Below are 127,145 nucleotides of genomic sequence, written 5' to 3'. Positions count from 1 at the left end.
GTCGTCGTCGGTGATCAGCCCCAACACTGTTGTGTCGTCAGCAAACTTGATGATGACGTTGGAGCTGTGCATGGCCGTGCAGTCGTGGGTGTACAGGGAGTAGAGGAGAGCTCAACACGCATCCCTGAGGGCTCCCGTGTTGAGGGTCAGCGGCTCTGAGGTGGTACCGCCCATCCTCACCACCTGGCGGCGCCGACAGGAAGTCCAGTATCCAGCTGCACATGGTAGAGTGCAGGCCTGACCTCTGAGCTTGGTGTCGAGCTTGGCGGGAACAATAGTGTTGAACGCTGAGCTGTAGTCCACAACCAGCATTCGCACACAACAGTTCCTCCCTCCAGGTGGGAAAGGGCGGTGTGAAGTGCCATGGCAATGCGTCGTCGGTGGATCTGTTTTGACGATATGCAAATTGCCATGGGTCCAGCGTGGCAGGCAACATGGAACAAATGAAGTCCTTGACCAACCTCTCAAGCATTTACTGACAATCGAGGTGAGGGCTACGGGTCTCCAGTCATTCAGGCAGGTTACCTTGGGGTGTTTGGGGACAGGCACAATGGTGGACATCTTGAAGCTCTCAGGAACAACAGCCTGGGACAGGGAGAGGTTGAAGATGTCTGCGAAGACTCCTGCCAACTGGTCTGCACATGCTCTGAGGCGCCCCGGGATGTGGTCGGAACCTGCCGCCTTCCGGATGTCCACCCGCTTGAAGGCTCTGCGCACGTCGGCCTCTGAGATGATCAGCAGGCTGGTCTCCTCGGGCGGCGCTGCCTTCGGCGGGCTGCCGTTCACGTCGAACCGAGCGAAGAATGTATTTAGCTCGCCTGGGAGGGAGGTAGAGGAGTTCTCTTCACCGCTGGTTCTCCCTCTGAAGTCCGTGATTGTCTGTAGCCCCTTCCACACACCTCTCACGTCATGGCTCTTGAGCTTCTCCTCCACCTTGTTCCTGAACTCCCGCTTGGCAGAGCCGATGGTCTTACGGAGGTCGTAGCGGGCTCTTTTGTATTCCGCCATATTCCCGGAGTCAAAGGCGGTGTTACGCGTGCGGAGTGCAGCGCGAACATCGCCATTTATCCACGGTTTCTGGTTGGGATAAATCCGAACCGACTTGGTAGGAACAACGTCATCTATGCATTTCTTGCAACGTCATCTATGCATTTCTTGATGAAATATTAATAGTAAGAACAATATACTTCTGTTTTCATAAACGTGGCCCTGTGTTTCTGTAGTTTTATGGAGATATACAAGCAAGGCCCTGTGTGGGCAGCCCTCATCTTCTCAACTATAGGGAACCGTGGCAATTAAAGACTCTTAAGGCAACCGGTAATTGAAATGAATTGTTCCCCTTCAAACCTGATTGACGGTATGTATTGCCTGTATTTCAACTCCCAGAAAGACTTGAAAAGCCTCGGAGACATATTTTCTCAAGCGCTTTATAATGAATGATGGGGCACTGCATTGAAACTAAAAATGTTGTCTTTATTTTTTCTATGCTTTTGTCACTGGTTCGAAGTTTGGTAAAAGGTAACGTGACATACACTACCGTTCAAAAGTTTGGGGTCATCCAGACAATTTCATGTCTTCCATGAAAACTCACTTTTATTTATCAAATGAATTGAAAATTGAATAGAAAATATAGTCAAGACATTGACAAGGTTAGAAATAATGATTAATATTTGAAGTATTAATTTTGTTCTTCAAGCTCAAAGGAAGGCCAGTTGTATAGCTTATATCACCAGCATATTGTCCCTGTGCCCAAGAATGCTTCTCCAGCATGTATGAATGACTACCGACCGGTGGCCCTCACCTCGGTGGTCATGAAATGCTTTGAGAGGCTGATAAAGGACTACATATGCGCCTTCCTCCCTTCCTCCATGGACCCGCTGCAGTTTGCTTATCGCCCAAACAGATCCACAGATGATGCTGTCTCCCAGGTACTGCACACCACACTCTCTCATCTGGACAGCCAGAGGGGGGGCTATGTGAGACTGCTGTTCATTGATTATAGTTCAGCTTTCAACACCATAGTCCCCTCCAGACTGGCCGGCAAGCTGATTGTGCTGGGACTGAACACCCCCCTGTGTGCTTGGATCCTGGACTTCCTGACCGCCAGGCCACAGGTGGTCAGGGTGGGCAGACACACCTCCAGCACCCTCACCCTGAACACAGGATCCGCCCAGGGTTGCGTCCTCAGCCACCTACTGTACTCCCTGTACACACATGACTGTGTGGCCAGGTTCAGCACCAGCACCATCAACAAGTTTGCGGATGACACAGTGGTGGTGGGCCTGATCTCCGACAACGGCGAGAAGGCCTACCTGGAGGAAGTTGCTGATCTGTCACTCTGGTGCCAGGACAACAGCCTCATCATGAATGTCACCAAAACTAAGGAGCTGATTGTGGACTTTAGGAGGGTACAACAACAGAGGACGTACTCACCACTGGGGATTAACGGGACTACTGTGGAGAGGGTGAGCGGGTATAAATACCTGGGAGTCCACATCACCGAGGATCTGACATGGTCAACAAACACAGACACTCTGGTGAGAAAGGCAAGGCAGCGCCTCTACCACCTCAGGCAGCTGAGGAAATTTAAAGTTTCCCAGAGGATCCTTCAGTCCTTCTACTCTGGAGCTGTAGAGGCGTCCTGACAGGAAGCATCACAGCCTGGTTTGGCAACTGCTCCGCTCAGGACAGGAAGGCTCTGCAGAGAGTAGTGCGTTCGGCTGAGCGCACTATTGGAACTACACTCCCACCCTGCAGGACTTGTACACCAGGAGGTGCAGAACCAGAGCCGGCAGGATCATGAAGGATCCTCACCACCCCAACAACAGACTGTTTCAGCTGCTGCGGTCAGGCAGGCGCCTCGTAGTCACGCTGCAAGAACAGAGAGACTGAGACGGAGTTTCTTTCCTCAGGCCATCAGGACTGTGAACTCCGACCTCACCAGGACCCCCACATAGACCCACACAACTGCCCCTCTTAGGCACACACACACACACACACACACACACACACACACTTACTGTAAATATTGTGTTGTTTTTTATTGTAAATAGTGTGTACTTGTTGCCCTTGCACATTCCTGCTGAGCATTGCCACTTTCATTTCACTGCACACCCTGTGTGTGTATGTGACAAATAAAACATCTTGAATCTTGAATCTTGAATCATAACTGTTTTCAGCTGTGCTAGCATAATTGCACAAGGGTTTTCTAATCAGACATTAGTCTTCTAAGGCGATTAGCAAACACAATGTACCATTAGAACACTGGAGTGATGATGAAATGGGCCTCTATACACCTCTGGAGATATTTCATTAGAAACCAGATGTTTCCACCTAGAATAGTCATTTACCACATTAACAATGTATAGAGGGTATTTTTGATTAATGTTATCTTTATTGAAAAAACTGTGCTTTTCTTTGAAAAATAAAGACATTTCTAAGTGACCCCAAACTTTTGAACGGTAGTGTACATTCATACATCAAATAACATTTAGCAATGACAATTGTGGGATATGTTGGCACTATAAAAACTGCTATGTTAAGCTAACCGGCTACTGGCTTCTGTTGCATAATTACTGGATTTCATATTTTGTGAAATACAATATATTTAACATTAAGTTTGGAATATATCTCCTTATAAAGAAATATCCAACTCTTGATCTCAAATTCTTCCGAATGTTTTTGCAACTAACTAGACATTGTATTGCTCCTTTAGACATGGCTATGATGTCACACGAACATTTTAAGATTTAAACTCAACTTTCCAGGGGTTTAATCTCATCTTGCCCTGTGAACATGCCGTCATGTTTTTGTGATTTTCTGCGTGCATATTTTACTCATTGTGTCTCTTGTGTGAAAGTCATTGTGTTTCCTTTCAGCCGCTCATACTTGCGCTCAGAGGGGACGGCATTCAGTTTGCAAACGGTGAGATGAGTGAGAGTCACTGAGTGCTCGGTGACATGGGGGAATGGAGTGTGTCTCGCACACCACTGTGGGCGTGAGACACGCTATCTTTAAAAGTGTGTGTGAGAGCGCGTGTGCCGAGCTATGTATTAAAACCGTTGTCAGAGCCCTCTGAGTGAAGTCACCGATAGCTCTTCTCGCTCATTCTTGGAATTCTTTCCAATGGAAACAATCCCATCGCTGATCCCAGTGTGTCGGCAGAGTCTGACCCGCCAACCCTTGAATTCTCCCTGACTCCCAACTCTAGTCCACATTACCGCTGTTTCAATCATCCCTGTACACATAAACTCACACTATCTACCCATAACATAACCCTTCCCTCTTCATCTGGTAATGTGATGAGGAGAAAAGTAATGATTATCCAGGGAGCCGTTTCCCCGCTCCCTCTGTCCACTCTCCAATGTCGTTGTCTTCTTGTTCTTTCTATTTTTCGCCCTCCCAGACTTTTATCCCATTCTGTTGTTTCTGCAAGGTTCCCATACAGTACTTACATGACAGAAGAAATGTACTCTGCATTCCCACAGGTTATGTAAGTTAATATTTCATTATAAACTGAGCCCCTGTTCTTATAACTCTGCTATTTCAGTGCCGCAACCTTATTGTTTAAGCCACCGAGCTTTATGTGCGTGCATCACTGTGTCTGTGTGTTTGTGCAAAGCGTGCAAAGGGGCACACGTACATGGAGGTTTCATGTATAACCGTGTCTGTTATTACGATGAGTGCCATGTGCGTAAGGGAAATATTATTTTCCCATGGTTCCTCAAGTGTGAGAATAAAGTAGAGCTCTCAGGACCTGAAGCAAAAACTCTGCTAGTTATTTATAACCTGTCTGGAGACGGCCCACCAAGCGTAGACACATATCTGGCACTGTCAACAAGGGAAGAGCTAGAATAAGATACGCTAAGAGGCGCACAACAAGGAGGGAGGATAAAAGGTGACGGGGTCAGGGAAGGAAAATGAAGGATGTCGAGGAGGTAAAGGAACTGGACCATGACACGGAGGAATCACAGGTTAGAAACCGGCTGTCTTTCTTGCTGCCAACATAGATAAGACTTGATGTGATAAGAAAAAATGCAACCATAGCAAAAATGACACTTGGGAACTTGCTTAGTGTCATCATAAAATGTAACAAGTGTACTTTCAGAATGACACGACAGCAAATGGAAAGAAGAGAAATGCGTGAAAGCTCTAGAAGTCAGTTTGTTGTCATCTGTCCTTTTCCTGAATTTATTATCTGACATTTAAAAACTCCACAGTGTAAGCGCACTGTTGGGGAGTAACGGAGATATGTCAGGAAATCAGTTACCAAACAAAATGTTGGTGATTACAAAGTTGCATCTGAATTCGATATTTGTTAAGACACATACACTATCGTTCAAAAGTTTGGGGTCACTTAGAAATGTCTTTATTTTTCAAAGAAAAGCACTGTTTTTTCAATAAAGATAACATTAATCATAAATACCCTCTCTACATGGTTAATGTGGTAAATGACAATTCTAGGTGGAAACGTCTGGTTTCTAATGAAATATCTCCAGAGGTGTATAGAGGCCCATTTCCATCAACGATCACTCCAGTGTTCTAATGGTACATTGTGTTTGCTAATCGCCTTAGAAAACTAATGTCTGATTAGAAAACCCTTGTGCAATTATGTTAGCACAGCTGAAAACAGTTATGCTGGTGATATAAGCTATACAACTGGCCTTCCTTTGAGCTTGAAGTTTGTAGAACAAAATTAATACTTCAAATATTAATCATTATTTCTAACCTTGTCAATGTCTTGACTATATTTTCTATTCAATTTTCAATTCATTTGATAAATAAAAGTGAGTTTTCATGGAAGACACAAAATTGTCTGGATGACCCCAAACTTTTGAACGGGAGTGTATATGTGAATATAATATTCAATCTTAAATTTGAAGTCAAAGTTGGACAATAATCCGTGCTGAGTATTGTTGTCAGGTTTACACACGATTTACGATTTTATTCTGTATTGCCCAAATAAAATATTTACTTTAAAAGTAATCAAATGTAATACGTTAATTGCTTTCCCCAAAGTAATTAAAATAGCGACGTTACTTCGATATCAACAGGGTCACTCGGAGTCACACTGGCTATGTGAGAAGGACTGCAAAGTAGTGATTGTTGTTCAAAGCAAAGCCTCCACAACATGGACATGAATCAGAATCAAGCGTTCCTCAACGCTCTGCACGTCAGCAGACCTTCGAGAACACAACTTCTGGACTCGCAACCGGAGCACATACAAGTCTCAGCACCCAGGGACCTATTCTCTATTTCACAGTGTGACACCGATCGATACCGGTCGGCCGGCGTCCACACGGTACTGTAGTTGTGTGTTAACATGCTGAGCGGCTGTTGCTCTTCAATAGGCTGTTGTTGATATAAAAGACAGTTTATGACCCGCCACTGTAATCCTTATTGCCTAGAGACCACGATGGAAAAATGGGAGGAAAGAAAAAAAGAAATAGGACCAAGACATAGAGATAACACGCATAAATGAAGACGCACAACTGGGATTACAGCGCTGATACAGGTGTGAGGCCGGTCCATGTTGTAAATGTGAAGGGGAAGTAAAGTGAAAGAGGAGAAGACTCAAGTTAAATCGACCATGTTCCCTCTTTGAACTATCACTACAGCACAAGAGGTCACTGGAGGCAAGAATGTTTAAAAAAACAAACTAGAAGAGTTCCCCCCCCCAATAAAGCTGTGTTAAAGTGCTATCAATAGACTCCATTACAAACAAAACAAAACAATGTGTCCAATGCCTGAAGAAAAGTCACTCTGTTTCTCCCACATGGATTTATGTGGAATGGGACGTCTAACATGAATTAATGTGCTGGTCGCTACAATCATCTGTTGCACGTCTTACCTCCCATGTCGCTTTTATCAGCAAACGCAGCTAAAGTTTACATGCTTTATGTTTTTCATGGAATAAAATGACTGTGATTCTTACCAGAGGGCTTAGATACTTGGAATTCTCAAAGAGAGTATAATTAGGAGTACCTGATAAAATTGCTTTCGCTAAATTATCTCGGACAAGCGTCATTAATCTTGTGGACGTGCTTCCCTTTTGAAGGTGAGTTGGCACTAAACTGTAAAAATGAGAGCTTGTTTCAAAGCAACGTTTTTCCGTTCCCCTTTTGAAGCGATGCGTTGACCCTTGAGAAGTTTATACTGACAAAGCTATACAGTTCACTCAGTCTCTCAGATAGAGTGCATGCCATAGGGAGCAGGTCATGGAAAAGTCTTGAGTTTGACTAAGTGTACTCTCTCTTTTACCTTGTCTGTCAGTCTGACTCAACCTCACACACACACACACACACACACAAGAGAGAACACGTGCATGCTCGGATACGCTCAGACACATTGACCAATCTGCGTGCACACACATCCCTGACTGCTGAGGTCATTTGTAACAGTAGAACACCTCATAACTGTGGGTAAAAGAAACAAATGACACATGCTGGGATTTATACTACTTTAAAAGGTTATGTTGGGGGACTCGGTCGAGAAGTAAATCATCAATACCACGCTTGAGATTTGAATGAGATCTGACATATTATATTACCGTGGGGATTTTGAGGAAGAACAATGTGAGCAAAACCTGAGCTCAGAGAAGAGGATGAAGAAGAACAAGTATTATAAAAGTGGGCATACCTTTCCTTTGATTTGACTGGAACATGATTTAAAAACATGTATGTCTATGCAAATGTTACATTGTCAGAAATGTATAGGCTATCAGGAAGAGCCTGTTGAAACAGTGTGAAGCATTCTGGGTATTTACTCTTAAACACAACCAAGGGGACTGAAAAATAAACTTTTCACTGTGTTGTGGGTTATATATTTCTTGTTAAGATGAAGAAGAAGAAGAAGAAGAAGAAGAAGAAGAAGAAGAAGGTTTGGGCTACCTTATTGAGGTCAATTGGTTGTATAATTAAAAGGATGACATTTCTAAAAGGTAATACGATTTTTATTTTGTTAACGTTATTCTCACCTGATTAAAAATGAGTTTACGCTATACTTTATTCTTAAACTGTATTATATGAGGGAATATATTGTCGTGTTTACTTCTTATGCCATTTTCCAGCGTGATGAGCACTTAATGAACATTTTTGTTGATAATAGTTTGGCTGAAGTTCATGATTTGTATTTATGATGTAGTATTTTAAAATGGTGGTATTACAATATTACATTGTTAAATATAGGAATAGGCCGAGCGCCGCTGGAACTGGCACCAAGTCTACCTCTCTTCCTCCTACAAACACCTTGAGTGCAGGTAGATGGACTGCTGCTTAAAATATAACCGACACCAACAACAACAGTCAGCGATCCTTCCCCGCAGCTCCGCATGCCGTCTCTGCGGTTTACTGTGAACTCTTGCACGAACAGCGCCCCCTGTTGGTGGCCGGGTGCAATGACAGGTGAGAGGTAAACAAGTTGAAAGGTCGTTTTAGCAAAACGGAAAAGGCGGCTGCACGTTTGCTGCAGTACGAAGTAAAGGCAAGTCAAGAGAGCGAGCTTTCCGGGTGTGAATAACTCGTGAGAAACGTATTAGCTGGGAAACAGTTTCAACCGGCGTCGGCTTCGAGGACCAGAGACGCCGAGACGCGTCGCGCTGCTCATCGGCTCACGGCATGTCGCCACCAGGTGCTCGGATGTACTGGAGCTAACAGAGCTAACGGAGCTAGCTCACCGAACTGGCATTCGCTTTGATTCTGGAGGGGAAACTCAAACAACAAGGTGTGTATGCTGTCCCCCCACAGGATGGAACATGTAACGCACGAGTCTGTTGAAATGAGCGGGTTAGCTGTGGCTAAAGAGAGCTAGCTTGTGTTTTACATCCGGGGCCTTTAGCATTCACGCTGTCTGTGGGGCTGTGGATCTGACAGCAGGTCACTTTCTCCCGGTAACGTTGTAGACGTCACAACCTCCCGGTTGAGCGGTACCGGTAACGTTATCGTTGACGTATCGTGAGGCCACGAAGCACAAACTATCATCACTAGTATCGGAAACTATCCGATCAGCCATCTCACGCGCCCACGCAGCTATAAGTTATATCGTCACTTATCTGCATGTCAGGCTCTGGTTAAGTAATTATTTACTAAACGAAATGCTAACCTACGGGATTATTATTTACAGCCAGTAATCGGGCCTGTTTGTGTAATTTAAACACTTATTTTAACGCTAACTCGTGTCTCGGTTATGATTTTACTAATATCAGAAAATTCATGTTATTGAATTCATCAATGAGGAACATTGGGACGGCCCAGGACGCAGTGACTCCAGTAAATACATGTATACTCAGACCATCAACAGTGAGTCTTAATCAATCAAAATGTGTTCCAGATTTTAATCTAAATATCTTGTTCACAGGCAGATTATTGTCATGGTTGTTGGAGGTGGCAGCTATATTGCATGTGCAATCCATATGCACATATGCACTATATCTGGATTAAAACACAGATTAGCACTTCAGTGGCACTTAAATGGCTCTTACTTATGGTATTACTCATGTTATTACTTATGGTATTACTCATGTTATTACTTATGGTATTACTCATGTTATTACTTATGGTATTACTCATGTTATTACTTATGGTACTTTTGTAGTCCGACTATCTTGAAGAAAAGTTACTTTCTGTATTCTTGTTGTTCTGAGTTTGTACTCTTGGTTGATGCACTTATTGTAAGTCGCTTTGGATAAAAGCGTCTGCTAGATGACATGTGATGTGATGTGATGTAATGTAATGTAATAAACCATCTCCTCTCCCCTGCCTGTGAGGGTTCAGAGTGGTTGGACACTCAAGGACAGTTTGTATAGAAAAGTGACTTCAGAAAACCAGATGATGACATCATCAATTCATCCTCTTAACTCCTCCGTATTTCATTTATTTTATCCAGTTCTCCACAGAGGTTGTTTAATGTCCAGCTCACTTTGACCTTGAGTTGTTCAGTTGAAAAAGCACACGTCTGTATTGTGTTGTTTCCTCCTCTCAATGCTGCTTCCTGTTCCACCTTCCAGAGCAAGTGCCAGGTTCTTGATGGCTGCAGATTGAGTTTTGTTGCTGTGTCAATATTGCCCAGTAATGTCCCATATATATATATATATGTATTAATATATATATATATGTATTAATATATATATATGTATTAATATATGTACATATATATGTATTAATATATATTAATATATGTATTAATATATATATGTATTAATATATGTACATATATATATGTGTATGTATATATATATTTATATATATTTATATATGTGTGTATATTTATATATATATATGTGGTGGATGTTGAGACGCATGCATGAATACATGAGTGTTGGAGACATTGTTTTTGGGATATCACAGCAAGTTGGAGAGTTGTTGCCTTCTCGGTTGCTAAGTAGACCTGCACTTAGTATTTGCAATTCATTTTGCATTATCCTTCATTCTTTCCCTCACTCTCTTTTACTGTAAGTCTCTCTGTTCACACACACACACACACACACACACACACACACACCACTTGAGCTCATTGTTTAGCCCAGTCGTTCTTGACCTCTTCACTCCGTTCTTCTCTGCTGGGATGTCTGGTCTTGGCTTAAAGTGAGGAATGCAAAGTGGTTGCCAGAGAATTCCGACTTGTGCCATGAGGAGTCTGCTTCCCTGTGTGTGGTGGTGGTGTGTGTTCAGCATCACGGCTGCCTTGATTAAATAATTGTTCAACCAGCCCAACTGAATGGGACTAAATCAAACCACAAGTGGTGCTTGTTTGGCGTCTGGAAACAGAAATGTTTCTGCGGATGCCTTCGATAAGTCGTGCGTTGCATCCCAGTTGTCCACGCCGGGCGGAAGAAAAACATGTTGATTTAACACAAACAAATGTGAATAGTTCCATGCTCTTTTCACACGGCCGGCTACAGGCGCGTCGTGCCTTCTTGCTGTATATACGAAGAGACTCGTCTCAAGGGTGTGCTGTGGGGACGAGGCCTAATTGTGCTGAGCGAGCGTGTGTTCTCACCTCGCTCGTGCCTCACAGTTTTCCGTTGTTAAAACCACGAACCCATAAACCCTTATTGCCGGCATAATCATGCACGCAAACACACTTGTATCCTTTTAAATGCACCTTCAGCCACTTGGCTGTGAGACTTGCTGAGTCATGCTGCTGCAGAGGGCGAGATGATGGGAGTCTTGGCGGCAGGTAGTTCAAACTAACGGCTTCATAACATTAATTGAGGTGGAAAGTGTGAACCGCAGGTGACGGCGGGGAAGAAAAGCACCTGCTGGATGAAATGGCTTCCCGGAGAAGCCGCTCAGACTCCCTGCATCAGCAAGGCCGATTATAATTACGACTCACTGTATTTCACTTTTAACCTTTTATCACGGAGCAGGTTGTAATTTACTTGCTTTAGAGCTTAGTTTAATTTGAGTTAATCTCATTGTGTGGTTAGGTTGTTTAACATAAGATTGCACTATTGTCTAAACACAGTTGTCAGCAGTATGCGGCTTCTTGTTTCATCACATAAACTAGATCCCGATACAACTTGCATGAAGACACTTTTACTGTTTTCCAGTCTTTATTTACTAAGCCCTTCATTGCAGGTTTCTCAGCATGGAGGAGCAAGTGCAGCACACCAACACATTTTACATTTAATAGTCTTCTTTAAGGGCAGTTTGACTTCGTTCTTGCAACTTTTAGTCATTCAAGCCACTGGTTTTTTAATCTTTTGGTTTGACTTCATGGAAATAGTATTTTTGGGCTCTTTGCGTTGAGACTATTTAGACTTTTTATTTTTAAAGGTCATGCACCAACAAAGGTGTTTATTATTCTGGTAACTAGGTCTGGTGGCCATACAAAGAATGTCATCAGCTCACCGAAGAGAGGAAGAGAGAGAGAGAGAGAGAGCTCTGATGACACAAAGTGAAAACAGCTGTGTGTGTGACATACATAGGACATGTTCCACAAGTTTGACATTCCCATGGGAGCTGGAGTGGTCACCACTGATGTCACTGAAGGGAGAGGCTCCCGTTGGCATGTCCAGATGAGCCCTTCACACGTCTGATGTGTCACGGCTCGGTTCACTTCCCTCAGGGGTCCAATGTGTGGTGTGTCTGCCATGTTGCAGCTACTCTTGAGAACACGCTTACTATTCCTAGTCCAGTCTCCGCATAAGATGTTTTAAAATTGCCAATTGTAATTACCTTTTATTGTGTCATTTAACTTTGAATTAATTCCACTTCTAATATCAGGGTGGATGGCGCTCAGAGATAATTGCCATAGCGTCAGCCGCATTTAATTTATTCAAAACCTGAGCAATTTATTTATGGGGACATATCTAATATTGTCCTGCTTCTTAATCTGCTTTACTTCCTACAAACACACAGACATTGAGGGTGGAGTCAAGATGGTGTAACAAGAGTCAGTGCGTTACTATGGGATGTCCACGTCTGGTTAACATGCTGCCTGTATTCTGGTCTCATCCTGTCACACGCCTCCATGTTCTGTGAAAATGGCGACCCAGCCATTGGTTAAATTTCCATTTTCACCTTAAAGTTACTGACAAGATGATACGTTAGTCGTGATAGCTGGCACATGTTTTATATATGAAGAACGTTAGAACATGTTCCTCAAAGGCCATGCGCGATTTACTGATCAGAGGTTCCCCTATTTACATTCCACACTCGGCGTGTCTGCCCAGGATGCTCCGCTGTCGGTGGGAAACGGCATTCCTGGCTCTTGATGAGACGATCGACACCCCGTGTGTGGAGCTGCTCCACTTCTATGGTGGACTTAAAATGACTTGAGTATAAATAAATAAATAAATGCATGAATAAATACAAGAATAAATAAATAATTGCTTAAATCCGCTCCAGCTCATTTGAATATAAGGACACGTAAATGTCACACATAAATAAATGAAGAAATACGTGTGGACACATAAATAGAGATATAAATAAATGAAGAAATACAGAAATGTAGAAATACATTTATTTAATGATGTCCTGTTGAGTTACAACTTATATTTATTCATTCCTGTATATATTTATTTATTTATACATTTATTCTTGTATTTATTTATTTATACATTTATTTAAGCATTTATTTATTCCTGTATTTATTTATACATTTATTCTTGTATTTATTTATTTATACATTTATTTAAGCATTTATTTATTCCTGTATTTATTCATGCATTTATTTATTTATACTTAAGTCATTTTAAGTCCTCCATACACTTCAACGACTCTCCGTGGTGGAAATCCAAGTCAGGATTTAAATCCGCTCAAGTCATCATTTCTTTTCGTCGTGATAAACCAACATCGGCCCAGACGAAGGTCGCTGCACCTGGCCGCTCGGGAACGTAACAATGAGGTTAACGTGTGTCTCCCTTGCCTCCCTGCAGATGGCCGTGTCGGTGCGAGGCCTGTACTTTGTGGTGACCCTGTTTCTGGCGAGTTTCTTTGGAAGCATCTTCATGCTGGGCCCCGTGTTGCCTCTCATGCTGCTGTCTCCCGCTTGGTACCGCTGGATCACCGACCGCATCGTCGCCACCTGGCTCACCCTCCCTGTGGTGTGTACGCCAGCTTATTCTGTAATGGGCCCTCTAATGTGCTGGCCAGATAGTGAGCTACACGCTCGTGATGGTCCGGTTCCTCTCCACTGTTATTTTTGCAGCCCTTTGTCATCATATTCCATTTTTTAATCCTAAATACACTTAATTTATTTGGATTACCCTGGAGAATTATGCAAAGCTTATTTATAATGACCATAAATTGAAGTCATTATTAATTTATTTTCTTCTCATTTCGTCTCTCTGTGATCTATCTTGCCACCTTTCCTCTTCCCAGTCCCTCCTCTCTCCCTCTACCTCCTTTTTCATTCACCATTCCCGTCTCCCCTTGTTCCTCTACCTCTCCATGTTGCTCGCTCTTCCTGCCCTTTCCATTCGTCCCCCTCTTGAACTTCCTCTTCATCCTCCCTCCACCCCGGCGTCCCCCCCCCCTGCAGTCGTTGCTGGAGCTGGTGTTCGGGGTGAAGGTGGTGATCACGGGTGACGGCTTCATCCCGGGTGAGCGAAGTGTGATCATCATGAACCACCGCACCCGACTGGACTGGATGTTCCTCTGGTGTTGTCTGCTCAGGTACAGCTACCTTCGTCTGGAGAAGATCTGCCTCAAGGCTGCCCTGAAGGCCGTGCCTGGCTTTGGTGGGTATACAGCGGGAGCCCTGACCTTTCTTTTACACACACACACACACACACACATTGACACCTGCATACCATAATATAATTTAAGCTTTCGAAAGCACTTCTTCAACTAGAACGGGCACTCGGTAGAGCGCATACCTTCGACGCAGCCGCATTTTGGCATTAGTTGCATGCCAATTGGATATAAATTGACCGCGCTATGGTAAAAAGAAGATTTTGACCTTTTCATGACCTTGACCTTTGACCCGATCGAACCCAAAATCTAATCAAATGGTCCCCGGATAATAACCAATCCCACTAAATTTCATGCGATTCAAAGAAGGTGTTGACCTTTTTATGACCTTGACCTTTGACCCGATCGATCCCAAAATCTAATTAAATGGTCCCTGGATAATAACTAATCATCCCACCAAATTTCATGCGATTCGGTTTAATACTTTTTGAGTTATGCGAATAACACGCAAACACGCACATATACAAATAAATAAATACACAGCGATTAAAACATAACCTTCCGCATTTTCAATGCGAAGGTAATAACATCGTTGCAAACAAGTTAATGGCGGGAAATCTAAATACAAGAGAGGAACGGTAGAACGCAACTTCAGAGCAGTTGAAAGGTATCAAAAGATGTTTTTATTTAGCCTACCCTGGACAAAATAATAACAACACCTATCAGAACAACACAATGTGATGGAGTCTCTGTAATGACCTCAGTGGAATCAACACCAAAACCATTTCAACTAAGAGCGAACATCATAACCATCACAAAGCTCGGATTTATCGCAGGACTTTTCTGTTGAACCTCCCAAAAACACAGCGGGAGAGCGCACGTTGGCAGATGGAGCATGCTAAATTGTCAAATGTATTTATTCATAACTCATGTAATTTGTCAGTCAATCATCGTCATTGTGTTAGACTGTTATAGATTCAGCTACATGTAGCATAACTTAACAAACTAGAACGGGCACTCGGTAGAGCGCATACCTTCGCATATCACAACATTGGGCATTGAATTATGAACATGTTGGCATTAGTTGCATGCCAATTGGATAGAAATTGACCGCGCTATGGTAAAAAGAAGATTTTGACCTTTTCATGACATTGACCTTGACCTTTGACCTGATCGATCCCAACATCTAATCAAATGGTCCCCGGATAATAACCAATCATCCCACCAAATTTCATGCGATTCGGTTTAATAATTTTTGAGTTATGCGAGTAACACGCATACACATAAATAAATAAATACACGGCGATCAAAACATTACCTTCCGCATTTTCAATGCGAAGGTAATAATGGCTTGGGAGTTCATTCTGGGAAATATAGACTCTATATTAGCCTGCTTTGAAAACGCTCCACGGAATCCGTTGAGCATGAGAAGTAATCAGTTACACAGTAAGATTAGATTAGATTCAACTTTATTGTCATTACACATGAACACGTACAGAGCAACGAAATGCAGTTTGGCATCCAACCAGAAGTGCAACAGAAAGTCTCATAATAAATACAGTATATATAGACTATAGTAGATAAAGCGCTCTGCAAGAGGGCGGCTTGAGGCCTGACCTGTACTATTGGTGATAAGTTAGACTGAACAGTAGACGGATGAAATGAACATAGTCAGACTGAGACTGTGTGTCTTCCAGGCTGGGCGATGCAGATGGCCTGCTTCGTCTTCATCCAGCGTCGTTGGGAGGACGACAAGACGCACATGGCCAACATGCTGGACTACTTCTGCGACATCCGAGAGCCCGTGCAGCTGCTGATGTTCCCGGAGGGCACGGACCTCACGGGTAATAAAACAAACAACGCACCGGCCATTCATCTGCCCATACATCGGTTGTTCTTCTCGGAATATATTTTCCCACCGACCGGGTTCCAGAGCTCCGTTTCCAGACACCTGATTCACACCTTTGCACTGACACTGTTATGCAAACATAGTTTCCGAGTGATAAGGCGTAGCAAAATCCCGCGACACGCATCCCATACATTCATTTCTGCAGGAATGCTCTGATCTCTCAATGCACCAGCGTCGAAAGCCCCCTCAGACCACCGCTCAGCCAATCAGGGTCCCGAGTGGCTTTACTCGGGGAAGCTTAACTTCCCTTTACGTCGCGTCATGAGGGGTCCGGTGCAGTTGCATCATAATTGGACGGCAGAGTCAGGACTTTAAAGATCACTTTCCTTTTGGTGTGCGTTGGTTCCTGTACGTGTGTGTGTGTGTGTGTGTGTGTGTGTCTGCCTGCACGCACATGTCTGCATTTAAGCCTCTTTAACCTCGGGGCTTATTTTGATGCACAAGGGGACGTATACAGCATGTTATGACGTCCTACGTGGAAGTTACATTACTTTACATTCAGCTCACACTTTTATCCAAAGTGACTTAATGTGGGGTTAAATGTCTTGCTCAAGGACACATCGACTAGCCGGGGAATGGAACCACCGATCCTCTGAGTGAAAGACGGACCTGCTAACAACTGACCCACAGTTGTTTACGCTTGGCATTCATGCATACCTCCATCTACTGTTCCTGTAAACATGTCCATGACCCCTTGTAAAGCATTCAGAGCGTATGTGAATTGAATGGAGGATTTTAAAGAATGACGATGATCGCCATGAATCTGGCCATCGTCCTCTTGTCCTCTGTGAAGGAGCCACTTGTTACTGAATATGACTCATGAATCACGATATGCTCGAGTCATGTTTTTACAAATGTGTGAGCGTTTGTCACTGGTGGGTGTATTCTGTGAATGTGGTCATATCCTGGAACCAACATTATTATTTAACTGCTATTTTTATGATGGAATACTGTTATTTTTTGCAATTTTACTTTGTGTGATAATGATTACTTAAATGCATAATATATTTAGTTCATATTTTCACAGAAATACTAAAGATTTCACAATACTAATTAGATTGTAAGGCCATTCTGTAGGTAAGCAGCTGTTAAGTACAAAGTCAAAATTAATCAAAATAGATGTCTAATACTTTCAAATGACCTTGAAACACCTTGCATTGGATGCAATAATGTTACTGTTATTAGATAATAGAATAACATGATCAGTGTAATGCACATGAACAGTACATTTCCAGTTGTGCTTTAAAATAAGTACATCATTTATATACAGCGATCATATAAATGATATCATATAAAAAGATCGTGGAATATGACGACTACCAACTACGCCACGGCCCTGCTGAGACTCCGCCCACTGTTGAGACTCCGCCCACTCCTCTCTACCTCCAAATGATGGATCGTAGAGGTCTGGATAGTGGAATATGCCGACTACCAACTCTTCATCCACTGTCATCTTCATTGTGTTTTAATGTGTGTGTAATGATTCCTTCTGGTCACATGACATCTATTACACCTGTCCATCCTGGAGAGGGATCCTCCTCTGTTCTCTCCTCAAGGGTTCTGACCTTTTACCCTGAAGGGTTGTTTGGGAGTTGTTCCTGATCCCATGTGAGGTCAAAGGTCAAAGGTCAGGGATGTCTATGTGTACAGATTGTAAAGCACTGAGACAATTTTGTAATTTATGAAAATGGGCTCTACAAATAAACTTAATTGAATTCCTAACCTGCAAATAATATATATTATATACCCATAGTTGATTGATCCCCATGATTTACATTGTAATATGAGGATTCTAGTTGCTCGTGATTTATTGAGTATATTTATCTCTCTTCGCAGAATATACAAAAACAAAGAGTGATGAGTTCGCTGCCCAGAACAACCTGCCAAAATTCGAGTATGTGCTGCATCCGCGCAGCACTGGATTCACCTTCATCGTGGACAGACTACGAAAAGGTATTTATTTAGTGTGACATCATCTGCTCTGTTGCAAACAGCAGCATTTGTGTTGATTGGCATTATTTGGGCCCAGTCATCACGATGGAAACATTTGATCAGCGAAAACACGACCTGCCATCACGCTGGTTGTCGTCCGTCAGCGGCCGCAGTTTGTTTGGGAGGAATCACTCTTGTTATTCCTCCGAGCCTCAGGCCTGTGCTTCATCCGGCTGCCAGCCATGACAACACCCCAGAGAATCTCACGTTTCCCTATGAGCTCATTCTGGCGGTCCTCCAGAGTTCTTAAATACCAACTCTGGTGCTGCCGTCTCACCAGCCGCCCTGGATGCTGAACACGGCACTATCTCTCCACGCAGGTGTCGTGAGTCAGTGTGACGTCGTCAGACTTCGTAACTCTCCTCTCTGACCTGCCGTGCACGTCGTCTCCGTCCAAGTCCACCGAGCCGCGGCTCTATTTTTACCGTGGTAGAGCCGAGCTGTACAGGAGCCGGTGCTGGCAGGTGTGTGTGTGTGTGTGTGTGTGTGTGTGTGTGTGTGTGTGTGTGTGTGCTGTCAGGGCGCTGTGGATCAGTGACGACGGGACAAAGTTAATTGTAGTTTTGAGGGCAGAGAAGGGATGAAGCCGTAAGCCTCTGGATGATGAGAGGTGTACGTGTAATGAAGCTCAGAGCTCCGATGTTGAAGGGTGCATTAAACTTACAGAAAACCAGTATGGAGGAGGGGGAAGGGATGATGTTAAGTTTCCCTGCAGTGTCATGTTGGAAAGAGTGTTGTTACCGTCGCATTGAAAATGCGGAAGGTAATGTTTTGATCGCCGTGTATTTATTTATTTGTATGCGTTTTCCTCGCATAACTCAAAGTATTAAACCGAATCGCATGAAATTTGGTGGGATGATTGGTTATTATCCGGGGACCATTTGATTAGATTTTGGGATCAATCGGGTCAAAGGTCAAGGTCAAGAAAAGGTCAATCTTTTTACCATAGCGCAGTCAATTTTTATCCAATTGGCATGCAACTAATGCCAAAATGTTCATCATTCAATGCCCAATCTTGTGATATGCGAAGGTATGCGCTCTACCGAGTGCCCATTCTAGTTTACAGTAAGATGGGACTGTTTAGTGTTTTACTTTGCATCTCGTTCCATGACTTTTAGGTTCACTGTTCTCGTGTTGCTCCTTTGATCTTTGACAATGCATCCCTTCTTCTAGGAGATAACCTGGATGCCGTCCATGATATTACAGTGGCATACCCCAAGAACATCCCTCAGACGGAACGCCACCTCATCCTGGGACACTTCCCCCGCGAGATCCACTTCCACGTCCGCCGCTTCCCCGTGGCGTCCCTGCCCGCGTCCTCCGACCTGGAGTCCTGGTGTCGAGAGCGCTGGGTCGAGAAAGAAAGCCGACTGCGGGACTTCTACTCGGGCCGGCGCCGGGGCTTCGACGGGGACGGCGTCGTCCTCGTGCCGCCCTGTAAGACGGAGCTGCGCGTGTCTCTGATCAAAGCCGCCTCGCTGCTGTACTGGAGCAGCTTCATCGCCCTGTGCTTCACCGGCCTGTGGCTGTGGGCTCCGGTCAGGCTCTACTTCCTGGTCATGGTGGGAGTCTTCGTGGGCCAGCAGAAGCTGATCGGCGGGTTGGAGCTGCTGGAGTTGGCCTGCCATCGATACTGGAAGGCCGCGGCGGCCTCCGTGGAGAAGAAGAGGAAGGCGCGAGACGGGAAGATGCAGTGAGGGCGGAAGACGAGGTCGACTGGACGACGCGCTCGTCTTCGCGGTCAGTCCAGAGGGCGAGAGGATCCTTCTGGGGGACTCGATGCTCCACGCCTTAGAACAGGGAGGAATGATTTAACTTCCTCGCGGTACGCATCGCTTCACTTTCCGTCCAAGAAGAATAAGAGGAATGTTATTTAGATTTATCTTTGTTGGATCCAAGGAATTCATCCACATACAGTGTCGACTGCTCTCTGCAGCGCTGCTCCGATGGACTCCGTGGTTCAGCTTCCTCCTGGTGCTTTTTATTAGTTCATGTCGGTGTTTTAGTCATTGGTTCAGAACCTCTGTGGACGTGTCATGAGACAACGCTCTTAGTATTTGTTCTGCTGTTGCCATGTCTTTGATATCCGTTTTATTAGATGCGATGTTGCCCTTGGTTTTATATCCGTGTCATTCATTCTGGAGCAGAGCCATAGCGAAGACCTCCTGCCCATGTGATCACTCCTACCAAGATTCAGTTAGCAGGATCAGACTGACGGGGCGAGGAGAAGAATCGGCTTCAGTTCGTCTCACGAGGAAAGAAAAGGTTTCATGTAATTGCCAGATAATTACAAAGGAATATACAGGTATACATGTATCCCATTGTTTACCCGTCTTGGGTCTAATTACCCTTTTCTAAAAATTGGGGACTGAAGCTTTCCCTGTTGGTCATCATAGATAACGTGTGTGATGATGTTTATAACTGTCTTGAAACGTAAACTATGTTGTCGTTGTTTGCTCAAGTAGCTTTTGCACATAAAGCCAAAGGTGAGAAAAGCAGACGTGGTTTAAAAAGAAGAAGAAATCAAACCGAATGTAGAGTCTGTTGATAGGAACGGGGACGCGAGGTTAGCCGCCGCGAAGTTAGCCACCGCGCCGCCAGTTAGCCACCGCGTCGTGAAGTTAGCCACCGCGTCGTGAAGTTAGCCACCGCGCCGCCAGGATGAAGGGAGCCTTTGGAGGCGCGATGTGGGGGAACGTCCTGCTGGGACAACATCGCCCTCCGTGCGCCGCTGGCACAGAGGACCAGACTTGGAGTGGAAAACTGGCCACGAACTCCACCGAATCCCAAGAAGTCCCCGTCATGCCACCTCCGCCCGAGTCCCTCCTGGCGTCGCTGCGCCCGCTCAACTCGATTAGCAGCTGACAGCTGAGAGGCTTCTCCAACTGTGCCAAAAAAGGAGCGATATAATGAGGCAAGATCGGAGCGGCGCTCAGAACCGCCGCCGCGCCGCTCGGTACCGGCTGAAACCACAGAGTAAACGGGAACTCTGGGAGTCTGGAAACATTCCCGTCCCAGACGGCACGTTCTGTCCCACCGAGCTCCACGGTCACCTCCACCCCGATGTGCGAGACGCTTTGACCGAGGCGCGTTGTTGTTGTTTACGTGAATCTGAAGCTCCTGTCGTTCCCGTGCGAAGAGGCTGTTTCCAGTCGCTGTGATCCAGCTGCGTACCGTCGGCATGTGGTCGTTTACCAGACGTGGAACTCCGTCCTCGTGCACCGGCCTCCACCTGCTGCTCACCTGTCACCTGCGCGCTTCTCTGTGGCTCATTTTACAATCACTCGTTGATGCTGAACCTCTTCGTCACTGTCCTCAGGTAAACAAGAGTCGGTCTCTTACAGGAGGAAACAAATCATTTAGATATATATGAATATATATGTATATATATATATCAATAAATATACGTACTATCAACTCATTCATGTTTCCAGTCATTGTTCTTTCGAGGTTTTGTCGCCAACTTAGGAAATGTTCACGACTGACGGTCGAGATAATAATGCTTGTAAACTCACTTGATCTTTTAATTACCTTCGCATTGAAAATGCCGGAAGGTTATGTTTTGATCGCCATTTATTTATTTATTTGTATGCGTGTTATTCGCAAAACTCAAAAAGTATTGAACCGAATCGTATGACATTTGGTGGGATGATTGTTTATTATCCGGGGACCAGTTGATTAGATTTTGGGATGATCGGGTCAAAGGTCAAGGTCAAAGGTCATGAACAGGTCAAAATCTTTCGCAGAACTCAAAAAGTATTGAACCGAATCGCATGAAATTTGGTGGGATGATTGTTTATTATCCGGGGACCAGTTGATTAGATTTTGGGATCGATCGGGTCAAAGGTCATGAACAGGTCAAAATCTTTCGCAGAATTCAAAAAGTATTGAACCGAATCGCATGAAATTTGGTGGGATGATTGTTTATTATCCGGGGACCAGTTGATTAGATTTTGGGATCGATCGGGTCAAAGGTCAAAGGTCATGAACAGGTCAAAATCTTTCGCAGAATTCAAAAAGTATTGAACCGAATCGCATGAAATTTGGTGGGATGATTGTTTATTATCCGGGGACCAGTTGATTAGTTTTTGGGATCGATCGGGTCAAAGGTCAAGGTCAAAGGTCATAAACAGGTCAAATCTTCTTGAATCACATGGAATTTGGTGGGATGATTGGTTATTATCTGGGGACCATTTGATTAGATTTTGGGATCAATCGGGTCAAAGGTCAAGGTCATGGAAAGGTCAACATCTTTTTTTTACCATAGCGCAGTCAATTTTTATCCAATTGGCATGAAACTAATGCCAACATGTTCATAATTCAATGCCCAATCTTGTGATATGCGAAGGTATGCGCTCTACCGAGTGCCCGTTCTAGTTGATGATGTAATGGCTCATGTCGTTAGATTAGAACGGTCACATCGGTTTCACATGTCGTTGCATTACGTAGGAAGTGCGTTCTCATTTATTCAACGTTCCACCCAGCCTCGGAAAAACGAGGGCAAAGGGCAGAACTGCCCCGAAGAAATATCATGTTGCCCCTGATATCACTAGGGGCAAATAATGGCAAAAAAATATCAAATAATGCCAAATAATGCCCCAAAAAATCTAAAATAATGCCAAATAATGCCAAAATGAATATAAAAAATCTAAAATAATGCCAAATAATGCCCCAAAAATATAAAATGACAAATGCCTCTATAATTTCCTCTAATAATTCTGATGATTTAAGTGTTTTGTTCTTTGTTTTGTCTGTCCTATCTGTACTGCCTGTACGTACACAAAAACAAATCAATAAATATAATTTCGAATTGTATTTTAAAAAATAACCACAAAGAAATAAGAATAACATTTAATATGTTGATTAAGAAAACACTGTTAATCTGTAGAATACCGCCTAATAGTTGTATTGCCATTTGTATGACCCTTGCTCAAATACTGTAAGCATAAATAAGTATATTTATTTTTTATAAAGGTTAAATGTCATTTCCAAAGGTTAAAAAAGAGCACCCAATTTATTTTTAAATGCCCCTGGATTTCAGTCAGCGGGGGCAAAAATTGCAGAATAAAACATCAGTAAATGTCGTCCCCTGATTCGACTCGTGGAGAACGTTTCCATGAGCTGGTAGTCGCTGCAGAGCGTCTCGACGTCGTCTCGGCAGCCGCTGATCTAGAATGAATTAGAACAATCACGACACTGCAGCCCATGAGTCAACAAGACCTTGAATGCTCATGTTACACAACACTCGGGCCGCAGTGTGCGCACACACACATCCCAGGCTACTGTAGACAACCAAAAAGGTCAGGTGCTCTGAAGGTGAAGTGCAGTCGCCATAGAAACCAATGTTGACTCCCTGTCGCCTAGCAACGGGATGTAGAGTGATGTCAATGGAAAGCGTGCTATTTTCTCCTACTGTGTGTGTGTGTGTGTGTGTGTGTGTTCTCCTGTGGGGATAGACAGGGGACATGATGCTGACATCAAATGGAAGACAAAAAGCGACGGTGTACTAAATCAGCTGCACGACGATGATAAATTATGGGCCAATTAAGGAATCAATTATGCTCCCGGTGCTTTTTTCTCTGTTGCTTTTTTGGGGCCTACCAACTCCAAATCATCCACATCTGCATAGAACTTCCAATTTGCTCCGATAGGATATTAGACACATGAGAGCATCTCTTCATCACGTTTCTTTCTGTTATTAGATTGGGTCCAGAAAGACTGATCGTCTTAGCTCTGTCATATTCATTGATTGTGTTGTTGCTGTGTTTTAATTAGTGTGTAATGATTCCTTCTGGTCACATGACATCTATTACACCTGTCTATCCTGGAGAGCGATCCTCCTCTGTTCTCTCCTCAAGGGTTCTGACCTTGTTTCCCCTGAAGGGTTGTTTGGGAGTTGTTCCTGATCCGATGTGAGGTCAAAGGTCAGGGATGTCGATGTGTACAGATTGTAAAGCCCTCTGAGGCACATTTGTAATTTGTGAAAATGGGCTCTACAAATAAACTGAATTGAAACTGAATAGCTGAATAGGTGTCGAGGAAACCTTCAGGGAAACTCGCTGTCCTGCCCCAGAGCGCCGTGGAAGTGTCTGAGGGGTGGAGGAAGAAATAGCTCCCTCTCTGCAAGCACATGTAAAGGATATGTCACGTCTACATTTGGGCCAAATTGCATGCAGACTAATAGGATCAACAAGGCGGTGTAATTATCTTATCTGGCTCGGTGGCTTTTTCAGTAAACACAGCAGGTAATCCCGAGGTTACGCGGGGGCAAAGTCAAATGATGAATTATACAGCAGGGCAGTGAGCTCTGGAAGTGGAGCCTCCTTTAGTCATTCAAATGGCTCTCTTAATCTTTACATAGGACACAAAACAACTGCCGGGGGGGTGAAATAAAAAAATTTTTCGTGACAGACACACTAAGGAAGAAGAAGCCTTCCAACAGGACCGGAGCTATAAATAACGCCGCAGCAGCGCTGCAATATTCGTGGGTGGATTAGGAGAGAAGCGTCACTGCCTATTTATAAAGCCGATGCAGTGAAGCCTCCTCATCCTGGGGGATTCAGTGAGTCCTGAATAGGTGGGAATACAATTGAAGTCACTGTTTAGATGCCGTCTATTTTCGTCATAAATATTTGCTTTTTCCGCTCTGCACTTGTCTGTTTGAGGAGTTCATTTGTCCTCCACTTTGACTCATATATCCTTCGTAGATTCCGACTGCAGTGAAGCTCTGCAGACCCTGAAGACCAGGCGAACGTCAGAGGCAGGTGAGGGACCCAGCATGCATCAGAGGGGGGACGTCTTCAGGGATCACCTGTCTCTCAGCATCCTGCTGCCACCTAGAGGTCAGCGGATGCCTTTATGGATGCGATTCAACACTGAATTAGCTTATATTCACATTTATCTTGAACACCAGGTTAAAGACACAAAAATCTTCAGGAAGAAGTGAAAAAGAGGAAGGTGTCATTCTAACCATGCGTTCTCACACATGTCCTCGTCGACAGAAAGACTGTATTCACCAACAGATTATTATATGACTCTGTTGCACTTGCTGACAAACAAAAATGTGTTATAAGCTACAAATATGAAAAAGAAAAGTAACCCAGCAAGACTACATTTTTATTTAGAAATCACATCAGACAAAACCTTCAAGAAGAAACCTTATTTTCTCAACCCTCCAATACAGAAAATATACAATAAGATAAATGTATCAGTCAATAAAATAATAATAATTATTATATGGAGTAACGCAAATAAAAACAATGCCCTATCAATAAAATGTGAACAACAAAATGATGACGACAGCGTTCTGTCCCGTTGGACTTGGGGATATGAATCCTGTCCAGTTTGTTCTGTGTTTGTTTTGTAGAAAGGACAGCGAGTCAGGGCCGGACCATTCCGGTGACGCCTGCGGGGATGCACACTCTGAAATGGCACAATGCAACCCACTCCACAAAATAACCTCAAATGTCAGGGACAATGAGCTGTTGTTGTTGTTTCGTTACCATTTGACATTTTGGTTGAAATCTCCACAGAACACGAGGATATAAAATGGAGTCTCTGGCATAGTCACGGGACAAAGACTCCACTTTAAAGACGAGAAGTCCACTGAAGTCCGCTTGGCTTTGTGTTGTCAGAAACACGTCATCGTGTGAACGGACGGTCCCGAAGCCTCGGACCGAGACGGACGGAGGATGGACCGTCCTGAAGGAACCGCAACCGTCGGAGGCGTCACTCCAACACGCGCTCCGGGTGTCGATTCCAACGCTGTAACGTCTGAACAGGAAAGATAACGTCTGCCGGAGACCGTCCGTGAACTCGTCTCGCATCGTCTCTCGACCCGTCCTCTCGTCGTCGTGTCCCGAAAGCGGCGGGCGGCCAAATGACGTCTCCGTCGCGCCTCGAGAGCCGCTCCTTCCTCCGCCGCGCTGAGGACACGCGGCCGGAAGGTACGCGCTCGTCACAGGCGTGCGACACGGAAACCGCGGCAACGGATAAAGAGCGAGACGACCGAATTCGATCGCGGGACGGGCGGTACGACCGTGTGCCGTTCGGGAGATCGGCTCCACGCCGTAAACGGGACACGCCCCTTTCCTGGACACTTTAAGAATGGAACGCCAATCCAGATAAATGCACATCGCGTGAGCCAGGTCCGAATAACGGTCAAACGCCGCAGTGAAAACTTAAATATGACATCATTCTGTGCGGTGTATCATTTGGACGTTCGGACAATTATCACACAACTGGCTAATAAAAGGACACTGATCACGGTCGTCATGGCGCCCAGTGCTCACCAGAGACCAACGCGAGGGTCACAAGAGAGACGCGATATGTGGAGCGACACCTCCCTCAGTTCATGACACGCAAAATAAGGGAAGTACTTTGGGGGAAGCCTATTCAGAGAAGAAGGGAGCCGGCAAACCAAACTCCTAATCAGCAGAGGTCAAAGGTCATAGGCGAGAGAACAGGAAAGGGGTGAAGCCAAAACGTGGCTGACCGCTCAGTCTGCATGTGGTGGTGTGCGGCAAGAGGGGGTAGGGGGGGGGGGGGGGACATGGCAGTGAGCTCTCCCACGAGGTAATCCAAGGCCGGGGGCTCACGAGTTGTCCGAGGGGACGTGCTCCTCGAAGCCCTCGCTCTCTCGGACCAGCGCCCTCTCCAGGATGACACGCCCCTCCTTGTAGCGCTGGCTGTCCTCGGTGGCGAACTCGTAGATCCACCCCAGCTTGCTGTTGCAGTTCTTGCAGCTGACGTCCCGCACCATGTGTCTGCCAGTCAGCATCACTCGGTCCTGCACCTCGCTGTACTGGAGGTTCACCACCTGTGGAGGCGAGACACACAGGTGCACACGTGTCTGGATCGTGGAGGTCTCCATCGTGGAATAGATAGATAGATACTTTATTAATCCCCAAGGGGAAATTTGTCGTCACAGTAGCAGCACCAATAAACTAAACACACGAGAATAAAATATAAAAAACAGGGACGAAAGATATAGATGTATACAAGTAAAATATAAAATACAAAATGAAGTATATATATGTATATAAAATGAAACATATATGTATTTATATACACACACAAACAAATATAATACAATGACTGTGCAAAGTATACAAAGTAAAATATAAAATACAAAATAAAATATATATGTATATATATATACACAACATATATGCATACACAAATATAATACAATACTAATGACTGCAGTGTAAAATTAAATTAAATATAAAAATATTAAATATAGACAGAATACTGCGAACTATTCATACACTCTGTCATATTCATTGAATGTGTTTTAACTCTAATCTGTCCTTCTGGTCACATGACATGTATTGTTCTGTCCATCCTGGAGAGGGATCCTCCTCTGTTCTCTCCTCAAGGGTTCTTCCCCTGAAGGGTTATTTGGGAGTTGTTCCTGATCCGATGTGAGGTCAAAGGTCAAAGGTCAGGGATGTCTATGTGTACAGACTGTAAAGCACTCCGAGACAAATTAGTAATTTGTGAAATTGGGCTCTACAAATAAACTGAATTGAATTGAATGTGGAGCTCTGCGCTGAGTGGGTGTCGCCCCGCTGAGGAGGAAACGTCTAGGCGTGCGTCGCTGTACCTTGTTGAAGAGGAACGCTCGGCCGGTGGCGCCGGTGAAGCGAGTGGAGATGAGCTCGGACCGGTTGGTCAGGATGGTGTCGCAGTTGGCACAGGAGAAGAGGCGCGTTCCACCAATGTGGTCCAAGAAGATGCGTCCCATCGTCAGATCTCTGGGAGCGACCGGCCTGAGGTGGAAACAAGACCGGGAAAACAGAAAACCTGTCATTGTTGGAAAAAATAACATCGGACTAGATTATAAACCGTGGACAGGAACACTTTACAATGGAGCGCCCTTAGCGTGCCATCTTCAGGCGCTAGAAGAAGGTGGACTGTGGGAGGTTTTTCCATCACGTTTATAAAGTGGTGGTTTTAATATTAATCTGAATTATTGTTTTGGACTATCCTGTCCAGGTCCTTCTAACCTCAGAATAAACACACACACACACACACACACAGGGAGCCAGACTTGTTTTGGGAGAGCAGAGTGGTTTTGGGTTTTGACCGGGAAGGACTCCGCTGTGATGCAGTCGCATGGCGCTGGTGTTTTCTGGTGTTTCACCTGTGATCAGAGGATGAATCCTCCCGTTGGAGAGGAGGGAACGAGAGAAGGTCGTCGGCTGAATTATTACTTTACCGGACATCCAATTTTGGAAAAGCGCTACAGGGCTCCTCCTTCGCCATCGCTGGGTCTGTGAGGCCGTCGTTGTAAATCAATGAGCGGCTCGTGAATGTTTTATTGTCACATTGGATTTTTATGTCTGTGAAGAGGCTCAGTCTCAATTAAATCTCGAGTCAAAGGTTTCAGTTTAGTTTCTCCGATATGTCTCGACTCTGTCACTCTCCCCTCTCTGTTGTCTTTCTCCTGCTTACGTCCTAACAATGCTGTGAGGCGTTAACTTGTGTTTTTGGAGGATGAAGAGTGACCCTAAGTTACATAAACCCACAAATGGACTACATCCTGGAATGTGCCACCATGTGACGACACAGCCTGCTGGTGGAGCGTGAAGGTCATTTCATTGATTAGGTGCGACCCAAATTCTACTAAATCAATCAGTGATGACCTTTAGCCCTGAACAACACGACAGAAGTTAAACGCCTGAGGCCCCCGACCAATCGGTACAAAAAGAAGACCCCTTTTAAACGAGAAAGCATGTAAGGCCAGTCCAGCTCGCCTGCTTTACGGGGATTATTTTAGTTTCTTAAGTTAGCATTATTTCAATCGCTTTCTATCGTCACAATATAAAACAACTTTTAGTGTCACTCACCCAAACAATGTCCCTTTTCTGTGTGTTACATATGACTGTCTGAGTCATGTTTACCCTGTTTGCTGCTGAAACTCAGACCATAACCACCTTTTAATGTTTTTATGAACTCGAAGGAAAACACAGTGAGCTAAAAGGAGTATTTACTGAACTATATTGTGAAGCTTTAGTACTTTAATATCCTGACTGCCTTGTCATGAGGAGTGTTGACTGTAGATGGCAGCTGATCTTTGACTCCAGCTGAAAACAAAAGAGGAGAAGAACGAACCAGACAAAGGACAAAGTGCTTGAGACGAACTGCGTGCTGCTTTCCCCCCGAGGGGTGAGCATGTCGGGGACATGTCAGGTCGAAAGAAGCTAACGTTGCTTTAGCCGTCGAGCTAAAAGCGATAACAAGGCGAACAACAACAACAATAACAACAACGTAAATGTCCGCTTCGCTCCAAACTGTCTTCTTACCTTTTATTATTTTATTCAGCGGCACGAGATGTCCCCACCAGCGATGATGTCACCGATGTTTTCAGTGTATTTTAGACGCACATCTGTTGTGTTTGCCGTCGTCGTCGCGGCTGCTTTGTTGTTCTTCTTCAGCTGTTCTGCGCTTTGCTGCGAGTATCAACATCCGGTCATGACGTCACCGGCCGCGCCGCAGCGGCCCGCTAGGGGGCGGCAGAGAGGCGGAGAACCGGCGCGTGACAAGTACACGTTCAATTCAATTCAGTTTATTTGTATAGCCCATTTTCACAAATTACAAAGTTGTCTCAGAGTGCTTAACAATCTGTACACATAGACATCCCTGACCTTTGACCTTTGACCTCACATCGGATCAGGAACAACTCCCAAACAACCCTTCAGGGTAAAAGGTCAGAACCCTTGAGGAGAGAACAGAGGAGGATCCCTCTCCAGGATGGACAGGTGTCATAGATGTCATGTGACCAGAAGGAATCATTACACACTAATTAAAACACAGGAACAACACAATGAAGATGACAGAGTGGATGAAGAGTTGGTAGTCGGCATATTCCACCATCCAGACCTCCACGATCCAGACCTCCACCATCCAGACCTCCACCGTCCAGACCTCCACGATCCAGACCTCCACGATCCAGACCTCCACCATCCAGACCTCCACCATCCAGACCTCCACCATCCAGACCTCCACGATCCAGACCTCCACCATCCAGATCTCCACGATCCAGACCTCCACCATCCAGACCTCCACCATCCAGACCTCCACCATCCAGACCTCCACCATCCAGACCTCCACGATCCAGACCTCCACCATCCAGACCTCCACCACCCAGACCTCCACCATCCAGACCTCCACGATCCAGACCTCCACCATCCAGACCTCCACCATCCAGACCTCCACGATCCAGACCTCCACCATCCAGACCTCCACCATCCAGACCTCCTCCATCCAGACCTCCACCATCCAGACCTCCACCATCCAGACCTCCACCATCCAGACCTCCACCATCCAGACCTCCACCATCCAGACCTCCACGATCCAGACCTCCACCATCCAGACCTCCACGATCACATACGTCAATGACGTGTAGGTATCTTTGAATGTGTATTTTAGCCGGCTGTTGAAACACACAACATTATAATATATATTTGTTTTAATGAGAGTAGCAATGCCACATCGTTTTACACCTGAAAGTTATGCATTTGACATTCTAATGATGTACACTTACCACTGGCCATTGTTAATGTTATTATTAACATCTTGAATGAGCTGGATCCTGAAAGAGAAGACTGTTTGGTTGAAAAAGACCGTGTTCAAATATAATATACAGACAAATTACAAATGAAAGGACAACTAAACCGACTGTCAAGTCCCTTATAAAGTTATACGCACCCTAACATTTGGATGCGTACATGCATATCTGGATGCCACATCATGCTGCTCGGTTGTAATCAGATAACTCCACAGCATCAAGATAACTTGTGCTTCTACTCTTTCTTGACTCCAAGGGTCAGGGTATCAGCAACGCCAATCTTTAGATACTCGTAAAGTATTTTGCAATCTAATCTCATCATATCTCCAAAACCGAGCCTTTTAGTTTCACTGAATTGCTGGTTGTTAACATGTAGGTTAGTTATACAACCACACTAGGATGTTATACTTAATTTACATAGTTCTGTCAATAATATTATGATGTACATCCATAAACTAGATAACCCCGATTAGTTAGAGATTAAGAGGCAGAACATTTATGGTTGTTTGCGCTTTTTACACCCAATTGAGTTGTGTTATGAAGCACAAATATATATTCATCTCCCTGGAAAATCCCTGTAGTTCCGATCGCTGTGTCCACACTCTGCCCTGCTCCTTCAAGTTGTGTCTCCTGATGACGTGTCTTTCCGCTAATAGAGATACATGTGTTTTTTTGTGGGCAGAAAACAATTGTCTAAACTGAACTGAATTAACAGTAGAAAACAACAACAACAACAACAACGTTTTCACCGAACAATATAATTGACAAACTAAAAATGGCAAGCTTAAGGAAGTAACATCCTATTAAATACGACTTTAGAGGTGCCTGACAATTCAAATGGTATTTGATGATAATTTGATTTGGATATTAATGATTAATAGTCCAAATTCAGGAACAAAGATATGAGTGTGGATCACCAACTGTTGTGCTTTAAGTCTTTTTCATCCATTAAACGTGTGATGTAAATACTCCCGGCTCCGCTAGTCCATGTCGATGTGCCCTTGGGCGAGGCACTAAACCCCGTTCTGCTCCCGCAAGCTGTGCATTCATGTTAGACATAACTTCTTAGACCGTTGCACTGATTGTTTTGTATTGTATTGTGTTGTAATGTATATTTTGTGTAAGCACACTGAGAGTCACTTTACCAAGTCAAATTCCTTGTTTGTGCAAACTTCCTTGGCCAATAAAACCTGATTCTGAGATGTTCCTGATGGGCAGCTCCGTCAGGGTGTGAATGGGTGAATGATGTCATGTCGTGTTAAAGCGCTTTGAGTGATCGTAAGACTATAAAAGAACAGTCCATTTATATGCTTTATGAAACATCTCAGTGAGAGCCATAAACTTAAGTGTCCATCCCACCGACCTTCAAAGCGTTCACAATAAGGTGCACTGTTGCGCAACATGCGGATGGTTCTTTAAATTTACAAGAAAAAGTGTGCTGACAAAGAATAAGATACACATTGACGAACAAATAATGCTGAGCGGGCGGTATTATTTGTAATTTGTCTGATTTTTATCCAGATAAACTGATAAGAGGAAGATAAGACTGAGAACAGCAGATTGGGATGAACCATTTTTAGATTTACCCCAGAAGTTATTTTTGGTCATTCCTTGATAACACTTTGCCCTCTTGGGAACTCTTGTCCTTCTCCACACCTTTACAGGCACAGTGCACTCGGCTGGGGAGGGAGAGTTCCTCATTGTCCCTGTGAGGCTGAGCGGAGCAACAGACCCTCACTCTGCTCACCATGGCCGGGTCCGCCCTCCTCATGCTGGCCGCCCTGGTTGGAGCCTGCACTCAGTTTACAGGTACAGGTCACGCTTATCTTCAGTCATTGGCAAAGTTTGTGCTGAATTATTTATTATTCATTATTTAAATGAACGATTGCATAGTATACATATGGATAACACAGTGTGAGATGTATCACATTACATTACATGTCATTTATTTAGGACAATGTGAATCAGGATATATTGTTGTTGCTTTTTGTTTCTGATGATTTGTCCAAGAGACATTTACAGTATTTATTTTACATATAGATCCACTCTGTACAATGTGTTTAGGATGCAAATTAAAATGAAATGAAATGAAAAAAATAGAACTAACATCTTAATAGAAATTAAAAAGAGCCTATATTTAATCTATACATTTAATCTATAATATTTAAGTCTATATTTAATATTTTTATATTTAATTTAATTTGTCATTAGTATTGTGTATTGTGTATGCATATATGTTGTATATATACATATATATTTTATTTTATATTTTACTTGGTATACTTCTTGTATATATCAATATCTTTCATCCCTGTTTTTTATCTTTTGTTTTATATTTTATTTTTTATTCTTGTGTGTTTAGTTTATTGGTGCTGCTACTGTTACGACAAATTTCCCCTTGGAGATTAATAAAGTATATATCTATCTATCTATCTATACGTTACTAAGTTCAAACAAGTTGCTGTATTTGAGGGATAAAAGGCTTTAAAATGAAAAAATTTGGAATCAACATGTTTTTTATTCAGAATTGTAACGTTTTACATTTTATTTGTAACAGTTGACCTGATCCACTTTTTACAAATATGAATGTTTAAGATTAAAATGTTTATCCCCCCAATGTATTGTTTCTATTGTCACATTTAGATGCTGTCAACATTGACGTCGGAACAAATGAACGATCAAGAGAGAAGGTACCGTGTGACAATATGTGCTAACATCATGCTATCTGCCGCTCTGATACTGGATCAATGAGGACTCGTTCTTCTGTGCTACAGACAGAAAGCTACATGCCCATCCTCTGCTCCCCTATACCTGCCCCTGTATCCCCATCCGCATCAGGTACTGCACTCAGCACTGATCATCAACATCACATTATTACCTTCGCATTGAAAATGCGGAAGGTTATGTTTTGATCGCCGTGTATTTATTTATTTATTTGTATGCGTGTTATTCGCATAACACAAAAAGTATTAAACCGAATCGCATGAAATTGTGTGGGATGATTGGTTATTATCCGGGGACCATTTGATTAGATTTTGGGATCGATCGGGTCAAAGGTCAAGGTCAAGGTCATGAAAAGGTCAACATCTTTTTACCATAGCGCGGTCAATTTCTATCCAATTGGCATGCAACTAATGCCAACATGTTCATAATTCAATGGCCAATCTTGTGATATGCGAAGATATGCGCTCTACCGAGTGCCCATTCTAGTTCTGACTGCATGAATGTTATACGATGTTGCATCATGCCATTTCTGACTCCTTGCTTCCTCTTCATCAGTTCATACTCTCACACCTGTTGACATCTCAGCTGTTTATGTCTTGGGAACTCCCATCTCACACAGGTGGACTGCCACAAACACAACGCACACATACTTCAGTGATTACTAGAGGAATACACAGATGAGCTGCCTAAAAGAAGGAGTGAATATTTAAAGACCCTCTCTTTCTTTAGGGAGGAAGCATCCAGAGTCGTCAGTAGAGTCGCCGGTAAGTGTTTCTATCAAGTGGAAATGAAGAGGTGTTTCATCATCAAATATACCTTTTGTTTGGTGTTTGGTTTTGAACATAATCATATTCAACGATGAAATACAGTACTTTCTAATGCATCTCACATATCAGCACCTTCTGTATCTTAAATGACGATGTCCCTTTATCGTATTCTCAGACCTGGTTCAGCTCAAGGTCGCAGTCAGGACCATCCACAGGAAATGTCAGACACAACGCACAATTTGGAGAGAAGCTCGTAGAACAAAACACTAATGGTTTAGATTATTGTATCTTTAGAAGATAAGACAGGGGCCCGTAAACACAGGCGAACATGTGCAACATGATGTTTTCACCAGCGTCTTTTTCACAACAGCAGTTATCCCATAATGTCAGGTATTGTGCATACTGTAGATGAAGTATAAGTGTGTGTGTGTGTGTGTGTGTGTTGAGTAGAGTTGCTGTCCATGTTTAACCCTGAAGTGGTCACTCACCATGTGGATCTGATCTCAGTGCAGCCCAGGTAACACACACACACACACACACACAAACACACACATATAGTGTATTGCTGCCAGTGGGTTATATGTGAGTGTGTGTGTGTGTGTGTGTGTGTGTGTGTGCAGACGCTTGTTGGAGGAAGCTGAGGAACTGTGTATCTCCCTTTCAAATCAGGTACACATTAACCCTCTCATGGCAGTTTAAAACACAGTTATGATTGTACAACCTGTACTGCTTAAGGTGGGACCAAGATATGGTTTTGCAAGTCACCAGTTAGTCTTAAGCCGTTGCATTGAAGTCGGGGTCAAATCCTAAGTCGATTCCCAAGTCCTAAACTTTGAGTTTTGAGCCATAATGCTCTCCTCATTAGATATAATGTCATTTGCATCTCTCTCTGCATACTGCAATTCTTTTTTTTGCTGAGCACCGCCGAGCTTTTGAAAGCAAATTAAATGATCTTTCTTATTGTTGTTTTTTAAGTCTCGTCAATGGCGTTCAAGTCCAAGTCGAGTCTTTTTCAATGTAAGTCATGAAAGCTGTGACTTGAATCTGTGACTGGTGCAGGTGTCGGACTGGAAGCTGGTGCTGCTGTTTGCCCGGGCAGATTCCACGTGTGCATGCTCACCGCACGTAAGACGTCTAAACACAAGCAGGTCCTGTTTAATGCAGCAAGGGAACGATTACTGAAGGATGTGAAGAGTGTGTGATGGGTTCTCTGCTCTTCAGCCTGCTGCAGATGCTCAAGCTGTTGTGCAGGAGGTGGAAGCAGCTCTGCAGTTGCTGCAGAAAAGGGTATTGTACTTTTTGTGGAATGCTCTTTTGCCATGAACAGTGAAAATAAAAATTAATCTAATTTTCCGGGTGTATGTTTACAGTTGCATCTCACTCTGGTTCACGTTGTGGTCTGGAGCTCAAATCATCAGCAGGACAAGTGAGTGTTTTGAATTTGAGATATTAAAAACCGAGCAAAATACCTGAGAAGCTATATTTACTCATTTATTTTCTTCATTGACTGGAACCCCGTTAGCTGGCGCTTTAGCGGCCGCTAATCTTCCTGCAGTCCACAGAAAGGAGACAACATGTAATACATACAAAACGGGCCAAACATGACGTTAACAAACAGTTAATAATAGTACAAACAGAATAATAAAAATAATAAAAACAATTAAATATAAATAGTAGTCAGATACCTAGTGCAGTCGAGGTCTAAGATGTATGTTGTGCAGTACATCAGTAATTTATTAAAAGAAAGTAGTTAATATCAAATGGCTAATGGCCTGAGGTGCGCCTTCAATAGTTTTTTTAAATTACAGATTATTACCTGTATGAGATATATGACGAGTTAGTAAATTCCAAGAAGTAATTGATTAAAGAAATATGCAGGTGTCTGATTAAATATCCCTTTGTGAGAAACATAAGACGGCTTTAGTGATGTTTAGTTTCCACTGAGAACCGTGAGGTGATAGAAATCCTTCTCTTACCCACGACATGTCTTCTATCATGTTACGACAAATTTCCCCTTGGGGATTAATAAAGTACATATCTATCTATCTATCTATCTATCTATCTATCTATCTATCTATCTATGTTGTGATCCTGTTCGTCGTGAGCTGCATGTGGCAGTGATGTGCTCGCGGTTTATTGTCTAGCAGGTGTCAGTGCGCGAGAGATGAAAGCATAAACCAGCGTTTACGTGAAGCAACTCTCCTGAAAACACTGCAGGTAAAATACATGTACGGTTAAATGCTCATCTGAGTCATGCATTTGGCTATTTGTTGACCCATTATCTATGTGTCCTGTTTCCAGGACTCTCTAAGTCGTGTCTTGGACAATCCAGAATGGCTCAGAGAGAGGGCGGACTTCACCGCTGTGCTGCAGTCTGAGCCAGTTATCCTTCAACCCATCTCAGATCCTGTAAATAAAGAAAGATCGTAACAATAATTCAACAACTGTAAATTATTACTTCAAGTAATAATGCATGAAAACCCCCGGAATGGCTAATGTGTAACCAGTATATATTGTGTGTTTCTCTGTAGCAGAGCACATGGTCTGACCTCAACCAGTTAGCTGTCCAGATATGGACAAGCATGGTAAGTTCTTATTCATCAAAGTCCTCGATATCACTTACAAGGTACGCTACTGTATATATATATATATATATATATATATGCTTTTTAACTGTTCTGCTTTTTTAATTGTGTCCATCCTTGAACTGTTTTTAATGTGTTGTACGGCGACCTTGAGCGCCTTATAAAATAAATGTATTATTATTATTATTATTAGGGTCCTCGTCGACTTCGTCGTAGAGGAACCTATTGTTATTGTAACGATTATTATTATTACGCTTTGTCGTGTTCAAACGTCGTCTGCCCGCACACCGTACGCCCCAGCAGAGTGAAATTCCACATGCAGAAGCAGACTGGTGAAAATTTTCATATTATTGAGTTTTCGTATTAGTACATAAAGAAATGGCTCTATAGCGCCCCCTACAAACTTTCTTTTTCAGTAGCAATAGTTTTCTTCCCCCGATGACCGATTGACTTGAGATTTGGTCCAGAGGTCAGAATTGACCAGCTCTACAAAAAAGCCTCTCAGACCCCTAAGCTCCGCCTACTTAGATTTTCCGCCATTTTGAATTTCTTTAAAAACTGTTTTTTTCCAACTTCTCCTAAACGCTTCGTCCGAATCATACACAACTTGTTGCGGTTCATTATTGATTCAATGCCATCATAAATCTTCGAAAGATAGTTAATATGTCATTGCGTTCAGAAGATATGGACCAATGAACATCCAAGGGGTGTGGCCTTATTTGTAAAGACACCTAACTTCCAAATCACTTGGACTATCCTCACCAAATTGGTAGCCTATGTCCACAAGGACACCTTTAACCTACCTTAATTTTTTCATAACGTTTGAACATTAGGGGGCGCTATAATCAATCCCTCAAAATATGCCTTTTTCATGATTTTAGGGCTTAACTACTCCTAGAGCTTAAACCCGATACATTCCAAACTTGGCCTATATGGTCTTGAGACCTTTGTCTTGAAATGGCCTTAAAAGATTTCAATAATATTAAACTTTGTGCGTTTGCCGGACCGGCAAAGAAACGCCATTCGCCATGAAAATTGACGTTGTTGTAACTCAGCCATACATAATGGAATCTGCTCCATATTTCTCATACATCATGACATAATGACCCTGAAGACATCCATATGCTAATTTTTCCATATGCTAATTTTTTTTCCTGGAAAGAAACGCCATTCGCCATGAAAAATGACGTTGTTGTAACTCAGCCATACATAATGGAATCTGCTCCATATTTCTCATACATCATGACATAATGACCCTGAAGACATCCATATGCTAATTTTTCCATATGCTAATTGTTTTTCTGGAAAGAAACGCCATTCGCCATGAAAATTGACGTTGTTGTAACTCAGCCATACATAATGGAATCTGCTCCATATTTCTCATACATCATGACATAATGACCCTGAAGACATCCATATGCTAATTTTTTCTGGACTTAGCGCCAACTAGTGGCACTAGGAAGTTACATGTTTTTACTTTTATACACTGCTCCTGAGATTATTCAGATCGCTCTCAAAGTATACCAGAATAGACCTAAGACCTCGATGATGCTTCCCTGTGGAGCTCGTAGCGACACGTTGAATCACATTCACATGTAATTTACATGACAAGGTCTAGACTTCACATGGATACACATGATGCATGTATATGTTCACATTGTCACAGCGTCCTGCTGCTAACCCTGGACTCGCTCAAATCTGCTCCAAACTTCTCATGCTCGTAGAATTCAAGGCCTGAGGATATCAACAAGCCTTTTTCACTCAGAGTCAAAGCGCCACCGACTAGCAAAGTAAAATCAGTGTCGCGTGACGAACGGTCAAACGCCCGAACGCCGTGCGTGCGCTCGGCCGAGGGGGCCGGCGTCCGGCCAGCACCCCCGACGTGCGAAGCAGGAAGAGGACCCGTTCATCGCTGCTTGCAGCTTTAATTATTATTATTATTATATATATATATATACATGACTAATGTATATATATATATATATACATATATATATATGTATATATTAGTGCTGTGAAAAATAACGCGTTAACTCAGTTAATCCAATTACAGGTTTAACTAGTTTTTTTTTTTTACGCATTTAACGCATGCGCAGAATGAGCTTCCAATCCGTCTGTTGTTGGTCGTCGGGACGAAAAAAAAGTCACTTGCAAAATGAGCTTCCAATACACCACTTCAATCTGAACTCTGTCCGCTCTCATGCAGACGGTCTGTTCATCGGTAATGATCCTTCCGCAGGTTCACCTCCGGAAACCTTGTTATGACTTTTACTTCCTGTCGATCAGGGTCTCAACACGTCGATCGCGACCTGCCAGTCGATCGCGGCGTAGAGTCGGTAGATCGCATGACATTAAAGAGATTGGCCCGCCCCCTGACATGTTCTCTATAGCAGGTCTTTGTTCTTTTATTAAACTAAACGTCTGTTGTTGATCGTATCTCCACAGCAGCATGTCATTTCTGTCTCTTCGCGTTGCGTTAACACTTATCGATCTCCGTCTGGCGCGCCACAGAGCTCCGTGCGCGCGCATCGGGACCGAGCAAAAGAAAAGTCACTTGTCAATCTGTCCACCTGTCCGGGCCGGTGAGGTTTCAGCTTTGCAGCGGTGTCCCCGCCGTCCCTTTCATCACGGCCCAGTTCATGAAGAACACCCACACAGTCAGTTTGCCTCAGCAGCTGCTAGAGGAAGACTAGAGGCCTTTAGATTGTATCATGGTGGAGTTAATGGTTGACAAACAAGAGAAACATGCTCTGTTTAACCTCCTGTTACCTTTACATTTACGAACATATTTTACCCTCGGGGTCAATTTGACCCCAGCAATTAAAACCTCCAGAAAATTATTAGAATTAATATTGCTTCCCAAGTTTAAGTGTGAGGTACTTTATGTTTGTTTGTTGACTACCTAAATAGCCCTTTAAATATATAAAAAAGTTGATATTTCTTATATGTTTGACAGTGAAAAACAGCCTGGGGTCAAATTGACCCCAAAGAACACCGACATTAAACATTGAATGGGGTCAAATTGACCCGAAAGGTAACAGGAGGGTTAAACATTCTGTTTAGGATGAAGATGTATTGATGTTCCAGATGGAAGAAAACTGCTAAATAACTGCTGAGTTGCAGCACCATTGTATAGAAGAATGTATAAATGTATATATCCGTCTTTTGTCATAAATCTCTATGTTCTCACAAAATATACCGAGAATATCGGTAATATGTGATTAATCATGATTAATCCCCAAAAACCTGTGATTAACCCGATTAAAAATGTTAATCGTTTCACAGCCCTAGTATATATACATATATATATATGTATATATATATATACATGACTAATGTATATATATACATATATTTATATATATATTTATATATGTATATATATATACATGACTAATGTATATATATACATATATTTATATATGTATATATATATATACATGACTAATGTATATATATACATATATATATGTATATATATATATATATATATATATATGTATATCATGACTAATGTATATATATACATATATTTATATATATATATACATATAAATATATGTATATATATATTTATATGTATATATATATACATATATATATTAGTGCTGTGAAAAATAACGCGTTAACTCAGTTAATCCAATTACAGGTTTAACGCATGCGCAGAATGAGCTTCCAATCCGTCTGTTGTTGGTCGTCGGGACGAAAAAAAAGTCACTTGCAAAATGAGCTTCAATCCACCACTTCAATCTGAACTCTGTCCGCTCTCATGCAGACGGTCTGTTCATCGGTAATGATCCTTCCGCAGGTTCACCTCCGGAAACCTTGTTACGACTTTTACTTCCTGTAGATCAGGGTCTCAACACGTCGATCGCGACCTGCCAGTCGATCGCGGCGTAGTGTCGGTAGATCGCATGACATTAAAGAGATTGGCCCGCCCCTGACATGTTCTCTAGAGCACGTCTTTGTTCTTTTATTAAACTAAACGTCTGTTGTTGATCGTATCTCCACAGCAGCATGTCATTTCTGTCTCTACGCGTTGCGTTAACACTTATCGATCTCCGTCTGGCGCGCCACAGAGCTCCGTGCGCGCGCATCGGGACCGAGCCAAAAGTCACTTGTCAATCTGTCCACCTTTAGATTGTATCATGGTGGAGTTAATGGTTGACAAACAAGAGAAAAATGTTCTGTTTAACCCTCCTGTTACCTTTACATTTACTAACATATTTTACCCTCGGGGTCAATTTGACCCCAGCAATTAAAACCTCCAGAAAATTATTAGAATTAATATTGCTTCCCAAGTTTAAGTGTGAGGTTCTTTATGTTTGTTTGTTGACTATCTAAATAGCCCTTTAAATAAATAAAAAAGTTGATATTTCTGATATGTTTGACACAGTGAAAAACAGCCTGGGGTCAAATTGACCCCAAAGAACACCGACATTAAACATTGAATGGGGTCAAATTGATCCGAAAGGTAACAGGAGGGTTAAACATTCTGTTTAGGATGAAGATGTATTAATGTTCCATATGGAAGAAAACTGCTAAATAACTGCTAAGTTGCAGCACCATTGTATAGAAGAATGTATAAATGTATATATCCGTCTTTTGTCATAAATCTCTATGTTCTCACAAAATATACCGAGAATATCGGTCATATGTGATTAATCATGATTAATCCACAAAAACCTGTGATTAATCCGATTAAAAATTTTAATCGTTTCACAGCCCTAATATATATATATACATGACTAATGTATATATATATACATATATTTATATATATATATATACATGACTAATGTATATATACATATATATATATGTATATATATACATGACTAATGTATATATATACATATATTTATATATATATGTATATATATATACATGACTAATGTATATATACACTAGCTTACGAATAATGAAACATTAGGGCCTGTCTGACGAACCTTTTCTGTCTCTATGTTGTTCTGACATTAATATTGTCCCGGCCCCGCTCCGTCACCCTTTACTGTCTCTATAATAAAAGGCATAAATCCTCAGAAAATAATCGTAAAGAAAAATGAGCAGACCGCTAAAAGTTATAATCTCTCAAAGCAAAAGTAAGATGTAAGAGTGATTAAAGTGAACTTGTATAACTCTATCTGAGATTAGATAGGAGATGTAACGATTAACTTGATGAGATTGTTCTCCACGATGACTCTCTACAGCTTTGCTCCTTCTCCATCTATCTATCGATCTGCAGATACAATAATTGTGTAACCGATCGTAACTTTTCCTCCTGCAGCTTCAGCCATCGACAGCTGAGGTCATGGACACAGGTGTCATCACCTTCCCTTGCCCTACCCAGGTGAGCCGCGCCATAGAGACATGTTTCAGTACATGCGGTGTAATCAAGGTCCTGATACGATGGTTTGAACTGCAACTTCTTTTCCGCTCTCATCCCAGGAACGACCGCTCCTGCGCACAAAGAACAATTCCCCCGCTGAAAGGGAAGGCCGAGTTTACAGCAACGCGTCTACACCAACCGACGCTGTGAGTCTGTCCTCTCACTTCCTGAACTAAAGTGTGGAACTGCAGCACAAACAATTAAACGTACTCAAGGTCACTGCATGTTTTTCAGGTTATGGGTACTGAGATACCTTGCACAGACCTCAGTCCATCTCCCACGACACCCACTTCAGGTTGAACCTTGTTTTTTGCTCTTCTTCTGCTTTTGTATTTTGGGAAATGGAGTTCAATCCAACCCCTTTATTCTCTGTGTAGTTCATGAACTCCGACCTGGAGATGTCAAGGTGGTGGCAGCGCTAGGCGACTCTCTGACAGTGAGTGTTTCCCTTCTCCTACTTTTTATTGCTATGGTCTAAATATCAGAATCAGAATCAGAATCAGAAACAGGTTTATTGCCAAAGAATGAATGTTTTCACAAACAAACGAGGAATTTTTTTTGGTGCAACATTTGGACATGACAAACAACAATCAGGAGGAGAGGGAGGAGGAGGGTGGTAGTCCTGGGGTGACAGTCAGTCAGTCCCGGGTCCATTGATGAAAGCTATTGGTGTGGCGGGGTCATGATGGAGCCTCCTCCGAGGGTCAGGGTGGGAGGTCTTTCTGTGACCAGTGAACAGGACCTGAATTGCAACCGATAACCCTATATATGTTTATATATACTGTATGAATACAGATTAAGACCAGATATACAGTATATACATATATTTGTGGGTTGACGTGTGCAGATATCACAACACAACAACCAAGGAATGAACCGCTGTGAGATCATTGTAGATTATAAGACTCTAATCCAGAAAAAGTACTTGCAGATCTCCATCACTGCAGGATCTGGATCAATAAAAAACGTCATGCTGTTTTTCTGCAGGCGGCCAATGGTGCGGGCGCCAAGACAGACAACCTTCTGTTGCTGTTGAATCAGTACCGAGGAATGTCGTGGAGGTAGGACCAGCTCGAGTCCACCTTGAAAACAACAACCCATTGTGTCATTCTGTGAGCTGCCTTTGAAACCAGTTGTCTCTTCACTCTTCAGCATTGGTGGTGATGAAAACATCACCACAGTGACCACTCTGCCAAGTATGTGTATTTCCTATTTATGTCTTCTTTAGAATTGCAAAAGCCTCGCCTAAAATTAAGTTACGTAAAATTGCTTGCTCAAAGTTTCTCCAATCAAAGATCAGATATTGGCCTTTTGTCGCACTGCATGGTCACCATTATGATCGGCCTCTGCAGTCCTCGTCTTTATGTCCGAGTGACCTGAATCATTTATATGTTTTAGGACGCCCTTGATTATCAATATTGATACGACATCTTCATTTTTCTTCTACAAGTCCAGGGGTCCCCAAACTTTTTCCTGCGAGAGCCACATAACTTTTCCCTTCTCTGATGGGGGGTCAGTTTGTAACAGAAAAAGTGTGACGATCGCAGGGTGCCTAAATCATACCTGCAAACTCATGAGCGGTGAAAGATGTGTGTGTGTGTGGGGGGGGGGGGGGGGGGGGGGAGGTGACTTTCTTTTCTTTTGTCACCACACCTAAAATCAGAAAGCGTCTCTGGTATTGTTCAGGGGGCCGGGCCAAATGTGGAGGCGGGCCGTATCCAGGCCGCGGGCCGTAGTTTGGGGACCACCACTGTACAAGGCGTGCACAGTAATGTGTATCATGTGTGTGTGTGTGTGCTTGTTCTCATCGTCCCTGTGTGTGTGTCCTGCAGACATCCTCCGGGAGTTTAACCCCTCCCTGACCGGCTTCTCAGAGGGGATGGGTAGTCAGGACTCTCCTCAAGCCTTCCTCAATCAGGCTGTGGCCGGAGCCACCAGCAGGTCAGTCACAACATCAGTATTTAGATTTGACTCTGATTCACCCTTTAGATCTTGATAAATAAAACCTTTGCAGATCTTACGCAATACAAGAACAATAATTCTACCATCAAACTTGTATATTTGCAGTGACATGGTGCACCAGGTGCGTGTCCTCGTGGACAAAATGAAAAATGATTCGGTAAGGCCGTGGCTCCGGGTAACAATACAGGAAAACACATGCGCTCATGTGACCTTTGTCTTGGTTTTATATTACAATTCCTCTCAATTCTCCTTACAGCGAATTGACTTCCACAACGACTGGAAAGTGATCACCATGTTTATTGGGGGCAACGACCTCTGTGACTTCTGCACAGACAGCGTAAGAACAGCAGTGATTCCGTCTGTTCTTTCTTTAGCATGAGGCTTTGCTTTGTCCCCATATGACTGTTGTGCTCTTCCATTAGCCACAACAATATATACTTAGGCTCTGTTGACATTTCAAAAAATGGGGTTCAAGATCTACTTCATAATTCCTTTGTTCATATGGAAAGCCTGGATAATCTAAACATGTATAAGCAATGTGTTTTATGTCTGCAAGTGACAATTATGATCATTTGTGTTGTCAATAAAATGTCAGACATATTCACATTGTTCCATCAACCATCATAAATGACAAAGAAAACCAGCAAATCTTTCATGTTTTGTCTTGAAAAGTTAAAGACGTTCCCCCTGTATATTTAGGATTAGTATTAGTATTCAGTTTTTAGTGTTTTGTTTTGTGTTTTATATTTATTTTCATTGATGCTCTGATGTGCACCGCTGCTGTGATTTTTGAAATGTCCCCACTGTGGGACGAATAAAGGAATATCATATCATCATATATCATATCATATATCATATCATATATCATATATCATATATCATATATCATATCATATATCATATCATATATCATATCATCATATATCATATCATATATCATATATCATATATCATATATCATATCATCATATATCATATCATCATATATCATATCATCATATATCATATATCATATCATATATCATATCATATATCATATATCATATCATATCATATCATATATCATATCATATATCATATCATATATCATATCATCATATATCATATCATCATATATCATATATCATATCATCATATATCATATATCATATCATCATATATCATATATCATATCATATATCATATCATATATCATATATCATATCATCATATATCATATCATATATCATTTATCATATATCATATCATATATCATATCATATATCATATCATATATCATATATCATATATCATATCATATATCATATATCATATCATATATCATATATCATATATCATATCATATCATATATCATATATCATATCATATATCATATATCATATCATATATCATATCATATATCATATCATATATCATATATCATATATCATATCATATATCATATCATATATCATATCATATCATATATCATATATCATATCATATATCATATCATATCATATATCATATATCATATATCATATATCATATCATATATCATATCATATATCATATCATATATCATATATCATATCATATATCATATATCATATATCATATATCATATCATATATCATATATCATATGTTTTGGGTCTTGTCTACTTCCACAGGTTGTGTTCTCCCCCAGGAATGTGGTTGGTCACATCCGCGCCGCTCTGGACGTCCTCCACAGTGAAGTATGTTTTCGCCTTCATCACACGAACAGACAAGTTCAGTTTCAAAGTCAGAATCCAAACGACAGGCAGTCTTCAGACTCTTTTCTTTTTGTTGTTGTTGTCCAGGTGCCGCGTGCCGTCGTCAATCTGATCGAGGTGTTAGACATTGTCCCCCTGCGTGATCTGCACAATGATAAAACTCTGGGCTGTCCCACCTGGTTTACGAGGTCAGTGATTTTTTTTATTTGGTCGCGTTCAACCAAAACAAACTGACAAAGTCATTCTTTCAAAGTGATAATGTTTATGTTTCAGCTTAATTTGCCCCTGCATACTGAAGCCCAAAAGGGGATCCTCTGAACTCCAGAAGGTCAAAGACCTCAATAAAGCTTATCAGGTACACAACTAAGAATATACACATATAAGAGATGTGTTGTCCATATTCTTAAGAGCTTAAAATGTATCATCATTATAATTAATTTCACTTATATGCTTCAGTATATACTGCATTATTATCTTTTATTTTATTATTTTAAAGTTTTTTTTAAAATTAGTTTATGTTATTGTTTGAATGTGGAGCTAAATATATAGTAAGACGAGTTCTTTATTTTTATTAATTGGGAAGATATGTCAGTCAAACTTTTCTTTCTTGGTATCTTGCTGTGTTCCCTCCAGCATGCTGCGAGAGAGCTCGTTGACTCTGGGCGGTATGACACACACGACAACTTCACTGTGGTGCTGCAGCCCTTCTTCAGGGAGGTTATCCTTCCCAGGTTAGAGGTAACCCACCTGAAACATTACATATTCCTTAAGTTTGTATTCATTGATTTGAGTCTTATTTTTTTAAAGTTTCTTCCTTCTCCTTTCTTTTTAAAAGGATGGCCGGCCTGATCGCTCCTACTTTGCACCCGACTGTTTCCACCTGAGCCAGAGAGCTCACACTCTCATGGCTAAGGCTCTTTGGAACAACATGGTAGCATTTGCTTTATTTTAAGACAATAAATGATGTTTATTTATGCTGTATTTATCCCAAATACATCCCTGACTCTCACAATCTCCAGTTAGAGCCAGTGGGAAACAAGACTTTTACACAAGACTTCTCAGCTGGCATTGATCTGAAGTGTCCCTCCAAGGTGACTGAGTCCAACCGCGTATCAGAACTAGTTCATAACGCTGTTTTATCTGTTGGTGTTCTGACATGCTTTTGAATATTTCTTTATTAGGCCAACCCATTTTTAAGGACTGCTGTCAACAGTAACTACACCTTTCCAGGGCCTCCCCCCACTCCTGCTCCGAGGACAGTAGGTCATGGTTTCTTTAAAATATCATTATTATCTATGCATGATGTCAAAACTATAAAACCCTAAAACATGTCCTTCTTTAGAATTGGGGAAGTGACTTTTCCTGCGTTGACACAGCTCCATCCAACTCTGTGCCCACTTCAGGTCAGCATTTCAAGGTGTCACTATTACCGAAAGGCAAACAGAGGTCAGATGTCAAATCAGCTCATTTTGGATATCTTTAGCTCACAGGTTACGCCCAGCCGACGTCACGGTGGTGGCTGCTCTGGGAGACTCTGTAACGGTATGTTCGTACACAACATGTGACCGAGACTTGTGTTCATTTTGCTCAATGAAAAGATCTTAACCCAAGGCCCATGTATGTATCATTTTCTCTAAAACATCTCAGGTTTGACTTGATACACTCATTTATCCTTGTGTTTGTGTGTTTTGTCTCTGCCTCTTTGCTTTCTCTCTTTATTTTCTTCCTGTAAAGCAAGATTTTAAAATGCATTACTCCCCAAGTGGCGACGCAAATGATATAATAACTATCGACAGAAATGGGATGGATTAGTTTGTGCAAGTAATAACAATGTCATATCAATTTGTAACTTTTTAGCCGTAGCTGCATTTTATTTTCTCGGGCATTATTTTTTCCGACACCCAATTTCTGCAAACCCCAGGTTGTCATACGTGGTATCGTTTGTAGCTTAGAAAGCATTATTAAGTGAATGGATCAGAGAGAAAAACAGAGAAAATGATGACCATCTTTTTCTGCATTCAGGCTGGATTTGGTGCAAAGGCAAAAAATCTCCTGGAGCTAAGAACTGAGTACAGAGGGGTGTCGTGTAGGTGAGACACCGCACACACACTACACACACACAACACACACATGTACGTTGCATTGTGATCATTATATTCATTACTTCTCTTTTCATCCCAAAGCATTGGAGGAGACAAAACTCTTGAGACCGTCACAACGTTACCCAGTAAGTCCCGAGCCTTCTCTGTGTGTAATGCGTCGCTGCACCACGAGATGGCAGATTTGAACTGTAACGAAACCTCTTCGTCTTTGGTGCAGTGATCTTCCTCCTTCTTTTTTCACATCAGATATCCTTAAAAAGTTCAATCCTAAAATCAAAGGGGCGTCAAAGGGACAAGGGACCCGGCGGACCGGCTTCAACATGGCGGTATCAGGGGCTAAAATAGCGTGAGTTCCCACATTCCGCTGGTCTATCAGGTGGGAATGGTTGACTTGTGGCATGTTTTAAGCATTTTGTCCACTTAATATCATACAGAGGAATCCCAGAGCAGGTCCGACGCCTGATAGATACCATGAAGGATGACACTGTGAGTTTAACAAGTGGTTCTATACTAAATAATGCACACATAATACACTTTCTGTGACCACACATTTGATGTGCAGTAAAAGTAACATTTGTTGTCTCTCTCTGTCTTTCTGATACTTTCTCCATCGTTTCAACAAAAATAGACGCTGGATTTTGAGAACGACTGGAAGCTGGTGACCCTCTTTATTGGAGGCAACGACCTGTGTCAGTACTGCAACGACCGGGTGAGTTGCTTTGAGGAGTTACATTACATCACATGTCATTTAGCAGACGCTTTTATCCAAAGCGACTTACAATAAGTGCATTTCAACCTAGAGTACAAACTAAGAACAACAAGAATACAGGCGTTGTCACAAAGATGGAAAGGCAGGACGGCTAACGGATGAAGGACGTGTTCAAAGCCCTCCCCCGGGTTCAAAGCTTGTCTCGCCGTGGCACAGTGGCCGATCATCCCGCCGCGTTGTGCGACGCCCTGAGTGGAGCCGTCTCGTGGTATCACTGTCCAGATGGGGCACTGAAGCAGAATAATCAAGCTTTGTGAGCAGCCCTCCCCTAATTGTTTGATTGTGTCAGAGTAAGATGAGAGCAGACATGGTTTCTTTTCAATGAACACATTCTGTCACACAGAACCCCCCCCCCTTCCTCTATCTCGGCCTCTGTCTGCATGAAACCACGAGGCACAGTGACCGGCCTTGTTCTCCACGAGGCGTAAACAACACAGAGGTCAACCCGAACCCTCTTCCTCCTGTCTCGACTCGCACTTCTTCTTCCTCTCTTTCTTTCTCCTTTCTCATTTTGCCTCTCCCTTTCTTTATCTCTCTTTCCCTCTCTCTTTCTCTCCTCTACTCCCCTCGCACACCATTGACGGTGTCGTCTCTCTTTTAATGTTTGTGCTTCGAAGCAGAATATCAAAGCACAGCATCAATCTGGGACGAGCTCTGAGGCAGCGGCATCTTCGTGTTGTTGCTCGTACGCTCGTACATGTCGGCTCTTTTACTTGATGTGCACTTTTTAGCTCCAAACTTGGCCAGTTTCCCCTGAATTGTGCCTTAATTCCCTTGACAAAAAAGGCATGAGATTAATCGTGTTCACTGTTGGTTAGTAAGCTTTGGGCTTTGGGTGTAACTGTATTATTCTTTTGTTCTCAACACTCCAGGCCTCTCTGTCCCCTCAGAACTACAGCCTTCATTTGATGACAAGCTTGGATATCCTTTACAAAGAGGTAAAATAATGATGGTATCGACCACAAAATGACTTTTGATTGTACAGCAATGTAATGGACAACAAAAATGCACAGTTTCACCTGCCAGATAAAACCGGTTTGCATGTTCTTGTCTTCTGGCTGTAGGTTCCCAAGACAATTGTCAACATCTTGGAGATCCTAGAAATTGAAGGCCTTCGCAGGATCCACAGGGATAGTCTCGGATGCAACGTGGTACAAAAGTATGAGTCCAAAGCAAACAGCACTTCTCTTCATATTGATCTAATACCTAGCCAATCCAGCAAAGAAATATATTATAATGTGGTGCTTATTAAAGGATACCTCATCCATGACTCAATGACACATCATATCGTGTGTCATATGCAAAAAGTAGCACTATGTATAAAGTGTTGATTTGATTTTACTATCCGAGATCAACTCTTTTTTTCCACCCCTAATCCTCAGGTTAGTCTGCCCATGCTTCTTGTTACCAGGAGAGGATTCCCTGGAGCTGGCTGAAGTCAAGCGGATCAATCGAGAACTGCAGGTAAACAGACCGTGTGACCCGCATCTAGTTAAAGTCCCCTGTCCATTCAAAAAGGGGTTTTGCATATTTGTATTTCCCTCAGACTGTTCAGGATGATGTGTGCACAGACGTTGACGCTCGGTGGCTGTTTTCACATTCCTCTGCTGAAAGGGGGGCGTTTCTTAAATCTGAGTTTTCGACATGTATTAGATTAGATTAGAAAACTTTATTAATGGAAACTCATGTACCTACAAACATCGCGACTAGTTAGGAAGCCCACCATGGTCCAATGTGCAACAGACATCAGTGTGACATTTATTCAGTGTTGTAAGAGGCATCTTTTCTTCAGTGTTACATTTTTGTAGTGAACATTTGCTTTTTCATAGATTCAAGATTGTTTAAGTGAATAAGAAGCAGATTTTTCAAACGAGGTCACTGAACTTTTGCGGTCTTTCAGATTGAGACGGAGAAATTGGCGTACGGAGGCCGCTACGACGGGAGAGAGGACTTTGCCGTGGTCGTGCAGCCCTTTTTTAAGAACTCCATCATTCCTCTGAATGCTGTAAGTCTTCTGCGTACCCCTGAGCCTCCGCTGAACTCCACACATACAGCCACATAGCTTGGCTTTAGGACAACGACAAGCCTTGGACGTGTCATTTCTTCTCCAGGACGGCAGAGCCGACAGCAGCTACTTCTCGGTGGACTGCTTCCACTTCAGTGAACGAGGACACGCAGAGATGGCTGCAGCGCTCTGGAGGAACATGGTGAGTCCGGCAAGGCGGCAGGTCATGAGGATATTGTCATATTCATTGAATGTGTTTTAACTCTAAATCTGTCCCTCTGGTCACATGACATCTATTACACCTGTCCATCCTGGAGAGGGATCCTCCTCTGTTCTCTCCTCAAGGGTTCTTACCTTTTCCCCCCCTGAAGGGTTGTTTGGGAGTTGTTCATGATCCGATGTGAGGTCAAAGGTCAAAGGTCAGGGATGTCTATGTGTACAGATTTTAATGCACTCTGAGACAAATTTGTAATTTGTGAGAATGGGCTCTACAAATAAACTGAATTGAATTGAATTAATGGCTGACTGTTTGAAAGGGGAAGGGTTGTGGATGAGTCCACAGGTGGATCACGAGACAGTGGGCCCCTTCGCCTCTCTCGACTTCGTGGTTGTTTACCCTCTTTTTGTGGTTTTGTGTCTCTCTGTGGAATTGTTGTGTCTCATTGTCGTTGTAATTGTTTTTAGTCTTTTTGAAGTATGTTTCGCATCATTTCATAGTCGCCGTGCGTCTCCTTTGTCTCTTTGCAACTTTTTTGCATCTCTTTGTAGTTGTTTGTATCTCTTTGGAGTCATTTTGTGTCTCTTCGTAGTCATTCATGTGTCTTTGTGGTCATCATTTTTCCCGGTTGATACATGTCCCTTTGAGTGGCATTTTGTAGGTGGAGACCAGGGGGGTCCCTAACACGTGTGGCCCCTGGGCCAGCGAGGCCCATTCAGTAATTCATCCATGGATAAGTCTTTCTAAATAAGAACATGTCTCTACAATGGAGTCTGAGCAGAGATGTACTGTGTTGTATCTGTAGTTGGAGCCAGTGGGTAAAAAACAGACATACAACAACTTCACAGATTCCAGAAATAACATCAAGTGCCCCACTGAGGTAAGGAAGCTGCCACACAAGCACTTCTCACATGCTACTGCTGACCCACTCCATACAGTTGGTGCATAATTGTAAATAATGGTTCATAAAAGTGGGTGTGATGGAATAGAAGACCTTCCCTCTTGTTCCAGGAGCATCCTTACATCTTCACTAAGGGGAACAGCTTGCCCAGCCCCAGCACCCCAGCACCCACAACTCAGAGCACGGCCCTGCCTCCCAGCCCAGGTTGCACAGATGCTGTGCCGGTGTGGCTCGCTGCTGTGCTGGCCGTGACAGGTCTTCTGATTGGCTGGGCTGTCACCTGGCTCCTCCTCTCCTGCAGAGCCAAGAGAAAGAATCAGAGGATGGCGGCTACAATGGAGATGAGGGTCACCGTGTTTTAAAGAGCTACTTATGGTCGTTTTGCACCGGACTATCCAAGGACCAGAACTAACAGAACGAGATAGCAATAATTACAGTTGCTGTGATAATTAGCAGGTCGTTTTTCACAATAAGACATGATTAGATAGCCCTGACAGCTTCGACCAAGTTGATTTTTCTCTTTGAACAGAAACTATTCCTGGATGTAGGGGTGGAAAGTTACTGCAGTCTTCACCTCAGGAAAGCAATAAATAAAACAACAGAATGACACTCCATTATAAGTCTGGCAGTAAACCTGATTGAACATTGGATTTCAATGTTGTAGCTGGTCTTACAACGCAATGCAATGCAGTCACCAACCACTAATCAAACACAGGAGATTTCATGTGCACAAGTAAAGGCTGAAATGACCGGCTAACGCATTACTGCTGTTATAATGGTATGCATGTGTGATATATGTGGGCTATAATACAATCACTACTTAACTTCAAATGAAATTATCCTGTTTTTGCATTCACTGCTGCTACGTTTAACCAGGATTTTCAGATAAGGGTTGTGGAGTACACTTCTGAAAATATGAATATTATGAACATTGTGTGGATTTTGTGCAATGATGAATACTTGGAAAGACGATGTAATTATTGTGGCCTTCCTCTTTTGTATAAGGCCTTTGACATTGAAACATTCTCCATGTGTTTTTAATGTTATTTAGAATAAATGATTTGCAATCATTCATATGAACTGTTGAAGTGACATCTGGACATGACCAGTCCTGACATGTTATCGTCTGCCTGTCCAGGAAGACAGAAGATATAGAATATCACCACATCATACATTACACAAACCACCCATGCACAGATTATTCTGCTTGCATTCCAGCACACATCAGCCTGCATGTACGACCATCATCATTGACGCCACTGAGAGAGAACACTACATCCTAAAAGGGGTTATGTTAGGACTTCTGAAGAAGAGGTGTTTGTGCTTTACTTAAATATTTTTATTTTGTACCCGTTTATAATTTTCTTTCACTGCATTTCAAATGGGAACATTGAACTTTTTACTCAACAAAATTGATTTGAGAGCTGAAGTTAGTACTTTGCAGTCGAAGCTTTCACCAACAAAACATGTCATGCAAATTAGGATATATTATACACAACAATCAATACAATAGTTAGTATTAACCCAATAATACAATTATTCTTGACACATGTATGCATTATGATAATATAAAACCTAATTATTGAAGGGACGGTTGTGTTCAAGCTCCTGCAAATTCAGAATAACATCACATAGCAGTAATAATAATTGTACTATTTTAATATAGCCTATAAGCAGCATTATAATGCTTATGCCTTTCACACTAAAAGAACATTTAGCTCATATTACTTTTACGTGGACAATATTCTAAATGCATGACTTTCACTTGCACGTCTTCACTTATTTATTCATATTTACAGTGGTGTACTGCTTTAGGCCAGGATCTGAATACCTTTCCCACCACTGCACACATCTTTATTTTAGATCAGTTTAATATAATATCTGTGCCGGATTGCATTCAGTATGGGATATATACATTATGCATTATGTGTGTTGCCTTGTGTCACACATAGGCACATTGTATTTCATCCAAAGGTGTCCAAAAGAGTCAAAGTGGGTGTAACGGATCCCCGTATATCATTTGGCGTGAGACGTAGGCCTACTGCTGGTGAACTTCTTTATTTTCTTTCTTTCGGTGTATACAATTGAACCAAAAATCTTTCTTAAATACCTCCTTGTCACCACCGTAAGAGCATTAGCGTCATACGGGACCATTAAAACTATTACAACTTTACATGAAATGCGCATCCGTCCGTAACATTTACAACCGACAAGTTTGTAGTTTTACTTAAAATAAAGGTGCGCTTCCTTTTAACATTTCAAAATAAAAGTCCGATTTAGCTCAAAGAGGAAGTCGATTAAAACATATACAAAATCATTAAAACAAAACAATATAAAAAGGCATACATCAAAACCAATAAATCAGATACAAAAGAAGGCAATCAACACAAAACAATAAACCTTTTAAGGGGTTATTTACAGTGTGTTCACCCATCACGAACGTTCCCTTCCGCTTGATCCGCCGTCACCGGGTTCACGCCAACAGCGTTTCACGCCGACAGCGCCCCCTGGCGTCCGCGGGGGGAATCGAACCGGCCGACACCTCCAAATCAGTTTGAAGATGGCGGAGGGTGAATTGAACGTGGACAGCCTCATCTCTCGGCTCCTGGAAGGTGAACACTTTAATTACAGTATATCGTGCGACACAGACCGAACTGTTTACGTCCATTCGTAATCTGTAACTCCCGCGGTGCCCCCCTCCCAAGAGGCAGGCGACGCGTTAGCTTGCCTGGCTAACGCTAGCCCGTCGTCCCCATGATCCTAACGGTGGCTAGCTGCTGTTAGCTAGCCGTGTTTACTAACACTGGCGGCGGTGAACGCCGACATTGAAAAAGAATCAGTTTTCGCCGTAATTGCGACGTGAAGCTTTGGCAGGTCGTTTTATTGAGGCACGGCCTTTTGCTTCTGCGTGGAGTTAAACTTTCCGGCCGGCGTGTTGAGCCGTTCTGGCTCCTCTGTTCTCCTCTGTTCTCCTGTGTTCTCCTATGTTCTCCGTTCTCCTCTGTTTTCCTCTGTTCTCCTATGTTCTCCTCTGTTCTCCTCTGTTCTCCTATGTTCTCCTATGTTCTCCTCTGTTCTCCTCTGTTCTCCTCTGTTTTCCTCTGTTCGCCTCTGTTCTCCTCTGTTTTCCTCTGTTTTCCTCTGTTCTCCTCTGTTCGCCTCTGTTCGCCTCCGTTCGCCTCCGTTCTCCTCTGTTCTCCTCCGTTCTCCTCCGTTCTCCTCTGTTCTCCTCTGTTCTCCTATGTTCTCCTCTGTTTCCCAAACGACGTCCCGGGGCAGCGGCGCGTGCCCTGGGCTTCAAGACAGGGCAATGAGGAGCTGTCACACGCGGATATGTTCAGAAAGTTAACTAAGTTCATATGTGTTCAACAAACGCGTCAACACCGATGATCAAAACCGTTATTCATCTCCGGTGCTGTAAGTTATCCTCATGATCGATATCAACTATTGGTGTTACATCATTGAAAAGGCAGGCGATTTTCTTTAATCCTCTTACCTTTGGGGTCATTTTGACCCCATTCAATGTTTAACGTCTCTAAACAAATGAATGACATCATTTGTTTTTGCTTCATATTTCATGACTTTTCCTAATTTATTGGGGACAACTGGGAAAACATAAAATTCACATATTTGTTCAATGTCCTGTACACAACTTGTACATTTATAAATTTGACCCAAGGTGTAAAACATATAAGAAATATCAACCTTTTTATGTATGTAAAGGGCTATTTAGGTAACAAACAAACAAACGTAAAGTGACACTTAAACTTGGGAAACAATATTAATTCAAATAATGTTCTGGAGGTTTTAATTGCTGTAGTCAAATTGACCCTACGGGTAAAATATGTTAGTACATTTGAAGGTAACAGGAGGGTTAACAGATTGGGTTAAGCTATAGAAATAAATAACCTTACATTAAATATGTAGACACGAATATATGGATGACCCCGTCTTGTCGTATTGGATTCCCTTATCACATCACCTAGGTGAATTTGAATTGTTGAGGTAGTTCTTTACTTGTGTGTATTTAGTGGGCAGATTGCTGGTTTTCAGTGTTGTGCACATTGACACACTCCTTTAAAATCTCCTGTGCATTCGAATAACTGAACACAAGTTGAAGACATTGAAAAGTAGAAGAGATGCAAGAAGCACTGAGCGTTGCCCTCTCAACAAAATAAGTGTGCATCTACAGTTAGAAAGTATGTCATCTTGTGTTGACACACACAACTTGTTGTACTTGGTGAATGAAAGGGCGTGTCTTTGTGCGTGAGCACGAGAGGTGTGCATGAATCCTTGAGTGAAGGCCGCTCCGCCCCCCTGTGGTGCATCCTCAGAGTCTGGCCACCGGGGCACATCCAGCTGCCCTCGGCATACTTTCCACCAGTATCGGTGACTGGAGGGATGAGACGCCAGCACCGCTAACATTTGTTATTTATACAGGGTTCGTACGGTCATGGAACACCTGGAAAAGTCATGGAATTTCAAAATGGTCATTTCCAGGCCTGGAAAAGTCATGGAAAAAAACTTAAATCATAAAAGTTTGGGAAAAGTCATGGAAATGTGTTATTATCACATGTTCATTTACGGCGAGTTTGAAATAATTTTGTAAAAAATTTAACGAAAGATGCTCAAAATATAAGCCAGCGTTACGCTCTCGATACGCAAACATTTTCTTAAATGTTCATGTTTATACCGAGATTTCAGTTTAGTCATGGAATTTTGGTTAATTCATGGAAATCCACTGGTCAAAATGTGTAAGAACCCTGTTTATAGAAACTGCTGGAGAATGTCATCACTCTGCAGATACACATTTGTTGTGGTTTTTCATTGCAACCGATGCTGGAATTGAATCAAGAAAACAAATTATACAACAGATTCAAAAGATGCAATCAACTTCTGGTTTGTGTTTTGCTCGTGAACACTTTTTATTCTCGGCTAGAAAGCTTGTTGATGCTCGCACACTGTGTCTCTCCTGTTTCTCAGATGGACTGCAGTAACTTCTTGATTGTGCTCATATTTTGAATACAAGTTGGACGTGGCATCTCTCATGAGTGGTCAGTTTTACTGTGATCGTGTTGGTGCGAGATGGCTCTTCTTCCAACAAGTGTTCACACTTAACCCTCCTGTGACCTTTAGGGTCAATTTGACCCCATTCAATGTTTAACGTCGGTGTTCTTTGGGGTCAATTTGACCCCAGGCTGTTTTTAACTGTCAAACATATAAGAAATATCAACTTTTTTTATATATTTAAAGTGCTATTTAGGAAGTCAACAAACACACATAAAGTACCTCACACTTAAACTTGGGAAACAATATTAATTCTAATAATTTTCTGGAGGTTTTCATTGCTAGGGTCAAATTGACCCCGAGGGTAAAAGATGTTAGTAAATGTGAAGGTAACAGGAGGTTAAGGTGCGTTCACACCAAAAGCTAAACTATTTTTTCGCGCGACCGAATCCCCTGAGAAGTCAGCGTACAGACGCGTGTGGCTGCGATAGAAGTGATATTTTCCCGGGCGGCGTGCTTGGGGCGACGCGATGTGGGCGACGCGTTTTCAGCGGCACAATTTTCGCCCCGAGTTTAAATATTTCCACTTTGAGGCGTCATCTCGCAACTCGGGCCAATCGGCTCTTGAGTTCTCTCTCGTAGCTGGAAGCGGAAGTCTTTCAGACGTAACGGTGACTTCATCGGTGAAAGTGACCGAGCTGAGTGAGCCTACGGGTGATGTCATGTATAAATATATATAATATGATATTAATGTCATCAACCCAAACACGAGGGCGTCAGTGTGTGGGACGTCCACAACAAGTATAAAGCAGAACTAGTGGTGAGTTATTCTGGTGGATGAAGGAGATGATAACGGTCTTTACGGAGACGAGACACGGAGATAAGCCCCGCCCCTGGGGCTCTCGACGCTCATGGCGAGAACACGGCGAACGGTCGAGCGAGTAAACTCACGCGTTTTGGGCGACGCGAAAAATAGTTTCGCTTTTAGTGTGAACGCAGCTTAACTGATGAGATCTTATCGTTTCATCGCGGCTTCTGGCATCATAGTTTAGCGTTGCATTTAATGCTGAAATGGAGGAGCAGTAAATTTGCATCTGTTGTTGAACCAAAGCCAGGTTTTCAAATATGTTTGTTTGGCCTCTTTCAATAATCTAGGTCAGTATCCAGCTCTAGGTTTATGTGTATTTTTTATAAAGGACTTGTTGTATTCGCTCTCCATAAACTTCCCTCTAAAGTTCGCTCACTTTTTTATGGTCATAGTAGCCTTTAACGAACAACCGGTTCGGCTTTTTGCACAAGAGACCACAGATTCCCTGTGCTTAGTCTCAACTCTTACGCCCTTATTTTGCATCCAAACATCACATAATAGCTCACTGTATGTGTTGCTGTCTCCGAAGATTTGGTCCGTGAGAGCGTCTATTCATGGGGATTCATTTCACTTGTGAAAGATACGCTGTCCCACTTTCTCAGTCACGCAGTCGCACACACAAGCGGTGATTTGGTTTATGATGGTTGCAAATCCTTGTCCTTGCTTCATTTGAGCCTTTGCCTCTCGATGTTCTTAAGAACGTAATCTCTTTTTAGAAATGCCAGGCTGCAGAAGAGCGAACTGTGAGAGGTTCTGCGTTCCAGCCGGGCGGACTCAGCTCGGCTCGGACGAGGCCTGGTCGTCGAGCGAGGAGCCCTGCTTCTGCTATTTCATGCTTTACACCATGGCTCAAAGGAAGCTGTGTGAATTATGTAGATGGTCGATAAATACAATGATTGTGAGAAGCAAAACTCGGTTAAGGTTGGTGGAGCCCTAGAATAGTTTTTGGCACTTTGAGTCACTCACTTTTCTCAGATGTGGTTGGATTAATTGATTAATAAGACAGTGTGTAAGTAGCATGTGTGTACACACGTGTGCATTTATGAATCCACAAAAATGCATGCTATAAGTTTTGGGAATGGCTCACCAAAAAAAAGTTACATCTAAAAATAGAATAATTAAAAAAATTAGATATATATATAATATTTTATATATAAAAAAATATATTTATATGTAAAAATATTTTATATATATATACAAATGTTTATTATATTTTTATATTTAATTTGTTTTAACTTTTTTCAGTTAGTCCATTTTTAACTGATTCCTGTCCTTTTTAAGCATTCTTGGCTAATTTGTCATTCTTCAAGGAAACAAAAGGGCAAATATAAAATGTGTGATGGGAATCTTCATCTCTGAATGATGCACATTCGTTTCACATGGCTCAGTTTTCCTTTATTGGAATCTGAAGTGGGCGTCTAGCTCCGAGGCAATACCAAAATGGTTAAATATTACACAATTCCTCAGTCAGTTATGTTCATTACTTCTGTTTCCCTTGCCGGTGGTTCATCTTTACGCAGTCAGTGTTTTGATTCTTGTTTTGCGAAGCCAAAGTTGGAAGTGACATCCAATTATGTACGATACTTTTATTGAGATAGTGACGGATCATAAATAGTCTCGTTATTTCCCCTTTATGGTGATGATAATGTGAATAACAATGATACAAAACAAAAAATACTGTCTGTTCAGAAAAAAAGCCACAAGATAAAGGTGAGTTTGAAAAGAGGATATTGAGTTTGTGTGTTTGAGATCTTCATCTGGTGTGAACAGATCCCAGGTATGGGCAGGAGGCCAGGAGCCTGACCCTTCAGGGCAGTGAAAACAAGCAATAACATCTTAAAGTGAATTCTACTCGCAGTGACAAGTGAAGGGTGGCGATAGTTACGTTGAGCTGCCACTTCACTGCCCCAAAGAACTTGTAAAAAACAATCCTGCAACGATTTGAATAAGTTGCAGTATTTGGATGTTTCAATTGATCATACCAGAATACAGATTGTGTATCATTGAAAACTATTTTAAATGTGATTTATTTTTTTTAAAGGTAAAAAGTGGGACGTTTATAATTCAAGTTGGGAATAGCACTAGGTGGAGAGAAGTTAAAAACAATGGAAATGCAGTATGAAGTTCAGGAGGAGGATTTTTAAAGTCCAGAGTGGACTATACGTCTATCCCCTTTCTACTGTTTCCACAAGTCACTTCTTGCACAGTTGTTGCATCACGTTACTTATTGAACCCTCTTTTCTTAATGTTTTCTGCACGGATGCCATCTTTCAGACTTTTGATCCTGGATGGAACTTAACTTTATCCTTATACAAGCCACAAGGTACCACAGCTTTCCACAGCTCTGATTATTTCGACTGCTGACTGTCGCCAACGTTTGCAAGTCTTCCTCCTTCTTTTCGTCGTTGTGGAGTAAATCTGCTTCCAGAGATGTGGCACGACGCCAGAAAGTAGGCTTAAGCTAACAGTGCAACTGCACAGCCAATAAACCCACTGCGATGCTGAAGATGCAGGCGGCCTGAGCAGTGTTTGGGTTTCTTAAAGTAAGGCTGAGACTTAGCAGCTATGAGCTACAGAACCCCCCCCACAGCTCATCTGAGTTAGAGATTTCCTTGTGATTCTCCTGAAAGTGCGTCATTGAATGTTTTCTTCCCCCTTCAGTGTGACGTCACTCGGCCTCGTTCTGAGGAAGCTCGCGGTGTCGGGTGATGATTCCGACCCAACAGTTGTGGACCGCGCTGACCGAGTCTTTCTCTCCCCTCCAGTACGAGGATGCCGCCCGGGGAAAATCGTGCAGATGACCGAGGCGGAGGTGCGGGGCCTCTGCATCAAATCCAGGGAAATCTTCCTCAGCCAGCCCATCCTGCTGGAGCTGGAAGCGCCCCTGAAGATCTGTGGTCAGTGCGTTGAGGATTTGTTCGGCCATTTTCTACCGCGTGTTTATTCTTTCACTCGTAACCTGCTGTACTGAACCACACACTCGCTCCTGAACTTAAAGGTTTAGAAGTTAAAAATCATGTAACCGGGCTGAGAGAGACTGGGCTTGTGGTCGAATAGTCAAACAACGACCTCCTCACGTCTTTCCCTCGCCCCTTTTCCTCTATGGAAAACGTCACAGGGTCAAGGAAAGATGGGAAGGAGAATTCACAAGGGGTCCGGAAAAGACAACCGCGGTGTTTATGGAATCCGACTCCACTTTCACGAAACTCTGTGGTTATGACGCGACGGCAGGCGGATGTTAGTGACGTCAGTCTGCAGCGGCGGAACTACAATGTTCAGGAGATGGACTACAAAAAAAGTCCAGTTCGACAAAATGTTCTCATGCAATGTTCCAGAACATCACAATAATGTCCACCTTGCACTCGGATTTCGTCCCATATGTCCTGAAGTAGCCGAGCATTTCTGATTACAAAAAACAATAATATATCTCAATATTTATCATCAGTTTTCAAATTTAAATGGAAGAATTGTAAATTCTCTAATAATAAATAAATAAATGTACTTCTCTCATTTCAATGACAGTAAGACATTAAATACACATTACAGAAATGTTGAGAACAATTTTCTTTGTTTTACAAAAAATAAACACATTTTCTTTGCCCTGTAGCTATAAATTCAGTTCCTTCAGATGTCTAATCGTCACGGTCTCTGAACATATGAGAGATACTGGTTTTGAACCGCCTGTGTGAAGCATGACCCGATAAGAGTCTGTTCCTTCTTGGTTGAGCCTCAGGTTTCGCTGTCCACGTTTCTCTTTTTGAAGGCTGCCATGGGAAATAACTTTCAGCCTTTCGCTCCTCTTTTTAAACCGTACGTCTCTGAGCTGCTATTCTCGGACTGTTTTACCACTGCAGTCAGTGCTGAGTAAATAATTCACTGTCATCCTCCCTTGTTTTGAGAGGGCAGGCAGTGGGCGGGGCTGCCTGGAGGAAGCCAGTCTTGTGTGGAATAGCAACGCTAAACCAAGGTGCCTTTTGCGGAGGCACGCTGACAGCCAATCAGATGATGGTAGTTCAGCTGAAACCGTCTCCTCTCTCACGAAGCTCTCTCACCTCTATCTGTCTGCAGAGATGACAGTCTCCGTTGCCATGTCTGTTTACCATTCAATCCACATGTGGTTTTGTTCCTGCAGTTAATTTCCTTTTCCAAGCAAACTGCCACAAAAAAAAAGGAGCAAATCTAATTGCCTCGTTTCCATTGTTGTGTTGTTGCAAGTAAGAATGATTGTTTTGTTGTCCTGTATTCACTCTGTTGTCACAGTGTTATTCACAGTGTTTGCTGCTGTGAACCTGCAGAAACACATGCACACGTTTCCATGCACGCTCTCCTCATTCATACCTCCAAGCTGCTGCCCCATCGTACCACTTTTCTAACCTACAACCATGCACACATTCTTGACGGTGAACACTCGATGTGTTCGCCAGGGGTCCTAAATCCTCACAAAAAAATAATTAAATAGGAGTTAAGACCTCTGACTAGGAGCAGGTGACTGAGGCGCCTCCTCCGGACCCTCTGACTGCAGCTCGACGGACACGGCTGGAGGAGAGGAGCTCCTTAGTGCTGCACATCTTTAGGCACTTCTCTACTTATTTATACAGTCGGCATCTTTCATACAGTGTCTGCATGTTTAATCTTTTACTAAAAGTCTTCATATGGTTCAGTACTAAGAGCACAATGGGCCTAAATTGAGCTTATTTGTTACACCTGTGTTTACCCCACATTGCAGTGACATGTCAAAGTGGCTGCTGGGGAGAAATGGCTTATTAAGCCAGTTATAGCTCCCCTTCATTGACGATCTGTCCATGTCAGAGACAACTTTAAATTGTAAATGGACACAAATCTTCCCGCCTGCCCGATCTCCTCAAAGCGAAGGCTCCACTCAGGGCTCTCCTGTCTCAGGATGCAGGCTGTCAGCAGGCTGAAGGGCCTTTCCTGTCATAGCTTCTCACAGAATAAGAGAGGCATCAAAAGTGTTTCTGGGATTCTGTCAGGAAAATGAAGGACACCTTGACTCCATGTGTGTTTTTAGCATCCTGCATTCACACCTCAATTTCCTCAGAAATGTCCCTCTCTGGTTTTAAAAGTGTTCCTGATTTCGTTCTGGCAGATTGTGAGCCGGACTGTGTTGCCGGAGCAGTGCATTAATACTTTACGACTTGTTTCATTGAAGTTTTTATATTGTGTTATTAATGTGAAGGATTTTGAAGTTCTTTCACATTACCGGTACTTGCATCCAGACTCTAGATGTCAAGCTGTGACTGACTGCCCAGAGCAGAGAAAATAATTCATGGTGAAATGCAAACCGAGCAGCCGAGTGAAAGACCTCAAACACCCAGCACTATTCCTTAATCATTCATTTGCATGGAGAAAAGTATGTTTTTACATCCTAAGACACATGCTAAAGTATAGGCCTGTTGCCATATATATATATATATATATATATATATATACACTACCGTTCAAAAGTTTGGGGTCACTTAGAAATGTCTTTATTCTTCAAAGAAAAGCACTGTTTTTTCAATCAAGATAACATTAATCAGAAATACACACTATACATTGTTAATGTGGTAAATGACTATTCTAGGTGAAACGTCTGGTTTCTATTGAAATATCTCCAGAGGTGTATAGAGGCCCATTTCCATCAACGATCACTCCAGTGTTCTAATGGTACATTGTGTTATCGCCTTAGAAGACTAATGTCTGATTAGAAAACCCTTGTGCAATTATGTTAGCACAGCTGAAAACAGTTATGCTGGTGATATAAGCTATACAACTGGCCTTCCTTTGAGCTTGAAGTTTGAAGAACAAAATTAATACTTCAAATATTAATCATTATTTCTAACCTTGTCAATGTCTTGACTATATGTTCTATGAAATGTTCAATTCATTTGATAAATAAGTGAGTTTTCATGGAAGACACGAAATTGTCTGGGTGACCCCAAACTTTTGAACGGTAGTGTATATATATATATATGGCAACAGGCCTATACTTTATATATATATATATATATATAAGATGCAAGTCGCGGTTTGGCTTCACAATGAAAGGCAAAGAAAATCAGCCCAAACACCCTCATGATATAATATTGAAATGTTTCTTGGTCATTTTAATCTCAGGGCCAGACAGCTGCAAATCTCAACTAGCCCTATTATTTAGTTTTCATGTGTATTTGGTGCCATCTTGTAGTGAAGCGTCGCTCTAGAAGAGTGTGGCACGTGATCTTGCTTTCCACTTTTGGCAAAATAAAGCCCGTTATTATTGTGAGGCTCGCTGCCGTCCGCTCCTCCTGGAGCACTCAGCCCAAATGAGAGCAGCTCTGGAGTTGGTGGGAGAGGATATGAAGGGCCCAGATGATGAGGAGAGGCTCCCCCTGCAGAGACCCGGTGCTTCTGCTGAGAGCGGAGTCCTCGGAGAGTTTTAAATTAAAATGAGTGTGTGTGGATATGTGTGTGCGCTTCCTTTTCGTGATCAACCTGGATTTGTCAGCCTTCGTTCCCACGGCGGCTCGTGTCCCACGGGCCGGTGGCTCATTCTGTGCGCGTATACTTGCACGGTCGTATATCCACACCGACCTGCATGTCGGTGTGGATATCCAAATGGTTCCAGAGAGACGGTGCTCGGTGCGGGTGTATTTGTGGGTGAGAACATGCGGTTTCCAAAGGTTCTGATAACGACTCCTACGCTGACATCTTCAACACTCACTTTCTGATGGGCTCGTCCCTTTCTGCACCAATACCTTTGATTCTTTTCAATGTTTTCCTTTCTAAGTAGTTCCTACTCTCTGTAATAAATGTACACCACCGTTCAAAAGTTTGGAGTCACTGAGAAATGTCTTTATTCTTCAAAGAAAAGCACAGTTTTTTCAATAAAGATAACATTAATCATAAATACACTCTATACATTGTTAATGTGGTAAATTACTATTCTAGATTAAATGTCTGGTTTCTAATGAAATATCTCCAGGTGTATAGAGGCCCATTTCCATCAACGATCACTCCAGTGTTCTAATGGTACATTGTGTTATCGCCTTAGAAGACTAATGTCTGATTAGAAAACCCTTGTGCAATTATGTTAGCACAGCTGAAAACAGTTATGCTGGTGATATAAGCTATACAACTGGCCTTCCTTTGAGCTTGAAGTTTGAACAAAATGAATACTTAAAATATGAATCATTATTTCTAACCTTGTCAATGTCTTGACAATATGTTCTATGAAATGTTCAATTCATTTGATGAATAAAAGTGAGTTTTCATGGAAGACACGAAATTGTCTGGGTGACCCCAAACTTTTGAACGGTAGTGTACGTTACGCTGCTTTTCCTTCAGGTTGCACACAGAGAATAGTCACGCTGACGCCTTTTCTCTCGTCCCTTTTCAGGTGACATCCACGGGCAATACACCGACCTGCTGAGGCTGTTTGAGTACGGGGGGTTCCCTCCAGAGGCCAACTACCTGTTCCTGGGGGACTACGTGGACAGAGGGAAGCAGTCTCTGGAGACCATCTGCCTTCTGTTGGCCTACAAGATCAAATACCCAGAGAACTTCTTCCTGCTCAGGGGCAACCACGAGTGTGCTTCCATCAACCGCATCTACGGTTTCTACGACGAGTGTGAGTTCAGAGGAACGAAACCCGGACTCGAGCGAGCGATGAAGCGCGTTTGTAGTTTGGGTTTTAATGACGTGTGTTTAACGTGTTCCGCCAGGCAAGCGCAGGTTCAACATCAAGCTGTGGAAGACCTTTACTGACTGCTTTAACTGCCTGCCCATCGCTGCTATCATTGATGAGAAGATCTTCTGCTGCCATGGAGGTGATAGAACTGTTTGCCTGTATTTAAAACCCATGTTCCGATTGTAAAGCAAACCTTTTGATGCCCTGGGGCCGGTATTTCAAAATGATCCACCAGGATTAATCCTCCTGGATTGGATTAAATCCTGATCAGATCCTAAAAACGGGTATTTCAAAGCAAATCTGATCCTGAAGATTCAGATTCGGTAATCCAATCCTGCCTTTTATCCGGATTAAACACTGCTGTTGAGTATTTCAAAACTTTGGTGGGAAATTACATGAAAATGTTTGACCAGCCGAAGTGTAACTGCTCCCAAAGTTCATTGTTTGATACAGATATAGCTAGACTGCTGTTTGATCAATGTTTATTTTCTTTGCACGTTCCTTTCTTTTTCAGAAAACACAGTGAAAAATTGAAGTAAAAAAAAATAATACAACGTATTCGTCGAAAATCAGTCAAATGTATTTATTAACATGCATTCAGCACACACACTTAATGTTCATAGCAAAGCTCAAGGTTATAGCATTTGGAGCAGCTCTGTGTTAACTGTCTGTCTTCTCTTTCCACAAACATCTATAAAGAAAACGCATATTACGGTTTTATCTCTTGTTGACAACTGTTTCCTAAAAATGCAACTTAATTGAGTTTATTTTGTATAGCCCATTATCACAAATTACACATTTGCCTCAGAGGGCTTTACAAACTGCACACATAGACATCCCTGTCCGAGGACCTCACATCGGAGATATGCACAACACATTTTAAAATCTACACCCAATGCATTGCGAGTAAATGCATTAAAATGTGGATCGCGACATACAGACGCTAGCCTCATTACTAGCTTGTTAGCTCCTTAACACAGAAGTCAATGGAGCAGCGTTAGCTCCCGTTAGCGTTAACTCGGCTTTATTTGACTTCGCCGAGCTATTCTTTCAACTTTGTGCGGATTTACGTAATTTGTTAACTCAATATAGTGATTGCCTTTCATCTCGTTTTAGGACGCATCAACACTGACCAATATTATACTTAGATTTAGAGACAACAGTAGTGGCAGCTTCTCCTTTTTTCCGTAAAATGTTCGCTCCGTTTCCGGTTTCCCGTCTGATCCATGGGGCGGGGACGGATTTGGAAATCCCAATCTGCCGGTATCAGGATCACTCTGATCCAATCCCGCAACGTTTTGAAATACCGGGATGGATCAGGTTGATCCGTGGCTGAGGAAAGGGGGATTTGGTTATCCGGATCATTCTGATCTGGATTACAAGTTTTGAAATACCGGCCCCTGGTTCCAAATGTAATCGCAGTAACTCCAAACAACAGTAACCTCTTTTATTTTCTATTTCAGGGCTATCGCCTGATTTGCAGTCAATGGAGCAGATTCGAAGGATCATGAGGCCGACAGACGTGCCTGATACAGGTGTGTGTGGGTGTGTGTGTGGGTGTGTGTGGGTGTGTGTGTGGGTGTGTGTGGGTGTGGGTGTGGGTGTGGGGGTGTGTCCACAGAAAATGTAGGGAATTCAAGGGAGAAAAGGTTATTATTTTTGGTATTTAAGGTATTTAGGTATTATTATTTTACTTTTAATGTAAATGTTGTTTTCTAAGTGTTTTTGTGATAATTGATCATGCTGTACTGCATTTTATGTATTTGTATTGTAATGTTTTTTTGCCTGGAGCCCAGGAAGAATAGTCTCCACTACGGTGGAGACTAATGGGGATCCTTAATAAACTAAACTAAATCCAAAGGAAGTTACCTTTTTTTTTCTCCCTAGAATTTAAGTTTTCCTGATTAAATGACCTTTGCGTCGGTTGATCTTCGGTGAGTCAGCTGGATCTTTATCTCCTTGTTTTTCTTTTTCCTCCATCTCTTTGTGTGTCTCAGGCCTGCTGTGTGACCTTCTGTGGTCGGACCCGGATAAGGATGTTCAAGGTTGGGGGGAGAACGACCGCGGGGTCTCCTTCACCTTCGGAGCAGATGTGGTCAGCAAGTTTCTCAACCGCCACGACCTGGACCTCATCTGCAGAGCCCACCAGGTCGTTATGAGTGACAGAGCCTGGATGAGGAGTGTGTGAATGCAGGAAGTGCATGGCAAGCATATTGACAAGTGTTTTTTCTTCTTCTTTTTCTTTAGAGACGTAAAATTGGTTGTGCATGCACTTTAATGATAGCTGACCTCCATTAGTGTGTCTGTGTGTGTGTGTGTGTCTTTGGCACAAGTGATTAATGTGGCTGATGCAACGACACAGAAGTTAAACCAGACATTAATATACGTTGTGCTGCAGTCGAGCCGAGTCGCTTTCTTTCTCCATGCATCATTCATTATAACTTTGTTTAATACTCAGTCATTGTCACTTTATTTTGTGAAAATATAACACAGAGAATGAGAAGCTACTGTTTGCGTATGCGACCCTGTCATCAGGTTTATTGAGCTGAAGAATACAAGTAAATATCGAAATTGGGACGTATGATTTGTCTGTTACACAAACATTTATCTCGACTGTTTCATATTGGTGTGTGTGGGAACGGACACGCCACCGTCATGGCAAACGAGCTGCAGATCTGTTTCTTGGTGTCGATCGCTGTGGGCGGTGGGATAATGTCACGTGCCTTTCGACAGGTTGTGGAGGATGGATACGAGTTCTTTGCCAAACGCCAGCTGGTCACACTTTTCTCTGCTCCAAACTACTGCGGGGAGTTTGACAATGCAGGCGGCATGATGAGTGTTGACGAGTCCCTGATGTGCTCCTTCCAGGTAGTCCACAGCTTCACATTTGCACATTGATGCTAATTGACTTATCTGAGAAACACTTCCGCTTACATCTTCTCTCTCTCTGCTCTTTTGTCATTATTAAAGATCCTAAAGCCCTCAGAGAAGAAGGCCAAGTATCAGTATGGCGGTGTGAATTCTGGTCGGCCCGTGACCCCACCCCGCACCACCCAAGCCCCCAAGAAGAGGTGAACGTACAGCCTCGGCTCTCTCCCTCCTCCTCACCCCGTCCGTCCCTGTTCTGCGAGCACGGCAGCCCCTGTAACTCCCCTGTATGGCGACGATACAGGGCTTATCTCATCGCCCGGATCGTTCTCCTCTTTTCTTCCCACTCACCCACCGCCTCCCCAACTCCACTGACAGCTCTTTTCTTAATGTGTATGTGTACATAAATTTGCTGTGACCAATCTTTTTTTTTTTTTTTGCCTGTTTGTCAGTATTTTTGATATTATTAACAGATTATCCCGTTTGTAGTTTTACTTCCAATGCATTCAAGGTTTTCTGAGGATCCGTGTCGTCTCTGTTGAGAGGGGCGAAGTGACTGAAGTTAGAGGAATTATTTTTCAGTTGAACAGAAAAAACGTAGAGATTGAACGTCGTCTTGCCTTGACCTCTCGAAATAGCAGAGAGAATCCTTCCAATGTTTTTTAATGAGACGGAGGTTTCCATGCTAAACCCGTAGACATAAATAACATTTATTATATTCCGGTTTAACAGTTTAAACATCTTACAGCATGTGTGGTGCACTTGCGGTTGTTGAGCAGGGGCACATTCGATATATTTAACCCTGAACAACCGCACCTCCCCAGGAGTAGTAAAGAATGTGAAGTGACCGGCTTGAGTGAAATATAGAGGCTAAATCAAAGTGGAACTCCCCGAAACGCAACGCCCTCTGGGCGTCGCTTCCCCCGCTCTGTTGTACCTCCCTGTGCCTCGACGCCCCTCGACATCTCCTCACACAGAGCTGGTATTGACATCTCCCTGGTTCTATTTATTATTTGTTCTCAAGATAATTTCCCCAATATTATCCTCTGGATATGTGGTGTACTAAAAGTGATAATACAATTGTCCTTTTCTTTGTGTTTGTATGGAGAAGGATAGAAAATATCTTAACAGCACTGATTGCAATTTTGTAAGTGCTCCAATGTGTCTAAGTAAGTACGCCGTACAGTGTTAAAAAGACCAAATGAACAAAAAGCTCCACATAATGCTCCACGGTATTTGAATTGTTTAGTGCTGTGTTTATAGAGTACATAAAAACATAATGAAATGTTTCTCCTGGATGCCTTCTGTGGAGTCGGGTGGGTGGGTGGCAGGACCAGGCAGTTATGTGAAGCTATGCCCCCTGGTGTCCAAATACAGTACTACAGTCCACACGGCTCAGGGTGGGCTTTTCGTTTCAATGCTGGTGCAACATGTTGTCATTTCCCACGAGGAGGTGCTGGCACACATCTTCAGTCCACTGCAAACGAGATGCAGTGGATTCTTTGCGGTACACATTTGCCTCTTTCTTTTTTCATTGTGCGGTTTTATTCTTTCTGTTGTATTTCTATGTTCTCTATTCACATTGCTTACTTTTTATTCACTTAATTTATTTCCTAATACTGACTGATAATAATAAAACAATGAGGTGTTACCAAAAGCTGTTTTGCAATTTGTACAAGTTTGTTTGAAAGTCTGTACATTCAATAAAATGGATGGAAACCAACATTGTGTCTGTCATCTCGAGAAATGTGAGACATTGCAGAGTTACTCTTCTCAACTCTTGTTTATCTCAACATAAGAACGAGACTTTAAAGTTGATGTGATTTCTCCCCATGTGTCTGGCCTGAGGACAGATTTAAATTGATTATTTTGAACATGTATTTATGATTCCTGGAATAAAAGTGGCTATGATGGCGGTAAAGTTTAGTTATATGTGTCTTGCCAAACATGTAGATGCTTTACCTTCACTGCACAGTCATCACTATATATCTTTGGTGTTATCAGACCTCTGGGAGAAGGGAGAGAGTCCTCCTTTTCTTTAGTATAAAATTAAAGCAGATATGCTCCATCTAATTGATTAATCCAATCAAATAAGCGTAATAGCTTTACAGTTGATGTTGCAGTATTGCCAAAGCTCAATTACATATTAACGAGTTGGATTTCAACAATAAAATAAAAGTACTTGACAAGACAAATAAAACATAAAACATATGTAGACTAACTCAGCATTATAAATCAATGTAGAACCAAGGGAACTCTTCTTTTATCTTATTTTTGCGACCACTGCAAACTAAATTTGTAAGTTTTATTTTTAAAACAGCACTGCTGTGATTATAATATATAAACTAACATTGCTGCTGTCCGGCTGCACTACACTGCAGTAGATCGCTGGAGATCCTGGCAAACTCAGCATTTTACTTTATTTTCCCCCTGTATATTTAGTATTTAGCATTAGTATTTTGTTTTGTGTTTTGTGTTTTATATTTTCATTGATGCTCTGATGTGCACCACTGCTGTGATTTTTGAAATTTCCCCACTGTCGGACAAATAAAGGAATATCATATCATATCATTATATAAATATATGTATATATATATATATATAAAAGGAATATCATCATATCATTATATAAATATATAGATATATATATGTGTATATATAAATATATGATATGATATATACCTTTATTTGTCCCACAGTGGGGACATTTCAATAATTAATATAAATTATTATAATAATATAAATATATATAATATAATATATAATACAACTATTATATTAATATAAATTGTGGTAATGATTTATTGGTCTTAGTTTGGATCGTTTTAGGTAATACACCTTTCCAAACGCATGGGGGCGACACTGAGTCGGTTGAACTAGACAACATGGATGGGTCACAGCCACTGCGCAGCCGCAGTCGGAGCGGTTACAGATCTGCGACGTTTCCGGGACAAGCTACGACCCAGAGGTGCGGGTTGTGTCGCGTCCTCTGCGGCTCAAACCACGAGAGACACTTGAAGAAGAGTCGCGCGAGCAGTGGAGACTCACTGTGTTTGACTTTAAAGCTGAAGGTTGTATTTTTAACGGTTCAAATACGGAAACGAGTGCGATGTTTGAAGGTCGGGGGCTCACATTTAAATCGCGTCACCCCCGTTGTTCTCAGCCGCTGTTGACTCGTCTAAAGTTCACCAGTGGGAGCAGCTAACCTTGTTAGCTCGTTAATTGTTTCTGAACGCATTAGCAGACTGGATGCTAGTCCCTATAAATGATTAGACTCCAGCTCAATTAGCTCTATGAGCAGTATAGATTACACTGTGTCGTAATAATAATTGGCAACTGATTTGATTACATTGTTAACGTTGTTTTCCTGCCAGACATGTGGTACACTCAACAATGTGATAATTACAATATAATAAACTGAACTAGAGCTGCATCAATTTAGTAGTCGACCCACAGAACATTAATTGTCAACTTAATTAATAAACTGTTACTTGTGTAAACTTGACATATGTCATTATTTGCTGCTTTTCCTTGTTTCAACATTATAGATTATCTTTGGGTTTTGGACTGTTAGTCAGACAAAACGAGACTTCTTTACCTCTGAGAAATGATGATGGGTATGTGTGACTATTTAATGTGAACAGCTATTAAACCAGACAAGTAGTAAGACAATATCCATTAATCACACCCTTAAACGGAACATCACACAACATGTTATATCTGGATTAAAACACAGATTTGCACTTCAGTGGCACTTAAATATCTCTTATTGTGGTTCTTTTGTAGTTCGACTATGTTGAGGAAATGTTACTTCCTGTATTCTTGTTCTTAGTTTGTACTCTAGGTTGATGCACTTATTGTAAGTCGCTTTGGATAAAAGTGTCTGCTAGATGACAAGTGATGTAATGTAATGTCACTTTGAGTCATGGTACATTCTGATGGGCATATTCACTATTCCCTGACCTTTTTTACAGAGTATATTATGTTAATCGAACATAATTGTGAGTTGTAGCCCTCGTGTTCTTTTCTAACGCGTTCATCTTGCGTCCTCAAACCTGCAGGCTGGACACACACTCCCTGCCGGCTTCAATGGCGTCCCATCCCACAACAATCCCACGCTGCGGTCCCAACGATGACCTGGGGAACGCCTCCAGCACCGACTGAAGCATGGCGAGGTTCAGGCGCAAGTCTTGTCTCCCATTAGTTGTTTTGGTGCTGCTGGTGCTCACAGTGACGGTGGTCTTGAAGGCGCTGTCCCCAGATGACTCTCCGTTCGTCAGCCCTGTTGGGGTGGAGCTGCTCCCGGACAGAAAGAGCCACAGTCGGGTCCAGGAGGAAAACACCGAGAAACCCGACCGGTCCAAGATGAGCGACTCGGCTCAGTCAGACAAACTGGAGGCTGCGCTGAGGAAGTTCCCTCCTCCAAACTACTATCTTCACGCTTTCTACTACTCATGGTATGGGAACCCCAAGTTTGATGGCAAATACATCCACTGGGATCACCCGCTGCTGCTGCACTGGGACTCAAAGGTGGCTCAGGGGTATCCGCAAGGGAGGCACGTCCCACCGGATGACATCGGGGCCAACTTCTACCCCTCGCTAGGGGCTTACAGTTCCAGGGATCCCTCCGTCATAGAGTCTCATATGCAGCAGCTGCGCACAGCAGCCATTGGTAAGACCGACATTCATCGAAACAGGGCGAAGAGATCATTATCGTAACCTGTATGTTTACTGCTTTTCTATTATGTTACCGTGTTAACCTCTTACTCCTTTAGTGAAGGCTGTAACATCTGGCCACAGGGACCACAGCTGAAATTTAGCCTTAGCTAATGTTAACACATTTACCCATGGGTTGATTAATGTGTACGGTCCCTGTACAAATAAATAAATGAAATGAAATCAACATTCTCACTTTCCAATGAAACCATTTCTGGACTACCATGATGTGGTTCTGACTCGATTCATTCACATTAAATACAGTTTCTTCATCAACATAATTTTTAAATTATTAGTCAGTCTGTTCTTTATGCGCTGCCGTTCAAAAGTTTGGGGTCACCCAGACAATTTTGTGTTTTCCATGAAAACTCACACTTTTATTTATAAAATGAATTGCAAAATGAATAGAAAATATAGTCAAGACATGGACAAGGTTAGAAATAATTATTTCAATTTGAAATATTAATTTAGCAAACACAATGTACCATGAGAACACTGGAGTGATCGTTGCTGGAGATGGGCCTCTATACGCCTACGTAGATACTTCATTAAAAACCAGACATTTCCACCTAGAAGAGTCATTTACCACATTAACAAGCTATAGAGTGTTTTTCTGATGAATTTAAAGTTATCTTCATTAAAAAAACATTGCTATTCTTTCAAAAATAAGGACATTTCTAAGTGATCCCAAACTTTTGAACGGTAGTGTATATATTTAAAGTAATTATCATTTGTTAAATCACAACTTAATATTTGCTGAATGTTCATTTCTCCACCCACTGTACTCCTACGCCTCATTTAATAAAACGTTGACACTATAGGAGTAACATTATGTTCACAAGTGTTTTCTCTTGTGTTTGAACTGTTTCTGCTCAGGCGTTCTTGCTGTTTCGTGGTACCCTCCTCATATGCATGATGATAATGGAGGTCCAGTGGATGACATCGTGCCTTTGCTGTTGGAAGTGGCACACAAATACTACATTAAGGTCTGTGTGAAGATAAAGTCACTTCAGTAGTCTTGTTGTGTATTTAGCAGTAGACTCAATGTTTGCTGCACAAGGATCCTGACCATCTCAAATATTCTGTATTCTACATCAACGTCTCTGTGTTTCCAGGTGGCGTTTCACATCGAGCCGTACAAAGACAGAGATGAAGTCAACATGTTAACTAATGTCAAATACATCATTGACAAGTGAGTGTGTTTCTTCAATGCCAGCAGCTCAGTCTGACGCACTCATCTGTCGAGGTCCAAAGCTCTGGAGCCAAATTCCGGACGAGGTCAAATCAGCATCCACCACCAAGGCTTTTGGTTCTCGCCTTAAACGCCATCTCACTTCATTTTGAAAGTTATTAATATTGATATACAGCCTGGCGGCACAGTACAATAGAGGAATGATATTTAAAATAAAATGTATATACATAATTTGATGTTCGTTATATTATTATTATTTTTCTAAGTTATCAGTAGTTCACATTTGCCTTTTATTATTATTTTTACTATGTCTCTTTCTTTTTCTTTTTCCTGTTCTGGTTTTGTTGTTGTTGCTTGTACGACATTTTATGTTTTGTTCCATATGTGTGTGTACTGTCTGTGTGCCTGTTGTAGTTGGGAGGGGGGGGTTAAAGGGTTCGGGGCGGGGCTAAAGGGTTAGGGGAGGGGCCGTCCAACTCCTCATCTCAGAGGAGCCTACAGACCTCGGTCTTTGGACGGTCCTCCATTGTTACATTTTTTCTGTTGTTAATGTCTGTCAGTATGAACACGTTATGTATGTACCTATGGAAAATAAATTACTTCCTTACTTACCCTCTGGGAGTCATTCAGATGTGTATATAGTTATCATCGGTCTCTTGTATTGCCGTTACAGTTCCTCTTCTTACTTATCTTCTGTTGTTTCCCTCCTTCTCTCAGGTACGGGGAGCACCCTGCTTTCTTCAAGTACCGAACCAACACCGGCAAGCTTCTTCCCCTCTTCTACGTGTACGACTCGTATCTGATGAACACGGAGCAGTGGGCCAAACTGCTCAAACACACGGAGAGTAACAGCATCAGGGACACGCGGCACGACGCCGTCTTCATCGCGCTGCTGGTCGAGGAGAAACACAAGAGGGACGTCCTGGCCGCCGGTTTCGATGGCATCTACACCTACTTTGCGACGAATGGGTTTTCCTACGGGTCCACTCAGCGGAACTGGGACTCTCTGAAAGCGTTCTGTGAAGACAACGACCTGATATTCATCGCCAGCGTGGGCCCCGGGTACATCGACACGAGCATTCGACCCTGGAACTTCCAAAACACGCGAAACCGCATCAACGGCAAATATTACGAAACCTCGCTGAGCGCCGCGTTGCAAGCCCGGCCGGATTTCATCTCGATAACATCCTTTAACGAATGGCACGAGGGCTCTCAGATCGAAATGGCTATTCCCAAAACCGGCCACACGGTGTATCTGGACTACCTGCCCAATAGACCTGCAATCTACCTGGAGATAACTCGCAAATGGGCTGCGATCTTTGGCGGCGAGCGACGAAAATGGCGGGATTGATCCGACGTCGAGCCGCAGCAAAAGTTTATTCCGCGGTTGTATGAAATGATTCCGTGAAAACTTTGATGAAGTTCTAGCTGCAGAATGCAGAACACGATGCAACGCTGAATACTCCTCTGGAGTACGGCCAGAGTATAACTCGATTATCTTAAGTCTGGCTGCAATGATGTGATTTTTTTACACTTGGGTAAATTATTGTTAATTTAACTGATGTCTTATTATGTTTACACAGCCTTGCACATTTGGGGATTTGTAAGGTAATAAGCATGTTTTTATCACCGACTGAAGAATCCGACTAAATCTGTCCAAAGGCTTGTTTTGCCGCGCAGGAATCTGGGACTATATTAAACCTCGATGGGAATAAATAAATCTTTGCACCCTGGAAAGGAGGGAAAGTAAACAAAAGCAGTCTGCTGGTATATATATAGATATCTCTGTCGCCTCAGTCTTCTTCCATCGCTGCTCTAGCTCAACAATACAAGAAAAAGTACAATGTAAATCTTGATATTAGAAAGTTGAACCTAAAATATCAGATGCATCACTGATGAAACCAGTAGAGGGCTGAGAGAGAGAGAGAGAATGATGCTTATCTCTGGAATATTTTAACTTTTTATATTAACAATTACATTATCCTTAAAGCTCTGACACCATCGAACAGGCCTAGTACATTTTGTCACGGTATCTGTGTGGAACTTAACACTTTTTTAAAAACTTCTTTGCTGCAAAAGTAGCATTTTTGGGGATTTTCATGCCTGGCAAACTCCAATATTTGTTCCCCGCCGGTTGTGTATTTGGCGGCGGACCGGCTGAGTGAACATGTGGCTCTGAGGCTCCTCAACGCTCCGCTGTGTCCGCTCGGCTTGGTGCTGAGGAGGGAATGGACTTTGGTTTTAGAGCTTTTAGTTGGGAAGCCGTGGGCATCTGGCAGAGAGGGTCTAATGAAAGACACTATTGAGTTGCATTGTGGGTATTGGAGGTTCCAGTGTTTATGGAGCTTGACCCATAGAAGACACACAGCGGTGACGCCTCAGCCTCGACTCCTTTGATTTGGACCGTTCTTTAAAAAATAAATCCTTTATCTCCCTCTCACATGTCCCCCAACTTTAAGGAGGAGCAATAATAAGTTGCAGAAGTGCCACTTTAAATGATTAGTTGATGAATTAACAGGCATAACGTGTGATGTTAAAGTTGTAATGGTCACACACACACACATCAGTGCTATCAGGATGAGAGAGGGAACCTTCTGACCCTCAGCAGCAATGATTCACTTGTTTAGTCAAAGCAGATGACACAAGTGTAATATGCACGACCGCCGAATCTTATGAGGGGCTGTGAGGGACATTATTCAGAATACCCTCTCACACACACAACTGAAATGCTCTCACACACACTACTGAAATGCTCTCACACACACACACAAGTGAAATGCTCTCACACACACTACTGAAATGCTCTCACACACACTAGTGAAATGCTCTCACACACACTACTGAAATGCTCTCACACACACACACAAGTGAAATGCTCTCACACACACTACTGAAATGCTCTCACACACACTAGTGAAATGCTCTCACACACACTATTGAAATGCTCTCACACACACTACTGAAATGCTCTCACACACACTACTGAAAAACGATATGCTCACACACACAACTGAAAATCTCTCACACATACTAGTGAAAAGCTCTCATACACACATATGAAAATTTCACTTGAAACGGAAGGCATTTCACTTGCAACGGAAGGTGCAGTGTTGCCAGGTCTGCGGTTTTCCCGCGGCATTGGGCAACTTTTGAAGTGTTGCCGCGGGTTGAATTTTGTGTCCGCTGGTTCGGGTAGACCTATTTTGCATGCAAATTACATGAATATCATCAATAAAAATCCATATTTTAAATGAAATAATTTATTTATACCCAAATCCTACCATAAACTGCTTTTAATGCTGGCATACTAAACATTTGGTGTTACTTTGTAGATATTACAATACATTTGGCAATGATAGCAATGCTGTTGGACTTTAAAAGCAGTGTATATGGTTTGGCACGGGCATATTTTGAGTTCTGATATTGGGCTGGTTTTTGGGCTGGTTTTATTGGCCATTGGGCTGGTTTTGTCACACAGACCTGGCAACCCTGGGAAGGTGTTTCAGTTGAAACGGAAGGTGATCAACAATGTGCTCAACAGCCCTTAAGCAACGGCGTTACTAAACAACACATTGGCCTCAGCGGAGACAATCAGAACACTGTCTAATGCCTCAACTGTTCGGCAGCAGCCGGTGTTACACCCCTACTGGTTTTCAAACCTACTGGTTTCCCTGCGCGTGCGTTGTGTTCTCTTCACATCTGCAGCGGGGCTCTGTCGCTCACCAGATTCGTCACACATTCACAAACATATTGCTGGAGATCTTTAAGCCACCGTTCATATCCATTTCGGCGATTACGATTGTATAAGTGAGCAGAGCATCACAGCCACGGATGAAGAAATACATTTCCGAAAAAATAAAAAGATCGCCTGACCTGGTTTCGATCTCTTTCACGCAAAAGGAGACTGCACTCAAAGACGCGCAGTCTGTGCGCTGCGCCACCAGATATTAGTTTCAAGTCAAGTAATTTATATATTGATCCATTAAGTCACATTTCTTATGTTGCGAACAAGCATCGCTAAACATGTTTCAAAGTGTACATATCCGCTCAAGGTAACCAGTTGTTTCAGATCCCTTCGACTTAATGGATCAATATTTAAATTACTTAAGCAGAAGCTAATATCTGGTGGCGCAGCGCACAGACTGCGCGTCTTTGAGTGCAGTCTCCTTTTGCGTGAAAGAGATCGAAACCAGGTCGGGCGATCTTTTTATTTTTTCGAAAATGTATTTCTTCATCCGTGGCTGTGATGCACTGCTCACTTATACTATCGCACGCAAAATGGATATGAAAGGTGGCTTAAGATATGTTCAAATATGTTGTGAATGTGACGTGAGCGGTGAGAGTCCGAGTCCCGCTGCAGATGAAGAGAACACAACGCACGCGCAGGACCAGTAGGTTTGAAAACCAGTAGGTAGGTAACACCCTGCCGCTGCCGAACAGCTGAGGAGGACAGTGACAGTGTTCTGATTGAGGCCATGATGTTGTTGTGTTGCGCCGTTGCTTAAGGGCTGCTGTTGAGCACATTGTTGATCTGCCATCTTGCATCCTGCACCCGGGGGCGAGATCCCCCTAGCGACGCTGGCACTCACTGGCACCTCACTGGCACCTCACTGGCACCTCACTGGCAACTCACTGGCACCTCACTGGCAACTCACTGGCACCTCACTGGCAACTCACTGGCACCTCAGTGGCAACTCACTGGCACCTCACTGGCAACTCACTGGCACCTCACTGGCACCTCACTGGCAACTCACTGGCACCTCACTGGCACCTCAGTGGCAAGTCTGTGGCAAGTGCCACAGACTTGCATAGATAATGTATTTTTTTAGACTTACTTAAAATATGCAATATTGCTGTACAATACTGCTGTACTATATTGAATATTGTTTTGCTACTACTACTTCACCGTAATATATAACACTTATATACCATGATATGTATAATGTACCGCCTTTCTTTAATAATAAAAAATATATAATTATTTTTTTTACCATGTCATACTGTTATACCTCCATGAAATTCTCCTTTGAGGAGATGCCACTGTTAGTCTAAAGTTTAAGCACTGGCACTCAGTGGCACTTGCCATCAGTTGCCAGCAGTTGCCAGCAGTTGCCAGCAGATGCCACTACTAGTCAAAAAGTGCCACTACTAGTTAAAAAGTGCCACTACTAGTCAAAAAGTGCCAGCAGACGGAGGTCGGCGCAGTGACGAGTCTGCGACGATTTAGTGACAAGCTTCACTGAAGTGCCCGGACAGCGGAAGAAATCACTTTCATGATCACAGAATGGAGGAGCTGCGGTTTAGCTAGATAGATAGATAGCTAAAATAGCTAGATACACAGATGGATGTGTGTGTATATATATATAAAAAAGACACTAATTAATATATATATATATATATTAATTAGTGTCTTTTTGTAGACACTTACTGACAATATGCAATAAGATAGTGCTGTACATTACTGCTGTACTATATTTAATATTGTTTTGCTACTACTACGTTTCACTTCGTAATCTATTACACTTATATACCATGATATTGTAACGTCTCGGACGTTATGGCACTGATGACACGGAGACGGGACGACGTTATTAATCCTCCCTTTATTGGGCATCCACCAACACATACAGCGTGTTCCTCTCAGCTTAGCAGGTCGAAAGTCAACAACAACGGTTCCCGTCAACCACCCTTAACTCCCGTTTTCCGACAGGTTAACCCGCCTCCTCTACTCCGCCAATCACAGGCACGCCCCCTCGACCAGCACGCACGGTGCCACACTTTGATTGACAGCCACTTCACAGGGTCGCTACAATATATTACGAAGTGAAACGTAGTAGAAGCAAAACAATATTAAATATAGTACAGCAGTAATGTACAGCACTATCGCATATTGTAAGTAAGTGTCTACAAAAAGACACTATATATATATATATATATCCATCTGTGTATCTAGCTATTTTAGCTATCTATCTATCTATCTATCTATCTATCTAGCTAAACCGCAGCTCCTCCATTCTGTGATCATGAAAGTGATTTCTTCCGCTGTCCGGGCACTTCAGTGAAGCTTGTCACTAAATCGTCGCAGACTCGTCACTGCGGCCGACCCTCCGTCTGCTGGCACTTTTTGACTAGTAGTGGCACTTTTTAACTAGTAGTGGCACTTTTTGACTAGTAGTGGCATCTGCTGGCAACTGCTGGCAACTGATGGCAACTGATGGCAAGTGCCGGCAAGTGTCACTGAGTGCCAGTGCTTAAACTTTAGACTAACAGTGGCATCTCCTCAAAGGAGAATTTCATGGAGGTATAACAGTATGACATGGTAAAAAAAAAATTTATATATTTTTATTATTAAAGAAAGGCGGGTACATTATACATATCATGGTATATAAGTGTTATATATTACGAAGTGAAACGTAGTAGTAGCAAAACAATATTCAATATAGTACAGCAGTATTGTACAGCAATATCGTATTGCATATTTTAAGTAAGTCTAAAAAAATACATTATCTATGCAAGTCTGTGGCACTTGCCACAGACTTGCCACTGAGGTGCCAGTGAGGTGCCAGTGAGTTGCCAGTGAGGTGCCAGTGAGGTGCCAGTGAGTTGTCGGTGCCAGTGATTGCACTCGCCCTCTCTCCATCCTTGATCACCTTCCGTTTCAACTGAAACACCTTCCCAGGGTTGCCAGGTCTGTGTGACAAAACCAGCCCAATGGCCAATAAAACCAGCCCAAAAACCAGCCCAATATCAGAACTCAAAATATGCCCGTGCCAAACCATATACACTGCTTTTAAAGTCCAACAGCATTACTATCATTGCCAAATGTATTGTAATATCTACAAAGTAACACCAAATGTTTAGTATGCCAGCATTAAAAGCAGTTTATGGTAGGATTTGGGTATACATAAATTATTTCATTTAAAATATGGATTTTTATTGAAAGATATACATGTAATTTGCATGCAAAATAGGTCTACCCGAACCAGCGGACACAAAATTCAACCCGCGGCAACACTTCAAAAGTTGCCCAAGGCCGCGCGAAAACCGCGGACCTGGCAACACTGCACCTTCCGTTTCAAGTGAAATGCCTTCCGTTTCAAGTGAAATTTTCATATGTGTGTATGAGAGCTTTTCACTATAGTATGTGTGAGAGATTTTCAGTTGTGTGTGTGAGCATATCGTTTTTCAGTAGTGTGTGTGAGAGCATTTCACTAGTGTGTGTGAGAGCATTTCAATAGTGTGTGAGAGCATTTCACTTGTGTGTGTGAGAGCATTTCACTTGTGTGTATGAGAGCATTTCAATAGTGTGTGAGAGCATTTCACTTGTGTGTGTGAGAGCATTTCACTTGTGTGTATGAGAGCATTTCAGTAGTGTGTGTGAGAGCATTTCACTAGTGTGTGTGAGAGCATTTCAATAGTGTGTGAGAGCATTTCACTTGTGTGTGAGAGCATTTCACTTGTGTGTGAGAGCATTTCAGTAGTGTGTGTGAGAGCATTTCACTAGTGTGTGTGAGAGCATTTCACTTGTGTGTATGAGAGCATTTCAGTAGTGTGTGTGTGTGAGAGCATTTCAGTAGTGTGTGTGAGAGCATTTCAGTTGTGTGTGTGAGAGGGTATTCTGAATAATGTCCCTCACGGCCCCTCATAGAATCTCAGCATCACACACACACACACTCACACGCACACACACACACACACACACACACACACACACACACACACACACACACACACACACTAGAGCTCCGCCACAGCCTGCAGCTGCATTGACGGTAAACAGCGAGGTAGCGCATGGGCAGCCGGCGTAGAATGATCCCACATCGCATCGCATCCCCGGGCAGACATGGCGTCCTCGCAGCGAGCCGTGCATTCAGTGGGCAGAGTGACGAGATAGCAGCCAATTACTCTTCTCTTTTTTGTTTCTCTCTCTTTTTTGTCTTCTTTTGTTGTTGTTGCAGCCATCATTCTCTGCGTCGGTGTGCAGCCGCAGCCGCAGCAGCGGGGAGGAGGATTTAGCACACGCTGCTACTGTAGGTATCTTTGATTTTGTTCTGGATCAAGACGATGGATGCGGGCTCCTCCGGACCCATTCCTGCATACACGGCGGACGGGCGCGACTTTCTATTCCAAACGCATCCGCATCTCCCGTATGTTGCAAGGTGTCTTTGAAAAGCGCACGGACCTCTGGAGGAAATGAGAAGGCAGGTCTATTTTGACTCACGCCTGTCGAGATGGTGAGTGAAATGCACGGCTTGTTTTCCTCCTCTCCATCCCTGCAGCCCTCGGTGTGAGAGGTACCTGCTGTTCACGGCAAATCCTCGCCAGCTAATTAGAAATGGTGTCTCGTGCATTGACTGACCGGCGCGTTCCCATTTTCACCGGGGTGCATATGTATACATCGTTAATTATTTTGAACACATCAATGCATTTGGACAGTTCGTGCTTGATGTTGTTTTCTTCTTCTCTCTCCATTGAATGTGATTCACTCCCAGCTGTGTTCGCAGAGCTCAGACTGGAGGCTACATTTGTCAGCAGCATCCTCCACGCTATTATTTATATTCTGCGCGTTGTCGGTGCGCAAAAGGGTGCCGTGTTAGGCAACCCACGAAATATTCTCGTGACTCTCTCAACATTCTCACCCTCATCGATGCACAAGTCACGCCTAAAGACAACCATTTTAAGCAGCGACCACAGCATCACGTTTTAAAATGACCTTCAGTGCTCGGTGGCTGGAAATTCATTCTCACCTGGGATGGAGTGTCCTTCTATAATCAATGTCCTCGTGACAGAATAGACATAAATCAGAGTGAGAATAGCGGGGGAAATGTCATTTTGCAGGACACCAGTGCTCCCCTTTTGCCCTTTAGCCTAACTGTTATTAAAACACACCATGTGATGCATCTCGGTGACTGATGATGTTCAATCTGTGGATGTGTTTTTTTTCTGCCCCTCTCCAGTCATTCCAAAGTAGCCTCGCTGCAGACTTCTCACCCATGCGGCGCTCTGTCCTAAATACATCACAGTGCATTTGACAAAACGCCAGTTATGTTATTCAAAGTCTGAATGGATGCTCGAGTCTCCGTCAGGACTCAGTTGTTTCTGCGGAGATGCAAAGAAGAGAGGACAATAATAACCGTGTGAGCCATACCCTCTGTGACCTCAGCATCCTCAGTCACCATGGAGACAATAATAACCTCATCACACACTGCATATCTAATAGGCCTGATTGTTCTCTGTACTACCGCACACTTCAGCCTTTCCCAATCCATAATGCGCTTAATATATTTAACAGCATGGTATGCATGGACTGCATACTGTCGAGCAAAGAGCGTCTCACTGCTGCTCCCGGGAAGCACGTTACAGCTGTGGAAGAGGATTTGCCGACATGGAAATGTATTGATACTGAAGCCTTTAAAAGGGAAACACTCATCTGGCTGTAGTGCATGTGGCCTTTGGGGGCAGATATGTGTATCTAAGTCACATCTGGGGGGAAAAGGGTGCTGTCATACATGAAGTCAATCTCTTTCCCCTATGTGACATGTTGGACCAATGATTCGAGGACATGTCGTGCTGGAGCAGGTGGTGACTCTGCTTCAGTGATGCATACGAGGTATTTGTCTGCCTCTTCAAGCAACATGCAGGTGTGTAGAGCCCCAGAGAGCTGGAGGGTCGGGGGTCTTTGTACCAGTGGCGGTTCGTCCATAGGGGGCGCTAGGGCGCCGCCCCTCTTAAAATGTGTAGATGAAAAAGAAAAGAAGAAAAAAAACATCCTGTCAAAAAACATATGCCAAATCATTTAAATAGTAAATATACCGTGTTGACGCGCTAACTGTGTGTGGGAGACCGTCAACCTGTCAACAACCACTTAAGTTAATGTGAAAATATATAATATATCGCCATTATCACGGAGAGAAGCCCCTCCCCTTTTTAGAGGCGATCTAACGTGTGTGTGCGGCATCGAGAAAATATTTCAGTCGTTTCGGCAAGGACGGCTTCTCATTGGAGGATGAAACGGGAATCTTGGGGCACAAAAATGTGCGCCCTGGCCAATGACATCGTTTTATTATTTCACGTGACTGGACTATTCGGCAGATCAGAGACGTATCGTTCCCTCAGCCAGAGAGCTCCACGGAGCTACGAGCAGGTAGCTAACGGAGCTGTTAGCTGGAGCTCAGTGAGTAATGCGCTGTTTAATTTCCCCTGTCTGTTGTTCCAAAGGGACTGAAACTCTCTGGACTACAACGGGGGGAGGGATCTAAAGAGCTGCAGACAAGTGTAAAGCACGAATCTTACCGCAGTTATCTAGCTAAGAGCATGGAGCTAACTCGCTAACAGCCTGAAGCTAACCCTGTTTACAGTCAGCAGAAGGAGACCGAACTGCATCGAAACACAATGAAGAAGTTCTGAAAAACAGACTCATTCCCTCAAGAATAATGGAAACAGGTTACAGACATGATGACTTTAACCAGAGAGTAAAGTGACCACTTTAAAGAGAGGAGGCTACTTGTCTTTACAGTAGTGGGTCTGCTCTGTCACCCAATGTAACATGTGATCTCTTTCTGACTCTATTCTGAACCTCTTTCATGTGAGGGTGAAACTCTTTTATTTTGCAAACCTCTGAAACCCAACCCAATGTTCCTTAAAGCTGCTCTGAACCTCTCATGCTAAAGTCACAGTGTGTTGATAGTTGTTGTTGGACCGTGTTGAGCACGCTGTGTTCTTGAAATAAAGCTTTGTTTTTTACAATATTCTACTCAAAACCTCTTTTCTTCTCATTGTTGAGTGATATTTAAACTGCGCCCCCCCCCCCCAAAAAAAATTCACCAGCCGCCACTGCTTTGTACTCTCCTCAGCCTTATGATGGCAGCATTCTCTTACCATACAGAGAATATGCCACACACACAAAAACGAATACCAGCTGGAAGCTTAAATCCATGCTTAACGAACACATTTGAAATAACATCCATGATTGAACAGACACTTTTGCAATAACTTTGGTGTTTTCATTTCATTTTCCAGCTAATCTACTCGATGTATTTGTGGAGATGAAGCTCTTCTCTGCATGTTGATTGCGTATGATCTGCGTGCTTTTCCTGTGCCGATGGTTCAGTCTCTTCAGCCCTAATGTATTCTCTCTGATTCTCTCTCTCTGCTCCCGTAAAGGAGGCGTCATTAAGAAGACCTGTGCATTCAGGATCAAACGCACCTCATTAGATCATTCAGGATCATTGTTAATCTGCGTGAGAGCAAAGGGGCATCTCCTAGCCGTGACCTTGTTGTTGGTCTATGAGCCGTGAATCACAAAGAAGATTGATCCCACCGGCGACCCAATGTAGGAATCGCTCCCTAAGATTCCCAAAACCTCTACTCTTGCTTGGATTTCAGCATTCGGTCAAATCCACCAGGTTTGTATTGAGGCGACACACTTGTCTTTATGAATACATATAAGCGCTATATAAAATAAATGATTATTATTATTATTATTATTATTATATAATATATGGTGCATGCTCAAAGATTATCGCAAGAAAGAAAACATCGGCTCTATAACAGATCACCTCTTGCCAGATCCTAGTGCAATAACTGTAATAATAACATAATAATTATTACCACTGTACACATTCATATTTACACTATGTTGATCTGCACTTCACACATTTCATTTACACTACACACATATACACACTTTGCATTTTGCACACTGTCTATATTTAATTTAATTTTACACTGCAGTCAATAGTATTATATTGTGTATGCATATATGTTGTGTATATATATATATATATACATATATATTTTATTTTGTATTTTATATTTTACTTTGGATACTTTGCACAGTCATTGTATTATATTTGTGTGTGTGTATATATATATACATAGATGTTTCATTTTATATACATATATATATATACTTCATTTTATATTTTACTTGTATACATCTATATCTTTTATCTCTGTTTTTTATATTTATATTTTATTCTCGTGTGTTTAGTTTATTGGTGCTGCTACTGTGACGACAAATTTCCCCTTGGGGATTAATAAAGTATCTATCTATCTATCTATCTAACATGTTGTTCACATGTAGATGTCACAAGCCAAATGTATTTAATCGAGGCACAAACAATGTTTAGAGTCAATTTAAATGCATAAAATAAATACATGGTGGTAAAATGCAATGAATAGTCTGGATGTTGACTCCTTTACAAAGACTTAACTTCTTCTTCTTCTTCTTCTTCTTCTTCTTCTTCTTCTTCTGTGGTTCCAGGACAGAGTATGCCATCTGCACCTTTTCACAGAATCCTACGACCCCTTCTGCTCGGCACTTTCATTCTGGGATGCTTTGTGACTCTGTGTTTGATGTATTTTAAACCATCCACCAGCTGGTTGTCGGGTCCTGTAGAGTCGACAGTGTCCACAGATCGGCTCAAGAACCTCTTCTCCAACAAGAGTGATAGAAACGTGACCACCTTGCTGATCTGGCTGTGGCCCTTCGGACAAACCTACGACCTGGGCGTGTGCAGCTCCCTCTTCAACATCGAAGGCTGCTTAATCACAGCGGACAGGAACCTCTACAACAAGTCGGATGGGATCATCATCCATCACAGAGACATCTGCACCGACCTGTCCAACCTGCCGCCGCTCCAGCGACCATCCTTCCAGAAGTGGATATGGATGAACTTGGAGTCGCCGTCGCACTCCTCCCAGCTGCCTGGGATCGAGAACCTGTTCAACCTGACTCTCAATTACCGTCAGGATGCTGACATCGAAGTGCCTTACGGGTCCATTGTAGCGGCGGAGGGCGAGGAGGACTTTGTCCCGCCCAGCAAAAACAAGCTGATCTGCTGGATTGTGAGCAACTGGAACCAGGACCACGTGCGGGTGAAATACTACAATGAGCTGTACAAACACATCGAGGTTCACGCGTACGGACAAGCCTTCGGGGAGTACATCTCGGACCAGGACTACTTCCCCACCATCGCCGGCTGCAAGTTCTACCTGGCTTTTGAGAACTCCATCCACAAGGACTACATCACTGAAAAACTGTTCAACCCGCTGTCCGTGGGCTCAGTGCCAGTGGTTCTGGGCCCGCCGAGGCAGAACTACGAGAACTTTATCCAAGGGGACGCCTTCATCCACGTGGACGACTTCACCTCGCCCAAGGAGCTGGCCGATTACCTGCTGCTCTTGGACAAGAACGAGGAAATGTACCTCAGGTACTTTGAGTGGAGGCGACACTTTAAAGTAAAGAAGTCCTATTTCTGGGCAGAGCACACATGCCTGGCTTGTGATTACCTGCGTCGGCACAAAGAGTACAAGGCATTCAATAACCTTGACAAGTGGTACTGGGGGGAGTAGGACTGGGAAGGGCTATGCAGTGCTTGTTTTGAGTCGAAGGCCGTGCTTTAAGTCGTTGTTGTCCGTCGGTTAACATGAAGGCTCTTCATCGTCGTCTCCACAGCTCCCGAAATTATGTATTTGTTATCGATTCAGTGGCCCAGTGAGACATCGTCTTGTTTTTTTAATTATTTTTAATTATTAGCAAGTCAATTTTGCCAAGCCTTACTTTGCCTTTTGCATTAATCATGTCTTAATTATTTTTTAAATAATTAACAATGCACAACATTTGTTACTGTCAGTTCAGTCCATGTTTTGCTTAACATGACAACATTTGCTGCTATTCTTTTTATATGTGCGTTCTATTTTTTTGTATGGATGCTTAGTTGTATGGATGTCATGATGCAGAGTTGCTGTTTTTTTTATATCCCCTTTTCATTAAGCAGACATTAGAATAGTGTTGACTGCAGAAGAAGATTGACATAATATTTATCTAATATTTATTCAAGTAAGGTAATATGATAAGTAAAAACAATCTCATATGTGCTAGTGAGGCAGTCACCTATGCAGTGTTTGCTGAACTCAAATGTGAAAGTAGTTAATTGTGTCATGTACATATTAAGTATTTTTGGAAATGTGTAGCTGTCATTTTATTTCCCATCATTTTGTGAGTTTGCATTTGCGCTGCTGATCCAACCGCGACCTATCTTTACATATGTACAGTGAGACGGACGGACGCTGTGTGGTTGTCGATGGCATATGGTGATCGTTACCCGGTTGTCCCCGACAGCAGCCGTAACCGCTCGTGAGAGGGAGGTTACTATTTTAATCGTGTTGTGAATTGTTCACTGTCACATGTGATGTGTCTAAGTCCTGCATGGGGGATGCTGGCGCAGCACAGAGCCCCTGTGCTGCAGCACGACACCTCATTGTGTTGCATCCTGATTTGATTTGTAATTTTGAATTGAATAAAGTGTTGGGAAAGAGCACAACATTAATTACTGAAACTATTTTGCTGTGCATACTGTCCTGACATCCTTCAATGTGACATTAAATATTCACGCCGATCGTTTTCACGACGTCAAGCAGATGTTCCCGCATGTGGGAAGCGGGCGTGAATCAGGATGAAATACGATCGGGTGGGATCGGCCCGCGTGTCTGGGGACTGTTTGGTACCCGTTTCTTTGAAGAGAAAAGTTAAAGATGACTGCCAGATTATCCGTATTGCTACCTTTGAATCATCCCATCGTCGCGATGTGGTGTGTGGGGCAGTTCGAGGTTGCATGTGAAAGATATTTTTCTTTTTCTGGATGTTTTTGTGTTTTTCTTTGCACTCCTGTTTACAGCGCTGTCTGCCAACCGTACACCGCTCAAGATCACGCCAGAGAAATGCATCAACATCTGTAGATACCGCATCACTTTTAAACATCGGCACATCTCATCCACTGAACAATGCATCTCAACAGCACTCAGCAGCTATTGACGTCACGGTTTTGTTTTGACAGAAAGAACTGTGCAAAACCACGTCAACATTTTATGCAAGATGAGCCGGCGTCTTTTTGGTCAAAGTACTCCAACATGTTTCAGGTTATTATCATTTTGATATTTCTTCACTGTCAAAGGGACCATTGATGTAAACTAGGAGGAATCTAATTATTTTTCTTATGGGATATGGTTCCAAACGCCATAGTAAAAGCTGTATATAAACCTTGTAGTGAACCGAATCATCGTCTGGATCAAACCAGCCAACTGACACCGATCATTGCTGTATGTGCAAAGGACTGAGCTCAAACATTTGTTTGCATTTATGGGGAAAAGAAACAACGTGTTGTACATATTTTCATTGTTATAAAGATCTCTTTATAAGATGCAAGGGTTGTGAGGCGGTGAATGTGACTTTGAAAGGCTTTGAGTGGAGGTGAAGGGGGAGTGACGCTTGGAAAGGATTACCGGAGTCAACAATGGTTTTAGTGTTAAAGTGGATGTTTTCATCAAGGAAAGGAAACTTGACACCAACTTTTTCTTCTTCTTGTGACTCGGCGGTAATCCTCAAGGAATGACCAAAACGCAGCAGAGGTTGGTCACGTGGAGTTGAGTCACTGCTGGCCGTCTGTCGATGGAGCCGTCGTGAGTTCTGAAACCGTCATCCACGACTCGGCCGTCGCGTAGATTAACAATGAAGTTTCGTATTGTCGGGTCCGATCTCATGTGTGAAAACAAAGGTTTCTTGTCCACTGTGGTTGGTGACTTAAACGAACAAACTTTCTTTTTTCTCCTTCGTGCTGTCTGTCTCTCTCCTCCTCTATTTTATTTTGCACAAAACAAACAGGAGGAGCTGTGGCTGCTCCGTCCCGTCCGAGCCTGTGAGCGTCACAGCATTATGAGTCGGGATGTCTCTGGGTTCTGTCCGACCTGGCGCTGGTCCTTAAAAACACTGACCACCCAGTGGGATGAAATCTTTGTGTGGTTGAACGTGACGATTTCAACAGAAATGCTCATTTTCTGCCAGTTCACTGAACTAATCAGTGAATCAATCAGTTTTTTGCCAAATTGTTGTGTTTTGCCAAATGTTGTGTTTTAACTGTAAATGTCTGATAGTGTCAAAGAAAATAAAGTTATGGACAAATGAGGAAACATGAGTTGGGCATGCAGATTTATTTCTCAACAGACTGCTGATGAAGAAATGACGACAAACCTCTGAAGTCTGACACTGAAACCATTTTAACAACAAAGAAACAGAATCAGTTGTTGTTTCCTCCCCTTAAAGTCGGACATGTTGGGAAATACATGTATTTTCCTTCTAGCCAAGTTAAACATGAGAAAGTTGACACCACTCTCATACAGTTTGCTTGACAATGGAATTAATCTTCTATTCTAACTCACAACTAATTAGTCAGGTCAATTAGCTACATTTTAAATCGCCTTAAAATTGTAGTACTTCCGTCTTTTTAACACCAATTAAAAAGTTAGAGTCCATCCAGTTACACAAGTGACTTGCTTATAAACATTTATAGGATGCCATCCTAACCTAATATAGTATTATTGCATCTATATCGAATACAATTTCCATTCTAAAGCCCACAGTGTGCCATGTAATGCAGGCAGAGGTAAAAATAGCTGTGCGAAAGCCTTGATAAGTGATTGATGAGAGAGGAGAGTGTGTTGTGTTGGTTACGCCTCAACCCTCTGCGTGTTGCTAGTTACCCCGTACCCTCGCGAGCACTCTGGTATTTTCAGTCGTCTCCTCCACCACACAGAGATGATTCATCTGTGTGTTCGGCCTCTGCTCAACGGGTGTGACAAATGTGTGTGTTGGCGGGACCGGCGGTGTAAATAATCCACTGATGTCAGTTTGGGATTAATGTGAAAGTTCAGGTGGCAGCAGCACGATGTACGTCCAGCTTTCAGAATTTAAGACAGCGTCTCAGACGTTGAGCGTCTCGTTAGGACAAACCCACAAACTCCCTGCAGCTCCCCTGAGCTCAACGAGGCTGCAGACGGCCCGTCAGGCTACAGTATGGATCAGGATCCACTGAAACTGGGCACTTCGCAAATGATGGAAAACAGGCTTCCGGACGCGCGTGAATTAAGTTCTCAACATTTAATGGCAGGAAGTGTAAAACAAACATTCAAGGCCTCACGATCGTGGTCCTCATCGTCCGGCTCCTCCAGCCTTCGGGTCCCGTGGGAAGAGAGCGCTCTCTCCAATCCACAGAGTCTTAGTCTCAAAAACAGCCGATCCTCACTCTCCAAGGTGAGTCCAGCCTTTAACACCTAGTGATCGGTTCAAAGTCCCGCTAGAACGATGAAGGGGTCGAATGTCACTGAACCCCGGGTCAAAACGCCACTTCCGGTCAAGTATTTTCACAATAAAAGTCCCGTCTATTATTGTAAGTCACTTCACGGATTTCAACCGGCTTCGACAATCTGAAATACTAACATAGTCACTCTCATGAACATACATTAATTATTTCCATTTCCATTTGCATAGAGTAAACATTACCCCTATGCTTCATAAGCAGCATCGGAGCCGGTGACACCGGCCATCTCAACAAACTGGTTAGGAAGGCTGGCTCCATCATCGGCTGCCAGCTGGAGCACCTGGAACAGGTGGTGGAGAGGAGGACGTTGAAGAAACTTGTGTCCATATTGGACCACCCGGACCACCCGGACCACCCTCTCCACCACCTCCTACAGGGACAGAGGAGGACTTTCTCCAGACGTCTCCTCACGCTCCGCTGCCACAAGGACAGATACAGGAGAACCTGCCGACGGCTATGAGGCTCTACAACAGATCACCTCTTGCCAGATCATAGTGCAATAACTACAATAATAACTTCATATTTACACGATGTTGATCTGCACTTCACACATTCATTTATTTACACTACACATACACACATTTCATTTTCATTTACACTACACACATACACACACTTTGCATTTTGCACACTGTCTATATTTGGTGTTTTTATATTTAGTTTAATTGTCATTAGTATTGTGTATTGTGTATGCATATATGTTGTATATATACATATATATTTTATTTTATATTTTGCTTTGTATGCTTCTATATCTTTCATCCCTGTTTTTATATTTTATTTTTTATTTTTTATTCATGTGTGCTGCTACTGCTACGACAAATTTCCCCTTGGGGATTAATAAAGTACATATCTATCTATCTATCTATCTATCTAATACATTAATAACAATATCAATATTCTCCCTAATATTTCCTATTATAATATCTTTCTATATGTATTAATTTAAAGCATAAGACCTCTGCACATGTTATCAAAATAAACTATTACAACCTAACATATGCAACAGCATTAAGCATCAAAGACGGCGAATGCAACCTAAATCTTTGACACATGTTGACCTCCAACACGTCAACAGCGTGCAGTCATAGAGGTGTTTTGTTTTCACCAGCTGACTCTCAGCTCTATGAGTTCCGGTTGCTCGGTCGGCAAGTTTTGCGAACAAGAATAGTATGTGTGGGCGCCCTCGGATAAGCCTTCAATCAATTTTAAATGATCATCCATCTTTTATCCATTGTTTATTTTCTCGCAACCACAAAAGCAATCGACTGAAAGTCACCAGTCGACACGGTAACTCCTCCAACTGAAACACACTGCCGTCCCCGTCCCCCTGCTCCTCTTGTGATGTAGTATTCAGCCCGTGTGCTTCTCCTGTTTCATCGTCAGTTCATCGGCTCGACTAGTGTGAGAAAAGTCCAGCTTTTGACTTCCTGTTCTAATGCTCCTGGTCATCAGGGTTCTTCTGCATTTAGTCCAAACCTGCTATTCTTTAATTGTCACAAACACAACAAGCAGATATTTTGATGCTGGTAACAGTTATAAATAAATGTCTAAAGCTTGCTAACTCGTCTGGATGAACACTTCCGCGGCCGGCATGCATGCGCACCATGTTGTTGCTGCAGGCTGTAAAGGGTCTCTTGCATCTTTCAGCTCGTTGTTTGGGGTTTTCGGTCTGCAACTTTACTGTTTTGTTCCAGCGTATCCACTTTCATGGCTTTGTGTTGGGTTGCTCCAGCAGCTGATTTCAGTGAAGACAATCTAAAACCAAAATGCAGACAGACGAAGTTAGAAACTATATTGCTAAAATTGCTAAGATATTGCCTTCATGAGTGGGAGGAGACCAAAATAGAGCTAAGAGAGAATGAATATTGGACCTGACATTTATCAGGTGGACAAAAATATTACTTGAAATAGAATTCTGCAGAAATCCAAAAACCCGGAAATGAGCGAGCATCTTTGCACTTCCAATCCAAACTTCTTAAAGTCAATGTGTTTTTTTATGTCTGTGGTTAACAAAATCCCATTAAATTCCTATTTTGGATTTTGCTAACTGGGTTCCTGGGGTTGGCTTACATATTCCATCCCTGCAGCGCTCCATGAATACTAATGTTGCTCCGTGTCGACTGGGTGTGTGAGAAGGTAAACGTTTGCTCGCGTATTCGTCATCAGCCTAAAAGATGAAATTTGAGTCAATGCTGTTTTCAGACATAATATTATACAACCTCCCAAAAAAAGTAACATCCGTTCTTTGATAATGCCAGAAAAAGAAAAAAAAATCTATTTTCTTTATCATTTACGTGTTTTGAATTGAAGCAGATCGCTGCGCATTTTGGATGTGTCAAATAATATGGAACATGTTTATTTGTGCTGCACTCTTGAAGTGTTGCAGTTCAAGGCACTGAGGATTATGCTATTTTTGGGAAGTACTTTGGGCCTCTGAAAAATTAATTTTTTCCTGTAGCAGATATGTTAGATTTTCGATTTCAGCTATCTCCGTTTTTGTCGGCTGTGAATAATACATTCAAAATTCTAGGCATCAATGTCTTATATAGGTGTCTTATCAGGTATGTTTTATGCTCTGACTTTGTCTACACACCGTTCATCCAAACACCAGGACATCTGTGGGCTGGGAGAAGGCGATGGATCGAACTGGAGAACATTTTAATGGGTTGTGCATTCCTAGGAGGAGACAACTTCTTCTTCTCTTTCGCAGCGGAGATCATATGTCTGGCTGTGTGACAGGGCTTGTCACCCACTCATACCATGACTCATTTTGGTGAGAACTGGGCTGGGGGCGCAGGAGTCGGCGGCGGCTCACAGGGCCTCCCCGAAGGGGTGTACGGTTTTGTGAGATTGTGGTCGTCGTTGTATCTCCTCGCCCCCCGGCGACCCCCTCGGCGGCTATCCTGTTCGGAGGAAAACGCTGCGTTGAAAGCGAGCGCTCCATGTCGCAGGAGAGTGCAGAGGCCCGCTCAAAGGGCCAGGTTTGTGTGAGTCATCTCATTAACTACAAGAGCTGCCCCTCGTCTCGACCTAATGGATCCCACTTATGCTGTCGTCACCATGCCAACCAGCTGTCAACTCCGGAGCGGCGAGGCTTTTGTGCTTCGGAGAGATGCAACTGTGTCGCGTTGATCTGTCTCACTCTACAACAAGTCGCCACCTCAAAGGAGCCACCAAAGGAAATGCTTCTCTTCTTCTGTGAGATCATTTGGTTTAGAGGGGGAAAACAACCACTGGCACCTTATTGTAAAGACTGAATGCATCAAGATAAGAGGACACCCGAGTTCAGGTCAAATAAAGGCCTATTTATTGGGGCTTGACAGGTCGCATACAAAATATGTTGGCAGCTGCTCACTAGTTGACTTCAGAGGATTAAGCAGGCAAAAAGGAATATGCTAGATCAGCGAGCTTTTTGCTCCGCAGAGTTGGCACTGTGAGGTGTAGAGGTTCATAATCCGAGAGACAAAGACCAGCACCTGTTGTCTGTCGGATGCAAAACCGAGCAGTGCGCGAACAAATACATAATAACACTGACAAAGACGATGGACAGTCATCTCTGCTTTAATATCCAGTGAATAAGACCCTCTCTCGACATGCAATTTATTTTTCCTGACTTTAGTATTATATTGATGAGAGTGTTTGCTCGCTGGTGAATGTAGGTCACCTCCACCCCGTTGTGAAGTCACACGATGACGGACATGATGTGCATCCGCCACCAAAGCAACAACGACACGAAGCTTTAAAAAAAAAAATTATACTTGATATTTTATTTCGGTGTTTTTACAGAAATACAACCTTCAAAAGGAAGAATGGATAATAATAATAATAAAACATAAAAATAAATAAAAATAAAGTAAAAATGAACCATGCATCTGGCCAAGAAGGGCCATAAGGAAACACACAAATAAAAATGTTAAATCAAGAAAATAATTATAAATAAGGACACAAAAAAAATACAAAACAACCATGGAACACAAAGAGATCTCTAATACAAAATATATTCAAAGAGTTCTATTCACAGGGTATCTTTAACTTATATATATATATATGGGTTGCATCTTGGTGAAACACAGTGCTTTTCTTTGACCCGAAGCTTTTTAACCCTTCTGTTACCTTTCGGGTCAATTTGACCCCATTCAATGTTTAATGTCGGTGTTCCTTGGGGTCAATTTGACCCCAGGCTGTTTTTCACTGTGTCAAACATATAAGAAATATCAACTTTTTTATATATTTAAAGGGCTATTTAGGTAGTCAACAAACAAACATAAAGTACCTCACACTTAAACTTGGGAAACAATATTAATTCTAATAATTTTCTGGAGGTTTTAATTGCTGGGGTCAAATTGACCCCGAGGGTAAAATATGTCAGAGGGTTAAACATTGAATGGGGTCAAATTGACCCTAAGGCAACAGGAGGGTTAAGAGGCAACGACTATATTTGCCCTACAGCTTGTGGGTTTATTTAAGGTCTGCAGGCTGCATGAGATTTACAGCCACTGATCTGGACCCCAGTAGGGAGCAAGGGTACAATACAGCGGTAATTTAATCCAGAGCAGCAGATGACTCTCTGTAATCCGACGGATCCACCTACTTACATACAAGTTAAAACCTGAAAGATGGCATGATTTCAAAATTCGGAAATGTTTCCTGCACCTGATTCCTGACATGATACGGTTATTTTGTGGCTAACGCCTTTCATACCACGCGGCTGGAAGAGAAACACAAAACACAGTCTGACATTATTCCTCAGAGGTTTGTGGATACCATCTACATAATGCAGACCTCTGTTCCAACATATTGTGCTGATCTAAAAATGGATTTTTAATGTTATTTATTCACAAGAGATGAGTTACTCTACAAGGAGTGGCACTGAAGTTAATGAAGAGAAAAGACAGAGTTCACGGAGACAGAGTTGCATTCCTCTCGGCCTCATCCCTGCCACTGACCTTCCTGTGTGTATACGAGGGATTAGGCCCGTGGTGGTCTCCTCGGGCTATTTTTATGAAGATGTCCGCCCCCCTGATCCTTTTGGAAACCTGATATGAGCACATGTTCCAGGGTTCACATGCAAGTAATCGACTGTCTGATGATTGTTGTAATGTTTCAGGCATCATTTCTGACACTTAAAACGGTGAATTCACTCGGCCAAACATACACGGGTAGCAATCCGAGGCATTTTATTTCTAAATAAATTTATTGTAAATAACAGTGCAATCAAATGGTACGGTTTTGCATTTGTGTGAGATTGACCCAATCTCTAAGCCAGTGTTTGTGTGTTTTTTAAGATTTATTTTTATTAACATTTTTTTACAGGATATTTGTAGTGAAATAGCATTTACAGTTTGTTATCCTGAAAATATTATTTTACAAAAAGAAAATACACAAATATATAACCTTGTAGAAACACCACACAAGGATGATGTTTTTTTTTTAACATCATAAGATGAAAATAAGGAGAAAACTAGAACGGGTACTCGGTAGAGCGCATACCTTCGCATATCACAAGATTGGGCATTGAATTATGAACATGTTGGCATTAGTTGCATGCCAATTGGATATAAATTGACCGATGTTAAAAAGAAGATGTTGACCTTTTCATGACCTTGACCTTTGACCCGATCAATCCCAAAGTCTAATCAAATGGTCCCCGGATAATAACCAATCATCCCACCTAATTTCATGTGATTCAAGATGTTGACCTTTTTCATGACCTTGACCTTGACCTTTGACCCGATCGATCCCACAATCTAATCAAATGGTCCCCGGATAATAACCAATCATCCCACCAAATTTCATGCGATTCGGTTTAAAACTTTTTTTGTTGTGCGAGGAACACGCATACAAATAAATAAATATATACACGGCGATCAAAACATAACCTTCCGCATTTTCAATGCGAAGGTAACAAAAAAAGACAAAACAAAACAAAAACATGACACAAACTTTTCCCCATCCCACCCCTCCCCTTGTATGGCTCTCAGTTTCCTTTCATTTATACATCTATACAGCAGTGGCGGGCCGTGGGCCTGGGGCCTGGGCCTTCAGTGAGGTCCTACACAGTCCCACCCGAATTAATCCACCTCTTATTACTATCATTATGATGCCATGGCTCTAGACCAGGGCTCAATACCTCGATCACGGCGTAGTATTGGTAGATCGCATGACATAAAAAAAAATTGGCCCGCCCCCGTCATTTTCTCTATAGCACGTCTTTGTTCATTTATTAAACTAAACAGCCGTCTGATGTTGATCGTATCTACACAACAGCATGTCATTTCTCTCGGCTCTCCGTCTCGCCCGCTGCAGAATGCATCGGGACGGAGAAAAGAAGCAGAAGTCGTTTGTTCACTAAACAGGGCATTGTCGCACAAAGCAGATTCCAAGTATATGCTCGACCAAATCGACATCTTCTCCTCCTTCCGCCATTGTGGGTTGAAAAACAGCTTTGTAGTCCGCAAATTAATTCCTTTATCAAATTCAGTTTCCTAGTTCTGAGGTTTTGCATCTACCTGCCCATAGACCCCGCCTCTCAATATTGGTAATCCAATCAAAAGACCTGCAGCACTCCGCCTGCTAGCTGGCTCCTGTGCCGCTTCCGGGGCCTTCTAGAAGGCCTAGAGGAGCCAACTCTAAAGCTGATTGGTTGACACAACATCGTCATTCCCATTCACTTGAAGCTACCAGCGCCTTCAATGTTGATTCTGAAGGCCTAAGGGCAGATGTTAGCCCCCTGGCAACACACGATGGCTGAATATGATTGGATAAAAGATCTAACATAAAGACCAGCCCTCCAAATCTCAACCTGGCGCTGGCAGCAGCGCAACCAAGAGGAACGCTATGAAATTAAGAGAATAACTCTTACTCTGGGAAATAATTGAATACATATTTGTGGGGAAATATATTTAGAAAAAAATATATATTCTGATGATGTTTAGGCCAGCAGAGAAGGCCTTGCTGGCCCTGACGGCCCGCCACTGCTATACAGTCTCTACACAGTTTACCTACACCCATCCGTACACATTTACATCTACATAAACCAATACAGCACTCACAACATCTACATCGCTGTGGACCAGTGTTTTTTTAAAGAATTTGTATTGTGTGTGTTGTCTCTTGTTCCAAAGCAACACAACTTTTAATGAAATGACAAGAGGATCGTCATCAGCAAAATAGTCGCCATCAAACTGCTGCTCCCCCCTTACTTTTCCGTGGATGGACTGGACCTCCGCGGGCCCTCAGCCTCCCCCTTGAAGTGCAGCCAGGGCTCTCTCAAGAGCTTCGGAGAGGACCTGGCAATAAATACAGTTCAGTACCTGGCGCCTAGCTCTCAAAAGCCATCTGAAGCGCTCGTGTGTGTGTGGCAGGCTCTGGTGAAGCCCAGAGACACGTGACTCAATCCCACTGGCCAACTCTCCAACATCCAAGCTAATATTAGTGTGCGGAACAAATTAAAATATGTTGTGTATTTCAGTGAATCTGGGCACTGTCAACAAAGTCTGTCTTCTGGTCCTAAAACGACTGCATTAGTATCTGCTTTTACACATTCATGGAATAAAGCAACAGTGATTCTCTCCGTTAGAAAGCTCAGCGGTCTGTGCACCCTTAAAAGGTGCCGGACGATGCGGTGCAGCATGTCCATTCTCCCCGGAGATTACCGCTAATAAGAGGGCCAGTATTTATAGAAGATCTCCCCCCGTGGATACCTCTAATCCGGCCTCACCCCTTTTCATCCCTGTGCCTGGACCGCTCGCTGTCTGCAGACACCAGCTCCAGCCTCGACCTCGCCTCACATCAACTGAGGTACAGACTTCTTCAATACAACCATTTGTTCAGATTCTTTTGTTACAAAAAAACGTGGGGAAATTGCATGGCCTGTTTACTTGATTTGCTTGATAAGAAGGGAAAAAGATTGCTTGGACTATTACGGGTTGTTTTTTCATCATTCCGATTCTTCTTTCTCGTCCAATTTTCCTTTTCCGGTTCTCGTTGATCTTCAGTTAAGAAAAGCAGACAACAATGTCCACCAGCGAGCGATTTGACTGCCATTACTGTAAAGACTCCCTGCTGGGGAAGAAGTACATCATGAAAGAGGACACGCAGTACTGCACTAAGTGCTATGAGAACCTGTTTTCTAACAGCTGTGAAGGCTGCACTTTAGCAATTACCTGCAACAGCAAGGTAAGGAAGCACTAATGTAATCCTGAGCGTAATTGCTTTTATGTCAGTAAATTCTAAAGACAGATTGCAAGTTATGTGTATTTATTTTATGATTTGAAGAAGTGGAATGTTTGTATGCGTTTTGATCCCATTTTGACCTTTTTTAAAAACACCAACTGGTGACGTGAACCTTCGAAATAGATCGTCATATTTTATCGAAAATGCAAATGTGCAATAAATAATGTGTTAAATATCTCCAGGACTTGTCTTACAAGGACCGCCACTGGCACGAGGAGTGTTTCAAGTGTGCAAAGTGCAGCCGCTCTTTGGCGGAAAAGGCCTTCGCCGCCAAAGACGATGTGTTACTTTGCACTGAATGCCACGCCCACGGTTACTCCTCCAAGTGCACCACCTGCAAGAAAACCATCATGCCAGGTATGATATGTTGGGTTGATGATGGCGATGAATTGGCATCGCCTTAACCCTGTGAGGCGAGACTACTGACTACTTGGATCCTGCTAAGTATCTTCTTTAAACTAGTTTTATCTGCTAAAGTTACTGTTGTATTTGTTGTCTAAAGCTGCTAGATTGTTAGTCTGTCCTGTTTTAAGGAGTTGTTTTGGTAGAGAGGTGTGTCCTGTGTTCCGACACCTGAATCTTCACTGATTGGACGAGCGATCGTCACCTGGTTTCTATTGAGTGTCATTTGAATACCAAAAGCCAAGGGGCGGTGTCAACGTGGCTGGCTGAGTGTCTTTAAAAAGATCTCCGGGCCAAGTCTGCAGTGTGCATTTTCTACCTGTGAGGCGAGACTACTGACTACTTGGATCCTGCTAAGTATCTTCTTTAAACTAGTTTTATCTGCTAAAGTTACTGTTGTATTTGTTGTCTAAAGCTGCTAGATTGTTAGTCTGTCCTGTTTTAAGGAGTTGTTTTGGTAGAGAGGTGTGTCCTGTGTTCCGACACCTGAATCTTCACTGATTGGACGACAGATCGTCACCTGGATTCTTTTGAGTGTCATTTGAATACCAAAAGCCAAGCCGCGGTGTCAACGTGGCTGGCTGAGTGTCTTTAAAAAGATCTCCGGGCCAAGTCTGCAGTGTGCATTTTCTACCTGTGAGGCGAGACTACTGACTACTTTGATCCTGCTAAGTATCTTCTTTAAACTAGTTTTATCTGCTAAAGTTACTGTTGTATTTGTTGTCTAAAGCTGCTAGATTGTTAGTCTGTCCTGTTTTAAGGAGTTGTTTTGGTAGAGAGTGTGTCCTGTGTTCCGACACCTGAATCTTCACTGATTGGACGACGATCGTCACCTGGTTTCTATTGAGTGTCATTTGAATACCAAAAAGCCAAGGCGGTGTCAACGTGGCTGGCTGAGTGTCTTTAAAAGATCTCCGGGCCAAGTCTGCAGTGTGCATTTTCTACCTGTGAGGCGAGACTACTGACTACTTTGATCCTGCTAAGTATCTTCTTTAAACTAGTTTTATCTGCTAAAGTTACTGTTGTATTTGTTGTCTAAAGCTGCTAGATTGTTAGTCTGTCCTGTTTTAAGGAGTTGTTTTGGTAGAGAGGTGTGTCCTGTGTTCCGACACCTGAATCTTCACTGATTGGACGAGCGATCGTCACCTGGTTTCTATTGAGTGTCATTTGAATACCAAAAGCCAGGGGCGGTGTCAACGGCTGGAGGTAATTGGTGGTACTAACTTGGGCTCATAACCGGTGGGGTTTTTGGCGTCAGCTGTCGCCAGCGTGACTCATCGGACGAAGACTCGGAGGACAAAGACATAGGAGTCTTCCGTTGAGTCAAGACCGGAGGACAAAGACATAGGAGTCTTCCGCTGGAGTCAAGACTCGGAGGACAAAGACATAGGAGTCTTCCGTTGGAGTCTTCGGGGGTGGCTGAGTATTCCCCCTTTTTTTTTTTAAATATGTGTGTCTTTTCCATACCTGTGCGTAGTTACTATAGGACTCGCTCATTCATGTACCGGAACCCCTCCTCTGTTATCCTTCCTACCCGTTCTACTCACACCCAGCACCTGGTCACAGGAGGCCTCTGGAACTGTCAGTCAGCCAACCGCAAGGCCGACTTCATCTCTGGCTTTGCTGTGGAGCAGTCGCTTGACTTCCTGGCTCTCACTGAGACCTGGATCACAGCAGACAACACGTCTACCCCGGCTGCTCTCTCCTCTGCCTTCTCCTTTAGCCACACACCCAGACCCTCTGGTCGGGTGGAGGTACAGGTTTACTCATCTCACCCACATGGTGTTTCTGTCCCTACCCGCTTCCTCTTTATCCCACTGACTTTTGAGTTTCATGCGGTGACCGTTACTCATCCGGTTCAACTTCACATTGTTGTTCTCACCGTCCCCTGGTTCTTTGGGAGATTTCTTGACGAGCTAGACGTCCTCCCATCGAACTTGCGAACACGGCCCCCGCTCATCCTTCTGGGTGACTTTAACATCCAGACAGAGAAGTCATGTGATCTCTTACTCTTACTGTCTTCCTTTAACCTCTCACTCAGTCCCTCCCCTCCTACTCACAAAGCCGGCAACCACCTTGACTACATTTTCACAAGAAACTGCTCTACCTCTAACCTCACTGTGACTCCTCTCCATGTCTCTGACCACTTCTTCATCTCTTACTCTCTCTCGCTCTCTGGTACTGACAACCCACCCATATCTACAGACTCTGCACCTGGTCGCCGCAACATTCGCACCCTCTGCCCCTCCTCTCTGGCCTCCTCTGTCCTATCTGCTCTCCCCTCAACTGACTGCTTCTCACTCATGCATCCTAACTCTGCCGCAGACACTCTCCTCTCTTCCCTGTCTTCATCTCTTGATTCTCTTTGTCCTTTTAAGACACGACTGTTCGGAAATCCTCTCCGGCTCCGTGGTTGTCGGACTCGGTGCGAGAGAGCCACCCTGCGGGCGGAAAGAAAATGGCGAAATCGAATCAAGCGGAAGACTTGCTCTTCTATCAATCTCTCCTCCTCCTTCTCTTCCTCTATCTCTGCAGCCAAAAGCTCGTTCTACCTGACCAAAATTCAGTCTTCCTTCTCTAACCCCAAAAACTCTTCTCTATCTTTTCCAACCTCCTTGATCCCCCTGTCCCCTCCTCCTTCCACCCTTTTGCGAGCCACTTTGTCGACTACTCTACAGACAAGATAGACGACATACGCTCCTCCTTTACAAATCCATCTTCTATCACCTCACCAACAGTAACTTGTTCACCCCTCTCTTTCCTCTTTCACCCCTTGTCTCCCAATAAAGTTCTTAGCTTGGTGACCTCCGCCCGACCGACCACCTGCGCCCTTGACCCCGTCCGTCTCCCATTCTCCAGGCTATTGCTCCTGACCTTCTGACCTTCCTCACCCATCTTATTAACAGCTCCCTCTCAACTGGCTGTTTCCCTCTGAAGGAGGCGAGAGTCAACCCTCTCCTGAAGAAACCCACGCTCGACCTGGTCTGAAGTCAGCAACTACAGACCGGTCTCTTCTTCCTTTTCTCCAAAACTCTGGAGCGAGCTATCTTGAGCCAAGTGTCCTCCTATCTCCACAGTAACAACCTTCTTGACCCTCACCAGTCTGGATTCAAGGCCGGCCACTCGACAGAGACGGCCCTCCTTGCTGTCTCTGAGCAGCTTCACACTGCTAGAGCAGCCTCTCTCCTCTGTCCTTATCCTTCTCGACCTTTCTGCAGCATTTGACACCGTGAACCACCAGATCCTGATCTCTTCTCTTCAGGACCTGGGATCTCAGGCACTGCACTCGCTCTTTTCTCTTCCTACCTTAAAGACCGCACCTACCGGGTAACTTGGAGAGGATCTGTGTCTGATCCTTGTCCTCTCACTACTGGGGTTCCTCAAGGCTCCGTCCTGGGTCCCTCCTCTTCTCTCTGTATACAAATTCTCGGCTCTGTCATTCGTTAGCATGGCTTCTCCTACCATAGCTATGCTGATGACACCCAACTGATCTTCTCGTTTCCACCGTCCGAAACACAGGTGGCGGCACGAATCTCTGCCTGTCTGACTGACATCTCTCAGTGGATGTCTGCTCACCACCTGAAGATCAACCCTGACAAGACTGAGCTACTATTCCTTCCAGGAAAGGCTCCCCACCCACGACCTGACTATCACCTTCAACAGCTCTGTGTTGGCCCCTACCCGGACTGCCAGGAACCTCGGGTGACACTCGACAGTCAACTCCTGGGCAAAGCGCGACGTTGTAGGTCTCTGCCTCAGGAGATGCCCTTCTAGAAGGCGGGGGTTCGACCAGCCGGTATTTCCGTGATACGACTACCTCCTCTGTCTACCTCTAGGCATCCGACCTGCAGTACCGTGCGCACTGGGCCAGCCTCGAATTCCCAACCCCTCCGCTACATCTGTTCGGGCCTCGCACGCTTCACTGGCCTGGCCTGGACGGATGCCGCTACATCCTGTGGTCACGCACAGTTGCTCCGTCAAACCGCTTGGCTATACCGATAATACAAATCAATGTTTGCTGTCCTGCTCCTCGTGGTAACCCCGCATGGGCAGCAGAAGTCCTACTCTCCGTGACTGAAAACATTCACATTCTGGATTAATCAAGATTGCATTAGTGTTGTCACATACACACACAAGATTGTGCAGTGAAATAAGTGGCAATGCTCAGCAGGAATGTGCAAGGGCAACAGTACACACTATTTACAAATAAAAAAACAACACAATATTTACAGTAGTGTGTGTGTGTGTGTGTGTGTGTGTGCCTAGAGGAACGATTGTGTGGGTCTATGTGGGGGTCCTGGTGGTCGGAGTTCACAATCCTGATGGCCTGAGGGAAAGAAACTCCGTCTCAGTCTCTCTCTGTTCTTGCAAGCGTGACTACGGGCGCCTGCCTGACATAACCTTTGAAACAGTCTGTTGTTGGGATGGTGGGGATCCTTCATGATCCCTCTGCCGGCTCTGGTTCTGCACCTCCTGGTGTACAAGTCCTGCAGGGTGGGGTGTAGTTCCAATAGTGCTCAGCTGAACACTACTCTCTGAAACCTTCACCAGCTCCTGGGCCAGACGGTTGCCAAACCAGGCTGTGATGCTTCCTGTCAGGGCCTCTCTACCAACTCCAGAGTAGAAGGACTGAAGGATCCTCTAGGCTTTAAATTTCCTCCAGCTGCTTTCAGGGTGGTGGGCGGCTGCCTTGCCTTTCTCTGGAGTGTCATGTTTGTTGACCATGTCAGATCACCGGTGATGTGGACTCCCAATTATTTATACCGCTCACACCCTCTCAAAGTGGTCCGTTAATCCCAGTGGTGAGTGCGTCCTCTGTTGTTGTACCTTCTAAAGTCACAATCAGCTCCATCCAGTTTTGGTGACATTCATGATGAGGCTGTTGTCCCTGCCCAGAGTGACAGATCGGCAACTTCCTCCAGGTAGGCCTTCTCGTGGATTGTGGGAGATCAGGCCCACCACCACTGTCATCAAACTTGATGATGGTGTTGGAGCTGAACAGCCCACACAGTCATGTGTGTACAGGGAGAATACAGTAGGGGGCTGAGGCGCAGCCTGGGGATCCTATGTTCAAGGGTGAGGATTTGGAAAATGTGTCTGCACTGACCACCTGTGGCCTGGCGGTCAGAAGTCCAGGATCCAAGCACACAGGGGTGGCTGATTACAGCTCAATCAGCTTGCCCGGCCAATCTGGAGGGGACTATGGTGTTGGCTAGACATAATCAATGAACAGTAGTCTCACCTGCGCACCCCTCAGCTGTCCAGATGAGAGAGTGTGGTGTGCACTACCTGGGAGACAGCATCATCCGTGGATCTGTTTGGGCGATAAGCAAACTGCAAGCGGGTCCATGGAGGAAGGGAGGAAAGGCGCCGAGATGTAGTCCTTTATCCAGCCTCTCAAGCGTTTCGCAACCACCACCGAGGTGGGGCCACGGTCGGTAGTCATTCATACATGCTGGAAAGCATTCTTAGGCACAGGGACAATAGTGGATCTCTTTGCAGGCAGGCGGGGACCACCCGGACTCAGCCAGGGAGAGGTTGGTGCTGGTGAACACTGGAGCTAGCTGGATTGCTGGGTCTTCAGTACTCGCCCAGATATGCCATCTGGACCTGCAGCACCTGGTGTTCACCTCAGCAGAGCCCTCCTCACACTGTGCTCGGTCACAGAGAGTGTGTGTTCATCCCAGGTGGGAACTCTCACCTGAGCCTCATGTGAGTGTTGTTGTTAGCCGGCCCGAGAGAGGCTAGCGCTGTTGTTGTAACCTCAAACCCAGTGCATAAAATGAGTTCAGGTCGTCCATGAGAATCAAGTAAGCACTCACCATTACGCTTGAGGTCTACTCTGGTAGTTTGTGATAGTCGTAGCCCTGCCATGAGGCGCCTGGTGTCGCGCTGCTCATCTGTGATTCCACTCTGTCTAAAGGTACTTCCTCTTGTTCTTCACCGCCCTCCTCCAATTCACGGAGCCGCTGCCTTGTACTGCGTCCATATTTGCGGATAGGGCCGGTGCAGGCAGCAATGCGAGGTTCACAGCTTCGCGGATGGATCTATCAACACGACGATTAGGAAGAGATAACTTTTTGGGGAACGATGGTCTCGGTTAACGTTGCTATGAGGCTCATTGCTACTTCATGAGCTTCGCTGGCGTCACTGGAACTGGATTGGATCATATGCAGTCGACCAATACTCAGAGCGTCCTGTAGCTCCAGCCTCTGATTGGTCAGACCACGCATTCGTTCCTCGTCACTTTTTTCTACGCTTCAGCTAGCGATCCTTTGTTTATACTCGAGGAAGCGAAAAATAGGCATGGTCTGATTTCCCCTAACGAGGAGGGAGAGAGACAGCCTTATGGCCTCTCTCTTGATGGCGTGTAGCAGTGGTCCAGCGTTCTTTCCCCTCTGGTAGCCACACGTATTAATGCTGATGAAAGTTCGGCATGGCTTTTTTTTAGGTTTGCCTTGTTAAAGTCCCGCTTTTCGCATTCATCTGCACGTTGTGTCAAATGCGTGCCTCTTTGCTCGGTGCGTGCAGGTCTGGCCGGGGCCAAGTACATCTCGTTTGAGGAACGCCAGTGGCACAGCGAGTGCTTCAGCTGCAGCCGGTGCTCCGTGACGCTGGTCGGACGCGGCTTCCTCACGCAGCGCGACGACATCATGTGCACCGACTGCGGCCGAGAGAAGTGACCGCGGAGCGGAGGGGTCGCAGGTTCATCCCAACGACAAAGAGGGCTCCTGCTCGGGTACAGATATTGTGTACCCATGAATAGTTGTGCTCTGCATGCACATGAACACGCTTTAAATGTCAAATGTTTTTTTTTGGTGTGGTAAACATTAGCTCTCTCACAACGCCCGTTTCCATGAGGATGCACGTGAATCTTTAAAGTTAAGGTGCCATTGTTCTATTGTTTGAATTTACTTAATTTTTGACACGGATATACGATTATGTTGTAATTTATTATTATCATATTTTATTATTTTATTACTATATTATTAACAATTATTGGATTAACATAAGAGTTAGAATTGTACACTTTATTTTCTCTTCAATGACAGGAAACTGAATATTTGTGTCTATTGGTCGAATACATTTGTTGTTGTTGAAGATATCACTTTAGACACTATTATCTGACAATGTAGACAAAATGATGATTAATAATAATAATAATAGTAATAATAATAATAATTGTAATACTAATAATAATAGTAATTGTAATTATAATAATAATAATTGTAATAATAATAATAATTGTAATAATAATAATAGTAATTGTAATAATAATAATTGTTAATGATGCACCAAAACATATTTTTCTTTAATAAAGGTATGACTTTCACAACACATAGTTCTGCTCTAAGCTTAGTATACATGATTATGATGCATGATGTATGCGTTCTCATGAAACACTTGTTCCAATAAAGACCTTTCTAAATCTTGCTAATGGAAATCATTCTCGGCTAGCTGTTGCTCGTCCACGATGGGGGAGTATTTGCTCTCAGTTTAGGGGCACAAAGTTCAGAGTAACAAATATAGCTGTAATGGTAGGTTTGACATCCACATCCTTTTATGACCGTCAACATTTAGACAATCATTGCTGTAGAACCAAGCTCTGTTCCCTCTTGACCTCATCACACTCCGCTCCCTCACACTGTAAACAAATTGAGAGTGACCATATACGCCGTGATCAGCAGATAACTTGTTCTTCTACTCGTCCGTTATCCACCAACCAAAGTAGAATAACTGTAAATGTCGGCGCCTCAACATATCTGTTCCTCTTACCATACTTTTGACACTTGTAAAAGTTGCTTTTCTTGTTGGGGCCACTGGAGTTGTGCAAGTGACCTCACATGGCAGTGGTGCAAAACTGCTGACATCGATTTCCTGACAGGATAGAGTCACATGGGGAGGTGCAGCTACGATACACTTGTGAGGGAATCACAGAGGAAAGGAGAACAGCGGAGGTAGGGACGTCTCATTTGACATATTTCACAGAAGACCTGTAGCTTTAATTTAACCATTAAAGTATTTAGTAATTAGTATTTGTACCTTACAAAAATCCAACTTCCTTAAATATCTGCAATGGCTTTTAAAGCATTTACACACACACACGTCTACGAAAAGCAATCCGGCTCAAAAGAAAAGGACAAATCCGGCATCCAGTGCATTGAGCGCCATGACCGGAATGTGTATATCGGGACCCAAGATGCAACCGTCCTGCATCTCGTCCTCCCCGCTGGCCCAGATGGAGACCCGAGTCCCGGCCAGAGCAAGATCAGAGAGTGTCGGCTGAGAAAACTCGGCTCAAGCGACCAAGTCGCCCAACTGAGGGTCGTCCCACTTTTCAACCATCTGCTGGTCCTGTGGGACCGGAGCGTTACTGCCCTCAACATGTTCTCCTTGGAGCCGGTTGCCGCGCTCAAGAAGATCCAGCATGTGCATTTGTTTGAGGTGTGCGACTCATCGGCAGCGCGTGTGGAGATGGTGACTTCCTCCAGCCGCAGGAAGCTGATCCGGATCCACGTGGTGGGAGTGGACAGCTGGGACGTTGTGAAGGAAGTCTCTCTGCTGCAGGAGCCTGTGGCCCTGGCGGTGGACGGGGCCTGTGTGTGCATCGGTACCAGCGACAGGTATCTCCTCTGTGATATCCGGACTGGGAGCCGTGACGATCTTTTTCTGCACAATCACGGCAGACAGCGCGTTATCGTAACCTCGATGGGACGAGGGGAGTTTCTGCTGAACGGGCCTGAATCGTTGGGTGAGAGCTGGATGGATGGTGCATGACATCATCATGTGACACGATATGCTTCCTTTCAAAAGCAGCTATACAGTTAATCATATCATATCACTCCCCCATATACCCATGTCGTCAGAGGATGTTCGTTATGCCGAGATATTCAACGAACAAATAAAAAACAACACATGTTTTACAGTAAGTGTGTGTGTGTGTGTGTGTGTGTGTGTCTATAAGAGTAGTGTGTGTGTGTGTGTGTAAGTGGGGTGGTCAATTGTCGCAGTGTGTGGCCTGATGTGTGTGTGTGTGAAGTGTGATCTCCACAATCCTATTAGCAGGCAGGTGTGTGTGATCTCGGAGTTCAACGTGACAGCCTGACGAGTCTGTTGTTGTTGCAGTGGATCTTCTTGTCACGCTCTGTACCTGGTTCCTGCTCCTCCGCATTGGCTCCTCCAGGTGCAAGGGTGGGGAGTGTAGTTCGTTAGGAGGCTCCAGTGAGGTGCACGCATCTTCCTGCCGACTCTGGCAGCCAGAGTCCTGGGGGCCCAATAGTGGGCAGTCTCAGGAAGCCGCCAGGACGCTCTCTACAACTCACTCTGCCCTGACTGAAGCAGTCCTCTGGGAACAAGTTAAACTGAAGGTCAGGCTTTCCTGTGTTTTCAGAGCTGCAGCTGCCTGAGGTGGGAGGCGCTGCCTTGCCTTTCCATCAGCTGCCCTCTGTGTGGACTCCAGGTATTTTGCCCGCTCACCCTCTCCCAGTATTTCCCGACTATGTCAGATCCTCCACAGTAAGTCCGTTGTTGTACAGTGGTGAGTCACCCACCTCGTTGTTGTAGTCCTAAAGTCCCTTAGAGTATGAGGCTTGTGCCTTCTTCATAGAGTGACAATTGTCCTGGTTTCTGGTGACACATCTTCTGCGTGGGTTGGGGATCATGCTTTCACCACTGTGTTGTCGGGTACTTGCGCCGAACCACGTGTCAGGCCTGGCCTGGCTGTGAGTGTGTACAGGCTGAACCTACCAGTGGGGAGGGGCCTTGGCCACAGGAGGGGAGTGTGTTCAGGGTGAGGGACACCTTGTGTCCTGTGTTCTGGAGACCCTGTAGTTTGGCCGGTCCAGAAGTCCTGTGATCCCACAGGCAGACCACTCAGGCGCTCAACCAGCTTGGCAGCCAGTCTGGGAGGGGGTGTGGGGACTAGCTGAATGAGCTTCCAAGGCACAGTAGAGTCACATAGCACCCCTAGATGGCTGTCAGTAGTCTGCAGGTGCAATAGTCCAGGGCAGCATCACCTGTGGATGCAGTGAGCTTGTGTAGCAAACTGTCTGAGGTTGGGGGAGAGGTGGGGCTGGCGCGGGGTTATAAGCAAAACTGCAGCGGTCCACATCGCTTTACCACCGTTCGCAACCCCGTAGTCGGTGATCAGCTTGGGAGCATTTCCCCACATTGGTGATCACATGCTGACTGAGCATTTCATTCATCTGGAAGCAGGAGGGGGGGACTCCAGCCAGGCAGTGGATCTATTGTGGTGAAGGGGGGAACACAGAGGATTGTGGTGAGCACAATATACGGTGAACACTGAGCCAGCTGCACTTGCAGCCACTCTCAGTACCACCTCCACCTGCCCCTCCTCACACTGCTTTCCTCACGTTCACCCTGTGCAGGCGTGCGTAGTGTGCTCATCCACCACTTCATGCTTTGTTGTTGTGTTAGCTCGCGAGAAGCGTTGTTGTGTTCACGACCTCAGTTGTTAGCCGGCGGATGAGTTCAGGTCGCAAATGGAGTTCAAACTGCCACCATTCATCGTCGGCACTCACCATCGGTAGTTTGGTCTCAGGTCTGCCGCTTCACCATTTGTGCCTGGCGTCCTTCCCTGCTGTCGCGCCCCTCTGTCTAGTACTTCCTCTGATTCTTCTTCTTGTCTCCTCTTCCCTCCAGCCTTCTTCACCTGCCTTCCTTGGTCCAAGTTCGAGCCAAGACGGGTATAGTATTGCCGAGCCGGCAGTGCTTCACAGCAGCACGATCTATCAACTCGCTTTTGGATCTATCAACCCACGGCTTTTACCGTGGGGAGACGTGCGTGTTTAACGTTGGGGGGAGGAATTGCTATTAGCTATACTCCTAGGGGCGCTGGCGTCACTGATAAGAACTGATCATGTCTACTGGACCTGATGGAGAATCAGTCCCTCGACAATCAACTGATTGGTCAGTTGCTCGCGTTCGTTTCTCGTTCGCATTCTACCGCGTCCGGTCACTACCGCTTGAAGCAGAATCTGTTTATACTCCGAAGCAGAAAATGCACGGATGGAAGAGACAGCCTTATAGCCTCTCTAGCCTTTATAGCCCTTTCAGTAGTCAGCGTTTCCCAGTGTCTTGTTCGTTCTCTGTGTGAGCACACGATGCTGGTGATGACGTTACCTTCTTGCTTTTTCCCAGCCACAGCCACAGCCACCACCTCAGCCGCCATGGACATTTAGACATAACACATCATGTTGGATCTCGACAGTGTACGTCGGTGTGTCCTTATGGTGGGGTGTAAATGTGCTGTGTGTGCGTGATGGTGGGAACGAGGGAAGGTAGAAGGAATGGGCATGAGAAGATCACAGATGTTCCAGGTTTCGTGAGCAGGGATCTAGAAAGAGTCTTAATGTCGGAGAATTACAGCACATGTTGTTGCGTCATGAAACAGACCCCACCTTAGATAGATTTACCAGACTCTTTCACTCTGTCTGGAAAACGAGAAGGACTCGACTGGTTGGGATGACTCGATCCGGCACCAGCGGGTCCAGCTGAAGTTTCCGTCAGACAAATCAGACACAAGATGTCGCATGTCCCGTTGGAATCTGCCTAAATCCTAAATCCCATATTAGAGACTGGGCGTTAGCAAGCAAAGAAGGAGGCAAGGAGGAGGTGAGGTGGCTGGACTCTCAGTCTGTTCAATTCGGGTCTGTTCCCGATGTTTTCGTTTTCTCGTCTCCCGTAGTGGCTCCACTGCTGTTGTTGTGTGGTTCGCTCGTCGATCTCCTCGGCCACGCTGGTGGATCGGAAAAAAGGACAAAAAAACCTTGTTTTTATGCAAAGTTTATGTCCAAAAGGTACTTTGCGGTCGTATGTTGTTAGTGCCGATGTGTTTGTGGCAAAGAAAATATTAAAAATAAACACAAAAACTGTGATCATGACTCTGACTACTATGAGCACACAAACCCTTTATTTTACAGATCCCGTGTTATAAAATGTAATGATTTGGTTTATTATAAAATAATGCAGACAATGTACAGAGCTGAAGCAAAGTCACTGCACTGTGCACAATGTTTATCTTTCAATACATGAGTGTAAATATGATTTGAGATGTTTGTAAGTTCACGGTACAAAAGGCGAAAAAAGGGATTAAAGGAAGATGTATTTCTGTTGTAGGAGTCCAATTATGGAATAATGTTGAAATGGATGTAAGACTGCTGAACTCCTTTTTGGTTTTCAAGGGAATTATTTATGAAACAATTCTTGAGAGTTATAAATGTAATTTAAAAACGTATTAATATGGAAGATGTATGTGGTAGTATATATAAATATATTTTGTTTTTTATTTTGTTTATTGTTTTTTAGTTGTTTTATTTTCTTCTTTATTTTATATTAATTTTCTGATTTATTTTGATTTCAATTTAGGATAGGAATTTATAAGCATTTTTTTGCTTCTACCTATACCTTTTCAGTCTTTCTCTTTTGGATATTATTGTATTTGATTTGATTGACTGAATAAAAAATACAAACAAACAAACAAACTCCATCCTCATCCCTCAGGCATGTTTGTGATGAAGACGGGGATATGCCAGCGCCCTCCTCTGCAGTGGCCTCAGGAGGTGCTGGCAGCCGGAGTCTGCTTCCCTTACATCCTAACCCTGCAGCCCCGAGTGCTGTCGGTTTACAGCCTGCTGGATCAGCAATGCAAACAGACTGTGAATCTCAGGGGAGCGAAGGGTCTGCTCTGCACATCAGGTAAAGCAGTCGACGTCAATTCATCCCCCGATACTGACAGACCGAAAGGCTGTCAGAGTCACTCAGTCATCTTTACACCTCCTGCTCCCACTCACTGAAACAGTGTTTCTGAAAACCCCAAAACAAATCTCCCCTCAGACGGCGTGCTAGTGTTCACAGAGAGAGACGTGTTCAGCCTTCGCCCGGTGCCGCTCAGAGAGCAGACCCAGGCGCTTGTCGGGCTGGAGCGGTTTGAGGAGGCCTTGTTGCTGCTGGATGGAGTTCGAGGCCGTCGTCCCCTTGACTCATACGAGGTGACATTCAATTTGTAGACGCAAATGTATACCCTGCTTTGAAATCTAGGTTTTCTAACATTCTTCTTCTCAGGGACGACAACACAATAGAGAGGACAAGCGGATAGCTACATTTCTGTGGCATAATAATGTCATCTGATAAAACGGCTGTTAGAAAAGGCAGATTCTGGTCTGAGCTCAACTGACAAAATAGGCAGATACTGCGTTGGGCAGGTAGTTTTTCACCTTCACGATTAAGGAAAAGAAAGAAAAGCAGAAATACTATAAATGTATCTGTCATTTCAGAATCAGAATCAGGTTTTATTGGCCAAGTAAGTTTGCACAAACAAGGAACTTGGCTTGGTAAAGTGACTCTCAGTGTGCTTACACAAAATATACATTACAACACAATACAATACAAAACAAAAACAAAACAGTGCAGTACAAAACAAACAGTGCAAAACAGTGCAACGGTCTAAGAAGTTTAAGAAAGTGACTTAAGAAAGTATATACAAGGCGGAATGGCTATATCCAGTAGCTGTGAAACAGTAGTGCAAGAGGAAGTGGAGAGTGCGAGAAGTGCAGGGATAAATATATAAATATATAAATATATATGCTCCAGTGGGTTAGCTGTTGAGTAGTGAGACGGCGAGGGGGAAGAAACTGATTTTGTGTCTGGAGGTTTTGGCGAACAGTGATCTGTAGCGTCTACCAGAGGGGAGGAGTTTAAATAGATAACACACATGCAGTACAACCCAATCTGTTTAATTTTATATTTCATCACAGTAGAACAGATTGCGGCGGGCTGTCGAGGCGTAGACAGGCGACATTGTTGCAAGCTGCTATTGTCGGTGTATTCCAGATGAATGCAGCAGCTGGTGTCTGAGGCGTAATGTGATCTGTGCCATAGCTCAGGTTGCAGGTTAGATGTTAGAATGTACACTACCGTTCAAAAGTTTGGGGTTATCCAGACAATTTCGTGTCTTCCATGAAAACTCACTTTTATTTATCAAATGAATTGAAAATTGAATAGAAAATATAGTCAAGACATTGACAAGGTTAGAAATAATGATTAATATTTGAAGTATTAATTTTGTTCTTCAAACTCAAAGGAAGGCCAGTTGTATTGCTTATATCACCAGCATAACTGTTTTCAGCTGTGCTAACTTAATTGCACAAGGGTTTTCTAATCAGACATTAGTCTTCTAAGGCGATGATCAAACACAATGTACCATTAGAACACTGGAGTGATGATGAAATGGGCCTCTATACACCTCTGGAGACATTTCATTAGAAACCAGACGTTTCCACCTAGAATAGTCATTTACCACATTAACAATGTATAGTGTGTATTTTTGATTAATGTTATCTTTATTGAAAAAACAGTGCTTTTCTTTGAAAAATAAAGACATTTCTAAGTGACCCCAAACTTTTGAACGGTAGTGTACATGCAGATGAGTCACTCCTTACAATTTGTCTGGTTGTGTGTGTGTGTTTTTATATCTTAAAATGTAACATATTGCCCTCGAGATTTAGGGATAGTCACACATTCTTCTGCGTCAATGATCTCGGCTCACATATTGGTGCTTTGAATATGTTCATGCACTGCGTGCCGGGTTTTAATATGTGTGTCTTCACCAACAGGAGCTGCAGAAGGCCGTCTCTTGTCTGGCTGGATTTGTTCATTTTTACCAGGAGGCTTTTTCCGATGCCAGCGTCCTATTCATGTGAGAGTGAAACACCTCAAGTCAAGGCTAAATCCCAGCACGCTAACATGTGAATTGTGTGAATAGTGGGTACTTTCTGCTGAATACAACCCTTAAGTTTAACACAAATCAATGCTCATTCCCCACTCGAACAGTACAGGTGAGCTGGACCCCAGAGAACTCATCTGCCTCTACCCTGGCATCCAGGCGTGTCTCGGCGAGGACTTTCAATCCCAGCTTGAGCCGCTGAACAAGAGCAGGGATCTGCAGGTGCTCTGCCAAGAGGACAGGCACACATTCCATCATTACCTCGCCTTCCTGGGAGAGTTTCTCAGAGCAGTCAGGGGGACGGAGCGAGGCCTGCAGTGCAGTAAGGAGGTGGACTGCGCCCTCCTGAGGCTGTACGTAGAACTGGAAGACACGGAAAACCTGCAGCAGCTCGTGACGTGCACCAATGTGTGCAGCCTGGACCACTGTCTCCCTGTGTTGGAGCAACACAGCAGGTCAACATGAATGATTATCGCTGATGTGTAGTTACAAATATGGTTTGTTAAATGCCAAATTATTCCTGAAGGAAAAGACACCAATTCAATATCTGAGACATTTTGCCTAATTTGCTTAATTTCTGATGAATCGTTTCCTGTGTGATCTCCCTTTATTCACAGATATTTTGCATTAGGTTCCCTCTACCAAAGCCATGGAAATCACATTGATGCAATTAAGGTATCACTCCCCCCAAAACTCAATGTATTTATATAGAAACGTTATGTATAACAGTCTCACGGAGAGCCTTTTATACTCTTCCAGACCTGGGTGAACATTGCAGACGGCCTCCACCAAGATCGGTCCTGCTCAGATGTGTATGGACACATCGTGTGGACTCTCAGTCGACTGCAGGACAGAGATGCTGTGTGGACATTTGCAGACTGGACCCTTCAGAGGAACCAGGAGGTGCCATTTGTTCCTTCTTCATGCTCTCAGATGCAGACGGAAGAGTTGAACAATCCAACTCTGTGTTATGGATATTCACACGCAGCACAATGACACCTACCCTGCTTTGCTTCTATAAGATCATCACTAAATGTCCAGTAACCGTTTTTATTTATTTATTTCAAAAGATAGGGGTGCAGATTTTCAACAAACGTGCACCAGACGATCGATTGGAGACGCAGGACGTCCTCGCCCTCGTGGAGCGGTACCCGTCGGCGTTGCTTCTGTACCTTGAGTTCTTAATCCATGATTTGAACAGTGAGGTGGGCAAAGCAGCAGCGACCTGAACCAATACCACGGACTCCTGTATCCGATGCCCCGAGACATCATCGGTGTCATCTGCCCCCCAGGAGGAGGGGCATCACAACCGTCTGGCCCTGGCATATGTTACCCAGTCACTGCGAGAGGAAGAGGAATCCGGTTTGAGGAAGACCAGAGGGAAGTTGCAGCAGCTGCTATGGGACTCCAAATTCTACGATGTCTCCACTGTATATGGTGTGTGGACGCCCGCTTCACGATGAAATAAATCACACCAGTATTCTGACTAAATTATATTGCATTATTCTCATTCCAGAGAGAGTCGAGTCAGCGGCCTTTCTCCGAGAGAAAGGCATTCTCCTCGGGAGGACCGGTGGACACGGGGAGGCGCTGCAGCTGCTGGTTCACCAGGAGGGAGACCTCCGGGCTGCAGAGGCCTACTGCAGCCGGGCCGGCCGGGACGCACAGGCCCGGCAGACCCTGCTGCTCACCCTGCTCCAAATCTACCTCGGCTCCGAGGATCACGGCGGCGCCGCCGTGGATCTGCTCAACAGGAACCCGCGGGTCCTCGCAGCAGAGCGGGTCGTCCAGCTGCTGCCTGATTCCTGGTCTGTTCAACTGGTCTCCCAGTTCTTAGTGGGATCCCTTCGAGAAACATTCCACCGGAGGCGGATGGCGATGCTGCAGAAAGCGATCGGCCAGGTCGAGCTTCTGCGGCACAAGGTCATTTGGGTGAGTTTATGTGATACTTCATATTTTGTGTGTATTCTTGTTTCCTTCTTACTCTCTGCCATGTTGCTCTCTCTCCTCCGCAGATGCAGGCCTCAAAAACAAAGTTCAAACTGGATAAGGGGCAGCAGTGTCATGTTTGTCAGAGAGACCTGGCAGAGCCACCGTTTGCCTGTGACCTCTCTGGTGACCTGATGCACACGAGCTGTCCTGGTCCCCCCCCTCGTGAAGACACCGACCCATAAAGCAAACTACCGTATGTTTATGCAAATATGTGTGTCTGCACTTTTGAGGATCACATTCATTTCGAGCCGAGTAAGTATTTGCTTCCGACTCGATCATTCTTCTAATGGACACCGTTTCATCGAGACAAACTCTGTACACAATTCACGGACCTCAGACGACTTACCCGAATACAAAAAAATACAAAATACATTCTGTAAATAACGTTTCAAGATGCAAAAGAGCAAGCAGAGCACTTATTCAGGGCGGCATGTCTGAGCAATTTCCGAGAGACAGCAATAACTATAAAGTGGAGGACGCTCAGGGGCAGATATCCACTGATCAGACAGTGGTGTTTAACATGTGGTGAATCTGGAGACCAAAAGGAATTTCCCCATCCTGCATATATGCATCATGGTTTCCACTGACTGTTTGTGTATTTGTCTGCTTGAAGCTGGAAATAGAAAGTCAACAACTGAGAGGTTACACGTGAGCTACTTTTTTTTCCCGGCTTGTGCATTAATATACATTCACGACCCCCCCAAAAAACTCAATTACAGGTTTATAAATGAAAAGCAAACAGGTTGAGGAAGACATGTCTGTGCAGTGTATGGAAAATGAAATCAGAATACATTTTTACCAACATCAGCCCTTATTCAGGCAACATAACAAACATGTAGGCTATTCTGAATACTAGCACACAACCGCCAGTGTGTCCACATGTAAAGTATGTAAATCCTTACGAGGCTATAATCTTAAATGTATAGCATTAACCTCTGAAGCTCTATCCCTAAATATAACAGCAAATACAGTAGCAAGCAAAAATGAATCAAACCCATATGGACATGTACGTTCTCCTTTGAAAGGTAATATTGTATTTAATATGACTCCAATGTAAGTCAAACTATCTATATTACCACTCAGGAGTAAATGGAGATGCAATAAAGGAAAGTATACCATTTGTATCCTCACCTATATATAATCTTGATTTTAAGACAATAGCCCCATTATAGTCAAGATCCCGTGGATAATGATGCTATTTCATGTAATATCCTATTTGTTATGAAAATACTCTGAAATACAAAATGTATGATAAAATTCACAAAGGTGGTCTGCTGGCTATGGTTTTTTTTTTAATCTCCTAAAAACATAATGAACACAATGAATAATTATATTAATAATATTAATAATAATAATAATAATATTCATCTATGACTGGCTAGATAAATCAATAATACCAGGGGCTTCGATGCTCTAATATGAATCTGAGGTTCACTGTGACTTCCCATCAGACCCAGCTTGACTGTAGAACTGTAAATTAATCAAATCTGCTGGTTTTGATGTAAACTCAGTGAAAGAACATCAGTTTGTGTCAACGTGACTGTAAAATGTGATGTTTGACTTCTTTTTTCCAAGTTAATTTTGGACAATGTGTGTTACAAGTTGTGTTTATTTAGAAAGAGCAGCATTTCTAGTTTCTAGCAACACCAAACACGTCGTGTAGACTGACAATGTGTGCAACTTGTTAAAGTACTTAGCGATAAGACAGTTAATAAAATACACTAAAGTGAAAGTTTTAGACCCCATGTTTTCAACACAGCATAGCATGCATATTGAGCATCTTCTCCCACCGGATCCTTTTGTACCTGCAGCACTGAGGTGAACCCAGCACCGGCTCAGGGGACATTACAGATGTATTTGTCTATTTGTTTTAGTAATTCAGTCATTAAGGCCAGATATAACTGAGTATTTCTGTATCCTGCATGTTGGGACAAAGCTTAAGGAGCCGCCTTTAGGAGCTGGAACACTTACAGTTGTGCATTTGACTGAACCGGGCCGAGGGACTCATTTCAGCCTCGATAAACAGTTATGAGTTATGAGTTATGAGCTTGTCAGAAGATATTATCTCTTTGTGATGATGCCAACATTGAATTCGTTTCTTTTTCTTATGAGGTTTTTGTGGGACTTTAATCGTTCATGTGTGGGTGTTAGAGCATGCATCACTTAGTGAGGGTAACTAGTATTTTTCATTTGGAGTGTATATATTTAACCTCTGACTCACATAAATAAACAGACTCCTATCCTAGAAAACTCGAGGAAACTCCATTCCTCGCCTTTCTCTTGTGGTTGCTTGACAAACTGCCACGTCCACTCCTCCAAATCTCATATGTCATTCTGTTAATCTGTGCATTTAATGTTGATCTTCTGTGAAGTCGCTGTAAGCACACCCGGATAAACAGCTGACATCCATCAGGGCAGAGAAACACACAGCAGCTTCTCTCTGACTGCGACGTGAAGGAGCCTCTCGCCGTTTATATGGCCTGGCTGTGAGGGCTGCTGCTCTGTGATTGGCTGATCTCTGGGCCGTGCCTGATGACCACTGGGTGGACCCGAGGCCAGGATGATGTCCTCTCCTTCCCTCTAACGGAGATCCTCAGGGAGCATTCATGCTGTTTGGTACATTTCAGGTTATACTGTCCCTCACACTGTCACCGCAGGGTGCTCTAGGTCACTCTAGGGTTCTCTAGGTCACTCCAGGGTGCTCTAGGTCACTGCAGGGTGCTTTAAGTCACCGCAGGGTGCTCTATGTCACTCTAGGGTGCTCTAGGTCACCACAGGGTGCTTTAAGTCACCGCAGGGTGCTTTAAGTCACTCCAGGGTGCTCTAGGTCACTCCAGGGTGCTCTAGGTCACCACAGGGTGCTTTAAGTCACCGCAGGGTGCTTTAAGTCACTCCAGGGTGCTCTAGGTCACTCCAGGGTGCTTTAGGTCACTCTAGGGTGCTCTAGGTCACCACAGGGTGCTTTAAGTCACTCCAGGGTGCTCTAGGTCACCACAGGGTGCTCTAGGTCACTCCAGGGTGCTTTAAGTCACTCCAGGGTGCTCTAGGTCACTCCAGGGTGCTCTAGGGTTCCGGCTGTGGACATTTTCCACATGACAGAGAATGGCTTGAATACCCAGAACAGTTGGACCGACGGTACGATGGGTTCTCCAGACATTGGTCTCCTAATATAAATATCCATGCTGCCACAGAGGGAGGAAAAATAACATGTTCTTCTTGTGCTTTTCTAAATTTACGACAACATGTTGACTGTCTGGCCTTTTGGATATAATTCTTTTCATGCTAACATAGTTTTGTTTTATATGGACGAGAAAAGTAATGATGGGATGCAAAGGACCTTTTTGCTTATAAGCTATAGAAAATGGTTCATCCACAATTACATCAGGTAACTAAATAAAGCCCATGGGAAACATGAGCATACAATGCCTCTCTGTGTATCATCTATCATATTTCTGGTCAACGCCACAAATTACTGTATCATGTCTCTTATGATGCATTTTTCAGTCTCTCAGTGGTTGCAGAGACAAGGAGAACCTTAATGTGCAACTCTTTTGGTAGCAATAATGGTAAGGTAGCAGAAAACCTAAATGATTGAACTTTAGTTTCCACTTTCCCTCTCAAGACTAATTCTATAGATAGCAGAAAAAGTATGGAAATAAATAGCTGAAAAGGATGATCAAAACACATCTTTTTTTAACTCCTAAGGCAACACTCTCATTTTCATGGCTTGCTACCTTGGGGTTTGGGCAGATTGCCACTGGGAGCATTGGCCAACTGGAGACACAGAGGGCTGACGGAAACCACAGAGACTCCCACTGGTTCTCCATCACATGGTATAGAGAGACATGTCACCATATGGTCACTGCTGGTCTCCTTCAGTGCTCAAAACTGTTTGCTTTTTGAGTAAGATATGATATATTTTAATCATTCTTTAAAAATTATTATCCTCACTGCAAAAAAACAAACATTTTCAAAAGAATTAGCTTCCCTAAAAGGTAAATTATAATATTACAATTATGGTTAAAGTGCTCAGGGACCAACGTTGTCAAGGGGAAAAGGAGGTCAGAAAAGTATTCATATTTGTAACACAGTCTTAAACCCCTAGGGCCTATGGCGTGACAAAAAAAAACATCATGAAAATATGGAATACTCGCTTGAGAATACTTTCTGTCTAAAGCTTTTATTGTGAAAGGTATGAACGGCAGGAGTGGATCTGGTAAGCGCTTCCTTTGTCACGGTTGAAAGGAATATTGAAGTTTGTTGTCTTGGTTTGGACCGGAGACTCGACCCGTTCCACACAACGAGGATGGATGATGCCAAACTCAGAAATATAGTTCTTCTTCCGGAAAGAAATGTGGTCACTTTGCCAAATAAAAGTTTGTTATGAAATATATTAACTCGCTAATCATTCGTGGTAGAAAACCACCCTCTGTGTTAAAAGGCCTTAACAGAAGCATTTCTAGTTTCTTTGTCTTGAAGTCAGTGAGTTTTTGTGATGGTGTTGTGGTCGGATGATATCAGGTCTGGGGTTTAAACAAGCTGAAGAAATTATAACCTTTTGCTCAGTTGTTTACATGTGACTGAGACTTTAAAACGTTATCATGCCGACCGCAGCCTCGCTGTGTGTCGTCACCCTCATGCGACAAGTTCATTCATTTAATTGTTGTTGTTTATTACCTTCGCATTGAAAATGCGGAATGTAATGTTTTGATCGCCGTGTATTTGTATGCGTGCGTGTGTGTGTGTTATTCGCATAAGTCAAAAAGTATTAAACCGAATCGCATGAAATTTGGTGGAATGATTGGTTATTATCCGGGGACTATTTGATTAGATTTTGGGATCGATCGGGTCAAAGGTCAAGGTCAAGGTCATGAAAAGGTCGAAATCTTCTTGAATCGCATGAAATTTGGTGGGATGATTGGTTATTATCCGGGGACCATTTGATTAGATTTTGGGATTGATCGGGTCAAAGGTCAAGGTCAAGAAAAGGTCAAAATCTTCTTTTTACCATAGCACGGTCAATTTTTATGTTCATAATTCAATGCCCAATCTTGTGATATGCGAAGGTATGCGCTCTACCGAGTGCCCATTCTAGTTGTTATCATTAATTTATACAGATTATTTAGAACAAAACATGTAAGTATCCCAAACTTGTTAAACTTATTTTCTGTAATACCTCAAAATCCAATGGAAGAACATTGACTTCTCAACTAACTGCTGAAGTCGGGTTGACTGACGTCTGTTTATCTGTCAAAAGGTGAAACAATCCACCTTCCTGCACCTCTAAAGCCAACTGGAGTGTAAACATATCTCAATCACAACAAGTGAACCTGAAGGTTCGGCCCCCGACCCCAACACCTTTCTTTCGGGCCCCTTTGGTGATTCCAAAAGTTTCTATTGTTGCAATGAACTTTACAAAAATCTCATATAAATGTGGGCGGCTGTAGCTCAGAGGGGTCAGGGGGTCGTCCTGCAACCCCAAGGTCGTCGGTTCGATCCCCACTCTCCCCATTAGTTGCAAGTAGAAGTGTCCTTGAGCAAGGCACTGAACCCCCAGTTGCTCCCCGGGCGCTTCACTGCAGCCCACTGCTCCTTCATGACTGAGGAGGGGTTAAATGCAGAGGATGCATGTCGTTGCCTGTGTACCTGGACTCTGTGTACCTGGACTCTGTGTACCTGGACTCTGTGTACCTGGACTCTGTGTACCTGTACTCTGTGTACCTGTACTGTGTACCTGGACTCTGTGTACCTGTACTCTGTGTACCTGGACTCTGTGTACCTGTACTCTGTGTACCTGTACTCTGTGTACCTGGACTCTGTGTACCTGGACTCTGTGTACCTGGACTCTGTGTACCTGTACTCTGTGTACCTGGACTCTGTGTACCTGTACTCTGTGTACCTGTACTCTGTGTACCTGTACTCTGTGTACCTGGACTCTGTGTACCTGTACTCTGTGTACCTGTGTACTTGTACTCTGTGTACCTGTACTCTGTGTACCTGGACTCTGTGTACCTGTACTCTGTGTACCTGTACTCTGTGTACCTGTACTCTGTGTACCTGGACTCTGTGTACTTGTACTCTGTGTACCTGTACTCTGTGTACCTGGACTCTGTGTACCTGTACTCTGTGTACCTGGACTCTGTGTACCTGGACTCTGTGTACCTGTACTCTGTGTACCTGGACTCTGTGTACTTGTACTCTGTGTACCTGTACTCTGTGTACCTGGACTCTGTGTACCTGGACTCTGTGTACCTGTACTCTGTGTACCTGGACTCTGTGTACCTGGACTCTGTGTACCTGGACTCTGTGTACTTGTACTCTGTGTACCTGTACTCTGTGTACCTGGACTCTGTGTACCTGGACTCTGTGTACCTGTACTCTGTGTACCTGGACTCTGTGTACCTGGACTCTGTGTACCTGGACTCTGTGTACCTGCATGTCCATGGAAACACTCCTTTCCCTAACCTGAAGTCTACCATAAATAGAGCTTTCTTAAAGTGCCATTATCTTGATGATCTGTACTGCGTGCAACTTAATGACTCCATTTTCCAAGAGGAATGGGAGTTCATTTTTGGAAAGCGTGAGGCTTTCTGGCAGCCCAGTGTGTTGACGCCGCTCTTTTCTAATGAGCGCATTTCAGGTGGAGAGTAAATGCTCCTCCCAAGGGGTTTAGTTATGGCCGTCCACCTGGACTTTTCTTAATATGGAAGCTTGTGTTTCATATCCAGTTCTGGCACCTTTCATCTTTGGACCGTTTTGGACCGTTTGGATTTCTGGGAACAAAATGACCTGCTGAGAAATCCAAAAGTTGAGGAGGAAACGGCGATCTGGCAGTGCATTGCTTCGCTGTTCCCAACACATTCATAAAAATAAACTCCATTATCCATATGATGTACAGTGTTTATGTGCACAACATGACATCAAACAAAAAAAATCCTCTTTGGGGAGTTTTTCCTGATCCGATGTGAGGTCCCGGGACAGATGTCGTATGTGTACAGATTGTAAAGCCCTCTGAGGCTAATTTTACATTTGTTATTCTGGGCTATTCAAAATAAACTGAATTAAATGTAATTAACTTTCATTCGGAATCTGCAGGTGATCACTAGAGCAGTAAAAACGGTCTCCATGGTCGTTCCCGTGTAAAACCAACATAATGAAAGCTCTGGCTTAGGAGGGGTGTGTGTTCTGCACTCACCCAATAGTTCCTGAGATTCATCTGTGCCTCATGTGATGTTTGACATTACTGATTACAGAGCATGTGCCACATTATATGACTGTACCTTGGGAAAGTTGAGAACGTGGGATGCCGCATAATTAGATATTTCGCGCCAATCCTCCCCACAGATGAACACACCCTTGACCACAACAGAGAGGCCGGGGAGTTAAAAATGTCCCAACGTCCCCTGGTATCAACCGCAGGATTCCAGAACGCCCTCCCTCTGCTATCTGGGACTGAACTTGCTGTAACCTACTAAACGAAGGAATGAAATCCACGAACCCCACAAACCTCGAAAGGCTGCAAAAGGGCTTCATTCGGTCCTTGAACCAAAGTTACTGCACCAGGAATCTCAAGTCATCTGTATTTTAGAGCAGAAAAATACCCATGAGCTTTCCTAAACTTATACATAGCAATCAAAGCTCCAATCAGAGCTCTGACAAATTAGAGGTATATCGTGTTTTGAGCATAGAATTACAATTCTATTTGTACAGATCGAATCTCTCTGGAAGTATCGGATGAAGGATGTTTGAAGGCTTTCATTAAGACTTTCATGAACCCTAACTACCACGCAGCGCAGAAGAATGGAAGGAGTCCCGTGAAGCTGCACGACATCTCTGCATTTTGTGGTTTCATTCACCAACACATACCCATACTTGAGGGTATTTCAAGAGTTACCCAGCATCACTTTGCATCTAAAAAAACTAGACCAAAAGAGTGCAAGATGTTCTCTGACCGAGATGTACGCATGAAAAGCAAATATTTGTTCTTTAAATTCAAAGGAGTTGTCACATGTTCCTTGTTGTTCACTTGGTAGGACCAGTGGTGGTTGTTTTCAGGTCTTGATGAAGTGATACGAGTTGTATGAAGCCAGAGGGAGTTGTGTATCTTTGATAAATGTCCTTCAGTGAAGCTGAAAGTTACTGTTTGAATAGGAACTCCTCGAGTTCATTTCTACCAGCGTGACACACCTGAATCTCTGAATGCAGCTGTGGTATCTAAACGTTCTGCAGTTAAGTGGCATTGGAGGTAGTGGACACGTTTTGATAAGGAGGAGGAGTGTGAGGAATAAATGATGACATATCTGGTTCTGCTTTTTTTCATCAATGGGAACCAATTGACTAAACTACCTCACTGCACATAAAGTACCTATAAGTTCCGCCTCAACCAGGTCGTATATAACATATTTCTGCTGAGCAAGTACTTTTCATATTATGTATTTCGCAAATAAAACTTTTTCAAAAGTCGTACTGGTATTTTTACTTGAGTCATAAATCTGAATACATCTTTTTGGTCCTCTATCCATGATGGATAATTTGCAGAATGATGTGTTGAGTCAGCTTTCAGCACATGTTCACACCCTGTGGGTCTCGATACAGCCGCACATCAAAGAGCAGCACTGTGGTGACAGCTCAGTGAATCACAGCGTCCTAAATAAAGCTCCGGAGCTTTCCTTTGTCTAAACACCAAACCGACTTCTAGAACGTAACATTGTGCAGGCTTACATGTTGCTTAATAAAGCAACAAAACCATGGCAACAGACACTATTATGTCTGAGTAAACCACAAGAAGCATGTTTGTTAAACCCATAAAAACTATGGAAAGCATGCTGCGTTGTAATAAAACCTACTTTGAAAAATGTTTTGAAATCCTTCGGTTCATGGATATAAACTTTAATGATTGCTAAAGTACTAGATGCATTATTTACATGGTATAGATGTTTGAATCTGTCTATATCCCGGCATTTAAAATTCCCATTTATAACATAACTGTCAGTGTTATTTTTGTTGCATTGGAAGAAGACATTATACAGTGCATTCAGAAAGAACAACTTTTTTTTTGCTGCAGCCTTATGCCAAAGCCCCTTTTGCTCATGACTCGACACTCTTTACCCCACAATGACGAAGCAAAAAACGTTTTTTTACAAAATTATTAAAAAGAGAAAATAATTGCAAATGTTCCGACCCTTTGCCGTGACACTTGAAATCCAACTCTTGCTCATTTAAAATGCACACAAATGTCTATATAATCTCTCACATATATATAATATCAGTGCAAAAATCAAGGGAAGGGTACATGTCAGTGTCCCGAGAGCACGGTGCTCTGATGGAGGAGATGTAGAACCGCTCTTCTTAGAGCAAGACGTCCGGTCAAACAGAAGTCAGGGAAGAAGGGCCTCAGTAAGAGAGGTGACCGAGTACCTGACGGCTGAGCTCCACAGATGTTATTTGGAGATGGGGGAAAGTTTCCTCAGTGAAAGATTGATGAAAGCTTAATAATAATAATAATAATAATGCATTTCATTTTTATCGCACTCTTCCTTCAAAGAATCTCAGAGTGCCACACATATAGTGAAAACAAATAAAACCGATTAAAACATAGTTAAAGCAACCCATTAAAAAAAATAAGAATGTAATAGCTGACAATAAATTAACTCAAGGTAAAAAATGCCTTCCTGAATAAAAAGGTGTTTAGCTTGCTCGCAGTTTGCAAAAAAGGACCTCCAATACATTTTGAATGCACTGTAAATCACCAAAGTTGAAGTGTGTGTATGTTATATACTGGGTACTTGCACAGGTAATTACAGCCTGTTTAAAAAAAATAAAAAATAGAAATGAATTTTTGTCATTAAGATCGTGAATAAAAAAAGAAACACTTAATCATCTGTGATGGATGTGGTTTGAAAAGACTGAAAATACTGTTCGACGAGGTGTGTCTGTGCACCTCAGTGTGACTGCACACACGTCTTGTCCTCAGGGCTGAGATTAAGAGTTTATTGCATTTCATCACAGAGCAGAAAGCTTAAACTGTGGAGGAGCTCGCCTCAGCTCTCTCTCTCTCTGTACAGACAGGAGAAGAAGTCGGATTTCCACAAACTGGAATTTATAATCTCCCAGTTGATGTCAAACTGCAACATACTGGAGAGACTGGGTCGCTTTCTACTCCCAATAACAGCTCCCCGATTTATAATGTCAGGTTTTGGCACTTTTCCGTCCTTTAATTTGGAGAGGGTGTTTCACAGTCGCGAAACCTTAGAGAGATTATAGCGGGTGAAAGTATAGATTACAGTAGCGTGTGTGTACAGGCGTGCAGTATAATTATCTTAATTTAAATGAAGCTAACCACTTTGTCTGTGCGGTATAGATTGGATCAAACTCTGCCATCAACAGAGGGGCTGCACACTGTGGATGAAGTGAAAGTGGAGCGCTTTGAAAGAGGAATACAAACCTGAAACTAATTTATGTTTGAAAATCTCAGATTCTGCATGTGTTAGTAAATGTGTTCAATTCAGACGGATTTAACAGAGCAGC

General features: G+C 43.3%; 8 protein-coding genes across 14 annotated transcripts; 7 read left to right on the top strand and 1 right to left on the bottom strand.

The window, feature by feature from the left end:
• Positions 1–8,423: 8,423 nt before the first annotated feature.
• lclat1 (lysocardiolipin acyltransferase 1) lies at positions 8,424–21,457 on the top strand. Of its 2 annotated transcripts, XM_056426904.1 has the most exons (6): positions 8,424–8,721; positions 13,379–13,546; positions 13,984–14,182; positions 15,833–15,979; positions 17,881–17,997; positions 19,210–21,457. In XM_056426904.1, the coding sequence occupies exons 2-6, from the start codon at positions 13,379–13,381 to the stop codon at positions 19,731–19,733; spliced, it is 1,155 nt and encodes a 384-aa protein (XP_056282879.1). In that variant the 5' UTR covers positions 8,424–8,721; the 3' UTR covers positions 19,734–21,457. The 2 variants fall into 2 exon arrangements, with proteins under 2 accessions (XP_056282879.1, XP_056282880.1); XM_056426905.1 differs by lacking the exon at positions 8,424–8,721 and having other exon boundaries at positions 13,464–13,546; positions 13,824–14,182.
• A 1,434-nt stretch (positions 21,458–22,891) lies between these two features.
• Positions 22,892–52,839, top strand: LOC130201444 (phospholipase B1, membrane-associated-like). Of its 2 annotated transcripts, none has more exons than XR_008833183.1 (44): positions 22,892–24,878; positions 32,275–32,419; positions 33,254–33,300; positions 33,385–33,448; positions 33,890–33,953; positions 34,064–34,098; positions 34,552–34,618; positions 34,722–34,770; positions 35,161–35,226; positions 35,323–35,388; positions 35,472–35,527; positions 36,249–36,318; positions 36,403–36,510; positions 36,633–36,686; positions 41,974–42,036; positions 42,135–42,221; positions 42,310–42,370; positions 42,453–42,511; positions 43,063–43,136; positions 43,228–43,271; positions 43,908–44,016; positions 44,143–44,194; positions 44,294–44,374; positions 45,690–45,755; positions 45,861–45,961; positions 46,047–46,128; positions 46,407–46,511; positions 46,609–46,704; positions 46,793–46,864; positions 46,955–47,032; positions 47,116–47,176; positions 47,257–47,315; positions 47,796–47,863; positions 47,957–48,000; positions 48,122–48,221; positions 48,310–48,361; positions 48,504–48,584; positions 49,517–49,582; positions 49,709–49,803; positions 50,027–50,108; positions 50,545–50,649; positions 50,756–50,851; positions 50,995–51,746; positions 51,878–51,901. XR_008833183.1 is itself a non-coding variant. In XM_056426463.1 (44 exons), the coding sequence occupies exons 2-44, from the start codon at positions 32,359–32,361 to the stop codon at positions 52,127–52,129; spliced, it is 3,273 nt and encodes a 1,090-aa protein (XP_056282438.1). In that variant the 5' UTR covers positions 22,892–24,878; positions 32,275–32,358; the 3' UTR covers positions 52,130–52,839. The 2 variants fall into 2 exon arrangements, 1 of the variants encoding a protein (XP_056282438.1); XM_056426463.1 differs by having other exon boundaries at positions 51,672–51,746; positions 51,878–52,839.
• On the bottom strand, positions 25,139–29,478 carry LOC130201445 (protein yippee-like 5). 2 transcript variants are annotated; one of them, XM_056426466.1, is made up of 4 exons: positions 29,346–29,478; positions 29,060–29,126; positions 27,644–27,809; positions 25,139–26,854 (listed from the first exon to the last, which is right to left on the bottom strand). In XM_056426466.1, exons 3-4 carry the CDS (start codon positions 27,782–27,784, stop codon positions 26,630–26,632), a joined length of 366 nt encoding a protein of 121 aa, XP_056282441.1. In that variant the 5' UTR covers positions 27,785–27,809; positions 29,060–29,126; positions 29,346–29,478; the 3' UTR covers positions 25,139–26,629. The 2 variants fall into 2 exon arrangements, with proteins under 2 accessions (XP_056282441.1, XP_056282440.1); XM_056426465.1 differs by lacking the exon at positions 29,060–29,126 and having other exon boundaries at positions 29,346–29,477.
• A 1,429-nt stretch (positions 52,840–54,268) lies between the features above and the next one.
• On the top strand, positions 54,269–69,902 carry LOC130201761 (serine/threonine-protein phosphatase PP1-beta catalytic subunit-like). The gene is made up of 8 exons (XM_056426869.1): positions 54,269–54,379; positions 60,408–60,539; positions 65,021–65,251; positions 65,346–65,450; positions 66,775–66,846; positions 67,309–67,460; positions 68,045–68,179; positions 68,282–69,902. Exons 1-8 carry the CDS (start codon positions 54,328–54,330, stop codon positions 68,384–68,386), a joined length of 984 nt encoding a protein of 327 aa, XP_056282844.1. The 5' UTR covers positions 54,269–54,327; the 3' UTR covers positions 68,387–69,902.
• Positions 69,903–71,130: 1,228 nt separating this feature from the next.
• Positions 71,131–76,527, top strand: manea (mannosidase, endo-alpha). Its single transcript, XM_056427109.1, has 5 exons — positions 71,131–71,250; positions 72,241–72,851; positions 73,772–73,881; positions 74,011–74,087; positions 74,805–76,527. Exons 2-5 carry the CDS (start codon positions 72,347–72,349, stop codon positions 75,436–75,438), a joined length of 1,326 nt encoding a protein of 441 aa, XP_056283084.1. The 5' UTR covers positions 71,131–71,250; positions 72,241–72,346; the 3' UTR covers positions 75,439–76,527.
• Positions 76,528–81,683: 5,156 nt separating this feature from the next.
• On the top strand, positions 81,684–90,061 carry fut9a (fucosyltransferase 9a). 4 transcript variants are annotated; one of them, XM_056427261.1, is made up of 4 exons: positions 81,684–82,321; positions 83,045–84,362; positions 85,251–85,492; positions 86,353–90,061. In XM_056427261.1, the coding sequence occupies exon 4, from the start codon at positions 86,361–86,363 to the stop codon at positions 87,441–87,443; it is 1,083 nt and encodes a 360-aa protein (XP_056283236.1). In that variant the 5' UTR covers positions 81,684–82,321; positions 83,045–84,362; positions 85,251–85,492; positions 86,353–86,360; the 3' UTR covers positions 87,444–90,061. The 4 variants fall into 4 exon arrangements, with proteins under 4 accessions (XP_056283236.1, XP_056283234.1, XP_056283235.1 ...); XM_056427259.1 differs by lacking the exon at positions 83,045–84,362; XM_056427260.1 differs by having other exon boundaries at positions 81,684–83,728.
• An 8,389-nt stretch (positions 90,062–98,450) lies between these two features.
• Positions 98,451–107,316, top strand: LOC130201730 (four and a half LIM domains protein 5-like). The gene is made up of 5 exons (XM_056426831.1): positions 98,451–99,046; positions 99,244–99,424; positions 99,664–99,873; positions 103,720–103,841; positions 106,335–107,316. Exons 2-5 carry the CDS (start codon positions 99,263–99,265, stop codon positions 106,564–106,566), a joined length of 726 nt encoding a protein of 241 aa, XP_056282806.1. The 5' UTR covers positions 98,451–99,046; positions 99,244–99,262; the 3' UTR covers positions 106,567–107,316.
• Positions 107,317–107,407: 91 nt separating this feature from the next.
• Positions 107,408–118,868, top strand: si:ch211-266g18.9 (transforming growth factor-beta receptor-associated protein 1). The gene is made up of 11 exons (XM_056426618.1): positions 107,408–108,635; positions 112,406–112,600; positions 112,739–112,893; positions 114,517–114,599; positions 114,734–115,081; positions 115,244–115,301; positions 115,386–115,529; positions 115,697–115,831; positions 115,919–116,063; positions 116,143–116,558; positions 116,642–118,868. The coding sequence occupies exons 1-11, from the start codon at positions 107,960–107,962 to the stop codon at positions 116,798–116,800; spliced, it is 2,514 nt and encodes an 837-aa protein (XP_056282593.1). The 5' UTR covers positions 107,408–107,959; the 3' UTR covers positions 116,801–118,868.
• Positions 118,869–127,145: the final 8,277 nt, after the last annotated feature.

Source organism: Pseudoliparis swirei, chromosome 11 (genome assembly GCF_029220125.1).
Source record: "Pseudoliparis swirei isolate HS2019 ecotype Mariana Trench chromosome 11, NWPU_hadal_v1, whole genome shotgun sequence".
Lineage (NCBI taxonomy): Eukaryota > Metazoa > Chordata > Actinopteri > Perciformes > Liparidae > Pseudoliparis > Pseudoliparis swirei.
This window is presented reverse-complemented; position numbering and strand designations above follow the sequence as displayed.

Excerpts from the sequence above, each read along its gene's own strand:
- lclat1 (XM_056426904.1), top strand. The coding sequence starts at position 13,379 with ATGGCCGTGTCGGTGCGAGGCCTGTACTTTGTGGTGACCCTGTTTCTG. Across the intron at positions 14,183-15,832 it reads GAAGGCCGTGCCTGGCTTTG|GCTGGGCGATGCAGATGGCC; the intron begins GTGGGTATACAG and ends TGTGTCTTCCAG. Across the intron at positions 17,998-19,209 it reads CGTGGACAGACTACGAAAAG|GAGATAACCTGGATGCCGTC; the intron begins GTATTTATTTAG and ends CCCTTCTTCTAG.
- LOC130201445 (XM_056426466.1), bottom strand. The coding sequence starts at position 27,784 with ATGGGACGCATCTTCTTGGACCACATTGGTGGAACGCGCCTCTTCTCC. Across the intron at positions 26,855-27,643 it reads GAGCGTTCCTCTTCAACAAG|GTGGTGAACCTCCAGTACAG; the intron begins GTACAGCGACGC and ends TCGCCTCCACAG.
- LOC130201444 (XM_056426463.1), top strand. The coding sequence starts at position 32,359 with ATGGCCGGGTCCGCCCTCCTCATGCTGGCCGCCCTGGTTGGAGCCTGC. Across the intron at positions 47,864-47,956 it reads TACAGAGGGGTGTCGTGTAG|CATTGGAGGAGACAAAACTC; the intron begins GTGAGACACCGC and ends TTCATCCCAAAG. Across the intron at positions 48,585-49,516 it reads GTCAGTACTGCAACGACCGG|GCCTCTCTGTCCCCTCAGAA; the intron begins GTGAGTTGCTTT and ends TCAACACTCCAG.
- LOC130201761 (XM_056426869.1), top strand. The coding sequence starts at position 54,328 with ATGGCGGAGGGTGAATTGAACGTGGACAGCCTCATCTCTCGGCTCCTG. Across the intron at positions 60,540-65,020 it reads AGCGCCCCTGAAGATCTGTG|GTGACATCCACGGGCAATAC; the intron begins GTCAGTGCGTTG and ends GTCCCTTTTCAG. Across the intron at positions 68,180-68,281 it reads CCCTGATGTGCTCCTTCCAG|ATCCTAAAGCCCTCAGAGAA; the intron begins GTAGTCCACAGC and ends TCATTATTAAAG.
- manea (XM_056427109.1), top strand. The coding sequence starts at position 72,347 with ATGGCGAGGTTCAGGCGCAAGTCTTGTCTCCCATTAGTTGTTTTGGTG. Across the intron at positions 72,852-73,771 it reads GCTGCGCACAGCAGCCATTG|GCGTTCTTGCTGTTTCGTGG; the intron begins GTAAGACCGACA and ends GTTTCTGCTCAG. Across the intron at positions 73,882-74,010 it reads CACACAAATACTACATTAAG|GTGGCGTTTCACATCGAGCC; the intron begins GTCTGTGTGAAG and ends CTGTGTTTCCAG.
- fut9a (XM_056427259.1), top strand. The coding sequence starts at position 86,361 with ATGCCATCTGCACCTTTTCACAGAATCCTACGACCCCTTCTGCTCGGC.
- LOC130201730 (XM_056426831.1), top strand. The coding sequence starts at position 99,263 with ATGTCCACCAGCGAGCGATTTGACTGCCATTACTGTAAAGACTCCCTG. Across the intron at positions 99,874-103,719 it reads TTGATGATGGCGATGAATTG|GCATCCGACCTGCAGTACCG; the intron begins GCATCGCCTTAA and ends GTCTACCTCTAG. Across the intron at positions 103,842-106,334 it reads GGATGCCGCTACATCCTGTG|GTTTGCCTTGTTAAAGTCCC; the intron begins GTCACGCACAGT and ends GCTTTTTTTTAG.
- si:ch211-266g18.9 (XM_056426618.1), top strand. The coding sequence starts at position 107,960 with ATGGCTTTTAAAGCATTTACACACACACACGTCTACGAAAAGCAATCC. Across the intron at positions 108,636-112,405 it reads GAACGGGCCTGAATCGTTGG|GCATGTTTGTGATGAAGACG; the intron begins GTGAGAGCTGGA and ends CTCATCCCTCAG. Across the intron at positions 112,601-112,738 it reads GGGTCTGCTCTGCACATCAG|ACGGCGTGCTAGTGTTCACA; the intron begins GTAAAGCAGTCG and ends ATCTCCCCTCAG.